Below are 143,239 nucleotides of genomic sequence, written 5' to 3' on the forward strand. Positions count from 1 at the left end.
AGATGGGTTTGGAAGCTCCTCCCTCACAGCTGCACGATGGCCAGATGTAAGAGGAGAAGTAGAGTGCTGATTGGAAAAGATCCTGGAGAAAGCTGCTCCCACCTGTTCTCTGACCTTGCCCAACAGCTCTCCTGGCTCCACTTTCCATCTTCTGCAGCCAGGAAAGCCCAGCAGATTTCCTGGTTGTTGAGGAGGTCCTCCCTGTGAAGCTCAAGTTCCCATGGTGTCTCTGAACATTAATATTGTTGGGGAAGAGGGGTTTTGGGGAATGAATAAAGAGTTGGAAGCTAGATGCTAGAATCTACCAGAGAACTCTCGCAGTGGCCCTGAAGACCCACGGAGGCCTCAGAGATCCAGGCATTAAAGCAAGGAGATGCTGGTGCTATGGCTGAGGAGCTGGGGCTAGTGTTGGGGGGAACTGATGCTCACTCCAATGGACATCCACTGTTTGGTCTTCACAAAACCTCTCTTTCAGGAATCAACTCTCCCATATCCAAACTGCAAGGTTGCATTGGGAACTACCATGTTTCTATAATATGACCCTAGCCCCTGGTCACTTGGATTGGGCCAGGGTCAGGCACTTGACCCATACCAGAACAATAATTTTTCTGCTTGGAATTTGGAAGAGATAGAGATGAGAGAAGAAGAGCTGTCTTAACTTCTCTCAGCTGATTGGTCCAATAGCATATAACTCTTAAGTTCTTTTAACAGCCATATTTTCCTCCATGTGTAGAAGTAACAAGCAGGAGAAACTGATCTAATAAGAAAATGAAAGATGAGGAGATTCTCAGTGGCATATGAGTTTCTAGTTATGCTCCATTACACATAATATTTCATTCCTGAGGGCAGGTTCTAATCTAGTACCTTGTCTCTAATCTAGTACCTTGTCTCTGTGACATGCCCTCATATCATTATAAGGATTTTTGTTATTTACAATCCAAAAAGCTAAGGAATAATATGAACTTTCTTATCTGATACCTTCATTCATTTGAGTGCATTCTTCTTGTACCACTGCTGTATTTGGCTACCAGGCAAGGTGCTGGAAATCCAATGATCAATAGTATAGACATAGTATCCGCCCTCAGGGACCTTATACTTGGAGGTGGGATAACAGGTTAGGGTGGGGCAGATCTGGAATACATACTGTATGGGTAAAATCCAGGTTTCTGAGAGCACATAACATAATTATGAGAGCAGACAAGCTGAGAACTGAAGGAACAAGCAGGAGTTGGCTGGAAGGAGTTGGGAATTCTGATGGAAAGGAGGGAAAGCATCCCAGTGTGGAAGAAGAGGATGAATAATTCACCATGAAGCCAGCATCCTCTGGAAAGAAAGCAACACTTCAGTTAAGGGTCCTGGTTTCTCATCTTCCCCTACTTTGGGCCCTCCACTAATACACTGGTAAGAAGACTCTTTCCTTTTGCCCAGAAGCAACTAGACTCTTCTATTCCTTACTGAGCTATTACAAGGGGAGAAACACAAAACACCCCCTTTCATTCATTCCCCTTTTGGTAGAGAACACTAGACTTCATCCTAATAGCCGCTATCCTCACCTTCCTTACTGCTATGTTAGGGGCAGCAAAGTGGCTGGCTAATAAAACCACATTTCCCAGTCTTCCTTGTAGAGGGGATGGCTAAGGAGGGGTCACTGGAGGTGATTGGGTAAGGTTTTTAGAAAGTTGTTTAAAGGGGTTAACTTAACTAGCAAGTACCACTTTGTCCCCCCCCCCCCCGTTCTTGCTTATTTGTCTCTGGGACCAGGACTTGATGGGTGGAGCTCCAGCGGTCATTTTTATCTGGGAGTTGAAGTCATGTGCTAAGGATGGCTTAGCAGAAGACAGGATTCCAGCTTTTGAAACTTGTAGAGTTCCGCACACCAGCCTGACCTGCCTGCCTGGAGACAGTTTATCATGTAAGAGGAAAATAATCCCCAATCTCATTTAGGCTTAAAACTGTGGTTTTGGATTGCTCTTAATAGTGGCTGAACAAAATTCCTTGTTGGTGTAATCTTAAAAGCCCTAGTTGTTTCTTTTCACTAAATAGTCCCCAAGTCATTCATTCAGTCATGTATTCATTCACTCACTCAAACACCCTCTCATTGAAGATAGCAATTTCATATTTTGGAATCAGATGAGATAACATGGGTATGAAAAGGTAGTGTAAATACCAAAGCATTCTGTACATATTAAATTGTGCTTTCATCATTTTATTAATATTTTGATTTGTTGTTACTCAAGTGTCCAATGAAGAAGTTTCAGTATATGGTATGCAATTTGCTGGAGGGAAACTACTGCTGTTAAGTGATGTGAATTATTGAAATCCAGTGCTATTGAGTATCTTCTCTTTTTTTACAAAAATTTTAAACATTTATTTATTTTTGAGAGACAGAGAGTGAGCAGAGGAGGGCAGAGAGAGAGGGAGAGGGAGACACAGAATCTGAAGCAGGCTCCAGGCTTTGAGCTGTCAGCCCAGAGCCTGACACAGGGCTCGAACTCACGAACTGTGAGATTATGACCTGAGCCGAGGTGGGCTGCTTAACTGACTGAGCCACACAGGTGTCCCTAGTATCTTCTCAAACTGTAATATGCACAGAGAAAAATATAGGTATCTTGTTCAAATGCAGATTCAGACTCAGAGGGTCTGGGGCGGGCCTGAGATTTTGCATTTCTAACAAGCTCCTAGGTGAGGCTGCTTTGCCTTGGACCTTATAACAGAGACCTAGGAGATCTTTCCAGGTGCTGGGGAGAGAAATGATGAGAAGAGGAAGGTACGATAACAGGTTATTTAGAGGCTCTATCTCCAGGCAGGTTGGTAATAATTTAAAAAAGCCAGGAACTATGCATATAGTATTTCATTGGACTCTTACAACCTTACATAAGAAGAATTCTAATCCTTATTTTACAGTTGAGAAAATAAGTGGAAGCTCAGAAGATTACAGGAAAGTCACACAGCAGGTAAGTGGCAAGGATTGGATCGGGACCCAGGCTTTTCAGAGGCCAGAATCCATATTTCTTTCTAAGCACCTTGCTAAAATTCTGGGGACACTTACTCCTTTCACTGAGTTCTTCCTTCTCACCCAGGAAATGCTAGTCAGGGAAGGAGGAAGAGCTGCCCTAAGGAACCAGGCCAGCTGCTTGGCAGCTCTCATCTACATAAAGGCTTTCAGTGGCTATGCTTTGTTTTCAAATCCTGGGGCCCCAGGGGGTGGGAAGTGGGAGGGGTACAGGTAGGATGTTTATGCGTTTTATTGGACAATTTCCACTTTGTAAGCCTAATCTCTTCTCTGGAGAGAGCCAATTTCCAGAGCAGCTGGAACTTGTCCTGGGAAGTGGGAGCCACATAGGTGAGAGCAAACCTGCTCTGACTCTGACCCGGACCCTTGCTCTCTCCCTGGATGCTTGAGGCATTTGAGGGACTACTGGCTCAGCACTTGGGCAGCTGGCAAGTGTAAGGCCCCAGTGAAGACCCTCGTTTGTTCCACGGTAGCAGATGTAAATGAGCACTTTGTGTCTCCACAAAAGGTAGACCACTCAGAGCAGAGCTTCTTTGATAGATCGATAGGCTCCCTCTGCCAGTGCTGTGCCCTGGGGCTCTGACGTAAGAAATCTGAGCCATTTCTGTCTCCAGTTTCCCACGTGTGACTAGATTTTGTCTAATTTCATCACCACAGGGAGCTGGGGAAGACCCTTGCCCAGTAAATCTTTGATTGGGAAGGTGGTTCTATCATTTGGAAAGATGATGTTAAGGAGAGAGAGGACTAAGTGACTAATGTATACAGTGGGGGGGGGGGGGGGGCTGTGCTAGTTCAGAGAAACAGCTCCGGGTGCAGGATCGGGAAAAGCCTGGGATCCCAGAGCAGGGTTGATGAGGTATGAGGGCAGAAAATCATGGAGGCACATCAGGAATGCCAGCGTGAGGCCTGATTGCAGAAAAGCATGAAAGAGCTTCCTGGTAAGAAAAGAGACCAGGACACATGATGTGGTTCCATCTCCTCTCCAGAGGACAAGCTGTGGTCTGCTTTGATGTTAGCACCACAGGTATGCCAAGGCTATTAGACAGACTGGTTATAGGTCTGGGATCCAGCTACAGCAGCAACACCATAGGTGGGAAGAGAGGGGCCAGAGGGGCCAGCCTTCTCATTGAAGGATGCCCAGAGGCATCCTAGTGTGGACTCTCTGAAGAGGAAGGACTTGATAGTATCTACTCTGGCTGAGCCAAAAACATCCTCTAGCCTTCATTCCCCCAGGAATGTTTTCTGTTCTCAGGATCCCTCCTTTCTGAGACAGGACCAGCATGTCCAAGGGTGTGAAGGATAGAATGGTGTTGGATATTCCAAATCACCCTCACTCTGGCTGGTCCTAGAAGTAGAAGAAAGCTAGGAAAACCCTCTTAGGAGCACATGACCTTCATTGTCTCCCACCCACCACCATCTTTGGGGTCAGGCTACTCTAAATGGTTGGCAATACTTGCTGCCTCAACTTTCTTGATTATCATTTTCCCAGAATTCTGCTGTCTAGTTTCTGCCCCACTCTATGCTACCCCACTGAAACTGCTCCAACTATTGGCGTCAACAGTCTAGACCAAACCCAGGGACCATTTTTCAATTCTTACTTCTACTCTGAGCCATTTACCTATTAGCTATAATCCTTTCTTTTTGAAAATCTCAACTCTAGGGGTTCTTAGCCAAGGGTTCATGTGTCCTTAGATTGTCTTCAGGAAAAAACAACATGCGGTCCTTGAAATTGTTATACAAAGAGTTATACAAATGTGCATTTTTTTTAGGGAGGATGGTCTAGGGCATTCATTGCATTCTCAAAGGAATCAATGAACTGCTAATGTTAGGAATCAGTGCCTTCAACATCTGTATTGGCTAGGATTAAGTTCTTGCAGGGGCGATCCAAAATAACAATGGTTGATTAGTCTTTCACGTATACAGAGGTAAGTTGTCAGAGCAGGAAAGATGGCTCAGACTTAGGAAGTCCTCAGGGACTCGGGCTCTTCACAGCTGTGCTCTACCAACCTCAGGATATAGCCCTCAACCTCAAAGTCCAAGATGGTAGCGTCTCATGCTCCAAGTAGCATGTTTGAGGGAGGGACAAAGAAGGATGTAAAGAGTATGTATGCTTCTGCTGTCTCTCAGAGGTTCCTGGGAGCTGCTTTGTGACATTTCCATTACATCATTGGCCCAAACTTAGTCGCGTGGTCATATCTATCTGCAGAGAGGCTGGGAGACATCCTTATTCCGGACAGTCATGTACCAAACTAAAGATCCTATTACCGTGGATGAAGGGTAGAAAAGATTTTGGGGGACAGCTATCAGCACCTGTCATACTCATACAATATCCCTTTCCACTTCATTCTAGTACATTAGAGATGGGAAGCACTTGCAGCTGGCATTCCAAATGTGGTTTAGGAACTGCCAATTAAATGAACTTAAATGAGACTTGATCCTGGAACTCAGATGGGGAGAGGCAGCAGGTAAGTTTTGCTGGTGTGGAAGGACGCCAGCTTGTTTCATAATCATCAGCTTCCTACCTCATTCAGCAGCTTCCTGTAGCACTAGTTGTTGGGTGGCTTCTTTCCTGATCATGATGGCAGAGGCAGGCATGGTGATTCTGAGGGTTTACAGGTATCTCTGGAAGCTCCATTTAAGTCTACTCCTCCACCCCTCCCAGCACTGCTATAAGCCAGAGCTTCTCACATTTTAATGTTCATGTGAATGACCAGAAGATACAGTAAAGGGTAGATCTGGAGTGAGATCTCAGATTTTGCATTTCTAACACGCTCCTGGGTAATATCTGATGGTTAGAATAGATTTTTGAGTAGCTTGGTCTTAGCGTGTCCTCTGCTCACCTATACTCGATCATAAATTCCTTTCTGCTTTAATATCTAAATATGTTTTCTGATTATCCAAATTCTGTGGCCGTTTCTTCTTTCTTGAGGGATCTTCTTCCTGTGCTTGTCCCTTAATATTGGGATACCCCAGGACTCTGGCTTAGGATCATTCTCCAGGCTCTTCCTGGACGATCTCTTCCATCCTCTGGGCTTCAGTCACTACCTATATGCTTCTCAACTCCCTATCCGATCTGTACTCTCCTTTGCTTCAGATTCCAGTATCCACAGCTGACCAGAACTGAGTTCTATAGATGAGCAGCGCATGAAAGAAAGCTTCTGTGGTCAAATAAGTTTGGGAAATACTGCGTTAAATAAATGAAGTTTATTTCCTTGCTGAGTTACTTCTAGAACTGTTAATGTGCTAAAATGCATTGCAAATTTCCAAGAGGGGGCATGTAATATCTAGTACTTCTTAAATTTATTTGACATCTGTAGTAGATACAATCTATGTTTTCTCAGTTTCTGTTACACTGAGTTATCCTGAGTGGTGGACTCCTAGCATTTTGCTTTTCTTTACTGTTGCTTCTGTAACCAACTGTGTAGTTTTGTGGCCCACCAGCTGCTTCGCCCTGCATTTTGCATTGTTTCCCTGCGTCACTTCCCTTTGGCATCATTCTCGAGGCTTTGGGTTTGCACCTTCTTAAAAGGCACCAGCATATAAATCTTGCCTCTGGCTCTGTTTCCCAGGGAATCTGGGCTAATACAGCCTTCAACAGACTCCCCACCGACCACCCCTGGCCTTTTTCTTGGAATATTAATATCTCCTGGAACTTGGGTTCCTAGAATACACTTCAGAAGTGCTGTGTTGGTCATCTTTCCCTGTATATATACAAGCACCTGAGGCTCAGCATGTCCAAGACCTGATCAGTTCCTTTTCTTTTATATCTGTCCCTTTTCTGGTCCTATCTGTTTTAACAACTGACACCATATTTGCTCATTACCCAAGCTACCCAGGGGTCATTCTTTGTTTTGAAGATCTCATGGGCTTTATTAAGCAATCTGGATGTCATTCCTGACTCCTTCTTTTCCTCCTTCATCCGATCTGTTGCCTCCTCCTCCTCCCTCTTCTTATGTGACTAATTAACAATTATTCATCCATAAAGAGGCAGTATAGGTACCATCTTCTTATCCTATTTCCTTGGTCATCTGAGTGATGTACTGTTCTGTTGAGCTCTCATAGGCCCCTAAACTTGTCTCTCTTATAGGATTTATCACACTTTATGGTATTTTCTTTCTTTCTTTCTTTCTTTCTTTCTTTCTTTTTCTTTCTTTCTTCCTTTTTCTTTCTTTCTTTCTTTCTTTTTCTTTCTTTCTTCCTCTTTCTTTCTTTCTTTCTTTCTTTCTTTCTTTCTTTCTTTCTTTCCTTCTTTCCTTCCTTCCTTCCTTCCTTCCTTCCTTCCTTCCTTCCTTCTTTCTTTCTTTCTTTCTTTCTTTCTTTCTTTCTTTCTTTCTTTCTCTTTCTCTTTCAATTTAAAAAACTGTATCTGTCTACCCTTGGCCCCACCTTTGGTGTCTCATTCAATTCTTAATCCCTGGCATCCAGGATAGAGAACTAACTGATTAATTGGATAGGAGATAGGAGTGAATGAGGTAAGTGGGAGAGAGAGAATTAAAATTTGTACACCTTCCAGAAAGGAAAAACAATTTCCCCTCTACCCTTCTGCATTTTTGGCTGAGAGCCCTATAATAAAAGGCAGGTTAGGGGTGTCCGGATGGCTCAGTCAGTAAAGCATATGACTCTTAATCTCAGGGCTGTTAGTTGAAGCTTCATGGTGGGTACATAGCCTACTTAAAAAAAAAAAAAAAAAAAAAAAGACAGGTTAACAAGAGAAAACAAACAAAACTTCTTAACATGTATACCTTATGTATACATGGGAGACACCCAGGGGAAAATGAGTAAGTCCCTGAACTGACTTAGAATTCAGGATTAAATGCCATCTTAATTGGCAGGGGGTGTAGGCCTCATAGGGGAAAGGCGGATTTTTGTTTTTAAGTAGGCTACATGCCCAGCATGGGGCCCAAACTCACAACTGTGAGATCAAGACCTGAGCTGAGATCAAGAGTTTGTTGCTTAACTGACTGAGCCACCCAGGTGACCCTAGAAGAGGACATGATTTTTAGGAAAGATGGATGGGAGATATGTTTCGTGACAAAGTCTGAGTGTGGTGTTAACTTCTAGTCTCCTCTACTGTGACAAGAGCCAGTCTTTCCTGGTTTATAAAATTCCTGGGGAGGGGATTCATGACAATTGAATTCCTTTTTAGGGATCTGTCTTTAGACAGATAAGGGAAATTCAGAGAACACTCCCCCTGCATTTGCTATTTCTCAAGTGTCCTACAGCTCAAAACAACTATTACACCAAAACAGCATATTTCAGCATGTCCTGAACTCCTGTAACCATATTTTGGCATGGCATATTCTGCCACCCTTCTTTCCACACCTTTGACAATTCTTTAGGAAGTTTCACTATTGAGAATCGGAGCTGGTAGATCTCATTGAATCAATCTCTTAGTTCTGAGAATAGGTCAGTTCAGTTTGGTCACACTGTTGCACATCTGAAACTAATATAATGTTATATGTCAATTATATCTCAATTTTATTTCAAGAAAGAGCACACCAATACCCAATAGAGCTTTTTCCTTTTAACAGATGAAAGAAAATTAAATTTTAGTTTTATATAGGCACACTTTTTTTGACGTTTATTTATTTTTTTTGAGAGAGAGAGAGCATGCAAGCATGAGTGGGGGAGGGGCAGAGAAAGGGAGACAGAGGATCTGAAGCAGGTTCTGTGCTGACAGCAGAGAGCCTAGTGTGGGGCTTGAACTCACAAGCCAAGCTATGAAATCATGACCTGAGCTGAAGTTGGATGCTTAACCCACTGAGCCACCAAGGTGCCCCTTCATAGGCATACTCTTGATACTACAGCTTATTTCTTTTGATCTCTTTTTTATTTTTAATTTTAGTTATTTAAATGTTTATTTATTTTTGAGATAAAGGGAGAGACAGAGTGTGAGTGGGGGAGGAGCAGAGAGAGAGAGGAAGACACAGAGGCAGGCTCCAGGCTCTGAGCTGTCAGCACAGAGTCCGATGTGGGGCTTGAACTCATAAACTGTGAGATCATGACCTGAACCAAAGTCAGATGTTTAGCCAACTGAGCCACCCAGAGGCCCCTAAAGCTTATTTTTAACCCCAGAGGCCCCTAAAGCTTATTTTTAACTCCCCCCTTTTTCCCCTCTAAAACCCTTTTAACAAATTAATTCAGTTTTGACCAGTTTGACCACAAGAGGTAAGATTCTCTGTCATGCTCTCACACTCCCTTTCTCCAACTTTCTACACCCATTTAGCTGTTGTCTTTTATTCTCTTTTTCTTTCTGGAACAACCAGTCATTCTATTTTAGGACAAAATTACTCTCTTTTCCCCTTGACAAAAATGTGTCTCCATAATTCATACCTTTCCTTAACCAAAAATATACCCTTTTTTCTTAAATATTTTGCATATAGAGCATTTTTTCTATTAATTTTAATTAAATACATTAATTAGAATTCTGAACTCTTAGAAACATGAATTTTTAGTGAACATTAAGCAGTAAGCAACTGTGAATTGTTACACCAATAGTCTGTAGAGGTCAAATTAGCTTTTGTTCCTCTGTAAGAAGAGGACAAAAGTAGGTAAACTTAGACGTACGTTTAGCAATTAGTGTTTCCAATTATATATAATGTTCCAATATATATAATGTTTACATTATCTTAATTGAAAATGACCTAGGTATTCAATGAATATCTGTCATGTAATGTAATAGTGTAACTTTAAGGTTTCAAGTTACCGAAAAGATAATTTTAGAAATGATTTTTAAGCAGTTATATTTTATAAAACATAATCATTGTTGAAAAGATCATTTATCAACTTTTATCCCACCTACATTTACTTGATTCACTTGTTCTTAACAATTATATTTAGATCAGTCCTGAAAATTTCATGAGACATTAGACAAAGTTAGGCATCACTTTAAGTTACTCTTCTTCCTGACAAATGTTGGGCTAGTACACTCAGCTAGAATAAAAGTTGTATGTCTCAGTATTTTTAATGCTGACAACTCTCGGGGCGCCTGGGTGGCTCAATTGATTAAGCGTTCAACTTTGGCTCAGGTAATGATCTCACAGTGTGTGGGTTCGAGCCCCGCATCGGGCTCTGTGCTGACAGCTCGGATCCTGGAGCCTGCTTTGGATTCTGTGTCTCCCTCTCTCTCTGCCCCTCCCCTGCTCATGCTCTGTCTCTCTCTATATCAAAAATAAATTTTAAAAAAATGCTGACAACTCTGAAGATGTGTCTTTTTGTTCTGTCTTGTTTTTGTTTTCACGAAACCAACAATATTCTTGTTTACAAAAGACTACTCAAGTCACATGAACTTGAAAAACATTTAGGTTAAGTTCTATACTGCTCTCAGAGAATGTTTAATTTATATCAGCACTTACGTTTCTTTAAGCCAATTAGACAGAACTCTTTTACAATTAATTCTGACAATGTCATCCAGAGTAACATACATATATGGACATACGTAAACATACAGACAAACATAGAGATCTTAGAGCCTTTATTACAATTTACCCATATGTTGGGTACATGAATACAAAATTCGCTAGTTTATAAAAGAACAGCTGGATCCAAATTGTATTTCTGGCAGACAAAAAAGCTAAGTTTGCCTACTCAGGTGGCTACAAGTTTTTCCTAATATTTTTGGAGACAACTTTTAAGATTTTTCACTTGCCAAGTTTCCAAAAGCTCCTTTTTCCTTTTCAGCCTCAAGTAGTTACTTGTGGGTTTTCTGGGTTCCTTGACAGCCCCTAATAAAGAGTAAGGGGCCTCAAGTTGAAGAGACCATAGGGAACTAAAGGCTGAAGAGAGTGGGGTGGACAGAGGGACAGAGGAGGTTGGAATTTGTAGGTGAACCTATCAAAACATTCAAGGAGGGGCACCTGGGTGGCTCAAACGGTTAAGCGGGCAACTTCGACTCAGGTCATGATCCTGAGCCCGGTGAGTTCGAGCCCCGTGTTGGGCTTTGTGCTGTGCTGACAGCTCAGAGCCTGGTGCCTGCTTCTGATCCTGTGTCTCCTCTCTCTGCCCTTCCCCCACTCACGTTCTGCCTCTCTCTCTCAAAAATAAAATAAACATTAAAAAATTTTAAAAAATTCAAGGAAACTGAATGGAAGATTGAGAGTGGCAAAATCAAGAAGAAGGAACAGAAGAAATGGGAAGCAAGAGGTCTTAAAGGAGCCAGTTTAGGGAGAGCTTAAGTTTCCCAAAGAAACCAATGAGGTTTCTGGGTCCAAATTATCTTTAGCAAAATCATGCCAATATCCAGGCATGGGTGGAACGAACATGTAGTCAGCAGGGGTTTGAGAAGAGGATTTTAGTCAACTGAGAAGTCCCCACAGGAGGAAAAGGATCAAGGAAAAACAAAGAACAGAGAAGCCTTTAAAAAAAGAAGAAAAAAGAAAGCTCCTATCAGCCTCTGAATATCAGCTTCTAATTAGGCCAATTTCTGACCATAGAGCTCTTTCAAAAAACCCTTTCAATATCTTATTATCAGCTGGAACAAACAGTAAATATTTCTGGCAGTATTAAACTTCCTTTTTAAATTATTGTTTTTCCTTTTTCTTTGAAACCAACTGTATGCTTACTAAGTGGCTCACAACCAAAGCTAATAAGCCTTTTGTGACTTAACATGGATACAAATGGTATCCCTAAAGAGGGTGCAAAGATGCAAGCCTCTGAAGATCCAGAACTACTCACTTGCATACATAAGCACCATGTCCCAAGCTGAGTGCTCAGGACATAAAAGGAGACAAACAGAAAAGCAATAGCTGTCTCTGGGAGGGAGAAGATAAATAACCAAAGCATACCCCAAAAACCAAATTCATGAGTCACAGTTCAAATAATTTGTTCCTACAAATGCTTTTTTCCTGCTAATCTGAATTTGGAAACGAAGGGACAATATGAAATTTTACCTTCCTCTCTCAACTGGGCACTACAGAGATCCAAGGGAGCTGATTTTAATAAGAACCCTTACCCTTCTGCCAGTTTTCCCAAGGTTCTATCTGAGTAGGGTGTCTCAGCGATCCTATCCTCATAGTTTTCTTTAGTCTTCTGAGTTGGCTGAGACTCCTGTAATAAGGCAGAGTTCAACAAGAGAAAAGCAAACAGAAGTTTATTAACATATATACTGCATATATACAGGGGAGATATCCCTGGAAAATTAATGATTCCCTGAGATGTCTTAGAATTTGTGATTAAATACCATCTCTCTCTTTTTTTAATGTTTTATTTCTTTCTGAGAGAGAGGGAGACAGTGTGAGCAGGGGAGGGTCAGAGAGAGAGGGAAACACAGAATCCAAAGAAGGCCCCAGGCTCCGAGCTAGCTGTCAGCACAGAACCTGACATGGGGCTCCAACCCACGAGCCATGAGATCATGACCTGAGCCGAAGTTGGAGGCTTAACCAACTGAGCCACCCAGGTGCCCCCCCATCTCTCTTTTTTTTTAAAATCTAGGCTCCATGCCCAAAGTGGGGCTTGAACTCACAACCCTGAGATTGTAAGTTGCGTGTTCTACGGACTGAGCCATGCAGGTGCCCCTTGTATACCATCTTAATGGGTAAATGGGATGAGAGGATGTAGGGCTTAGGGAATAAATGATTTGGGGAAGGTTGAATGGGCTCTTAGAAGGATAGGAGATGCAATAGTTTGTGACAAAGTTGGTCTAGATGTGGTGTGGACTTCCAGGCTGCTCTTCTGTGATGAGAGTCAAGCTACCCTACTTGATGAAACTCCCTAGGAGGGGAATTTATGACAATTGAGTTCCTTTTGGAGGATTTAAGCAGATTAGGGGAATTCAGAGAAAGCAAACACTCCTTGCATTTGCTGTTTTTCAAATGCCTACAGCTTAAGGCAACCAGCACACCAAAGTGGCATAATTTGGGGTGGGTGTCCTGATCTCCTGTAGTCATATTTTGGGGAGGTATATTCTGCTACCCCTCAGCCTCTGCCTTAAATAAAGAGGAAGTATTCTGAGATTATGAGAAATCCATGTTTCTTCTGCCCTAGATTAAAGTGGCTGGAGACTACATTTTATAAGCAGCTCCAAAACACCGCTCAAGAATGTTAGATAATGCAGTCAGGCCAGACGACTGTCACACCCTCCAGCGTGGCCATACATGCCCGGCTCTCAGGGAGGCACTCTCAGGGAATCAGCACTTGCAGGAACCTGAGAGAGTAACCACCTCCTGAAGTCTGGGACCCTAGGTGCCTCACCCTGATCCTGGCCCCACGAAGGCTCAAGCTGGAAGTCCCACTGACTCATGCTGAAAAGCGGAAATTCATACTCAATATAAAATGAAGTTTCATTTAGGAGAGTGTATAAGTTTCCTCCAAGACTGCCATAACAACATATCATAAACTGGGTGGCTTAAAAAACAGTAGTGTCTTCTGTCATAGTTCGGAAATCAAGATGTCAGCACGGTTGTTTCCTTCTGAGGACTCTGAGAGAGAATCTGTTCCCCGTCTGTTTCCTGGTTTTCCAGGAGAGCTAGCAAACCTGCCATTCCTTGGTCTACAGATACATCGCTAATCTCTGTCTGTTTTCACAGGGCATTCTCCCTGTGTCTTTCTGTCTTCACATGGCAGTCTTCTTTATAAGGAGTCATGCTAGATTGGGAGTCAGTCCTACTTCAGTATGGCCTCATGTTAACTAATTACATCTGCAGTGACCCTATTTCCAAATAAGGTCACCTTCTGAGATACTTGGGCTTAGGAGTTCAACTTTTGGAGAAATGGGAAACACAATTCAACCCATGACAGAGTGAAAAATTTTATTTTCTATCCTTTTTGAGAGCTGCCTTGCTCCAATAACCCTCATTTTTGTTTAAAGCAGGGTCACAAGCTGGTGCCCCAGGGCCAAATTTAGCTTCTGAACATTTTCGTTAGGTCAGGGCGCAGGCATTCCCTAATTTCTTATGCAGGCCCCTTCACAAGTAGCCATTAAGGCATTTGCACAAATGACTCTTAGTTTAGAACTTGCTTTCTCAGAGTCTTCATTGGTAAAAACCTTAGCCTCAGAACTACCCTGAGAGGCATAATAAGTGTGTTCCCATCTCACTGACCAGTGAGTCTCACTGACTCAGAAAGTGCCTGGATCATACAGTTGAAATAGTAGATCCAAGGCTTGCTCACTGATCACGGCCACATCTCAATAACCCCAGTGCCACAAAGCTGAGGGGGCTCGCATGACCCCCCCTTTCTTTCCATTTCTCCAGCAAAATTTTCACAGCAGCAAATGCTATAAGCATTGTTGAGTCTTAGAGACTTTTTAAAACCAGAGACATTCCTGAGGTAAAACCTTTGCGGGTGTTTCTCCCAGAGAGAAGAAAGTCTCATAATGTGCTGAGTTAAGGGCAGTCTGGTTTTGAGCTTGGTCAATCTCTCCTTTTGTGGGTGTGCAAGAAAAAAGAGTGAGAGAGATCAGATGTAGAACAACCTAAATTAAGGGCCAAGCCCTTCTCGCCAGCTTCCCAGTGTGGAGATGCTCCCTTCATAGGGGACAGCAGTTCTTAGACTTATTTTCTGGTTGCTGTTTTAAGAACTGAGTAAGTGTTTCAGATCCTCTTCCTGGAAAAATGCACTTACAAATATAAGAGAATTGAACAAAATTGCTTGGCATTTCCTTTATACTTAGTATTCTGAAATTTCATCAGAGTTAATATATGCATAGGTCTTTTTCTGGGGAGAGGACAGTTATTCTTGTTGGTATTCAGTGAGCCATTTCAGTGTGAAAGCTTATGCCTTTCTTCACCTCTAGGAAATAGGCCATGACGTATTTATTTTTCCCCTCCCTTCCCTCTGTTATCTTATTCTGGAATTCCTACTAAATAGGATGACAGAGATTCGGGATCCATTTTCTATGTTTCCTAACTTCTCTGCTAACCTGAGGTATTTTTATGAGGTGACTAATACAAATGATAAAATGAAGTTCCTCAAATTCCTTGAAGACTTGGACCTGCTGTGTACACAGTAGGTGCCAAATAAATGTGACCTCCTTCTTTTTCAATCTCAGCACCTACCTGAACAACTACATCAGCAGTCATAACTAGTGTTTATTGGCTGCTTAGTATGTATAAGGTGAGGAGTAAAGTACTTGACATACTGCCCAGTTTAATTCCCCCAACAACTCTATGAAGTTGGTACAAATATTGTCCTCAGTTTACAAAAGAGGGAACTGAGAGCCATAGAAAAGAGGTTGGCAAACTCCAGCCAGTGGGCCTAACCTGTCACTGCCTCTAATTTCTCTTTTATACCTCCTACCTCTGTTCTTTTGAACTGCACTTCATGAGAATTTCTCCACTTGACCCGTCAACTCTTTTATTAATTCTTCATTAATATCTATTTTGTGATTTAGCCCATAGAATTTTTATTTGGAAAAACAAGTGCTTAAAGTTCCAAATCACCAGTCAATTTTTTAAAAATCCTTTTTTTAAATCTTTTTTTAAAAAGTATGCTTTGCACTCAATATGGGGCTTGAACTCAGGACACTGAGGTCAAGAGTTGCATGTTCTACCAACTGAACCAGCCAGGTGCCCCTTCCAGTTGATTCTCTTTAATAGATGAAATATCCTTTCACCTTTCTTTTTTTAATTTTTAATGTTCATTATTATTGTTATTATTGTTTTGATAGAGAGAGAGAGACAGAGACAGAGCGCCAAGTCAGGGAGGGGCAGAGAGAGAGGGAGACACAGAGGGGTACAGAGAGAGGCTCCAGGCTCCTAGCTGTCAGCACAGAGCCCAATGCATGGCTCAAACCCATGAACTATGAGATCATGACCTGAGCAGAAGTTGGACGTGTAACTGACTGAGCCACCCAGGCGCTCCTCCTTTCACATTTCTTATGAAGACATTAATTACACTTAATCTGAAGTCTTGTTCTTCAGTAATCGTTAATTCTGTTTCTTAAATGGTAGTTTTTCTGATGGTAGGTTTTGATGATTCTGTTTCACTGTTCTGACTTTTCTCAAATGTTTAGTAATTCTAGACATCTGTTCAATTTTAAATTGTGCATTCTTGTTCCTATTTGTTGTGTTTACTGAGCCTGCGTGTAGTAACTTTTTAGAGGAGTGGAATGCGCTGGATGGTTGGAGATGTGGGGATGTGTATAAGGAAGAAGAGGACCTGTTTTGTCTTTTGACTATAGGAGTTTTCTTCCCCTCTTGGATCCCAGTTGTTGTCTGGGCAAGGCTTTGCCTCTGGCCCCAGAGCCCACACTTACTGGTTTGGTTTGGGGAAAATCCCCTTTGCAGCTGTCTGATTAGTACAAAATGTGAGAAGGAAAGGAATAATTGCATCAGATACTCCAAATGCATTTTCCCAGTTAACCACTCCAAGGAATGGCCCAGGGCCTCTTCTCCTTATACCCACTAACTCTGAAATTGGAGGTCTTTGTTAACATTTCCACTTTCGTGCCAGTCTTCTTGTGGATATAATATTTTTTCCACCAGTCTTTTATTATCTGTCTTTGGTGTCAAACTTAGTATGGTCTTCTGTACTTCCCCTCCCTTCCAAAATTATAAATATTCATCTATTTTGTTCTTTTACTATTTTTGTGATTTCATGTTTTACATTCAAATCTTTTAGCCATCTGGAATTTATTCTAACGTCAGCCATGACTTGGAGCTCTAAACTTAAATTTTTTCCTAATGGTGAGCCAGTTGTACCCACCATGCTTTCCATGTGTGGGCTTTTAAAAGGCAGCTCAGCCCCCAGAGCTCCATAAAAGCCTAGGAGTTAAGAATAGAAAAGCTAGGACTATAACTCAGTCAGATCCTAATCTCTGTTCCATTATTGCTCACGATGGGACTCTGGCAGAGCTCGGTTCTCCCTAGGGGAAAGCTCCACCGATGATGTAAGTAGGGCTAGGAGGGCTGTGGCAGGGAGAGGATTTGTAGAGAGCCCTCTAGAGGAGTTTCCTGGTTGCTGTGTTCCTGCCGCTGGGCATGATCTCATGGGCAACAGCTGCGCAGTCTCGCAAGAAACTCCAAGGGCTCCAAACTCTACTCTTTAACTGTATATTTGTTCTTTAGCTCCCATAGCCTTCCCTATAGATCACTTCAAGTCCACCTCCTGCTACTCCTCTGTGAAGCCTGCCCTGATGTGCCCGGCGAGGCTTAGATGCTGCTCCTTCTAGTCCCCACTGTTTTGCACAGATCTCCAGTGTGATTTTTGTTAACTGTTGGTTGATATGTTGTGGATGAATAAATTAGCTAACAAATAAACTAAGTTACTAAGCATGAAGGACGCTATCTGCCAGGTGCAGGGAGAAAAGGAAAGCTACCAAAGGGTATGGAGTTGCTGCTGACTATGTCCACATGTTCATCTGTGACGTTCGTTGAGGCCCAGGTGTTCATGGCATCGTAGTTGGCCACAGACCAGCTGTGGCTTTGATTAAGTGCCTGAAGCTACTAAGGAGTCTTTTTTTTTTTTTTTTTTTTAACCAAGTGTTAGGTCCTGAAGATACCAGGGAGAGCCAACTGTGTCTCTTTCCTCAAGGGGCTGACAACCTTATGTATAAGTGTGTAGACAGAATCTTGGAAGAAACTTTAGGGAGGGAAGAATTGGGCACACAGAAACCTTCAAAGAGAACAAGTAATGGAGTTGAGTTGGAGAATGCTCACTCGTCTATAAAATATGTGCACCACCAGCAAGCAAGCATTTCCTGTGTGCTGAATATGTATGAAGCTCTAAACTCTTAATACACTTTATCTTTTTTACTCCTCATGAAAACCAGGTGGCACTATCAGTTCCATTTTGTAGATGAGGAAAGTGACTCTCAGAGAGGTAAAGTGATTTACTTATGGTCACAATGAGGAAGCCACAGTCGGAAGCCCAGGTGGGGAATGGCTCAGGTTCAGAGAAGAGAAAAACTTAATCTTTGGCCATTGAACTCCCTCCCTCTCTCCTTTTACTTGGAATTAACCAGTGGGGTTGAGTAGAGTTTTGTTTTGTTTTCTGGATCTTTGCTTCTGTGGTAGAGATAAACAGGTATAGATAAACTGTACCATTTCTGGTCTCTCTAGGTCCTAATACAGGACTGGCACACAAGCTGGTTAAATAATGCAGGAAGAAAACCAACATTTTCAAACACAATATGCCTGTCTCCGAGCTTGCACGGTTCAAAATGTATCCCTCTGAATTCTCGCTGAAGATTATGTGAGACATAGCCAAGAACCATGAAAATGTTCATTCCTTTGACTTGTCTTTTGTACTGTTTCCTGGGGAATTATCACTTTCTTTCAAAAGATAGTTTTCACTTTGAGAATTAAGAGAATTTCCTAAAATACATGAGACACAAAATTTAACATCTCAACCATTTCCAAGTGTATAGTTCAGTAATGTTTAGTATATTCACACTGTTGTACACAAAAAGAACTTTTCATCTATAAACTGAAATTTTATACCCATTAAAAAACTCCCCATTCCCAATTCCTCCTGTTCTTCCTGGAAATGACAATTCCACTTTCTGTCTCTATTAATTTGACTACCCTAGATATCTCATATAAGCAAATCATAAGTGTTTATCTTTTTGTGACTGGCTTATTTCACTTAGCATATTCAATTCACATAATGTCTCAATGTGAATTGATTTGTAGCATGTGTCAGAATTTAACGTTGACTAATATTCCATCCAGATATTGTTTTTGTTTTTGTTTAATTTTCAACTTTTCTATTGCTTCTCAGTTTCTATTTTTGCTATTACTTCCTAGTTTAGCACATTGTGATTAGAAACTGTTATCTGTACTTATTCTACTTTTTGAAATGTATTGAAATTTTTCTGTTTGTTTTTTTATGGCCTTATATGTGGCCATTTGTTAATGATCCAGGGATACTTATAGAGTATAAATTCTAGGTTTTCAAGGTAGACAGTTTGATATCTTTTAATTCAATCTACCTTACTAATTTAACAAGTCAAGTCCTCTATATCCTTACTTTTTGTATGGTTTATTAATCAGTCATGGTCTAAGAGAGGTGAATTAAAATTTTCTACGGTTACTGTATTTATATCCATTTTTTCATGTATTTCTTATTGTTTTTACTTTATGAATTCTAATGCTGTATTATCTTGTGCATAGTTATGATAGATCTACATTATTGCTCTCTTCCAATATCATTATATTTTCTCTTGTGCCTTGTTTTCTGATTTTCTGTGAATTCAATCATGTCTGATATTAATAACAAAACCTTTGCTTTCTTGTTGCTTGTATTTGCATGTACGACTTTTGTTCTTGTTTTCTATTTTTTCCTACTCTTACTTTCAATATTTCCAAGGAACACTATTTTAGATGTATCTCTTGCATGTAGCACTAGTTAGGTTTTATTTTGTGACTCCACAAGTTATTTTTAAAGAGTGAGGTTACCGGGTCAAAGTTAAAGAGAGCTTCTATAGCTCTTGACCCCCATTGCCAAATAAATTGTTTTTCACTAGTTGAACCATTTTATTCTGTCACCACCCTTTTAGAAGTGAACCATCTCTCCACCATTGCCAGCATGGCTATTATGCTGCTGCTTAAATTTTTAATAGGTGAAAATGGGACATCGTTGTTCTTTCATTTGCTTTCCTTGGCTTTATCTAACTCTAAGTAAATAAAGATGGAAGAAAAATTAAGTCAAAATGAAGGGCGCCTGGCTGGCTTTAGTACCTGGGGCCTGAGACTCTTGATCTTGGTGTTGTAAGTTTGAGCCCCACATTTGGTGTGGAGATTACTTAAAAAAATAAAATCTTGGGTTGCCTGGGTGGCTCAGTCAGTTAAGCAACCACTCTTGGTTTTGGCTCAGGTCACGATCTCAAGGTCTGTGGAATCTAGCCCTGAGTCGGGCTCTGTGCTGAGAGTGTAAAGGCTGCTTGGGATTCTCTCTCTTCCTCTCTCTCTGCACCTCCCCTGCTTTTGCTCTCCCTCTCTTTCTCTCAAAATAAATAAATAAATAAACTTAAAAAATAAAAAACAAAGTAAAATCTTTAAAAAAAAATGGTTAAAATGAAACATTCCTTTTCACTCCAGCAAGATTAAGATGGGTGGTGGTGTTTCTTATTCTAGATTCCCATGACACTGAGTCACTTCCCAAAGGCTTCTCAACTTGGGCCTTGAATTTTCCCAGGAGAAATTGTCAAGGTTCCCTTCTCACAGCCCTAGACCTTGTATTCTTTTATTCTGTAGTGAATAGACAAAATAACATAATAAGAAGATATAGGGTCTGGAGCTAGATTAAATGGATTTAAATCATAGCTCCACCTCTATTTACTAGCTGTGTGATCTATGAGAGTTACTTACCCTCTCTGTGCCTTGTTTTCCTGAGGTAATAATTCTCAAGGGTAATGATGACTACAAGAGCGACACCTATTACAGTTGTTGTGTACAAGAGTTAACTTTTGCAGACTCAAGACAAGATTTTTCTTTTAGAAGTAAGCTCTAGGGGTGCCTGGGTGGCTTAGTCGGTTAAGCGTCCGACATTCGCTTAGGTCATGATCTCGCGGTTTTGGGTTCGAGCCCCGTGTCGGGCTCTGTGCTGACTGCCAGCTCAGAGCCTGGAGCCTATTTCAGAGTCTGTATCTCCCTCTCTCTCTGACCCTCCCCTGCTCACGCTGTCTCTCTCTCTCTCTCTCTCTTCTAGAAATAAAATAAAAATATTAAAAAAAAAATAGAAGTAAGCTCTATACCCAATGTGGGGCTTGAACTCACAACCCCAAGATTAAGAGTCACATGTTCTAGGGGCTCAGTCAGTTAAATGACCAACTTTGGCTCAGGTCATAATCTTGTGGTTGGTGGGTTTGAGCCCCACATCGGGCTCTGTGCTGAGAACTCAGAACCTGGAGCCTGCTTTGGATTCTGTGTCTCCCTCTCTCTCTCTCTCTCTCTCTCTCTGCCCCTCCCCCATTTGTTCTCTCTCTTTCTCTCTCTCAAAAATCAATAAACATTAAGAAAATTGAAAAAAAAAAGTCACATGCTCTACTGACTGAGCCAGCCAAACTCTCCAGGATTATTATTAATAGCTCCACCTCTGTGAAATACTCCTTTTCTATTTCAACTATGAAGTTTTGGTGGAAGCTTTTTCCTTTCTATATGACCCTGCTTCCTTAGCTGCTGCATTAAGTCTTAGGCCAGGGGCAGGTTCCTACACAAGCAGAGCCAATCAGAGTCCTTCCCTGGGGTTTCTGAAATTGGGACACAAGAAAGGAAGGCTTTATTGACTCTTTGGTGGAGGAGCTCTCAGAAGTGAGACCCAGGCTCCTGGCAGCCATATTTCCAGACATGGAGGAAGCCAGACTACGAGAATGAGGCTGACTGACATGTGGAGAAAAGTAGATGTTAGAGATGGAAAGAGTCTGGCACTGTTGGAATCCTTCATTCTGGTGGTCCCCAAATGCACCTTGCAAGCTTCCCATTGTCCCTAGGCTTGCTTGCATTGATCTTGTCACTTGCAACCAAAACAGAGTTTTAATACACTTCCTAAGGCACCTCAGGACAGTACAGATCATGAGGTCTCGTTTGTCTGTCCACCTTTCTCTAAAAAGCCAAAAGTTCTTGCAAGCCTAAGACACGTGCACACACACACACACACACACACACACACACACACACGGCAATTCCCAGTTTCTTGGAGTGAGCTGTGACTCCTTCCCTGCCCATGCTGCCTCCACATACTTCTACTTCGCCACACACATCAAAAGACAGCTGTGCCAATGTCCAGGCCTAAGGAACTGTACTTGCGAAACAGGATGTTATCCCGGAAATTTGTGCCCTTCTCTGTACCCCCCTTGTCCTTTTTCTCACTACCCTATTCAGTAATTGACAAATATATAATGAGCACCTGTCAAGAACCATGTCAGGCCTGGGGCCCCAGAGAGGCAGAATACAGTTCCTGATGTCAAGGATCCTGCAGCCTGAAGGGCTATCAGGCTGTCACAAGACGGCTCCATGAGAGACAGTAGAGTGAGTGTTAAACAGATGCTTTTGCCAAGTGCGGCAAGAGCTCACAGGGGCTCCACCACTGGTTGCCTGGGATGGCTGGCTGGTCTACCGCCTCCAGCTTCTCTCCATCCCAGTCCACCCTGCGCACTGCTGCCAGACTGTCTTTCTGAACACGGCTCAGTTGTGTGACTGCTTCTGCCCCCTGTAGGCCTAAACCCACATTCCTTAGCCTGGCAAGATCCTAATCCAGATATTCCTCAACCTACTTTCTCAGCCACATTGTCCATTGTTCCTTATTCACAGACCTTACCCACAAGCCTAAGCAGCCCACTCACCTCCATCATACACGCTCAGTGTCTCCCCACCACTGGGCCTCTCCTCACTCTGTTCCTTCTGTTGCTGATCCCTGCAGGTCATAATTATATACACCTTGCAAGATGTGATAGCAAATGCCTTTCTTTTCTCATGCAGCCGCTCTGATTATCTGGCTGGGTTGCTGTGTTGAGAAGGGTTCTGTGGATATACCCGGGCTTGTGACAGGGTGCAGGGAGCAGTTAGCAAAATCTGCCATTGCCACCAAATTGAGCGAGTGTTGACAGCAGGGAAGTGGTGGTGGGGGGGGGGGGGGGTGGGTGGAGGATGAACATTGGGCGCACTTGCAGATTTCATTCCAGGTCTGGGTCTAATGCATCCCCCCCCCCATCCCCATGAAGACCTTCTTCCTCCTCCAAGTAAAATTAACCTGGTTTCCCCCCCCGCCCTGAATATTTATAACCTTCTCCCTACACTCTGTGAGAGCATAGATGGTTCCTACCACCTTCTATGGGTACATCAGTTTTGTTGTCCTGTTTTGTTTGTTTTCTATCTGAGGAGACAGGCGGTATCCTACAGCCTATGATACAGGTGGGGATCCAAACCACATTAACTGAGTGGATGGAGCCACGTGAACACCGGGATGAGGGAACCGCTGCAGAAGAGCCTCCAGGAGCCTATCCGGATAAGCTGACTTACCCTGCAGGCCTCCACCTGGAACAGACTCTGAGGATGGTGTTATGGTGGCCGTGTTCTCACTCGTGAACCAATTTCCTGCATTGTTACTTCTGTCTGACCTGTCATTTGCTATCCTCTTGTGAGTCTGTGACCACTGAAATCTGAGGTCCTAGCCTCACTTTCATTCTTTTACTCAGGAAACCATTTTTGATGCCTCGTGGGTGGCCACTTCTGTGCTCACTGTTAGGGGCCCGCGGATGATGTCTCGTCTTCAGTCTGATCACTGACTTGGGGAGAGTGAGGTGCTGGTCGAGGAAAGACTGAGAGCCAAGTCACAGGATATGCGGGGGCAGTGATGTGCACCCTAAGAGAAGAGAAGGGGAATGGTGAGGGAGGACAGCAGAGGCTGCTGGGGGAGGAGGGGGTGACAGAGGTTGTTAACACACCCACCCACACCCACCCAATTCCCTCTTTGTCTATACTCCTCCTCACCTCATAACTATGTTGCCTGATGGTCACTGCCATAAGCTGTCCTCTCCAGTGCCAGGACCCGAACAGATGGAGTCAGGAAATATTTTTATTTTTGTTTTTATTTATTTGAGAGAGAGAGAGAGAGAGAGAGAGAGAGAGAGAGAGAGAATCCTAAGCAGGCTCCACGCTCAGTATAGAGCCTGATAAAGGGCTCGATCCCACAACCCTGGCATCATGACTTGAGCCAAAATCAAGAGTCAGACACCCAACTGATGGAGCCACCCAGGTGCCCGGAGTCAGGAAATATTTAAACAGCCTTAGTACATCCTAACACCCTGCACCTGGCCCCACTCCACACAAACGTCAAGAGCCCAGCACCAAACACCCTTCTAGATCTGGGATCCTCATGCTATCCATTGGACTCTCTTGAATCTCCTTTGCTGCAGCTCACCTCTGGGACTCTGTGTCCAGGTATCACACTGGCTCCTGAGCTGCATGGCAGCCCTGATTTTCCTGTCCTCAGACCTGGGTCACCACCATGGGCATCACATCTCTGATGTCCCCAAATTACTACAGGGGCTCCAGAACTCTTGGCAGATTTGCTAAGGCTGCTCTACTCCTCTGTCCTTCTGGGTTTCTGGTCTCACTGCAGGCACCTTCCTCTCCCTCCTGCCACCCCCTCCCCCTACAAACATGCATAGGCTGCTGACCCAGCAGCAGAGCTGTCTAACCCTGTTGGCAGGAGACGGCTGGCTCCAGAGAGCTGGCTGGAGGGGAATGCAGAGGCTCACATTTCTTTAGCTCGTGCCAAACGTTATTCAGATGTAGCTTTTCAGACAGACACAAATTGCTCATCCAATAAACACAGAAGGGCTAATCCCAGGACATTTATCACAGCGAGGAAAGATGAGAGAAAGGACAGTCACAAGAGGCCTTTGAGAGCTGGCCTGGTGTGGCTGGCCCAAGGGGAGGTGGTGAGATCTGCATGTACTCCTGGGGTTTTCTCCTTAGTGGGGCTGAAACCTGGCACCAAGACTTTGGGATTTGCTTTCATTGTGATACACAGAGCCTGCGTTGGTGCATAACCCTTCCCGTGGGGAACAGGGGAAGAAATCAACATGGGTCAGATACTTTTGTGGGCAGACAGACCTCACCACCAGTTGTCAGTGGTCATGTGGGATAATAGCTGGCTGCAAGGACTTCCTATACTTCTTCCACCACGCACATACACAATGTCCTCAAGTCATTCTGTAGTTGTTTGCAGAGTTCTTATGAGGTGTGCCTCCTGGCCCAGGATCTCTCATTTCTGGACTTCTCATTTCTGACAGGTGTGAGAGCATGGCTTCTGAGAAAGCAGGTTGAGGGACTAGACTGACCACAATGGCAGGGGACCAGAGACATAGGGATCCTCTGTCCACACAAGAAGGCTGGCCAACCCGCTGAAGTCCTTTGCTGATCCCCTTCTGTGTTCCCCTTCAGGGACTGTTCCCCAGAAATGAGAGAAACCGGGCCCTGCTCCAAGGCTCAACCTCAGAGCCCAGGGTGAGGAGGACCAGGTGACACCTCTGTAGGCAGCCTGGGTTGCCCCAGTGCCTTATGGCTGGGTCTGTGCCATGCCACTGGGACTGCGGAGTGTGCCAGGGAGTGAGGGTCTCCTTAGTGGGAGGGGGCAATGACTAGATCAGGGTAGGGACATGACAATAGTTGCCAGCTTTCACACAGTCAGGCACTATTCTCACTTTTCTCACAACACCACAATAAGGCAAGTGTATTATTGGTACTGCTTTTCAGCGAGGCACTGAGAATTTAGACAACTTACCCAAGATCAGCCAATTAGTGAATAGGAGGCTTCAGAATCTGTGCTTTTAATTTGCTGTGTGGTCTACAGGTGGAAGGAGGGATGCAGTGGTTTCAGAAAGCAGTTCAGAAATTCCAGTCGTGTGGGGATACTCAGAAGAGTGGGGTTTGGAGGTCTGGAGTCACGAGATCTGGGATGAGCCCTTCAAGGAACAATGCTAAGGCGGGTTTCCATTGAGGACCCTCCCAGTTTTCCCAGAACTGAGAGGGGTCCTGGGACACAGGATAGTCCTGGGCAAACAGGAATAAGTTGACCATCCTATGTGTAACAAAAGAGCTGGTCTTGGATCATTGCTGCAGACTTCAGGACCCACCTGGGGACCAAATGCCTCACACATCCCAGGTTAGAGACTCACAGAGTGGCATGCTGATTAGGAAGATGGGCAGAATAACAACCAACTGACAGCAGCTCTTCCCAGATACTTGGGAGGAGCAAGACGATACTGTCAGGTGGCTCTAGAGCAGGGACACCACAGTTCTTAGAGCTTAGTGGAAACAAGGTGATATGGCCAGTCCTGACACAATCAGGAAGACTGGCGCAAATTCCCAGGTGAGGAGTGGCAGACAGATAGGCAGGCAGCATGACCCTGGTGGCCTCAAAGGAAGCCAAAAGCAGGACCCAGCCCACTGTCTGCAGGGAGGAAGTTTCTTTTCTGGCTCCTGAGACTTCATTTCAGCCTGAAACAACCTCTTATCTACCCAGCTGTCTGGTAAACCCACAATGACCTGCATTCCTAGGCTCAGCAGCTCTTAACCCTTCTCCCTCTCTAGCTTTGTCCTCATTTGTTATATGACCATGTCTATTTGTCAGTCTCTTTGATTGCAAAGATCTAAAACTGACTCATGTAATACCTGGAAGATTTCAATACAGGGTGATTGAGTTCTGAGGCACAGAAATGCTATTAGGCCTTAGGAGGGATGGGAATGGGGCAAGAAGCCTAAGGGATGTAGGTAGTGCTCTCTTCATTTCTAGGTCTTCTTTATGGTAGGTTTCACTCTCTCAGTTTTCTTTGCTTCTTTGTATATTGGCAGAAGGTGGAATATTTATATAATTTCAATTTCAGCCATACCTAGGGTCTGACTGACTGTCCTGAATCTCAAATCCAAATTCTCAGGAGAGACCCTCTGATTGGCCCAGCTTGGGTCAGATGCTCACCCTTGGTCCAATTAGCTGTGGCTGGTCGGTGGGTTCAAGCAGTACAAAAATAGATATGGAGGACCAGTCCCAGGAGGATAAAGTTTTTTGAAAAAAGAGTCACCATGAGCTGACTAGCCACTTTTACACTCTATCCTATAAATTTCTGAAACTGACTGGCAACTATGCCCTCACTTCCTGGAGTTTATAAAATTTCCTCTGTGGATCCCTCAGTGCTTGGTTCAGTGTTCTTCTCACTCTGGAATATTGAAAAAATTAATGTGAGCACCTGTGGTAAACTATTCGAAAGATAGTTCTTAAGCCTGGTGACCTGTCACCTCTACCTTGTACAGCAGCCTGTCTTTTCTCCTTTGACAGATGAGCAGCAGTGTAGTCCTTATTAGAACTACAGGATTCGCCACCCCCTCCCACAGATTTCCCACCCCTTTGCACATACTTGAGTAGCTTCTGCATTTTAACATCTCCCCACGTGGTTTACATTAAAGTCTGATAAGCACTGGAGGGGCTTCTGGTCTTATCTCTGCTAATACATTGGAAATTTTCAGGGCAGGGACTCCATTCAGTGGAGTCTGGTGTATGCTTTCTATGTCCAAAGTGACTAGTTTTGTCTTGCAAGGCACAAAAGTCTTCAAATACAGTAATGAGGGGGTTTAAAACTTAGAATAGTGGTTGGAGAGGATAAATTACTTATATGGTATCTGAGTTTTGAAGTAATCCTGCAGGAGGTGGAGGGAAGTTGGAGTATAGATGAAGCAAACATGGGACGATGGAAACACTGAGGTTCATTATACTCTTCTCTCTACTTTTGTGTATTTTTGAAATTTTCCATAATAAAAACTAAAAGAAAGGAATGATGGTGGAATGCATTATAAGAAATCATCTGGCTGCTCAAAATAAATTTGTTTCCTGGCCAAATGAAGTAAATGAGGTAAATCCATTCCACTTCCAAGTGGGATTGCACAATCTGTGTCAAAGACTTTTGGAGGATGGGAGAAGTTTGGAACATGGGTCATGTGCAAATGATTTTCTAATTTTGCAAAAATAGGGGCGGTAGTTTCTTTCTGTCACTTCAAGATGACTTAAGACAAAGTGGGGGGAGGGGGATATTTGCCAGTTCATATAACTGATCAATGCAGGGTCAGATATGGACATACTAGGGCATATACCTTGTGACTCCATGTTGACTTAATTCTCAGGCAGGCTCTTTCCACTTGATAGATGTAGAGGGTCAAATAGGGTATCCCCGAAATTCATGTCTTCCCCACACCCCAGAATAAATCTTGTTTGGAAACAGAGCTTTGCAGATGTAATTAGTTAAATCAAGATGAGGTCACACTGGATTAGAGTGGGCTCTATTTCCAGTGACTGATGTCCTAGTAAGAAGAGGAGAGGACACACTGACAGGAGAGAAACATACACACAGAGAAGGTCATGTGAACACAGAGGCAGATTGGAATGGTGCAGCTAAAAGCCAATGAACACTGTGGCTGCTGGAAGCCACTAGGAGCTAGAAGAGGCAAGGAATGAGTCTTTCCTAGAGATTTCAGAAGGAGGATGGCTCTGCTAACCTCTAGATTTCAGATTTCTAGCTTCCAGAACTGTGAGAGAATAAAGCTCTATGGTTTGAAGCCACTGAATGTTTGGCAATTTGTTATAGAACCCTAGAAAACTAATGTAATAGCCCTTGGCAACTCCAGGCTGGACACCCCTGAGGAATGGAAGAGACTTTTTCTCAGTGTGCCTCCATATTTCTCAATCAGAAGTCCTGAGGGAAGATGGGTTCTTTGCTTCTTGGCCTCCTTGGGTCATGTGTCAACTGCTGAACCAATTACTGTGGCCAGAGGGAAACAGTGCCCTGATTAGCCAAATATGAGCCCACTGAGGAGCCCTATCCCAATTAATTACATGGTATCTGAGTTTTGTGGTTAGGCTTTCCTGACCACACAGCAAGAGTGGACCTCCTCTTACCATAAGGATGAGTGAATAAAGAGTAGACAAAATTAACAGCTGTCGATTACAAAGAAAACAAGTTGATTCTGCACACTATACTCTTACCCCAGAATTGATTTTTAAAGATATAAAAGGGAGTAGAGATTTCCCAGAACAAGTCAGGGCAGGGGCAATCAAATTTCCTTTTATGACAGGTCCCTGAACTGATAGATCCCAGAGCTGTAACTGATAGTCTGTTTGTTGGCAAACTGGATCTTCAGCAGGGCCTTTACCAATCTCTGCCATGATATTCCTGTAGATAAAATGAGAAAAATGGGTTGGATGATAGCACAATCTAGAGGAAAAGTAACCTGCTGAATGACTGGAGTGAACCTTTGTCATTATATTTGTCCATTCAGCATGCAATCCCTTATTTTGGAATAATTGTCTTTTTAAAATGTTTTTTAAATGTTTATTTATTGCTGAGAAAGGGAGACAGCGTGAGCACTCACGAATGGGAAGGAGCAGAGAGAGAGAGGGAGACGGAGGATCCTAAGTGGGTTCTAAGCTGATAGCAGAGAGCCCGATGCAGGGGTTGAATCCACACACCAGGAGATCATGATCTGAGCTGAAGTCAGATGCTTAGCTGACTGAGCCACCCAGGCGCCCTGGAATAATTTCCTTCCTTCCTTCCTTCCTTCCTTCCTTCCTTCCTTCCTTCCTTCCTTCCTTCCTTCCTTCCTCTTTCTTTCAACTTTTAGAAACGGTTTATTTTCTGTCAACCTTGTTTCCACGGTGGCCGTTGCCACCCACTCGGTGGCCTGGGCAGTGCGGGCTGCTGGCCAGTCCTCAGTGGGGAACTGCTGGACGGACTCGGAGGGCACCTGCACGCCTTCAGACCAGTCTGCGACTTTGGGCTGAGGAGCCGTGAACTCGGGCGCTGGGACCGTCCATTCACCCTGAAATTCCTCCTTGGTCACAGCCTTTTCGGCAGCAGCCTGCTCCTCCTTTTCAATCTCCTCGGGATCCCTGTAGAAGTAGAGGTCCTGCACGACCTGCCACGGGTGCTCCCGGGAGATGGTGCCGCGCATGCGCAGGACTTCCCGGGCCAGCATCCACCACATCAGACCCACCGAGTGGGCGCGCTTGTTATTGCAAGGGATGGCGATGTCCACGTAGCTCAGAGGAGTCTGTGTTGCACAGCAAGATGGTAGGTGGTTAACGTAAGACGCCTCTGTGAGAAGCTGGTGGTCAGCCCTGGGGTCAGTAACCACCAGAAGCCTGGGCTCCCGGAAGGCCGCCTGGATCTGTTTAGTGAAGGTCCCAGGAGTGAAGCGGCCGGCGATCCGAGTAGCTCTGGTAGCTTCGGCGAACTTCAGCACAGCTCGCTGGCCAGTGTTCCGGGACGAAATGACACTGACATCGGCTGGGTTTTCAATGGCAACGATGGCACGCGCTGCCAGCAGAAGCTTCTCCCAGGTTCTCTTCAGATTTATGATGTAGATGCCATCACTTTTCCTTTTGTAGATGTACTGTTCCATCTGGAAGTCAAGGTTGTGCCACCTAAGTGGGTTCCTGCTGCAAGGAATTTGAGGACATCCTCCTCCTTCATCTGCAGGACATCAAGGGCTCCGGACATTGTGAAAGTTTCCCTTTAAGAGATGACGGGAACGCAAAACAACGCTGTATGGACCCCTCCCCGGGCAGCTCGCCCGGAAAAGCCCTGGAATAATTTTCTAATAATAATATACTATTGGAGGGCTGTAGTGCCCTGGGTTCCACCATGGAAGCAGAAAGAAAATTCTCCTTTTCACTTCCTGGCAGCTAGGACTCAAGCATGTGAATTGGACCAAGGACTTTGACTTTTTACGGGATGCTGCTAAGAGGCAAGGGTAGTGTGGGAAGTGTTCCTGGCAAGAGCAGCAGCAGCTTGAACAGTCTTGAGAGGTGGTGTTGAGTATTCCCTGGTAGTGGTGGCCATGGCAGAGCAGCAGTGTAATTAACTGTTTTGCAGTCAAAAACCTTGACTGGCACAACAACTGTATTTAAAGGATCCAAGGCAGCCCACAGGGTGTTTCCACTATTCCAGGATTCTGTCTTCAGCCCTATCTCTTAGTTTAACATGGACATTAAAAAGTAAATGAAGTAAATGTTGTGTTAGAAGGCATCAATGAAAGTCTGATACTTGGAACTATGAAGGCAACTTATTATCCTTCTCTCTTCCGTCACTTGGACCCCAGCTAGACTGCCGCATCCAGTCCTGGGCGCTAGTCTTTTATGAAGGAAATAGGCAGACTGGATCTGGTCAAAGAATGATCAGGACAGGGAAGAAAATCAACCACAAAGTACAAACAACAGTAGAAACGAAAGGTATCATATTCCCTGACTCTAGAGAAGGGGGAATTGGTGACATGCATGATTGGATCTCAGATTTCTTTTTTTTTTTAATTTTTAATAGTTATTATTTATTTTTGAAACAGAGAGAGACAGAGCATGAGTGGGGGAGGGGCAGAGAGAGAGGGAGACACAGAATCTGAAACAGGCTCCAGGCTCTGAGCTGCCTGCACAGAACCTGATGCAGGGCTGGAACCCACGAACTTGAGATCATGACCTGAGCTGAAGTCAGACGCTTAACCAACTGAGCTACCCAGGCGCCCCTGGATCTCAGCTTTCTTAAGGACCAATGTCTATTATTGCTTCCTTCCTTCTTTCCTTCCTTATGCTTATTTATTTATTTTGAAGGGAAAAAGAGAGAAAGAGAGACAGAGGAAGAGAGAGAAAGAGAAAACGAGTAGAGGAGGGGCAGAGAGAGAGGAAGAGAGAGAATCCCAAGCAGGCTCCACATTGAGCCCGCAGAGCCCACAGAGCCTGACACGGGGCTCTGTCTTACAAATTGTGAGATCATGACCTGAGCTGAAATTAGAAGTTGGACATTTAACTGAGTGAGCCATCCAGGTGCCCCTCTATTCTCCTTTCTTTCTTTCGTTTTTTATAAAATTTTTTTTTAAAATGTTCATTTATTTTTGAGAGAGCGAGAGTGTGTGTGAGGCAGGAGGGAGGGAGAGAGGGAGACAAAGACTAGAAGCAGGTTCTGCACTGACGGAAGAGAGCCCAATGTTGGGCTCAAACTCACTAACCATACTCATGACCTGAGCCAAAGTCAGGTGCTTAATGGACTGAGCCACCCAGGCACCCCACCCCATAAATATTATATGCATATTTCAAACATAACCACAATACAACCATCAAAATTAGGAAACTAACATTGACACAACACTATCCTTATCCTTAGTTCAAATTCAAGTTTCACTGGTCATCCCCAAAATATCTTATAGCAGAAGGGTCCATTTCAAAATCAGTGTTGCATTTGGTCATCATGTCTCTTTAGTCTCCTCCAGTGAGGGAGCAGTTCTCCAGTCTTTCATTTACTATCAGGAACTTGACTTTTTTTTTTTAAGAGGTCACGATGGTTATTTTCAAGAGTGTTTCAAAATTTGGATTTTTCTAATGTTTCCCATTGAAGTTTTAAGCATATTGTGGAGGAGGTACTTTGAAATTATGTAAATATCTTGTTACTCATCAAACATTCATTTCTTTATTTATATCAGTATGAACTCATGGTTTCATATTTTGTTGAATTGGCTGTAAACTGTTTCTATCAATATTTATTTTCATGATTGAATTGTTCCTAAATAATTTGTGGCAGCTGGTTAAACTATAGTGGATTAAAAAATAGATGGTGGGGCACCTAGATGGCTCAGGGGGTTAAGCATCTGGCTTTGGTTTGGGTCATGATCTCACGGTCTGTGGGTTTGAGACCCACATCAGGCTCTGTGGTGATTGTTCAGAGCCTGGAGCCTGCTTGGGATTCTGTGTCTCCCTCATTCTCTGCCCCTACCCTGCTTGAGCTCTTATCTCTTTCTCAAAAATAAATAAAATATTTTTAAGAAGATGGCTTCCAATTTACTCCTCCACCTATCCAGAGGAGACATCTACTTCCCTTCAATCTAGACTGCTCAGTATGTTGTTGTAAGTAAAATATCCACAGAAGTGATGCTTAAGGCTGGGCCTTAAGGGGTCTACATCTTCTTACCTTGTCTTGAAATGCTCCTCCTTAGAAAATACCCTCTTCTTTGTGAGGAAACCCAAGCAGCCATGTGAGAGGCTTTTATGGAGAGGTCCAAATGGAGAAGAGCCAAGGCCCCTGACCCATGACCATTCTCAGTCAGCCTCTAGCCTATACAAACTGCCAGCTGCGTGACTGAAACCATTTGGGGACTTCTGACTGTGCCAGTGCCCCAGATGACACCATGTGAAGCAGAACAACTGTGAGATAGAAATTGTTAGTTTAAGGACACCAAGTTTTGGGGTCACATCTTATGTGGAACTAGATAAACTGAAACCGCTGTCTACTATGTGCCAGGCACTATTCTATGTCCTTCTGATCTACTAAGGTGAAAGAGAAATGTAAACTAACAGGTGCAGATAAGCGTGCTGTGAAAGGGTAGAGGAAATGCCACTAACCAGTTGAAGGCAGCTGTAGGGAGAGGTGGGGAGGTGGGTAATTCTGGGCAGATCATCATCCAACAGGCAAACTACAAAACCCGGGTTCCAGTTTTTGGTCAGTTAGCACTGACCAAAAGTTAGCAACTTCCTCTTCCGGGTATCTCCTCTGATGGGACTAGTTTTTGACCTGATAAAGTTGAAATTGGAAAGGGCTGGAGAAAGTTGTCTTGGGTCTGTCTGTAATACCAGTTCATGTTTGGACAGCTGGACAATATTGTTCTGAAGGTTTCTGATCTTCTGGACCTTTCTGAACCAAAAAATTTACCAATTTTAGGCATCTCTAGATGGGGGGTTGCTAATAAGGCTGGTGGCAACCTTGTGGACTCTGCATACTCCCAAGGAATAGACAGTTAGCAGTTTCTTTACTTCCTGGCCACATAGAGGGTCCTGGGATAGGTCTGTGGCCCCTAACTGCCTCTCAATCCTGTCTCCTGGCCATTATCTGGACACATGGAAGATATATCTTCATTTTCCCTTCCTCTCATTTTTCAGATGGAGTCTATTACGACCCTCCTCACTCATTGGTCAGGCATTTTCCTCTAGATCTAGACTGGTGGGGTCAATTTCACCTTCAGCAGCCCCCTGGTGAACCACTCTTATGTGTTTAAAAGAACTTAGCAACAAACAAACAAAACAAAATAACAATAGTTCTTCTCTTCTCCTCTTCCCACCTAATCAAGATGATCATAAGCATTCACTTAAGTTTTTTAAATTAATTAATTTGTTTTTGAGAGAGACAGAGTGGGGGAGAGGCAGAGAGACAAGGAGAGAGATAATACCAATCAGGCTCTGCACTGTCAGCATGGAGCCTGACGCAAGACCTAAGCTGAAATCAAGATTTGGCTGTATAACCAACTGCCACGCAGGTGCCCCTCCTTTATCAGGTATTTTAACAAATATTTACTAAGTGTCAACTATGTGCCAGTTCAGTTCCAGGAGGTGAGGATACAGTAGCAAATGAGAGAAAGTTCCTGCGTGCTTGGAGCTGATCTTCTAATAATGGAGATAGACAACAATAAATAAATATATAGTGCTGGGTAGTGATACATGCTCTGAAAAAATCATGCAGGATATGTATATTTGGAACTATTCCATATAGGGTAGTCTAAGAAGACCACTCTCTTAAGATGACATTTGAGAGATCTGAATGAAATATGTGGGAAGACTATTTCAGACTAAGTGAATAGAAAGTATAAAGGCCCTGAGGCAGGAAGAAATAAGCAAATTCAGAGAACAGCAATTAGGTTAGTGTGGCTAAAGCAGGTAGAGCAGGTGGGGAGTGATAGATGTGGGTGGGGAAGAGAGCTAGGAACCAATTAGATAGGGCTCCTACACATTTGGACTTTGTTCTGAATAAAATGACATGACCTGATTTATGCTTACAAAGATCTTCCTAAATGCTGTTTGGAGAAGAGACTGTGGAGGGGGCATGGAGAAGGTGAAAGCAGGGTGACCAATTAGGAGGCTACCATATAACCCGGGCCAGGATGATGGTGGCTTGGTCCAAGATAGCCGTAACAGACTTTTTTTTTTAATGTTTTATTTATTTCTAGGAGAGAGAGAGAGAGAGAGAGACAGCGCGAGCAGGGGAGGGCCAGAGAGAGAGGGAGTCACAGACTGAAACAGGCTCCAGGCTCTGAGCTAACAGTCAGCACAGAGCCCGACGCAGGGCTCGAGCCCACGAACCGTGAGATCATGACCTAAGCGAAAGTCGGACGCTTAACCGACTAAGCCACCCAGGTGCCCCAGCTGTAACAGAATTAATAAGTGGTTAATTCTGATGCTTTAAAGATAGCACTGACAAGACTTACTGAGGGATTAGAAATGGCATTTGAGAGGCACATCAAGGATACCTTTTAGGTTTTGGGCTTGAGGCACTGGTTAACAGTGGTGCCATTCTCTGATGTAGGTAAGAATGAGAGTAGAGTCTAGGGAGTAGGTTGTTGAGGGCAGGATGTATTGAGTTTGAGATACTGGTAAGATAGGCACTTGAAAATTAGTCTGAAGATCCAGGCTGGAGATAAAAATTTTGCAGTCATCAGCACACAGATTATTATAAATTACTCCTAGGGAGAGTGTAGACAGAAAAAAGTATCATGTGCCATGTTCTGAGGCTTTCAACAACTGAGGAAGACAGAAATTTTGTAGTCATTAGCATACAGATATTATAAATCACTCCTAGGGATTCAGTACCAACAGAAAAGAGCATCGTAGACAGTGGCCTGGGACCTTCAACAACTGGGGAAGAGGAGGAGAAGCCCATGAGGGAGACAGAGCAGTGACCAGCGAAGTGAGGAAGATCAGGAAAGCCTGGTGTCCAGAAAGGCAAGTGAGGAAAGTATTCTGTATGATCACAACCAAGAGTGAACTCCTGAGCCTCAGTTTTCTCAGCTGTGAAATGGAGATAGGAACAAGTACCTAATTCAAAGTGTTGGTAGGATTGTGACAATGCATATAAAGCAGTTAGGCTTGTGTTTGACTGGCATATAGTAAACTCTTAATCTATGCTAACTTTTGCTATCATTCTCTCTACTTCAGAGTTGGCTGCCAGAGCCATCAGCCTCCCCATCCACATAAATAACAACACTCTCATGCGTCCTTCTCAGGGGTGAGGTGTCCCTGCTCACTCAGGCATCAGGTGTGCCTGAGGAGTGGCCTCTGGCTCTGATTTGAACCAAGCAACTTCGGTACCTAGGCCTATCACCCTGACAGCCCCCAGCCCTTACCTAAAAATCAACAAGGGGAAAATGTGTGATATATAAAAGTTTTGGAGTCAGAATTCTGCTTCTGTCCCTCACCAGCTGTGGGATCTTAGGCAAGTTTTTTTTTTTTAAGTTTATTTATTTATTTTGAGAGAGAGAGAGTGCAAACAGGAAGGACCAGAGAGAGAATCCCAAGCAGGCTCTGTGCTGTCAGCACAGAGCCAGGAAGCAGGGCTGGATCCCACAAACCGTGGGATCATAACCTGAGTTGAAATCAAGAGTCAGCTGCTTAGGGGCGCCTGGGTGGCTTAGTCGGTTGAGCGTCTGACTTTCGCTTGGGTCATGATCTCGCGGTTTGTGGGTTCGAGCCCCGCGTCGGGCTCTGTGCTGACTGCCAGCTCGGAGCCTGGAGCCTGTTTCAGTCTGTGACTCCCTCTCTCTCTGACCTTCCCCTGCTCACGCTGTCTCTCTCCTAGAAATAAATAAAACATTTAAAAAAAAAAAAAGAGTCAGCTGCTTAACCGATTGTGCCACATTCAGACGTCCCCTTAAGCAAGCTTCTTAACCTTCGTGAGCTTTTAACTTTTTTTTTTTCTTAAAGAAAGGCAGACTGCCACAGGCAGCGCCTCATTTACATGTACCTGGAGTCTTGGAAACTTGACTACCCTACTACAAACGGACCTTGAGAGCTTGTTTGGAGGTTCTAGCAGGGGAGCACAGCTACTCGTTTACCCTGGATGGAAGATCTGTCCTCTGCGACAGGGCGCGCAGCTTCGGGAGGGACGCACATGGAGCTGCGAGGGAGGAAAGGGACACTCGCCTAGCCAGCCAGATCAGCCGAATCCACCCTGGCAATCAACTGGGAGACAGATGTTTCAGCCAGAGCGCCCTTACATCCAAGCCTTTAACTCTTTATCAGTAAAACGGGGACAATTCCTACTTCATGAGATTGTGTCTGGGCTCACACAGACTATAAACAAAGCTGGCTGCTCTCCTGCTTGCCAGTGTGGGAGTTACTGAGGCTTCTTGCCACCCTCCCGCTCAAAGCACGTATCGTCCCGGGACAGGATGCACTAGAGGAGGCACCCCACACACCCAAAACCGAGCTGGGTGGGCCTCTGAGATGCCCTAGGCTGGTCTGCAGGAGAGTGAGCCAGACAAGCGTTAACTTGTGGACTTTCTCCTCCACCCGCGCGGCTCTGAGCCGCGCCTCCTTGCTGGGCCCCCACACTGGTGGAGGGGCCTAGCCCCATCAAAGGAGGGGTATCGAACGTCCCAGAGAATCCCTCCGCAACTGTTCCACCTCCCGCCCCGCGTCGAAGCCCGTTTCCTGGACAACTCTTTTCCGTCCCTCTTCCGGACCCACCAGGCCTACCGAGCCCCGGGCCGGAATGCCGCCGCGTCCCCCAACCCCTCGAATCCGCAACCCGCGTCTCTCAGCGCCACCGCGTGTAGGCCCAGGCCCATACCCCAGCCCTTCAGCACCGCAGGAAGTGGTGGTGCCTCTTGAGGGCAGTCACGAGGAGGAGGGGGAGGAGGAGGAGTAGGTGCGGCTCAGTAGCGACCGAAGCCACAAGGCAAGGGCTCTGGAGGAGGGCGGTGTGGGAACCCGAGCCCTCAGCGCCGCCAGCAGTCCTCGGAGGCGGCTCCGCCCCCTGCAGCTCCCCGCCTCCCGAGTGCCGCCCGCTCACCGTGGCTCCGCCCTAGAGGACCCGCCCTCCAGCTCCAGTCCCGAAAACCCCGTTCTAACCGGCGGCCCCGCCCCCGCCCCCGCCCCCGCCCGCGCCCCGGGCGCACTTCTAGTCGCTGGCCGGCGTCGCTGGTCGAGACTCCGCGTTCCGCCGCCTGCCGCCCGGCGCCGCGCTCCCCAGCCTCCCCTCCGGCCCCTCCCCCAAGAGCCGTGGTCGGGCAGCGCCTGGCCGGCGGCCCGCGGGCGGGCCGCCCCGCTCACCCCCGCTGTAGCCCACCCGCCTCTTAAAGCGGCGGCGGGAAGATGAGGTTTCGGGAGCCGCTCTTGGGCGGCAGCGCGGTGATGCCGGGCGCGTCCCTGCAGCGGGCCTGCCGCCTGCTCGTGGCGGTCTGCGCGCTGCATCTTGCCGTCACCCTCGTCTACTACCTGGCCGGCCGCGACTTGAACCGTCTGCCTCAGCTGGTGGGAGTCCCTACACCACTGCAGGGCGGCTCGAACGGCGCCGCCGCCATCGAGCAGCCTTCCGCTGAGCTCCGACCGCGAGGGGCCCCGCCGCAGCCGATTTTGGACGCTTCCTCCGAGCTGCGCTCGGGTCGCGACTCCATCCCAGACGCGGACTCTCACCCCGGTCCCGGCCCCGCGGGCAACTTGACTTCGGCCCCAGTGCCTTCTCCCACAGTGCTGTCGCTGCCCGCATGCCCTGAGGAGTCCCCGCTGCTCGGTAAGGACTCGGGGACTTTCCCGAATTTCCCCGACAGGGTCCCCTGGATGCTCGCCCATGCCCTCTTCCAGGATATCCAGCCTCCCAGTTCCGGATCGCAGTCCCTAATCCCAAACAGAGGTCCGGGCTGGATGTAGGGAGAGGGCGGGAGGCAAGATTTTTTTTGGATTTACGTCGAACGGTGGGACGGGGGTGGTACAAAGAAGCCGCAGGCCCCTCTGGCCCCAGAAGCAGAGAAGGCCTTGGAGACTTTTCTGATCTGGGCCGTGCCTCCGGAAGTTTTGGAGTTTGAGTTTGCTTCAGGCGTGGAGCAGCTTTCGCCCTGCCAAGTCTGGTGAGGACCAAGAAGCGGCTCACAGTAACCCACACCAGTTTGGGAAACTGATGACGAGGCCTCCAGTGGGGAAGGAAGTTGACCTCCCAGTTCACATCCAGCTCACATATCTTGTCTTCCCATAGAACCACTCTCTGCTGGGTGTGGGTTAACTTTTCCTGAGCATTTGAACAAGTGACTTGCTCTGTAACCTCTGGTTTCTGGTCTGTTAAATAGGGAAGATAAATGGTACCTATGTCAGGGTTGTTTTGGAAGATTAGATGAGACAATGTAAACAAGGGTTTACATTAGTGAAGGTAAATCCTTAGTAAATTGTTGCTGTTAAGTTCCTCCTCTGTGTAGATCCCTGCCCTGGGGCCTTGCTACCCTGCTTCCTGCTCCTGTAGCTTCCCAAAACCTAAGTGAGCAAGCACTCCCAAGGGCTGAGGGTGTTTGTATGAATACAGTGTGTGTACCATAGGGGTTGGAGGGCTAAACTATAAACTAGTTCACACCGAATTGTCCCTTTCAGGAAGCAGCTTGGAGTCTCAGGTATCCTGCCCAGAGAATCCGAAACGTGGCCACCAGCCTGTGTTTCAACGCATTTGTTGGGAGTTTGAGTGGGTGGGTTTGTATTCCTCACCTCCGGAGGAGTCAGCCCGTGCCTGTTGGAGGTGGGGAGGGGACTTTTCCTTGGCCTGTAATCCACAGGCAGTCAGGTCCAAGGCAGCCACAGGTTGTTCCCAAGAATATCATACAGGTGGCTGCTCATTTTTAATGCCAGGGTTTAGAGATTGTTGTTCTGAGTGAGGGGCCCTGGCGGGAGGGCAGGCATCCTGCCAAAAGGAACTCTGTCACCTTCCCGCAAAACCCTGGCACAGAAGGCCTCCTACATGTTCTTGCTCAATTTCTCCAATAATTACTTCAATATTTTCATATCAAGTTTGGGAGGAGGCCCTTGGAATTGGTCAGACATGAATTGTGGAAGTAAGGAGACTTTTTTTTTTTTTTAAACAGAAACTTGAATCCCTTTGGACTTGGTGGTTAGTCTGGGAAGCAGACTAGTCCTATAAAATAATGTTGAGTATTTGCCCTGCTGCTAAGTGTCTGGCCTCAGGCATCTTAGAGAGTTTCTCAGAGTCTCTTTCTTATATGTAAAATGGGGTTGTTGGTGCTTAACTCACAGGGTTATTTTTGGAACATAAATGAGATTGTGTACATTAAGTACACGGCAAATAGGACTTGGGACTTGAAGTTCCATTTTCTCAGACTCCCGTGGAGATGGCTCTGAGCAGCAGAGAGAAGGGGGAAGAGAGAGAAGTCCTCAGAACCCAGAGAGGCTAGGTTTTGTCTTTTTTTTATTTAATTGTTGCCTCGACATTATGCAGAAAAAAAGAAATTAGCAAATTAACGTACCCCAGCGCTCATTAGATTGGTGTTTGAGGTATAAGGTCTGCTCAGTGAAGTCGGAGAGCCTGCGGTGCTGCCTCTCTGGTTTGTTTTGTTTTGTAATGGTGTTGCTAGTGATTGGTGACCAGTTACTGGTATTTCTGAGCAGAACTTTCAATTGGAGGTTTGAAGGGACTTCCTGAGAGACAACATTTTGGAGGGTGAGGAGAGAGGCCCTGGGCCTTCTCTAGCCTGGTTGTCTTAGCGTGACACATATGGGACCATGATGTTTGGTAGCTGCTACGGGTCCCACAAAGTGAAGGCAGAGGGTTTTTCTTCATTTTAATTGAGCCCTTAGGCTTGAGTGGTTGGGTTCAGCTCTCGGAGTGGGGGCTTCTGGCTGGGAGGGGGCCTTAAGGAAGCTGAAAGTCTCTCAGAGTGTGTGGGTCGGGGGAGTTGAGTCCATCTGTTCAGCTGGGCAGGTGTCAACCAAAGCCCTTGTGGGGTGGTTTTGAGGTTGATGGGAGAAAGCATCCGTGGGGTTTAGAACTGTGGCCTTTTCACTACTTACAGTTCCTTTCCACGACTTGGCTTTACTTTCTGTTGTCCAGAGGTCTGGGCCACATGCTGTGACAGGCTCCTGTATGGAATATGGAGGGTTTTGGGCATGCCCTTCCCCAGAGGAGCCAGGCATTAGACTGGGCTGTTGGTGGGTGACTGTTTGATCTGTCATGGGTTGTCAGAGCTTTGGGATAGACTTCAGATAGACTTGGATTTCAATCCTGCCTCTGTCTACACTATCTGTGTGACATAAGGCAGGTTGCAGAGTTTAGAGCCAGTGTATGCCCTGCCTCAGGGTCCCCCATGGGCTAGTGTGAGGCCTTCAGGGGTAGGGACTGCATGGGGGAGGTGGGCTTTTCCTGAAGACTCCTACAAGTTCCCGAGGGAGTTCTCCCAGACAGTTCAGGACTGCAGCACCGTCCTCATGGCCCTCGGGCCAAGCAGCATCTGATGTACGGAACATAGTCATGTGGTGCCCTTTCCTGGCTACCTGGGTGTTTGCCTGAGGTGTAGTCAACCTGGGAGGAGGAGCGGTCTTACCTTTTCCTTTTCCTGGAATGTTCATCTCTGAGCAAATTTGGTGGCAGCTCAGTGTGACTTGACTTGTGCTGGCACTGGCACTGCCAGCCTGGACAGGGGCTAGGTGGGGGTGGGCAATACCTCAGGTTGGACTGGTTAGGGGAGGGTGGGCTGACCTGGGGCCTGGTACACCTGGTACAGTCCCGTCAAGGGTATGTGGGGTGTGGGGGCTGAGTAAAGGACTGCTTAAACCCAGAGGCTTCTCTTGCCCATCTGTGCTGTGAAGAGATTCTCTTTATTTGTTCAAACAAGGACTCTGATCTAGAGGTGGGCACCAGACAATCATGGGCCCCTGGGCCAGCAAACAGCCGCCATAGGTAGCCAGGGCCCTGGAAGAGCACTTGTCCATGAGCTAATTTCCCCAGCTTTTGTGGAGGCTGTCAACCAAGCCTCTGCCATGGTTTGCATCCTTGGGAAGACAAAGCACTTTCTGAGTCTCTGCTGGGCTCTCAGCTCTCAGGTGTTTTTCCACCAGCATGCTGTCCCCCTCCCATATGCACACATGTGGACACGAGCAGGCTGCCCAGGACAGAATGTACTCTGAGGACATCTGTTCTGGCCTCAGGTCGGGAAAGGGCTCTCTCCCCTTTGGGGATGAGTCTTGGAGCCTTATCCTCAGGGTTGGGGGAGGCACAGGGAGCCTCCCCTGTGTCTAGATCTTTACACTTTGGCAGATTAGGTAACTAGTACTTTAAACCAGTTTTGTCCTGTTGTTTTTCCTGGAGAAAATAATTTATTGACAAATTCACAAATACACCTTCTTGTCTGACAGTCTGAGATTACGAAACACCCTCTATGACATTGGGCTCACTTTCTTCCACTCAGCCTGATGGTGGCAGAAGTGACTCCTGCCTGTGGCACTCTGTCCCAGACTCTGAGGACAAGCATGGAAGCTCCTTGGGGGCACAGGGAGCAAGAGCCAAATGTGGGATTGGGTTTCAGCTGGAGCATTTTGGACCCATGGCATCCCAGGAGGGGACCGTCTAGTTCTCTAGCCCCATCCTTCATTGTGCTAGAGGGGCAGGGTCTCAGGCCACACAGCCAGGAATGGCCAGCTGGGGCTGGAACTCGGGGATTCTGCTACCTAGCACAGTGCTCTTCCTTGAGGTTATTGCCTAGTGCAGAGGCTCAGAGCAGGCTGGCATGACCTGGAATCTGGGAAGACCCTCTCTAGGTATGTCTGTGTGTCCACCTGAAACGTCTTGTGTAGCAGCTTATGTGGACGTCCTCGGTGGCTAAGGCATCTGGTAACTTCATTCAATTCCAACAATGTGCCTGTCCTTTACTGGGTACTAGCACTGCAGAGAGGAAGATGACAAAATGCCTCTTCTTGAGGAACTCGCTCACAGTCCAAGCAGAGGAAGCATAATTAAATTGTGCTGATGTCATTTAGAGAAACTAAACTGTGTGTACTTGTGTGTGTGAGATATAGCTTCTTTCTCTCCTGTTCATCCCTCCTTTCCTTCCTTCCTTCCTTCCTTCCTTCCTTCCTTCCTTCCTTCCTTCCTTCCTTCCTTCCTTCCTTCTCTTGTTCAGAAACCCAGAGTTGATATCAAAGTTCTTAAATCCTGGTTTTGATTGTGTGAAAAAGTTCCTCTAATTTCTGAAGCCTTAAATTAGCTTGGCCGAGTAATCTGTACTTTGCTGCTTTATATTGACTGTAATGAGGAAACAGCAGCCATATGGTCTTTGGATAGCAGTAGGATAGGGACTTTTAGGCTGGGACTAGACTAATTTATGGATTGGGAACAATGGGACAGTTTGTGCTCAGGCAGTCCCAGCCTTTCCGGGAACTTCACCCTGGGGATGTTCCAGGCTTTGGGGGTCGGTCTGAGAGGCTCATCCCCTTTGGGCTTAATTGGGCTCTGGGTGTGTCTGAAAGGGGCCCAGTTGTCCTGTGGTCAAGTCAAACCTGGTGATTTCTCCCCTGCTCACATACCCAGTGCCTCCTATGCTGTCTTCACTATTCAGCGTTCCCTGCCTGCTCTTGACAAGAAGCAGAGACTGGAATTCTGCTTGAATCCATATCCACCTGAAAATTCCAGTTATTCTTATCCAGTTAAGCGGCAATCCATTTGTTTTGGGGCAAGTGGTCTGCCCTTGCGGCTTAAATCCCTTGGGGCCTGGCACTGTGGCCATTTTACACTTGCCTCTGGCACTGCCCAGGGTGGTCTGGGCAATGAGGTCACTGTAAAGGCCAGCCAGCCAGACCCTGACTCCTGGGAGAGTTGACAAGGTGTGGGATTGTGAGGGTTCCTGGGAGCCGGCCTGTGGCCGTGATTGTCAAGGCCCCAGTTGTGGGGGGTCTCTGTGTTTAGCTGGGCCTACACAGTTCATCGGCTCAGGGAGAGATTGCAGATCCTTTTGTAAAGGTCAGAACCTCCAGGTTTGAAGGTCGTGGTGGCTTAGGATCAGGGTCTGGTTGGGAGCTGGTTCTGGTTGAACGTGGCCTAAAGGGATTTGTCCTTAGAAGGCTGAAGGGCTGAGTCACATGTTTTGTGTTTCAGGTTCCACTTTCCAGCCTGGCCTCAGCCCGCCCCTTCCCTACCCAAATGAAGGCCAGGAGATACATAATTGGCTGCTGCTAAATTCTTTGGCAGTGATTTTAATGTCTGGTCTGGGTGTGTTCTGTAGCCATTTCCCTTTCCCCCTGCCACCTCTCTAAAGCCCCTTGCAAAGCCCAGAGATGGGGAAGGATTCGCCTCCCTGGAACACGGCAGGCTAGGGTTCTGGGTCTTTGCTTTTCTCTGTATTTTTTTGAGGAGTGTGCAATCTCTTTATCGTTTTTGCACAAAGTAATGCAGACTTATTGAAAATAACTTGAGAAGTTAAAAGAGGTAGAAAAGCACACCTGTATTCCTATAACTTAGAGAAGACATGTAGGCACATCATCTACTAGTCTTTTTTTTCTTACGTATGATAAGAATATAGCTGTCTTTCCAGAAAAACAGATAGATTGGTATGTTTAGATACAGATAGCCTAGTGTCCAGCATTTGTCACTTAAGATTCTTCTTTACACCTTTAAAAGCCACCAAAGCTGTGTCTCTGTCAGCTGAATATGCTATAACTTTCTTTTATCATACATGTACACACACATGTAGTTTTTGTTTTCTCTTTTTCTTTGTTTAGCACACACATGTAGTTTTTGTTTTCTCTTGGTGGCCCAGTGAGGCTGGGGCATAAAGCACTGCACTTTTTGGATTGTTTCACTAGCAGAGTTTTCCAAAAAGGGAAAAAAAGGGTGAATGCTGTCTGCGAAGTGTTTTGTTTTAAAGCCAGTCTTACTAAATAAGATAGACCCATTGAGAATTACAGGTTTACTTAGCGCTGGCAGAGGAGTATCATTTATTGCTGAATGAGGGATGTGTCTAGAATTCTGATTAAAAAGGAAACTAGGTGCAGGAAGTGCCTGGGGCAGGGGCAGAGGGCCAGGCTGCAGGACAGACTCTTGGGATCAGACTGGGCAGAAATCTGTTGTCAACAGAAGCAGTGGGGGTGATGCTCCAGGAGCCCACTTTCTCAGTAACTTCTCCATTTGTCTCCTTAGCAGCCAGGTCCCTGGGCTAGGCTTGTGTGGACTGTGGCACTGGGGCCATGGTGCTGGGGAAACCGCAGCCAGCTAACCCAGTGCAGTTGACATGACTGACTGACTTGTGACTGTTTCTACAGAGCGTGTGGGAACAAGCCAGCAAATCGAACTCTGAAACAAACAACACAGCTCTGCCACCTCCAGGCAGTTCTGAGATCTGGGGAGGGGCCACGAAGTGAGAACCTGCAAGTGTCCAGGAATTGGTTTTGAGAGAAGCCTCAGAGACCAGTAGAGCCTGGCGCTTGGTTGGGACTTGTTCAGGTGGTTTGAGCAACCCAGTTCCAGGCCAGTATGCCAGTCTCTTCCCAAGGTGTCATTCCACTTTGAAGTTACCCACTTTGTTGCCCTCATTGGATCTACCTTCTCCTCTTCTGAGGGACATTTTGGCTTTGGGAATCTGCCAGGGGTTATTTGGCACAGAGCCTGGGGATTCGGGGGAGGCTGTGCTGAGGGAAGGGGTGGGGTCATGTCCGACCAGCATGACCAGTATGGTATGAGGTCAGGTTCCTTCCTGCCCCACTACATGGGTCTGGAGGTCGTGGGGAGGGGCCCTGGCAGGGGGTGCAATAATTGCCTGGCCCCCTGACAGGGTGCCTTCTACAAGTGCTTTTAAAATTTTCTTTAAACATTTCTTTCTGTTTTGCATAATATCCTTTTGCCTTTGATATCCTGAAACCACAGAGCCACGTTGGTTGTTTCAGGACACCACCAGCAGCAGCTTGAAAAAACAGGAAAGGCCTCCCCGAGTTGAGGGTGGACCTAGGGAAATGTGTTTGCATTATAGGAGCTTAGTGATTTGCCGTAGAGGTGTTAGGTAGCTTCTCACATTCCGATGAGCACTAAAGGGAGCCTGCCTGGCCAAAAATGGGCAGAGGGGCCCTAAGGAAGAGGATGAATGAAGACTGGTTTGCTCATGCAGCAAGACTTTATCGGTAACTACATTATGTAAGGCATGGGAGATAGACATGAACAAGGGCTGGTCCTTACTTTGTGGTGGACAGACCTGGGCAAACAGTGTAGTCAGACAGAGGAAGCATGAAGGCTCTCAGGGCCCCAAGGAAGTGCAGGGAACCAGATGGGCGATCTGGGTTAGGTCCAGACTCAAAATGAAGGGCCTCTCTTCCTACACTGATTTTAGCATCTCTGTCTCTCCCAATGTGGTTTCAACAGTCTCCCTGGTTGGGAAGGGCAGGGGTCTACTGCTGATTGTGGCCTGTAATTTCCTCTGGTTGCTGTCGGGCCACATGGGAAGAATGCTGTAGCTGAAGTCCCAGCTGCTGCCAGTGGGGTGGGAGAGGACTGGAAGCGGAGGCAGAGTGAACTGAAGATAATGAAAGACAGAGAAGCTAGAACAGGAAGGGCCATGCTGGACAAGGGAAAGCCGAGGATAGCTAGACTGAAGGGACTGAAGGAAAGGTGAAGGGAGAGAGAAATACAGAAAGAGGGGGTTCGTGGTCTGCAGGGGGAGGGCAAAGCCTCAAAGGCCACTGGCTTGAGAATTTCAAGTTGTGGTTCTTCTCCTAAATCATTACATCATTTTGGGCAAGTCCTAACTCTGTCGGTCCCTCCTTCCCTTTCTGAAGTTTGAGTGGGCTGGACCTGTTGGTCTTTAGTGTTCTTCCTTCTGAAGTCTAGGTGGGTATGGCGGGAAATCCTGGTCATATCTGCAACATGAAAGGCTTCTGAAATAACCTCTGAAGTTCACTACCTACTGCCCATTTCGGGCTCTTGGGGTGAAACTTCTGTAGATTTTGTCGTCTCTAAGCAGGCACAAACATTTTAGCAGATGAATGACCTTTGAAGTGGCATGGAGAATGTTTTTTTCCATCACACTGGTTAGCTGTGTGATATGGGAAAGATGTTATCCTTTCTTTTTTTTTTAAATTTTTTTTTTTTAATGTTTTATTTATTTTTAGGAGAGAGAGAGAGACAGCGTGAGCAGGGGAGGGTCAGAGAGAGAGGGAGTCACAGGCTGAAACAGGCTCCAGGCTCTGAGCTGGCAGTCAGCACAGAGCCCGATGCGGGGCTCGAACCCACGAACTGTGAGATCATGACCTAAGCGAAAGTCGGACGCTTAACCAACTAAGCCACCCAGGCGCCCCAGATGTTATCCTTTCTGTGCCCCTGTGTTCTTGCCTGTAAAATAGGGGTGATAATAGTGTCTGCCTCATGGATGTTGGAAAGTTCAGGTCGTTTGGGTCCATAAAACGACTTAAAACAGTGCCTAACATTGAGTAAGCTCTGAGTGTGTTATTTATTATTGGTAGCACTAATGTTCTTATTTTTGAAGATTTTGGCTTTTGCTTTATATGATTTCTAACTTTTTTTATTATTTGAAAAAAAACTATAATTTGGTACACCTGGGTGGTTCAGTTGGTTAAGTGTCCAGCTCTTGATTTTGGCTCAGGTTGTAATCTCATGGTTTGTGAGTTCAAGCCCCATATCTGGTTCTGTGCTGACAGTGCAGAGCCTGCTTAGGATTCTCGCTTTATCTCTTTCTGCCCCCTCCCCTGCTCACATGTGCTCACACACTCTCTCAAAATAAATTAACTTAAAAAAATATATAAAATTTTACTATCTACCGTTGTAATCAAACATGTGCCTACCACTGTAACAAAACTTGACGTTACTGTTTTATTTGTTATGTTTTTATTTTTATTTTTGAGAGCGAGAGAGAGCACATGTATGCACAAGGAGAAGAGGGGTGGAGAGAGAGGGAGACAGAGGATCCAAAGCAGGCTCCACACTGTCACCGCAGAGGCCAACACAACCCATACATACTTAACTCTGTTGTAATGGTAGTGTAAAACTGTTTTGCATTCTACTCATTTCTTTCAATGCTATCTTAAACTGTTAGGTTATTCATAATTATCCTTATTACCTTTTTGAGCAGCTACCTAAAATCCTTATGGATATTCCCTTAGTAGTCAACATTCCAGGTTACTCCATCATAGATAGTTTTTTTTTTTTTAAATCATAGATAATCCTGAATATTTTCATTTGTGTGTAGCTCTTTGCTTCAGTTGAATTAACTCCTTGGGATAAATTCTTAGAGGGGAATTCTTAGGCCAGAGGATATAGTCACTTTTAGGACATTGTTTCACATTGCCACCTTGCTTTCCAGGAGGGATGCAATAATCCACAGGTCCTAAACTGCAAATTCCTGGGATACTAGGGTATTGGCTTTTAAAGAATATGGATACCGAGAGAGAGTCAGATCTATCTGGAGTCTTATGTCTATATTCTCAGCTTGTGTGTGTGTGTGTGTGTGTGTGTGTGTGTGTGTGTATGTGTTAAGTTCCTTGTGTAGGGCACTGTGGCCATCTTGGACATGAGGCTTTTCCTGTAAGTCATTGCTTCTGTGCAGTTCCTGTTGAGGTGTATCCACAAAGGCCATACTGGTCGCTCTTTGAGCACCTCATGTACCTTATTTGCCAAAGAGTTGATTTGCCCAAGGTAGGAAACTTTCCTTCTTCCTTTGTCTGTGGAGCTAAGTCTATAGAATGGGGCAGGCTCTTGCTTTAAAACCTGGCTTAAAAATGGTGTTGACCTAAAACTTTGTGGGTTGATGTCTGGAAATACCACATGCAGCCATCCACAGAAACCATGATAGGTTCTACTAGGCTAGCCTGGACAGCTGACCACTTAACCCATGTGGATCAGCTCCAGACTGACCGACTTGGTTTATGGGATCTAGAAATGAGGCCCAAAGGAAGAAAGACTTACATTATATTGGGTAAAAATAAATTGATCAATAACTATAAATTGCCATTTCTGCCCCTATGCCTGGCCCCCTCCCATGCACATGCCTCTTTTGTAGATAAACAGGAGTCTGCTGACTTCCGGAAGTTGTAGAATGACCTTAGAGCCAGTGATTTCAGTTACTAACAGTTTACAGATTAAGCAGATGGGGTGCATACAACTTGTGACTGCTCCTCCTCTCATCCTGTAGCCGCTCTTGTCCTCCTGTGCTGCATCCCGCAGCCATCAGGTTCTCCCTGGGTCCATTGTAGTTAGGCCAGAGCTGCTCTCCAGCACACTGTTCCTGGGAGATCCAGGGAAGTACTTTCCTCCTGTGTAAAATGGGGCAATAATTCTTACCTCCAAGGGTGGATAAAAGGATTGAACGAGGTATGTGGTGATATCAGTCCTCTTGTCTTTTGGTCAACGCCTAACCCCATTTTCTGGGATGCAGACAGCATACACTCAACCTAGTAGGAGACAGAGTAAAATTTCCTTCAAATGCAGTCTTGTTTTGTTTTGTTTTCCATCTGCTCTGGGGCAGAGTTAAGATGATAAGGGAGACATGTGAGGCTGTAACCATAATTTAGGAACAGGGATTAGCCTGAAGCCAGGGTTTAGTGGAGACCTACCCCAGACCACAAGGAGGCCTCCCTCTTATTGAATCCACAACACTGTGGAACTTGGAGTGGGGGGTTGCTAGGTGTCAGGCATGCCAGGATTTTGTTGGGACCCATAGCCTTCCCTTCTCCAGGTGGACATTGTTTGTCAGTGTCCTGGGAAGAAGGCTTCATGGAGTACAAATAGTTGAATGGTCAGGAAGAGGCACTGGAGGGAGCATTGGATGCTTGGTGGAGTCTCAGGAGGTGAGAAGAGATGTGTTGCGGTTGGGAGGTGGGTGCTGGGCTCAGGCTGGGGTGCCCAGTGACGTGGACTTGGTGTGTTACTGGAAAAACTTAGGCAGAGGCCTGTAGATAGCCTGTCTTGTAAAAGAGACAGTAAGAGATACTAATCTGTAGTTGGTGGTTTTTCCCCCGGCTTTATTAAGGTATTATTGACAAATAAATGACTTGTAGTTTTCTTTATTGTGATATCTTTGTCAGATTTTGGTGTCAAGGTAGTACTGCCTCATAGAATGAGCAGGGAAGTGTTCCCTCCTCTTGCAATTTTAGGGAGAGCTTGTGAAGGATTTGTATTAATTCTTCTTTAAACATCTGGTAGAATTGATGAGTGAGGCCATCGGAGCCTGGGTGTTTCTTTGTGAGATGCTATTTGATTACTAATTCAGTTTCTTGTTACATATCTGTTCAGATTGTCTATTTATTCTTGAGTCAGTTTTGATACTTTGTGCCTTCCTGGAAATTTGTTGGTATACCATTGTTCACAGTATTCCCTTGGAATCCTTTTTATTTCTATAAGATTGGTAGCACTGTTTTCTTTTTTATTGCTGATTTTGGTAATTTGAGTCTTCTCTCTCTCTCTCTCTCTTTTTTTTTCTAGCCAGAAGGGTGTCATATTTATTGATCTTTTCAAGGAACCAACTGTTGGCTAACTGACTTTCTCTATTTTTCTGTTCTTTAGTTCATTAATTTCTACTCTCATCTTTATTATTTTGTTTCTTCTGCTTGCTTTAGGTTTAGTTTGCTCTTCTTTTTCTAGTGTTTTAAGGTGGAAGGTTAGGTTATTTATTCATTTGAGATCTAAAGGCCACTTTTAACATTTTCACAGATGCTGTCAAATTGCCCTCCAGTTGGTTCTCATCAACAATGTTTGAGAAGTATCTGTTCACCACATCTATGCCAGTAAACAATCTTTATACATTTGCAATATGATGGGCAAAAGTGACATCTTGTTTTAATTATTTCTTTGATGATGTTCAACAAACTCTTATGTGTCCTTTGGCCAGTTGTAAATTACTTGTTAATGTTTTTACCCATATTTCTATTAGTTTTAAAAATATGTTTGTAGGACCTTTTAATATTATGGATATTGCTCCTTTATATTGCTTGCAAACATGGTCTGTCTTTTAATTTTATGTCTGGTGTCTTTCAAATTTTTATGTATTTAATTTCAAATTTCAAATTTTTATGTATTTAAATCTGTTGTTTCCTTTATGGCTTCAGGTTGTTTTTGCACTCAAGAAGGTCTTCATCCCAAGATTATAACTTTCTTCTGTATTCTCTTCTAAGCTGGTTCCTTAGCATTTTAGTTCTTGTTTCTGACAGTAAAAGATGAACAGAATCACTGTTCAACCCTCAAAACCTTTTATTATACCCCAAAGGCCCTTTGAAGTCTTAGCCTCTTCTTCTAAACCTATCACTGATGCTGGTATGTCAGAACAGAAATGAGAAATGTTAGCCACTTGTGATTGTAGGGCTGTAATAACCTGTAGACTTTGAAATTGTGGACATTCAAGGCACCTGGGCCGCTCAGTCAGTTAAGCGTCCAACTTACGCTCAGGTCATGATCTCATGGTTTGTGGGTTCAAGCCCCGCATCAGATTCTGTGCTGACAACTCAGAGCCTGGAACCTGTTTCAGATTCTGTGTCTCCCTCTCTCTTCTTCCCTCTGCCCTTCCCCTGCTCATGCTCTCTGTCTTAAACATAAATAAACTATAAAAAAAGTTAAAAAAAATTGCAGAGATTCAGGGGAGAAGGCAAACTTAATATTTATTGAATATCTGTTAGTGCTAAGCATTGTGATGAATATATACAGGTGACTTTTGAACAACATGGAGGTTAGGGGCCCTTACTCTCCTGGGCTGTAGAAAATCCACGTATAACTTCTTACTCTTCAAAAACTTACCTATGAATAGCCTACTGCTGACCCTAAGCCTTATCAGTAACATAAACAATTGATTAACATGTGTTTTGTATGTTGTATGTATTATACACTGTATTTTTACCATAAAGTAAGCTAGAGAAAAAGATCATATTGTTAAGAAAATCATAAGGAAGAGAAAATATGTTTACAGGATAGTTACTGTAAAAAACCTGTGTATAAGTGGACCTGCGCAGTTCAAACTGGTGTTCAGGGGTCAACTGTATATGTGTTATCTCATTTACCATCTGGAAAGAACACATCATTATCCCCACTCCTCAGAGGAGGAAATTGGAGCTGACTGCATTTAAAATGATCCTGCTACCAGAAAGGCACTGCCAGGAAGGCATGGCTGGCTGACTGCCCAGATGGCCCACAGGGCAGCAGGCTCTCCATGGTTCAAGGTCTGGTTCTAGATGGAGAGAGGATGTATTTGTAATTAGCATTGATGTTCCAGAAATTGAGTTAGGGCTCCAGAACTGATGAGATGGGCTGCTGACTCACTAATAAAAACTCCCATGAGACTTATTTTCATGCTGGAATGCTAAATTGCTGCTTTATTGGGAAGATTAGAACTGTGGTCAGGTGGCTCAGAATTCTCTGGCTGCTGGCACTACAAAGGAAGACATAATATAATCAAATCAGGCAGCTGGTAAGTCAGAAGTCAGAGCAGGGAAGTGAGTTTGTACCCTAATGTTGGATGGTGTCTGCTGTCATGGGCCATGAATCCATCCCCACAGTATTGCAGACCTTTTTCAGGGCCTGGGGTTGGGTCTAGTGGTCAGGACCTTCTTCTCCCCTTATAGCCCTGGAATGACACATCCAGCTCCAGCTCCATCATGCCCTTGTTTCTTTTTGTACTTTCTCCCTTCTTTCCTTTCTTTCTATCCAGTCATCAAACTCTATTTCATGGCCCATTATCATCACAGACTTTATTGCCTTATTTTCTTTGCTCTATTTTATCCTCATTCCCACTTCCATTTCCCAAACACCCCCCAACTTGAGCAACCATTTTAATGTGTTTCATGTGTATCTGTTTTTCTCTTGCCTAATTGGAGCTGCTGCTTTTTATATGAACATATTTACATATGTATTATGTTTCTTAGATTAACATATAGTAAAATTGGCCTTTTTTGGGCATATAGTTCTATGAATTGTAACACAGTGCATATTTGTAAAACCACCACCATGATGAAGATTCAGAACAGTTTTATCACCCAAAAAATTCCCCTTGGAATCACATTCTCCTTCCATTCTTAACCCCTGGCAGCCACTGATCTGTTTTCCATTACTAGTGTTTTATCTGTATGAGAATGTTATAAATATGTATCATACAGTATATGTACCTGAATTTTTATTTTATTTTTTTAAAAGTTGTTATTTAGGGGTGCCTGGGTGGCTCAGTTGGTTAAGCGTCTGACTCTTGGTTTCGGCTGAGGTTGTGATCTCGTGGTTTGTGAGTTCCAGTCCCACATTGGGCTCTGCGCTAATAGTGGAGAGCCTGCTTGGGATTCTCTCTCTCCCTCTCTTTACCTCTCTTCTGCTCACTCTGTCTCTCTGTCAAAATAAATAAATAAACTTAAAAAGTTAATTTAAATTCCATTTACCATACAGTATACTATTAGTTTCAGGTGTACAATATAGTGATTCAGTGCTTCCATACATCACCCGTGCTCATCATAACTACTGCACTCCTTAATCCTCATCACCTATTTCACCATCCCTTCACCCACCTCCCCTCTAGTAACCATCAGTTTGTTCACTATAGTTGAGTCTGTTTCTTGGTTTGCCTCTCCCCACCCCCCCACCCCCTTTGCTGGCTTGTTTTGTTTCTTAAATTCCACATCAGTGAATCATATGGTATTTGTCTTTTTATAACTGACTTATTTCACTTAGCATTATATTCTAGCTCTATCCATGCTGTTGCAAATGGCAAGATTTCTTTCTTTTTGACAGCTGAGTAATATTCCGTGTGTGTGTGTGTGTGTGTGTGTGTGTGTGTACGCGTGCACGCGTACACACACACACACACCACATCTTTATCCATTCATCAGTTTGGGCTGTTTCCACAATTTGGTCATTATAGATAATGCTGCCGTAAACATCAGGGTACATGTGCCCTTCAAACCAAATTTTTGTATCCTTTGGGTAAACACCTAGTAGTGGCATTGCTGGATGGCAGGATAGTTCTATTTGTAACTTTTTGAGGAACCTAGCTCCATACTGTTTTCCAGGGTGGCCGCACTAGTCTGCCAGTTTGCACACCACATGTAAGGAAGAGCTTTCCCTTCTCCCCTGTTAATTTGGATTCTTACTTTACTCAATAGCTCATAATCCTTTACTATCATTATTTATTTTGATGCTCAGATTGTCCCAGATTTGGTCAGTGAGATTCCCTTTAGGCTGCTTCCTGTGTCTTTTTGACATATCCCATCTTTAAGCACTTTCTTTTAGGCACAGCGAGATGATCGTGGGTCCTCTTGTTCATTCCCTGACTTAGCCATGGAATCAGCTACTTCTCCAATAAGCCCTCGTTATTTTTAGTAGAGAATGGCATTTAGAAACCAATAACTCGGCCCCAGGTTTTTCAGATCCATCTATGTTGCTATGTGTACATCTAGTGTCCATGATGTTCATCCCAATTTTCTCCCTCCCTTAATGATAGACTCCCACACTGCCTCCAACACTGTCTTCACAAATACATCTGGAAGGAGCAGCCTTCGTGTCCTTGATGGACCTGTGGGTATATATTTGTACTGATGTGGCAGTGCTAGATACCACTCCAGAATGGCCACCCATCATTTACGTTTCCACCTGCGGAACTTAAGCATCTCTGTACTTCCAACAAATACTTAGCATTAATTAACCAGCTTCCTAATTTTTTTTTCGGCTTCCTAATTTTTGCCAAGTGAATTGATGTCCTGGGATAGTTCTTGTTTCAGCTTGCTTTTCCCTGATGACAAATGAGTATGGGCATTTCTTCATGTGCTTCATGGCTGTTGGGTTTCTTCTTTGGTAAATTGCTTATTCATGGTAATTATTTGCCTGTGCTCCCCCCCTCCCCGCCCAGTGGGGCTCTTAACAGTTTTCTTTCTTTTTCTTTGTTGTTGTTGTTTTTATTTATTTATTTATTTATTTATTCATTCATTCATTTGTTTTTAATGCTTATTTATTTTTGAAGAACAGAGAGAGACAAGAGTGCAAAGGGAGGAGGGGCAGAGAGAGAGAGGGAGACACAGAATCTGAAGCAACCTCCAGGCTCCAAGCTGTCAGCACAGAGCCTGATACGGGGCCTGAACCCACAAACTGTGAGATTATGACCTGAGGCAAAGTCGGATGCTTAACCAATTGAGCCACCCAGGCGCCCCAGCATTTTTTTTTTTTTTTTGATGTTATGCGGGAGTTCCTTATACATCCTAGAAATTAATCCCTTGCTGGTCCCAGGCACAGCAGATTCTTGATCTGAATCTTTCCTTTATCTGTTAACTATGCCCATGCTATCTTTTTTTGAATCTAGACTGTTTGTTTCCTTTTTGTGTGGTCTCTCAGAATCAATTCTTCTTTTATAATAACCATGTAATACCCTTTGTTCCTCTACATTTTAAGCGTGCTAGTATAGCTGAACTCAGCCAATTCTCTTCAGCAAACCGTCTGTCTTTATGACACCTGAGCCTCTTACTGAGTTGTACTAAGAGCGACTTAGAATGTGAGGCTTTCATGTAAGTATTAGTCATATATTTATTCAGCATGTGTATGCTGTAGGTCTGCTATGTATTAGGCACTGTGCTGTCACCGACAAGGCCAGGTGCCTGTGGCCTTTTGGAGGTAGAGCAGGGATTTGAGCCTCTTCCTACCATGCTGCTTCTCTTGGAAACTGAGTTTGGTTCCTGTACAACTGTGTGTCACATTTCTGTATCGTTTCTGACAAGTCACCTTGGAAGGTGCAGAGTAAAGTGTTCTCCCCCCAGCATCCTGAGGAGGGGAAGGTAATCCTGAGGAATGGAGGTAAATATGGCTCCTATTGTCACAGGCCTGCAGTCCTCAAGTGGCAGGCTCCGGGCTGCCTGCTGGTGATTGGTGACTGACTCTAGGCTTAGAGTACCCAGAGGAGACAGGAAGACGGACTCTGCCTGGAGGGGAAGGTCTTAAAATAAAACACCAGGCCTTAAGTCATTTGAAACCTTTCTGAGAAGCTTCTATCTTCCCTTGCAGAAGTGTTCTAGTTCTAAGATGAAAGAGATGCCCCAAGATCTTCCTGGGGTTAACGGAATTTCCAGGGAAATTGACTTCCCAGCCTTTCCAGCTAGTGGTAATTGTGGGTAAAAGTACTTTCCAGAATTTCCACAATTCCACCAGAGGGAGGGAGGGAGGAAGGGAGGGAAGCCAGAGGGAGAAGAGCTGAGTGAGGAGGAACTCTGTTTTTGGACCAGGACCAAACAAAACAGAAATTCCTCCTGGGATGGTTTTCCCTCGAGGACAACACTGGGAAGCCTGTTTACGGGGCTTTAAAAGCCTGTGGTCCTTAGCACAGTTTCTTGACCTCAGGACCTTACATCTCTGTGGTTTCACTAAGGGTGGAAACTTTCTCCTCAGTTCACCCCGGGACAGAAGTGTGCTATCACTCCCAGTTTAGGGGCCTCCCTGAGGTTTCTCAGTGCTCTATCCTTGCTTCTCCTGACTCCCTCAGTTCCGGAGCCATGACCACATATGGTATAGAAGTGTGTTTGAGAAGAGCAGTCATGTCAAACAAGATTCACTTTTAGGCGACTTGGATCAGTTAGTGGCTCCCTGGGGCCCTAGATTAAAGAGGATTCTAAGACAATCTCAATGCGCACAGCATAGAGAGAGTAGAGCGACGTATGGTGTCCACTGTGTAGACGCATCCATGAACATCAGATCCCTAAAGGATTAATGAGGGGAAGATAATGATGACTTTTTTTTTTTTTCATGATAAAAAGCACCTTTATTATTGATTGTTAAGGATAAGCCTTGCCTTGATGCGAGATAAAGTCCTGGATAGACCCCTGACTTTTCTGGTCACTGTTGGTAGTTTTAACGTTTTACAGATGCTCTAAGTGATGGTAAACAACTTAATTGAGGTATCATTTACATATCATACATAAAATGCACCTGTTTTAAAGGTGTAATTAACTTATTTTTAGTAACTTAATAGGACTATGCATCCATCATCATAATCTAGTTTTAGAAATTTCCTTTTCCCAATAAGATCCCTCCAGCCCATTTACATTTACTCTCATTTCTCACCCCTGGCCATAGGCAACCACTTTTTATCTCTTTAGATTAGACTTTTGTGGACATTTACGTTTTTAACTCAGGTCTTTGTATAGAATTTTTGACATTCTCTCTTAAGGAGAGAATGTGTGTGTGTGTGTGTGTGTGTGTGTGTGTGTGTGTGTCCCCTAATCCAAGAGTGTCCTTGAGAAAGTATGTCAATCCCTCTGTCCTTCATTTTCCTTCATGTGCAGCCCTGGAGTAGAAGCATAATTAAAAAAATTTTTTTTCTACCTTTTTCCCCCTCTCTTTTATTTAATTTTTTTTTTATTTTTTTTTAATGTTTTATTTATTTCTAGGAGAGAGACAGCATGAGTAGGGGAGGGTCAGAGAGAGAGGGAGTCACAGACTCTGAAACAGGCTCCAGGCTCTGAGCTGGCAGTCAGCACACAGCCCGACGCGGGGCTCGAACCCACGAACCGTGAGATCATGACCTAAGCGAAAGTCGGACGCTTAACCGACTAAGCCACCCAGGCGCCCCTTAATTTTTAAAGCTCTATGCAGGGCTTAAACTCCGGACTCTGAGATCAAGAGTCACATGCTCTACCAACTAAGCCAGTCAGGCGTCCCTGAAACAATTCTTGAAATCCCTCCAGCCCTGGTCTGCCAGGACTCTTCAGAGTTCTGGTTTGGGATAGAACCTGATGCTTCAAGGTGTTAGAATCTGACTTTGGCTTTGTTCCTGTAGGTTTCGGCCTTGGTACTCTTGGTGACAGAATCCTGGATTGAGTGACCACTCAAAGCTTTTCTTGTGATCTTATGACCCACGTCAGACTGAATTTTGGGGTTATTCTCTCAAGGAACAAATGTTATTTGGTGAAGAGCCGGTTTGATGTGGCTCTGTGAGGTTTAGATGAGGAAGTGCAACGCTTTCATTAGGTTAGGCTTGTCCACTGCAACAGAATCTCAAATTATAGACTAAGAACCTGGAGACTCATTTTTAAATGAGGGTGGGGGGCTGTGCCTATAGATCATGAATCAGGTGCTAACTGGACACAAAAGGCGTATTTAGAGCCTAGGAAAGAGACTGTTTTAAGCCTTGGTTGCCTTGGTCATAGGCATAACATTATGTCATTAGGATAACAATCTAGATTCTCAATCACCAAAAGCAAGATGGTTCCTGCTCTGTTAGTTCTTTTCTTAAACTCATAGTTGAGCAAGTACTGTGTGGGTCAGCAGACATTTGTGGATCCTGCTCTATCGGAAGCTGTCCCAAGTACAGAAAGGAACAGGTTGCAACCCTTGCCCTCAAGGAGAGAAGGGTCTAATGGAGGGAGCAGGTAGACAGATTGGTGCCCTCATGCCAAAGGGCTCCAATGTAGGCTTGTAAAGGTTGTAATGTTGTTTTGGAAAGGGTGTGTGGGCATCTAGAGCAGGGGACTGATTGGTCCAAGGGACTCAGGGAAAGCTTTGAAGAGGAGATGACATTTGGTTTGAACTTTGAAGGATTGTTACTTTACTTCTTTTACAAAGTTTTTTTTTTCTTTTAAGGTTGTTTATTCTGAGAATGAGAGAGTGTGTGCACATATGCATGAGGGAGGAGGGACAGAGAGAGAGGGAATCCTAAGCAGGCTCCACACTGTCAGTGCGGAGCCCAATGCTGGGCTCAAACTCACACCATGAGATCATGATCTGAGCTGAAGTCGGATGCTTAACCAACTGAGCCATGCAGGCACTCCCACAAAGATTTTTTATGTAGCTTATAGGGATACATACTATAAAAAGGACAGATATAAATAAACTAAAATCAGAAAAACAGAAAATGTGACTTAGAAGGTTAAAGAACTGGAGAAGAGTTAAAATGTAGATATTCATATCTTAGGGCCCAACATAATTATTATATCTGTTCTGATGCAAAAACCAAAAGTGAAACATGTTCTGTTATACGATAAATATTGTCAGACAGCAGTGTACCCAGTAGTTCCTGAGTGTAGATTGTTTTTCCTGGTACCCACTCTTAAAGAGCTTTATGGGAGTGAGAGGGCGGTGGTGGTCAATGAATGAACCTATAAACCACCATTTCTTAAAATAAAGTCCAGGAACGTGCATTAAAGTTATCTAGATAGTACTTGTTAAAATGCCTCAGCCCCAGTATTACCAAATCAGGAACTCTGGGGAACAGGAACCAAGAATCTGTAGTTTTATGTGCTTTCCCAAATGATTCCTCTTGCATTCCACAGTTTGAACCTCTTTGCTACAAAGAAATCTCACCAGCATTTTGAAAGCCAGTGCAGGGGTGTCTGGGTGGCTCAGTAGGTTAACGTACAACTTCATTTCTTGTCATGATCTCACAGTTCATAGGTTTGAGCCCCGTGTCAGGCTCTGGGCTGTCAGCACAGATTCTGAGCTGAAGCCCTGCTTCACATTTGGGCTCTCTCTCTCTGTCCCTCCTCCACTCATGGTCTCTGTCTCTTAAAATAAATAACATTTAAAAAAAAACAAACAAAAAATGAAAGCCAGTGCAGTAGCAAATAAGAGTACTTGGCCTTGAGGTGCCTGGCTGGCTCAGTTGGAAGAGGATTCAGTTCTTGATCTCAGGGTTATGAGCCCACATTGGATGTAGATTACTAAACAACAACAACAACAAACCTTTAAAAATGAACTCAAAAAAAAAAGGAAGTACTTGGACTTTGTTTGAAGATTGGGTGGGAATTTAATGGGGGAGAGGGCAGGGTGTAGGAAAGATCAGTTTCACTAATGTGGATGGTTCATTGATGGCTGGGTCACTTTCAGATCATATTTTTGGAAGATCTACAAAGGGTGGCTGTTCAGGCACGTAGCAGGGCCACTTCTAAGCACAGAGATAGAGGAGCAATTGATGCCCCTGTCTTGATTAGTGCAGTCTCCTCTCGGCCACCTAGGCTCTGCTTTGCAGACCTCCTCTGGTAGGCTTCTCTATTTTTTGAGCAAATACGTTGTTTTTATCTGTGCCCCCAAATGCAGGGTTCTGAGACCACAGATGTGTTCTGCTTCCTGCTGCAAAAGCATTTCCGTCCCTGGAGGCTAATAGTGGCTTGGGTGGTGAGTTGGCAGAAAGAACAGTGGGTGTCGAAATTGTGTTGAGTGTATGGTGTGCCTGAGACCTATCAAGTCAGCATTAGGACTAGATTATTCCTGTTTTCTGGTCACTGAGTTGTATGTGTTTTGAAATCATTTTGTTTATTGATTTTTATTTTAGAGAGAGAAAGTGCGAGCTGGAGAGGGAAAGAGAATCTTAAGCAGGCTTCATGCTCAGTGCGGAGCCTGACTGACACAGGGCTCGATCCCGCGACCCTGGGATCATGACCTGAGCTGAAATCAAGTCACACGCTCAACTGACTGAGCCACGCAGGTACCCCTGAAATCTTTACTTTGGAAGACACTTGCTTATTGGGAAAGAGATGAAAGAGAGGGTTACACTTCTTGTCCTTAGGTTATGTTTTAAAACATTGTTTAATTGAAAAAAATTTTTTAATGTTTATTTTTGAGAGAGAGAGACAGAGACAGAGACAGAGTGTGAGCAGGGGAGGGGTTAAGAGAGAGGGAGACACAGAATCCGAAGCAGGTTCCAGGCTCTGAGCTGTCAGCACAGAGCCCAATGCGGGGCTCAAACTCACGAACTGTGAAATCATGACCTGAGAAGAAGTTGAACGCTTAACTGACTGAGCCACCCAGGTGCCCCATGATTGTTTAATTTTAAAGATATACCCAAAGGTATAGAGAAAAATGCCATGAACATCTGGTTTGAGAAATAAATCATTTCCAGTATTTTTGAAACCTTTGTGAGCTAGATTTTAAAACTTAACGAGCAATGGTTAACATGAGACTTGAGAAGGCCCTTCTGGTAGCTCTCTGTCCCATGCTCTTACATCAGGTTTCTTCGAAGTGTATCAAAATCCTCTTGGTCACTTGCATTAGTAGCAGGGGAGTAGGGAGAATAGCTGTGTGCTGTCTACTCAAGTAAGATTTGCTGGCCTACTCTGTGTCCATGGCAGCCAGGTGGACACAACTCTTGTGTGATGCATCCTCCTGAGAGGAGCTGCTTCTCTGCAAAGCTTTCCTGGACTCTTTTCCCCAGCACCAGAGTTTGTGCCATTTCAGCTGTTCCCGCCACTGTCACCTCACCATTGTTTGCTGGTCTCCCTCCCCTCCAAGGGCAAAGCACTCTTCTTAACCCGGCCCTGCTGCTCATGCCTGGCACCAGCTGGGCCCTGTGCAGTAGATGGTGCTTCTCACATCTAGTCCGAGGGACCACAAGGAGCACCATAAGTTTGTGGGACCGTTGCAGACAGCTGTCACCCCAAGCCTGGAAATTTGGCCAGACCTGGCTCCTGGCACATATCTGGTCTTCTGATTAGATTGGTAGGGAGAAAAATGGCCTACCCACATGAGCCTGTGAACAGCACTGTAGTTGAGGGGGAGATAGTTTGGAGAGGCTCCATGCCACACTGTCAGGGCTGAGGCCTGGTCAAGGAAGGCATGCCACTGTCCCGGCTTGGGAACCACAGCTCTGGGCACTGCCTCGTCTCATAGTTCCCGAATGTTTGAATTTCATTACCTAGAAAAGTTGCAAGAAAAACTTAGGGGCCTGACCCTTGGCTGCCAAGTATGGATTTTTTTTTTAAACATTATGTTAATAACACAACAACAATCCAATTCAGTCTGAAAATCCATCATGATCATTACATAAGATGACATTTTAACATTTAAAATGTAAGAAGTGCTTGACTTTGGATCCCAATACATTTTTAAAAAGTTTTTAAATTTATTATTTTGAGAGGGAGTGAGTGAGAGCTCTCAGAAGGGATAGAGAGAGGGAGAGTGTGAGAGAATCCCAAGCCGGCTCTGCATTGTCAGTGTGGAGACCAGCATGGGGATTGAACTCATGGACCATGAGATCACGACCTGAGCTGAAATCAAGAATCAGACACTTCAGCGACTGAGCCACCCTGAAATCAGGGTGCCCTGATTTCAATTTCAGGTGCCCCTGAAATCTTTATTTAGGAAGACACTTGCTTATTGGCAAAGGGACACTTTCAGTACCTTGATTACATTTAGCTTGATGAAGAACAACGCACATTGTCTTTACTTTTACCATTTAATCACCGTCTGGTAAAACATTGTCACAGCCCGGCATCGGGCCAAGTTGTATCTTGAGCCACTGGCCAGTCAGTTGGGAAGTGGTGACTAGATGTTCCAGCCTGTTTTTGCTGAGGCAAGAGGAATGAACTGGTGGCTTAGCCAGCATGAAAGTGAGGCAGGGAGTCGTGCTGGGTTGGCTCTAGATTAGCAGGGCTTCGATGGAGGGGCACGTGTGTGTTTGGGTTTGCCGTGCCCGGCAAGGGAGCGGCGGAATTTGTCTGAGTTGAGCTCACACATTGAAGTTATTGAGCGCCTTACACGCAAGGCCGTGACCTGGACTCCCAGCCGAGAGGCCCACGTGGCGGGGCTTTAGCCAGGGGAGCCAAGGACAGGCTCACATCTGCTCAGCTGCTTACGTAACCCTGCTTCCAGCTCCCAGAGCCAAGAAAACACACAAGCCAGCCCAGCGGGGCCTAGGGCCTGTGGTAGCACACGCCATGCGCCGCACAGCAAGGGAGATTTGGCTCAGCCTGCGGACTGTCGTGAAGCCCTCAGCTCTCTGCTTCCTCCCTTCGCCCCTCTCTGAGGCCCCGGGCAGTGACTCTGAGACCTGATAGCAGTTTGTTGTAGTTCGAGGCAGAGCTGGTCACTGCCTTCCTGGAGTCTGAGCTCTCTGCATTTTCTCACTGGGACAGAACCAGGCATGCCACGGAGGACTGCCCCTGCAGCATGGTAAGGGGGTGTGCAGGGCACTCAGGGAGACCTCCTGACTGCCACCGGACCCGGGAAGCATTTTGCACCACGTGTGCAGCCGCTGCTGAGAGCTGACCAGTCTTGGGCGTGAGGCACAGGGCTCTCAGAGCTGTGGAGGCTTCAGAGAAAGCAGATGGGGAAAGAATTGCCCAGGGTAGCAGGACTGGGGACCAGGGTGCTCTGGATGCATTGCAGGGGTGCATGTGATGTGATGCGGGGTGTCTACCGCGACAGGAGCAGGAGAGTGAGAAGAGGCTGTCGAATAAAGCTCTCTGCATGAAGCCATTGGAGGAGCAGGTCCTTGAAACAGCTGTGAACCAGGGTGGTTTTCACTTAGGTTCTCATACCCTCAGCAAGGAGCTCCTTCAAGTCAGAAGCCATCTTGCCTATCGCTGTCACCTCCCTCTCCCCAACGGGGCGCACATTCTGGCACACAGTAGGTGCCCAGAAAGTACTGACTAAAACAAATTGGAAGTGGCTTTGACGCATACCATAGGAAAACTTTGCATTCAACGCTTCAGAAGACTCTGGTTTGGCACCTGTGTTGGCACCTGTGGGTTGTCACACACCGTTGACACCTCCTGTGTGTGAGTGGGTGAGTGTGCTGGGTTTGCGGGATTGGAGGGGAAGTAGAAGATGGACCACCTAGGTTATCAGCTCCCAGATTGGGTGGACAGTGGTGTCAGTTGCCAAGGACACCCTGGAGCAGAAGCAGGTTTGGCCATAGCTGATGGTGGTGGAAGGGTTGGATGAGAGTTCATTTGGTCCCAGTTGCATCCCAGTCCCTGCAGCCTGCAAATGGGAAAGCGGTATCCTGAGAGTGAGTGGTACTTGCCTTAAAGATCATCCAGCAGGTCACTGGGGGAGCTGAGCCTGCGCGCAGGCAGCTTTTCTCTTGTCCAGGAAGCTCCCTCAGGTTTTTGGAAGCCCCAGATGGGCAAAAGTAAGATGCTCTCCAACTTGCAGGTGTCTGGTCTAGGGAAGCTAGGCAGACCACATGTGAATTCCTGTCTTCTGGGTTGGTTTCAGAAGGTGTGACCAAGTTGGTAGGGTGACAGTCCAGATGCTTCTTAGGTTCCCGAAAACGGAGTTATGTTTAGCAGCATCTTCAGAACCAAAGGTGGGGTGGGGCTGGAGGCTTGCGGATGTTGTGGGGCCCTCTGAAGTGAGAAGAGCCTAATGGCGAATCTTCTTTTCAGGTTTTTCACATGTGCAGTGTGCAGCAGGGCCTCCCAGAGGTCTGCTGTCTGAGCTTTGGTAATGGAGAGAGCAAAAGAATGAAGCCAGATTGGGGCTTTAATTTTAAGATTCTGGTCTTTCTCTTAATGCAAAAGTCTGTTGTTAGAGGAAAGAAGGAAGGGCGTTTCTGGCAAAGAAAAAGTGTGGACATGGTTTATTGAAATGGAAAGGGAGGTAGAGTTGAGACTGAAGGGCTTTGGTGCCATGCTATGAGGTCTGGCCTTACTCTGTCAAAGACTACACGACCTTTGAGCCATCAGGGTTTTTGTAGCGGGGAAAGTGATATGATCAGATCTCAGAAGAAAATAAGCAAGAAAATAAACAAAACTGAGCCTGGGTGGCTCAGTCAGTTAAGCGTCTGACTTCGACTCAGGTCATGATCTCATGGATTGTGGGTTCAAGCCCTGTGCCGTAGCCTGCTTGGGATTCTCTCTCTCTTTCTCTCTCTCTCTCTCTCTCTCTCTCTGCCCCTCCCCTACTCATGCTCTCTCTCTCTCAAAATAAATAAACTTTTTTTAAAAAAAAGAATAAGTGAATGGGAATGGGTCCCTTGCTGATGGAACTGAATCAGCACTGGAGGGAGTGAAAGGTGAGAAGTACCAGGGGATGCTGGGGAAGAGGAGATGGGGAGTCCACACCTACTGACAAACAGGAGGAGTAAGAGTCACATCTTTTCTGGGTTTCATTTCAGGAGAGTGAGTAATCTCTGGGGATAAGGAGTGCTTGGAGTGCCACACGTTGGTAAATAGGGCACCCGAGGCCTTGCTCTGGGCCCTGGGCTCTGGGTGGGTCTCACCAACATGTTTCGGGTGAACTTGGCTCCCGGTTTGTGGTCAGCATTCTCATTGCTATTCTGTTGTTTCCTTTGTCCTTGTGGTTAGTTGGCTTCACAGGTGAAGCTGGTTACACTAGAGTAACAGTTCTCAAATGTGTTCCCTGGTAGGATGGTTCTATGGTCAAATAAACTTGGGGAATGGTGGGTTAAATGAAGTGAAGGGGGTTTCTTGACATCACAACTTCTCAGAGCCTTTGGTGAGCCTCAGACTTTCCAGAAGCAAGATTGAATATGCAGGATTCCCAGACTTACTTGACCAGGGAACATGTTTTTCCATTGAGCGTCTTACTGGAATTGGAGTTTCCTGGAACCTACTTTGAGAGAATCTGGCCTACCGGGAATACTGGGGCCCTAGGTTTGAGTACTGACTCTGTCCCCAGTTCCCTGTGCATCCCTGGGCCTGTCTGCTTTTCCCTGCCCTCACCATCCAGGCCACATAAGGGGTGGACCCCACTGAGGAGTGCAGCCCTCTCCTGGCTCTACCTTAGGAGACTGAGGACTTCCGTGTCTGTATCTGGATCTTGACCTTTGCTTCTCCCTCTACTCGTAACCTATTGCTATTTCAAAATCTGTCATCCAAGTCTCATCGATTTTTTTTTTTTTCTTCTAAGCCAAGAGCTCTTACTAACTTATTTTTCTCATCTGGAGTCATATTCTTCCAGGCTGGAAACTGAAAACCTCTTTGACTTTTCCTCCCTTCTTTATTCCCTTTGTCACTCTATTTCTTGTGTTTACCAGGCATTCTTCTTTGATGTGCTTTTCAGCTTTTCTTTCTCCTCTCTTCCCCTCAGTCTGCTCTGGGGTCTTTCTTAGTTCCTCGAGTCCCTACCTCTAGAGTTTTTGTTGTTGTTGCTTTTTTAAAGTTTATTCTTACTTATTTTGAGAGAGAGAGATAGAAAGCAAGCAGGGGAGGGGCAGAGAGAGAAGGAGACAGAATCCCAAGCAGGCTCCACACCATCAGCATAGAGCCTGATATGGGGCTTGAACTCACAAACCACAAGATCATGACCTGAGCCAAAACCAAGAGTCAACACTTAACTGACTGGGCCACCCTGGAGGCTTTTTTCTTTTTTTTTTTTTTTAAATCTTATCTGTGCATCAGGTGCCTTCCTGAGACATGGGTTACTCATGCTCCTCCTTACCTCTGATTTGAGACTGATTTCCACAACACTACGCTCCCCAACACACACACACACACACACACACACACACACACACTCCCCTACTGGGCCAAGTTCAGAGAGTTGATGGAAGTCATTTGTCTAACACTACATAGCTGGGAGGTGACAAAGTTAGGTCTCAACCTCAGGATTTCTGAGAAAGTGCTTTCTCATCCATGTTCTCTGATCCTTACAACAACCTTTCAGGAAGTCTCCATTTCGAAACATTTACAGCCGAGAAACCTAGAATCTCAAGGGAGTGGGTCCTGGGCAGATGAGTGCTTCCTGGACCAGCTGTCCAGCTTTGCCTGGTAATGACAGGTTTCTTGGGATGGTGGTTCATGCTAGCGCTGAACAGGAGTGCCTTTAAAACAGCCACACTAGTGCTCGCTTCGGCAGCACATATACTAAAACAGCCACACTGCCTCTCAGGAGGATATGTCTTCTGAGGCTGTGGCATGGGGGAACCTTGTAGCTTGCTAACTTCTCCTTCGTTCCACCTCTCTAGTTGGCCCCATGGTGATCGAGTTTAATATGCCTGTGGACCTAAAGCTTGTGGAGAAACAGAACCCAGAGGTGAAGGTGGGCGGCCGCTATACCCCCAAGAACTGCATCTCTCCCCACAAAGTGGCCATCATCATTCCATTCCGTAACCGGCAGGAACATCTCAAGTACTGGCTGTATTACTTGCACCCAATCCTACAACGTCAGCAGTTAGACTACGGCATCTATGTGATCAACCAGGTGAGGCTTGGGAAGACGGAGTAAGGGAGGGAGAGTGCATGTGTGTTTATGCACATGTGTGCACATACATACATGTGTGCAAATATGTGAGTAATAAGGGCTAAGAGAAAGACAATGATACTAGATGTGGCATTTTATAACCTTACCACTATCATCCTCTTTAATGCAGATAATGCTAAATACCATACAACTTGCTTGTTGCTATCAGCTCTTTAGGCAAGGGTAATTGCTGGGGTATTTTGTTTTCTTTTTCTTGGAAGTAGACTTCCAGCAAAATTGAGAGAAAAATGACAATCCTAACTTTCCCAAAGTAAAGCACTGATTATTTCCTGTCTTTGGGTAGCTGTGTATTTTCCTTTAGAAAAAAACAAAAACAAAAACAAAAAACACCCACTGAAATGTCAGAGTTTTAGCAACTTTGAGATTATTAAGTCTTACTATTTTCTGGGATCCCTGCAGAAGATAGCACCCTTAGATCAGGCCTGAACACCCTAGCAAAATGGCTGGGAGAGTCTGATTCATAGGCCACCGAGTGTCGTGTATGGGGCTGGGTCTGAGAAAAGAGAACTTCTCACTGTATGTCTGATCTGTGTGTGTTGAGCTTAGCTGTGCTTAGGAAGCTAATGCTGAAGACATGTCAGCCTTCATCACCATGACCGGGAGAATCAGATTGATCTAAAATGTGGTTTTTAAAAAATAACTTTGCTCATTTCCAGTCTGTTTGAGAAGCATTATTATTTTTCTAAGAGTATAACTTGGGTGTTGTGTGTTTATTCTAAGTACTAAATTTATATCTTTATAGACTATAACCTGCTATGTGGAATAATACATTTACTTTATCTGTATACCAAAGGTCATTGAAATTCACATGAAGAGATACAGTATACTGATTTCTGAAAAGCCTACTATCCATTTCATTTCAAGATAAATTGTGGATCTGCTTGAGGTAGCAAAATTGGTGGCAGTTGACAGCTTCCTTGAGAGGGGCATTGTATGCCTTCCTAGGACCGGAGGGAAGCTGGAAATAGCAGTGTGTCCATCAGTCATTTCTGAGCACTGCCATGACAGTGACATAGTTTGCAGAGAGACGCTAAAGAAGTAAGGTCCCAGCGCTGTCTGTCCTGAAGCTTCCATCCCTACTATGGCAAGTGAGACCCTTCCAGGAAACAATTTATTAACAATCCCAAACAGTATGTAATTGGATGGCAGCTGCCAAATGCTTTGGAAGCTCAGAGGAAGGAGAGAGCTGTGACCTGGAAGAACTAGAATGTAAACTAGATTCTGGAGGCTGGAGGAACACCTAGGCCTCTCAGCTGGGGCCAGTGAACAGGGACTTCAATGCAGAAAGGAACTTAACATATTGATCAAATTGACCGAAGGGCAGGAAAGGGGCAGAGGTTATAGGGCTGCGTGTGGGAGCCTAGTCTGTCGGGCAGAGAAGAGCAGAACATCTCTGTTACAAGGGAACTGAAGCTCAAGGTGGGGGAGTAGGTGGCAGGCAAACCCCTGGAGGCTGTTTGAGTCCCTCAGCCAAGTGAGACACAGACTTGGGCCCTGAGAAATCTGCAGGCAAGACAGCCAGACAGTTGTGGGTCTTAGAAGAATATTTGAGAATGTAAGAGAAAATAGGTAAATGCACCACAAAATCCAGGCCACTTCAATCAGGCAAGTATTTGTTTAAGAAAAGCCCTGTCAACAAGGAACATTTGACTGATGCCAGTGAACACATGTTGATCACAGCGAGATTCAGGAGTGTTATTTAAACAATGGCAGTGAGTGCCTAGAAGAGGAAGCCACCATTACCAGGGGCCTGTAGGGATTACTAAAAACAAGCCATACCAGCTACAGCCCCTTCCTCTCTTTGACAGTTATACCAGTAGATAAGTGATACGCTGTGGATAGTGTTATCAGATCTTATTATGCAAAGCATCTAATAGCCTCCCACAAATCTGCCTGAACTAGACAACTGTGGTCTAGATAACATATAAATTAGATTAAAATATATACTTGGATAAAAGAGGGTGATAGAGTTAGTGGTGATGCTGAGTTTCTGACTTTAGGTGGCTGAGGCCAAGGAAGACTGGAGGGACAGATGCTAATGTAGAGATATGTTATATTTTAGGTGAATGTGAGACTTCCCCTTTTAATTATATAGTCAGAACAAATATTGGAACAGTGAAATTTAGCCATGAACTTAAATTCCTACAATACAATTTATATAGAAAATTCCCAGTTTTAAAACAGCAGGTTTCTGAATGTTTTATACCAGTTACATGCTCCTGCTGCCCCAGACCAGCTGACTACACAGGCCAGCTCTGACAGTGTGGCACCACTGTGCTGGCTAACACCAGACACTGCATCAGACAGGGCTTCGCCTAAAGTGTGCTTTCAGAAATGGGGCTCTGAGGCCAAACGCATTTGGAAAATGCTGGATTGAACATGGGAATCAGGCTTCATTCCTGCAGAGCGTTTAGTGCAGAGCATTTAGTGTACTAGAGTACATTACAACCTCCAAGACTACTCAGCACACAGTGATTCCTGAGCTTGAGTGACTAGCGATCGCTTTTCCAAGAGCCATCTCAAGCAATGAATGTTCTATGAATTACACTTTGGGGAAAGCAGGCCTAAACGAACACCTCCCCCCTCTACCTCTTTACTTCCCTGGGATACTGGGAAACCATGCCCCCCTTCCCACTCTTCCCCCCTGTAACTTAGCATTGTACATATTTTATTTTTGGCTTTCCAAACATATTTATATCTTTTTTTTCCCTTCTGATCTTGTCAATGTCATCGTCTCCACCCTGTCCCCTCTCCGCCCCTCACCCCACCATGTCTTTTTCTTCTCCATCTTTTCCTTTTCTAAGGGTTAACTTTACATTTTAGGAAATCCCCCCCCTCCCCCCATCTCCCTCTCCCCCAGCTAATCTTATTTATTCTTCTCCAACTCTACCCTGATTGTTTCTTTGGGAAAATAATGATCTGACTTCCAGATAAGCAAATCATGAAGAAAAGAAGTTTGTTCTACCTTTCCAGTACAGAATATCATCTGTATGATCTCAATAAAGAGGACACAATAAAATGGTTGATAGGAAACCTAATCCTTGAAAAGAGGCAGAAGAGGAAATGTTTGGTACATGCCCCAACTACAAATTAGGAACTTCCTCTGTTTCTGTTTTGTTGTTACATAGAAAAGAGGAAGAAAGGGAGTTGGTAGCATCTGGCTTTGACCTTTGTGTAACTTGATGGTATTCAAGCCCTTTCATCTCCCTGCCTCAGACACCTTGCTGTCATATTGACCGTTCATTCACTGTGCACCCCATTTAAGATTGGAGAGAAAGACTGCTTAAAGGAGGAGGGGCCTCTGAGACATTTATTCTAAGGGTTCTCCAACAAGTTTTTGAGAATAAAACCTCCTGCCCCATTAAATTGCTATGCAATCCCCCCATCAACAGCAGATCACAATGGCACTATTCTACTTAAAGTGGAATCCATATCCCCATCTCTACCCTTAACTTCCCCTTCATTCTTTGCTGGGATCTGCCTGGATCCCTGAGGCCAGGTAGTATGAAAATGTCTACTCTATTGCACACACAAGGGAACTGAGGCTCAGAGGGAGGAAGTGACTGGTAGCAAGTCATAAAAGTAATAGTAGGGTGCATCTCAGACTCCAATCCCTGTCACTTAGTGCCCTCTCACTGCATCAGCACGAATTCTGTCCTCTAGGCCATTTGGTCCCTTCCTCTGAGTCTTTCTCAAAGGTGGTTATAAGGGCTGGGAGCAAGCTTTAGGCTTGGACTGCCTGAGTTCCAGCTCTGCCACCTCCCAGCTCAGTGATTGTAGGCTTGAATTCTTAGACCTCCGTTTCCTCATTGGTGGGAGGGGAAGGTTTTAGTATTTACACAGGGGGCTGTGAAGCACCTGGCATGATCCGTAGTAGAGATTAACTGTAACTGCCATGCTTTATGTTCCTTCTCCCCACTCACCCCTCCTTTCTTCCTGCCTATTTCCTTGCCCAGTGTTATAGCAATGAACTCTTTACTGTTCTCCCTGCCTCCTACTTCACCCCTACTCAGTACCAGCATTAAGACCCTCCCTCTCATTTGTTTGTCCTTGATGGTGTCAGAGGATACTGGATAATGATAGAAAACAGAATCTCAGGGGACTTAGGGACCATGTCAAGCCTAACAGCTTCTTCTGAGTAGGGTTGTGTCTCAAGTTCTGCACACAAGGGTGAGATGTCATGGGCTTTGTGGCTCCTATCCTTGTCTATATTAAGCTATTAACCACTCCTGTTTCGTTTAGGCCCCTCTAATTACCAGAACAACTTGCATCTCATAGTAAATGGGGTGGAGGGGGAGTGGCGAAGGCTTGGGATTGTTGTTCATCCTCAGGTCTCCACCGCTCCTCCTGCCCTGGCCCACCAGCCTTCCAGCCTCCCATTAGGGTTCCGGCACGTCTGCCATCGTGGGCCCAGAGTGCTACTCTGTGGCGCAGATGTGCCACGCAGGGTCCAACACTGGGACCTCAGTGCAGAGGTGGGTAGCAAGATGTCATGGTAGATAGGTGAGGAGTGCTGCACTTCCTCATGCTTTAAGCAGGAAAGGAGACTGCAGAACCACCCGAGGTGAGAGGAAGACAGTTTACCACCTGGTACTCATAGCTGTACATCAGAAACGGAGGATGTTTGTGAGATTAACCGGCATAAAACTTACCAAACAGGTGAGGAATGCAAGCCTCGTTGGTCAGGTAGGTGTGTAATCACCATGTTAGTCAGGGCCCCAGTCTGGTCTCTCCAATTCTGTTTGTATATCCTCTTGGGCTTCTGATCTCACTCAGCTGCCCAAGATCTTTGTAGTTCTGACCAGGTCACTCTCTAAGCCCTTCAGTGTGTCCCCACTGCCCACAGCCAAGGGTCTAAAGGGTCGGAAACCCTGAGCTTGGCACCTGAGACCTTCTACAGTCCAGGCATGAGCTACCTGCAGCTACTTCCTCCTCAGCCCTCCTTTACATACTTGATGCTACAACCACACTGTGCTCTCCATCTTCACTGAGACATACTCTGTATTCTCAGAGTATTCTCTGTATTCTCATTAGGCTGCCCCCCTCTGCCCCGTGTGTTTTTCCTTCCTTCCCCTAGTGGCTCTTTTTCTAGTCCCCATGTAAGCACCTTCCCCCACGCCCCCGCCCCGATTAGCTCTGTGAAGCCTTGGAGTGGAGCTGACTTCTTCCCTGGTGTTCCCGGGCCACTCAATGCTATCTAGTGAGGAGTGAGGGCTGATTCCGTGTGTGCATGCCCTCCCTTGCCTGCAGCCTCTAGACCCTGGGCTCCTCAGGCCTGACTCCCTCTGCCTCCCTGACACCAGACTGCGTTCAGTCAGGGTTTGGAGCTAGAAGCTGCTCCCTGTGACTCCTGCCCATTTACTTAACATTCACCCTCAGGTCCCCTTGGTGCTGGTTCTCTGGTGAGGTCTGTTCCTCTTGTCAGTTAAGCCTCTTTTCCCAGTCAGGCCAGGTCATGACCCTTGGGAGCCAACCTGCATGGCCCTCAGGGTGACCTTGCTTTTTAGCAAAAATTCAGAGAACCTACTTTAGCCCCTTGGTTATTGATGGTCATAAAACTTTATGGTCCTTTGGACTGGACCTCTTTCATGGTCTCACTTTGAATTTTGACCCTGCCAGCCTGCCAGTGAGGCAAATGGGCACTCTCATTGTTCCTGCTAAGAGAAAGCTCGTGAAGGTAAGCAGCTTGCTCGGGGGCCCGTGATGGCTAGGTGGCAGAGCTGGAATTTGAAGAGAGATCACCTGAGGCCTATGGAATGCCTTACTTTTCCATGTTCATTCCCACACACACTCCTTCCTGTCACTGGGAGACAGCTCCATATCCACTTGGCAACAACGCTGTGAGTCCTATGGGTCATGAGAGGCAGGTATTGGCTTTGGAGTAACCACCTCAAAACCCCCTGGGAGGCTTGCCCCGTTGTCATGCTGACAGGTAAATCCTGGCTTGAAAGCCTTGGGGTACAGCAGACGGAGGCCTGCCTGACGACTCTTTGAACATGGAATTTTTTTCCCTCTTCCATTTTTTCTGTGCACTTGTTGTAAATAGTTCCAGGCTTCTTGTCTGGAACCAAGTGTGGCCAGGTTTGGAGACAGTGAGTGAGAGCATTTGTTACCATACCTCAGCAGCTTATCTTTGTCACTGCACTGAGTAGCTGGTTCCTGCATGGGGCCAAGATAAATTAGAGTGAATCAGACTCGTGGGTCCATCCCTTTATGGAGGACAATTGCCTGGGCCTTTGACCCTCACTGGTTTGGTTTCTGTATTGATCATGTCTGTTCACCATCCCCCACCCCCCCAACCCTGCCTTTTGTTTTCTCCTAAAGCTGTCAGCGCCCAGACTGATGTGTGCAGGAATGGGGCCCGGGGGTGGTAGGGCCAGTCCTGTCCTGTAGAACCCCCTTCCTTGAGCACTGGGACCTTCTGGATCCTGGGGCCCAGGAGCATTATAGGAAGGCTGGATATGTCTGTGCCCACTGTGTCCACCAGAGCTTGTGTGCTGTCCCAGTGATTGGTGGTTTCTCTTGCTGTGTCTTTCCTCTCCCTATCTGTGGCTTGGTCCTTGCTCCTGAGGAGTGTGTACAGAGCACGTGGATTGCCTCCCTGGGCGTTGTACTAGGAAATATCATGTTCCCTGCTCACCTGTTACTTCATGACAAGGAATGCCAGCTTATTAGGAATTTGCCTTTGCCCTGGAACAAGAAGGGTCAGCCTTGACATTGCCTCTCTTCCTTATCTCTCTCCCTTGCGTCCATTCTTGTCTTTTTCTTTTTCTTTTTTTTCTTTCTAGTGGGGGTTGTTTGCTTTTACTTGTTAATCCTGTTTGTAGCAAAGCAAGCTGAAGGAGGAGCTCCTCTCTGTGATCTACTTCTTACTCTACACCTACCTCCTCTTCTGTGCCCTACACCTCCTAGAGAGAGAGAGAGAGAGGAGTGCCGACTTAACCACTGCTGTGACTGCTGCCGCTGCTGCCACCACTGCTGCCACCCCTGGTAATGTCCATGTGCCCCAAGTTCAACCCACAGCCCAGGCCCTGATGGTCACGGGGAAGCCATATCAGTAATCCTAAGAGTATGCCATCCTCTGGCCCTGGGGTCTCGCAGGCAAGATCATGGTCTCTGTGGTCTTGCTTGCAAATGCTGAGGTTGCTGGAAGCCAGCCTGTTGTGCAGAGGTCTAAGATAACTTTGCCTTAAAATTAAGCCACAATTGAGCTCATACTGTATGTGTATATACTTTTGTGTCCTGCCTTTTTCTTAAAATTCTATATCATCAGCATCTTGCCATGTTATTTCAGTCTTCATAATCACCACTTTCCATGCTCTCAGAGTAGTTGAGCATGTAGTTCTGCCATAATTAACTTAGCTGTTCCTCTAGTTTGAAGGTGTTTAGAGAACCTCCACTTTCTAACCAGTGTAAATAACACCGGAATGAACATCTCTGAGTCTGAAGCTAATTTGGTGTCGCTTCTTCCACATTTAGAATCCTCCCAGGCTAGAATTTCAGATATGGAATTATGGGTTAAGAAGCAGTGTAAATATTTTTATGGTTCTTCGTCTAAATGGTCAGATTGCTTTCTGAAAGAGAAGCCTGTATTTTCTATGGTGTTTTTCTGCAGAAAGTCAGATCTCAGGGCCTCTGGTCCAGGGAAGGAGGCAGACATCCTACTGCCATGCCTGTGGAGCTGGGGGTTAAAACCTGTTCTCTGGGCTCACCTCACTCAGAATCCCTGCTGGGCTGTTTCATTTGCTCAGTTCTCTCTGAAGGCAACTTAGGGCTTCTGACTTATGTCCAGCAAAGGCCAGCTATGTGCTCACTCTTGCCAGTTACTTTGGCAAGCAGAGAGCCACCAACCCCTCAGCTCCCTGACCCTGAAGGGCCCATTTCCTTTACTCCCTGGGTGAAGAGCTGAATGAAGTCTCAGACTGAGGTTTTGTTGAGGCCCCTTTCCAAGTTCAAAGCTGCCATGTTATTATGGTTAAGAGCTGAGGCCCAATTGCTGTGAAATCATGGCTGAGTGGATATTAGCCTTCCACAAACTCAGCATTTGTATAAACCCGGCAATTCTCTGGGGATCACCTCCCAGCCAGCTTGTCTACTACCCCTAGGTCCACACGTAGGCCTGTGGGCCAGCCCTGCAGCAGGATCACTCAGTCTGGCCAGAACTTTCTCTTTCCTGCTACCCACTTGGCCTAGGCCTTTTCTGTCAGTGTCTGAGTGGACACAGAAAAGCACACAGGAGGAGTTTCAGCAAACATGTCCACTGACCATAGATCTGCCTCTGGATCTATGGGCTTGAGACCGTGTGGGTTACTGTGGGTATTGAGCAGGGGGCATGTGTGTATGGCTCTGTGATGGGCCGGGACAGGTGTATGGAAACAAAATTATCTCTCTCATCACATGGAATTTCTGATTCTTTGAATCTTGGCTTCGGCTTGCTGTTTCCAACCTCAGTATTGCCATGTCTTTTGGCAGAGAAGGGGCCATGTATGGTCACTCCCCAAGCTGTCATGGTTGGGGGAAATGTCTACTGGTGTACCCACATGGGCCTGACATCCAGTAAAGGGGGTGGGTGGTTTAACCAATCCTTTAGCGACTGTTAGGACTTGGGTAAGGGCAGCCATGGCCTTCCGCAGGTGGTCACATGTCTTGCTGAAATCAGGAGAAGGCCTCTGTTGCCTTAGCCATAATCAGGATTTGCTTGGGGATTAGACCAGACGCTGGTACCTATTCTATTTTTTTTAAGTTTTTTAAAATGTTTATTATATTTATTTTTGAGAGAAGGAGAGAGGGGGAGAGAGACAGACAGACAGACAGACAGACAGAGTATGAGCAGGGGAGGGGCAGACAGAGAGGGAGACACAGAATCTGAAGCAGGCTCCAGGCTCTGAGCTGTCAGCACAGAGCCAGACGCGGGGCTTGAACTCACGAACCATGAGATCATGACCTGAGCTGAAGTCGGACGCTTAACTGACTGAGCCACCCAGGCACCCCTCTGGTACCTATTCTAAAAGCCCCATGAAGGCTGCTTACAGGCCCAGTGCACATGCCCAGAGAGTAGGTGAACCATGTAATGGAAAGTGGAGCCCTTGCTTTAGCCCTTGGAGGAAGGCATTCTCTACTTGATGATGTCTCTCCTTAATCACGAAACAACTTCCAAATGGATCTCCCTGCCTTCGGTTGCGGGGAGTCTCTCCTTGTACACGTAAAACATAATCTTTGTTTAAAACCTTCAAGGGCTCGGGGCGCCTGGGTGGCTTAGTCGGTTAAGCGTCCGGCTTTCGCTTAGGTCGTGATCTCGCGGTTCGTGGGTTCGAGCCCCGCGTCGGGCTCTGTGCTGACTGCCAGCTCAGAGCCTGGAGCCTGTTTCAGTCTGTGACTCCCTCTCTCTATGACCCTCCCCTGCTCACGCTGTCTCTCTCTCCTAGAANAAAAAAAAAAAAAAAAAAAAAAAAAAAAAAAAAAAAAACCTTCAAGGGCTCCCTATGGCCTAAATAAAAGACAAAGTCTGAGTACTTTAGTAGGGGTCCCAGCCTTCCTCTCCCTGGTGTGATTTGGTCCACATCCACCCTCCTGTCTTAATCTGGCTTCTCCATTCTGTATTTCTTGTAGCTCCTTGAACGTACTTTTTTCCTCACAGCCTTTACAAATGTCTTCTCTTCTAGGAACTCTCTTCTCATGCCTTCCCACTAAAGTTGGCCGACATTTTTGAAGCCCTCTCCAATCCTCTTAGGATTGGATCAGTATCTCCCTCCACCTCCACATCATCCCATTACAACTGCCTCTTTTATTTTTTTTAATGTTTATTTTTGAGAGTGAGAGAGAAAGAGTGTGAGTGGGGGAGGAGCAGAGAGAGAGAGGGAGATACAGAATCCAAAGCAGGCTCCAGGCTCTAAGCTGTCAGCACAGAGCCCAACTAGGGGCTCAAACACACGCACCGCGAGATCATGACCTGAGCCGAAGTCCGAGGCTTAAATGACTGAGCTACCCAGGCGCCCTTACAATTCCTCTTTAACTCCAAACTGCTCAGAAGCAGGGCCTGTGTCTTTTCCTTTTCTGTATCCCTATAGCTAAGCATGAAGTAGACACCCAATAAATGACAAAAATGAATATATGAGAAAGAGGGGAAATATAACCCCTGGTCCTTCTCCAGTCTCTGGAGCTGGCTTTTCTTTCTTTTTGGTAATCACTTCATTGAGATATTATTATATACCATACAATCACCTATTTAAAGTATGTAATTGGAGCATCTGGGTGGCTCAGTCAGTTAAATGTCCTACTCTTGATCTCAGCTCAGGTCTTGATCTCAAGGTTGTGAGCCCCATGTTGGGGTCCATGCTGGGCGTGAAGCCTACTTAGAAAAAGAAAAAAAGAAAAAGATAAATCTCATAACCCATTACTGCAGTCAATTTCAGAACATTTTCATTATACCAAAAACAAACCCCATAATTCTTAGCTACTAACTCCCTTCATTCCCCCAGCCCTAGGCAGCAACTAATATTCTTCCTTTCTCTATGGATTTGCCTATTGTGGACACTTCATATAAATGAATTCATGCAATCTGTCGTCTTTGTAACTGTCTTCTTTGATTTAACATGATGTTTTCAAGGTTCATCCATGTGAGAGCATATATCAGTACTTCATTCTTTTTTTTTTTCTGAATAACATTGCATTGTATGAATATAGTACATTTTATTTATCCGTTCATTAGGTAACAGACATTTAAGTTGTTTCTGCTTTTTTATCTGCTTTGAATAATGCTGCTATGAATGTTATGTAAAAGTTTTTGTGTAGACATGTTTTCATTTCAGTTAGTTATATACCTAGGAGTGGAATTGTTGGATCATGTGGTATTTCTTTGTTTATCCACCTGACGACCTACCAGACTGTTTTCCAGGATGGCCGCACAATTTTACATCCCCACCAGCAGTATATGAGGGTTCTGGTTTTTTTCCCTTTTTTAGTAATTTTTTTAATGTTTTATTTATTCTTGAGAGAGACAGAGAATGAGTGGGGGAGGGGCAGAGAGAGAGGGAGACACAGAATCCAAAGCACGCTTCAGGTTTTGAGCTGTCAGCACAGAACCTGAGGTGAGGCTCAAACCCACAAACTGTGAGATCATGACCTGAGCCGAAATCAGACACTTAACCAACTGAGCAACCCAGGCGCCCCTCTTTTTTTTTTTTTTTTTTAAATATTTATCTTGAGAGAGGGAGAATAGACGTATGCACGGCGGAGGTGCAGAGAGAGAGAGGGAGAGAGAGAATCCCAAGCAGGCTCCATGCTAGAACCCACAAACTATGAGATCATGACCTGAGCCAAAGTTGGCCATTCATCTGACTGAGCCACCCAGGCGCCCCTAAAGCTCAGCCTTTCAGAGGGAACGCTGCTCTCAGTGCACCAGTTCCTCTTCGTGTGTGACTTCCCAAACACATCATACATCTCTAAAGGTCTCTCTTTCTTCTGCTGCTATAAAGATTCCAATCGTATGAGCCACTCACTTGAACCCTAATCCTTTATAGAAATCCCCTCATCAGAGAAGCAGGATTTATGGGAAGGACACACACAAACACTAGAGAAGGAGAAGTCTCCATATTGGATTTCTGGGAGACAATTTGAAAGATCTGACTGTTCAAGATGGACAGGAAGACCTTCTCCTATAATAATGATAGTAGCCAACATTTGTTGCCAGGCAATGTACAAAGGCCTTTTCATGCATTGTCAAATTTAATAAAACTTACCTGTTGTCATCCAAATAGCCAAATGAGGAAATGGAGCCTGAGAGGTGCGATTTGCCCAGTTACATTGCCAGTGAGCAGAGAATCTGGCATTCCTGGATAAAAATTCACGTGTCTGTCACAACTGTGTTTTTGGCCAGGCTGGACAGTAGTGGTGCTTGATAAATATTTACCAGAGTGAATGAAGTAGCAGAAACACTGGATGCATCTGCCCAATGAGAAGGGGCAGGAATGAGGGTTGGGTGTCTTCCCATCCCCTGGAGAGGAACGAACCCCTTCTGTTAGTGGTGGGGATTGGCAGGCTTGCCAGAGTCTGTCTTTCTCATCAGGAAAGTTACCCAAGGTGTTACACCATTTCACCCAAAGAAGCCTAGGGTTAACTTTTCTATAATCCCAGGGGAAGGAAAGGGAAGACATACTTTCCTTGTCTACCTTTCAGCTGGTCTGATGTTCCTGAGGACTCTGGTAGGGAATTACACCTGCAAGAATGAATTCTTGCCTTTTCCCTCTTCCAGAGTCACAGAGGTGAGGCCAGAATGAGAGGAGTGATATACAGTTCAAGCTGTTTTAGGAAACTGCCTGACTAATTCTAAGTGTGGACCAGACAGTGAAGTGCCGTATTGAGTTGAAGGAGCTTGTTATGCCACACGTGGGGAAAGGGATAGATCTGCTCCCTTGGGTTTCTCCTCTATGCTGCCATTGCTCTTAGGGCATGGTGCCAGAGGTGTCCATTCATGGTTCCAAATTTGCAGTTCCCAGGAGAGGAAAAATGCATAGTATAGTCTCAGATCAAACATCTGCTTAACTCAAATAGTCATGGTTAGCAGGCCAGGCCCTGTGGTTTGGGCATGTCCATCATGAGCTCCCTGCCTTTGTCATTAGAGAATGAACCAAGAGAAGGGAGCATTGGGCAGCTATCCTTGGGAGTCTGCTACACAGATGTGAAAAGGCTTTGTTGGAAAAGTGTTCAATGCGGTTGAATTGTGTTTGAAGATATTTAGAGAAAGCTATCTCATAGGGTCTTTATGGGGCTAGAGGAGCAAAGAGGAAAGTACCAGGTGCAGGCCTCTCCCCCCATTGCCAGAAGATAGAAGGGTTTGGCAAGAATGAAGTAAATCTGGGTTGGGATGAAGGTTGTTACAAGATTGTTGAGATGTTTACATGAATGTCAGACACTTATCCTATGCCTTGCATGTCATATCTCCCAATTAATTTTAGCAATGAGCTGTAATTATAATAGTAATTATAACAGCTTTATAGTTTTCATGTCTGGTTTCTAAACTTTGAACTTCTTTTTGCCTCAAGATTTACAGAGAATTAGCTGAAGGCAGGATTTTGAGTGACTCTTAACTGATGGGGAAAAGCAAAGAACACAAGTGTGTGCCGTTGGGCTTGGCCTTCTCCTTTCACCATGCATGATTAGAAAGCTTTGTCATGGGCTGAAGAAAGGAGCTCTTGTGTAAAATGTTTCCTTAATTCATTCACTCTTCTCTTGTCTGCTCTTTCTGACTTCCTGGTACTTGTGTTTCTTAAGTGGTTTGTATCTGTGAGTCACTCTCCTGAGGTTGGGCGGCTGTGGCACCGTCCATATGCTCTGTACTCACCCAGGCACCAGTTTCCAAACCTTCTCTTGGGGGCCTGGAGAGTAGATGTTGGGTATCCCACCTTTAGACTGTGTAGCCACTGTAGGCCCTTGTGATATATATTTTCCCCCAAAGTAGAGGGCCCCGATCTTGATGATCCCAAGAGATATTGAGAAGGAGCACTAAATGAGGACTCCACAGTGTTGTGTCCAGCACCAGCTGTGTCACTTGTGTGCCTTAGTTCCTTCGTAGCATGGGTGGGAGGAATCTGCCCAGGAAGAGAATACCCGTATGGAAGGGCTTGTGGACTGCTAAGTGTAAGAGTGGCAGTGTTGATGCTCTCACTGTTCTTACTACCCTGGAGTTGTGCGAGTTGGTAAGGACAGAGCCCCATGGTGGTGACCCTGTGGTTGAAGCTTCCCAGAAGAATTGCCATCTGCCATGTTTTGTTGAAACCCATCTTTTGGTCTACTCATCCATCCATCCATCCATCCAGCCTTATTTATTGAGCTCTTATTGCATGCCAGTAAGTGTTCTAGGCACTGGGTAAATAAAAGTTAAAAATTCCAGTTTTTATTGAGCTTCTATTCTAGTGGGGGAGACTGAAAATAAACACGATAGTAAATAAAATATGAAGTACCTTTGTACCAACAGACTTGGTGCTTCAGGACCCAGTGGTTAGCATCCTGAAGTATGTGTCTTCTTCTCTCTCATACACCCTATTTCTATCATAGTGTGTATCACACTGCTTCCCACCCTACGTTGTGAGCACCATGAGGGCAGAGATTGACTTGGGTTCACCATATTTCTCTGGTACCTAGTTTAATGACAGACACCTGGAAGGCACACAATGTGGTGAACAAACCATAGTCAACCATACAAAGATGGGAGAGGGGAAAAAAATCCCATAGGTACCAGTTTCCTGGGTGTCTTCATGGGAATTAGTCTATAATACAGTATGTAAATATATGACACATAGGTCTAAATGCCTTTTCACCTAACAATACTATCTTGGAGATCATTTCCTTTTAGAGCTGCCTTCTTTTTTTGAACATCTCTATTCCATTATATGGATGTTACATGACTTATTTAACTAATTCCCTAGCAATGCTTATGTCACTGCTTGCAATCTTTTGCTGTGAAGAAAATCCTATGATGAGCAAGTTGTTCATATTCACATATTTGCAAGTCGCACGTGATAATTCCTAGAAGTGGGATTGCAGACTCAGGGCATGCCATTCTGTACTGATTTGTAAAGTGAGAGCAGAAAAATAAGTGAACTAATGATCACATGTAGTCCACAAAGTCACCAGTCCCTGGGAGTGTCCTGCTCATTGGCCTTATGGCATCTGATATCACTTCTTTTGTTTCTACCCCAGGCTGGAGAAACCATGTTCAATCGTGCCAAGCTCCTCAACATTGGCTTTCAAGAGGCCTTGAAGGACTATGACTACAACTGCTTTGTGTTTAGCGACGTGGACCTCATTCCAATGAATGATCATAACGCCTACAGGTGTTTTTCACAGCCACGGCACATTTCTGTAGCAATGGATAAGTTTGGATTTAGGTAAGAGATGTTCACCACTGCAGAAAACATGTTTCACTCTTACATGGTGACTAAGAAATGCAATTTCTCCGGCCCAGGAGTATCTGTTTAGGTTTTGGAGGAAGAATTCTTCCTCAGAGGACTGGGTGCTTTTTAAGCCCAAAGCCTGTAATTATTTGAGGAAAAAAGTAAAGTTCAGAAACACCACTACCTCTGCATATCCAGGCAAGAAGAGTTTTTATGTTTGGGGTAGCTTTCACTTTTAGGCTCCAAACAGATGCCGTATTTCCTTGCTTTCTTCTATCCTTTTCCCCACACAGTTTGGGAAGCAAATTGGACTCATTTTTCCCTAGTAGATTCTTGAGTTTGGGTACCTTGGCAGCTATACCTTGGTATTTTAAGAAGGAACATGATACTGTTTCCCTGCAGAGCACAGGCTTCTGTTTAATCATGAGGACCCAAACTTTTCCACCAAAATGCCCCTAGTGAGGAGGCCAGTTGATTCCATGAGCAATGGTATAATCCAAACCATAAGGTCATGGTTGGAAAATAGCCTTGGAGTCCTTTTCTTTTTAAAAATTTGTTTAAATGTTTTATTTATTTTTGAGACAGAGAGAGACAGAGCATGAGCAGGGGAGCGGCAGAGAGGGAGGGAGACACAGAATCTGAATCAGGCTCCAGGCTCTGAGCTGTCAGTACAGAGCCCAATGCGGGGCTTGAACTCACGAACCGTGAGATCATGACCTGAGCCAAAGTTGGATGCTTAACCAAATGAGCCACTCAAGTGTCCCTCCTTTTTTTAAAAATCTTAAAAAAAATAAATCTGCATTTTGTTCCATAATTACCCCTGTTTATATTAATATAGAATTGTTTTAAATCACCTATCAGTTGAGTAAACAGACCTTTCCTTCCTTGCTCCAAGTTAGTTTGAAGTTCCAGGAAGCTGTGCTGCAGACCCCGTGGGCTAGGCATTCCTGGCTTGGGCGCCCCGCCTGGTGTGGCATGCCTGTGCCAATCGGCAGTCCCCTGGTTTAGATATGAATTCTTTCTTTCAGACTCCTTTCATTCCCATAATTTCTTTCTGTCTTCCCTTGCTGGGGGCAGTGAGAGCTGTGAGATGAAACTAAGAATACTGTGAGGAGAATTCGACTGTAGACGTCACCTTGTACCCTCCCATCTTACCTCCCCTCTTCCCTGTTTGTGTATCTTCTCTTTAAGAGACATAAGTTCAAACCCTGTTGCCTCTTAATTCTTCCCCCTGAAGCATGGTGGTAAGGACCTCATTCTTTGGCACAGCACCGTTCTTGTTTTACCCAGAACTGGTCAGGCTTGGGGAATGGGGTGGTTGGTCAGAGAAAGCAGCACAGACAGCAAACTGAATCTCATCAACTCCGCACTCACTTCCCCGTGAGGTCACGAAGAGTCCCTTTTTGTAAAAACACTGATCATGACAAACCTTATTGGCCTGGCCACCTGGTTCAAACCCTCACTTGTAATCAGTTGCAGACTGTTGTGTGATGTGTGCCCAAAGGTGGGTAACTGGGCACCTAACTGATGACACCTAATTATAAATAGATTACCTTTGACTCATTAAAGCAGGCCCTCCCAGATCTTCAAATACATATAGTCTGATGTCTTGAATGTATTTGAAAATAATCATTGCACCTTTTTTTCATGTGCTCTATATGGTTTGGCTGACTTCCCCCTTGAAGTATGAGTTAGTTTTCCTTAATTCGTGTGATGGATTTTAGTCTCTTTGGATTCTAGTAAGAGCCCAAGTGTGGTTTAGTGCCACATACAAGGTCATCCCAAGCCACAGCCTTTAAAGGACCCTTAGGAAAGCCTTTGCCTGGCTTCTGGGCATGACCTGAGTGTTAACTTTTCTCATTGGTGCTCCGTCTGCATCCTTCAGGAGTCCATGACATAACCATTGAAATAGTAAAATATAGGGGTGCCTGGGTGGCTCAGTCAGTTAAGCTTCTGACTCTTGATTTCGGCGCAGGTTGTGATCTCACGGTTCCTGAGATCAAGCCCTGTGTTGGGCTCTGCGGGCTCTGCGTTGGCAGCTTGGAGCCTGCTTGGGATCCTCACTCTCCCGCTCTCTCAGTGTGTTTCCCCTGCTCATACTAACACAAACACACACACTCCCTCAAAATAAATAAATAAGCATTTAAAAAAAAAACAGTAAAATACAAAAAGGTGTGGAAAGATGAAAGCCCAGATGCCCTGCTGCTTGAAAATGTGTCAAAAATAGATTCACCATTATGCATTTTGCCAAGTTGGGATGTGGTAGAAATTTCCTAGAAAATTTTATTTTAGCAAATTTTCAGAAATGCTGTTTTGACTGTTGGGGTGAATGTTCAAGCCAGTATACCTGTGGAAGAATGAAAGTTAGACTGGTAGATGGGCTGAGGGTGGCAAGGGAGGGCATGACAGGGTGGGCACCGGGAAGCTTTACTATAGTCTCTGTTTCCAGGACCTCCTGGATAAGCATTTCATGCAGGATCAGGACACAGGGGAAGCAGATTCCTGAATAGGGCACAAGAAGTGGGCTTAGGCTCTTGTCAGTGACTAATTTTCCAGGTAACCACAGAAGCAACACAATGTTCTTAGAAAGAGCAAGATTCTACTTTTTTATTTCTGTGTCTTCTCTACAACAATCTGAACCTGATATGAAAACAGAACCAAGAAAGTTATAAATTCCCAATTAAAAAGTTCCAGAGAATAAAAATAACTTTAGAAGTGTTTGTGCTTTGAGCATATTTTATTTTGAAAGTCAAAACTTACTAACCACTGGTTTTCTTGTGTGTGTGTGTTTGTGTTTCCCCCTAGCCTACCTTATGTTCAGTATTTTGGAGGTGTCTCTGCTCTAAGTAAACAGCAGTTTCTCACCATCAATGGATTTCCGAATAATTATTGGGGCTGGGGAGGTGAAGATGATGACATTTTTAACAGGTAATCTTCCTGACTTAGATCTCTTTCTTCCCTGTCTCCCTTCACTTCCAGTTTTTCAATCAGTGCCTGATTATTCTGCAAGATTGACCCTTGGGAGGCATGGAGTCCCCACTCGGCCCAAATTCTTAGGTGTGCCCTGCTGTAGGTGCTATAGGTGCTGAAAATGTCTTTAGGAAGTTTAGCTTCTGTGATTTTTGCATTAGCCTTGGAACGCACAAAATGAGAACCAAGTAAAGGGTTGGGTTTACTTTGATTTATCCCACACTCCATTTTGTCCTGAAGAAGTAAACATGCCCTTTGCAAAAATTCAGCATCTCATTGTGGTCCCGTTTGATTATGAAACAAGTTTCTTTGGGCAGGATCCTAAGTTCCTTTACAAAATCTCTGTGCTGTTTATTTTGGAATATTTTTAACAAACACAAAAGAGGACTGCACAGTATAATATAAACTTCTGTGGACCCACCCAGCCCCAACAACCACTGGCAGCCCCGCCTGCCCCATCCACAGCCCAGGGCCCCTTTATCATGTACATTGTCCTTGCAGATGGTAAAAAGAAAGAGAAAACAAAACAAAAGAAACCCTGGTGGCATTTGAAACCACATCTGCCCTATTGTCCCTGACAGTGGAGACTTCAACCCTGCTGTCTCCAGATAAGAAGTACCTTCTCCCTCTGAGAGCCGGTCTGAGCTTGTGACTGAGCTTGATATCAGAATATACCCTAGCACCTTCCCAAATTGGAGTACGTTAATATGATCAATTAACAGAAGGTGTCTGTCAGGGCAGGACCCACGTCAGTCAGTTTTAGCTTTGTGTGAGAACCTGCCACAGACCCAGGTCTTTACTATCGACCTGGAAGAAAATCTGAGTTTTAGAGAATGCAGATTGATTATCAGGCATCTTCAGCAGACAGCACTGTGTCACATAGGCCTGAGGGGTAGGACACTGAAGCCTCAGACAAGGGGTCCAGACAGAAACAAACTCCCTGACACAGCACCACCTTGGCAAACCTCAGGCCCACAGGATGGTGTTAGGGGCTGATGTGACACCACAGACCCGAGCAGTTAAGAAGATGAGTGGGAAGGGAGCACTGAGGATGGACACCCAAGGGTGGGGGGGACTAGAAGGATGGGGGGCTGGTGGAACAGCTTTCTTGAAAGATAAAGGACCTAACTCGCTGTATGCCAGGCACTGAATCTGCGCTGGGGAAGACAAGGCCAGAAAACGTTAAGTTATCCAGGACCAGCTCACTCTGCTTCTTAACCAACTTGTACTCCTGCTTAACCAACTTGTCCTCATTCCTTTCCTCCAGACTACACAGAATCTTCCACCCTGTTCTGGCTGCCTCTAGTCTTGTTCTCTGCTTTTCATTCTTAACATTGTTTATCAGAGAGACTTCCCTTTGGCCAAAAACCTTTGGGAAACTGTATATTCTACCCCTTTCAGACACTGGCACTGATCTAAAAAATGGGATGTGAAAAGCTCTGAGAAGGCCTCCATGATTTAGCCTTCGCCCTTCTTTCCAGCCTCATCTCTGGCCACTTCTTATCCCAGACTCTTTCCAGCAGTCCCCAGAACCTTCTGTTGCTCCCCAAGGGCCCTGCATGTGCTCTGCCTCCCTGCCTTTGCCTGTGCTGTCCTGACTGCCCTAAATGCTCTGCAGGCACCCATTTGTCTTCACAGCTGGCTCTGCCTAGTCTTGCTCAGGTAGAGTGAGTAGCTTCTCCTGTGCTCCACGCCACTACCTCCCCTCCTCACCTCTATCCTGGCACTGATGGCCCTATGTTCCAAGTCCGCATTGTAAATTCTGTGAGGGCAGACACTCCCTGTTCCCGGCACAGAACACTCCCGAACACAAACCACAGAATCAGTGGTCAAAGGACACGGGGAATTAGTGTGAGTTTAAACTAGTGTCACAGTGAGCTGAGGTACCGACTGAGTGAGAACAGTGAACAAGATGGCCGATGGGGCAACAGTCTGGGGCTGTCGGACCCAAGCCTTAAGGCGCTCTTCAGTGATGACTTGTCCCTTCCCTCCTTGCAGATTAGTTTTTAGAGGCATGTCTGTATCTCGCCCAAATGCTGTGGTTGGCAAGTGCCGGATGATCCGCCACTCAAGAGACAAGAAAAATGAACCCAATCCTCAGAGGTGTGTTCTGTGTTCATTTACATTCCTTCTTTCCCCTTTCACGTGGGGTAGGCTATGGGAATGAGGCTCTGAAGAGGGCTGCAAGCCTCGAGGGAAAAGGAGGGATCTGTACATGAATGGGGTAGAGGAGACTAGGTGGCAGGGTGGGGGGTGGGAGGCAATGAAGGACAAGTGTTTAATGGTTTTTTTCCCTTAAGATTTTTGTTTCGACAGCAACCCTTTGCCTGTTTCTTCCTTGTAGGTTTGACCGAATTGCACATACAAAGGAGACAATGCTCTCTGATGGTTTGAACACACTCCGTTATGAGGTGTTGGACATAGAGAAAAACCCGTTGTATACCAAAATCACAGTGGACATCGGGACACCGAGCTAGCATTTTGGTACACTAATAAGAGACCTGAAAATGGCCAGGACCTCAGCTGTGCGTCTCTGCCAATCTTCTGGGCCGGTCCCTTTCATTCTTAACAATCAGAGTGATAGGCCCCCTCCAGTCATCATTCAGATGCCTTTCCAGATGACCAGGACGAGTGGGATATTTTGCCCCCAACTTGGTTCGGCATGTGACTTCTTAGCTCTACAAGGTGTGTGTAAACGTAGAAACTGTCAGCCTTTGGGGGATTCTCGGCATGTCCACAGTGTCACCCCAAAGAATCAGTACACAGCCCCAAATTTGGTGACTGTGGGACTCATTCCCAGTGATAAATTGCTAATCTGTTGTGAAATAGGTAAGAATTTCGCTTTAAATTGTGGTATTCTTATTACTTTATGAAAAATCGGAGAGTGCTGCTGAAATCGGATTGGTGTGATGTTTTTTGTTTGCATATTCTAACAGAAAAACAATCTCAACCATTCTCATTTTACTCCTCCCCCACCTTTGAGCAGTATGCAACTACCACAATCACTTGTGTGCGTATGTCTTAGCAAAAGAATTTTAAAACTTGAGCCTTTGACCTTTTGCCCTGCTAACGTATGAATTCGAAGGCAACGTTAGCCATCAGCAAAAGCCTTGAGTGTCCTCAAATTCAGTGGCCTTTCTCCAGATTGTCTGATTTCTGAATGTAAAGACTTTTTTTAAAAAAAGTTTGTAGTATTTTAAAGAGAGAACAAATCGGGTTCTATTATGATCTAGCTTGATTTTGTGTTGACCCAGATTTGCATAGCTGTTTAGTGTTAAATCATGGCAATTTATTTTTCTGAGCATGCTATATAAACTTGAATTTCCTATGTATTTTTATTGTGGTGTTTTAAATGTAGGGAGGGGATTGAGCAGTTTTTAGTGGAAAAAATAGCATAGGCTGTACTGGCCATGAATGGACCTCTGAATTGGCAGGCAGGTCAGGTTTTGTAAAAAGCAAAATGACCTTTGGGCCCTTTGAGGGCAAGACCTCCCTGGTCAGAGTTATCCTGCTAGACCTCTGGGGAAGCCAAAGGCCTAGGTCTGCCAGGCGGAGTGCCCCACCTCCTTACCCTCCCCAGGTGGGAGGGAACCTCACAACCTCTCTTCCCACTGACCCTTGGAACTTCCCTTTAGGGCCGTAGGCCGTGGAGTTGTAAATGATAGCAATCAGGTTGCTTACTGGCCCTTAGTCTGGGGAGGGAGAGAAAATCACTACTCTGGGCACCATGGAGTCCAGGGGCCACTTCCTTCTCTGTGCTGGCACACTGCCTGGCCTACCTTGCTGGACCCGTTCTCCTTCCTCCCCCTTCCTCCTTCCTGCTGCCTTTCTCCTTCCTTCCTCCCCATTTTTGTTCCTTTGCCTCTTGCCTGTTCCCTAAAACTTGCCTGTGGCACTCAGGGTCAAACAGACTATTCATTCTCCAGCATGAATGTGCCTTTTAATTAGAGATCTAGAAAGTTCAACTGAACCCTCCCATACTCCCCCACAACCACTCTGGTGCCTAAAGCCTCCCAGTCCCCCTCAGGTTTTTAGCAGGTGCTCCCACTCAGGGAGGCTGATCCACAGGGGTGTCTTCCCCAGAACCCCCTCTGCTGGGAGAGGTCAAGGTCTGCCTGGGGTGAGATGCACAAGGCAGTCGCTACTACTGGCCACCCTTGTCGGGTCCAGCCTGGGCTATGGGCAAAAGAGTCAGCTGTCTGAACCCAGAGTTGACCCTTTAGCTGGTGGCAGCCCAGAGCCCCATGCCAGCCTCCTGGGAACCAGCTCGCCATGTGGAGCTGGTGCCCTGGTCTTACCTGTGCCTTTATTGCTTTGAGCATCTTGGATGCTACCATGGTTCTTTTTCCAGAAGCCTTTGTATTGGGTTGAAATTACTTTCCACTGCAGAGGCATCTGGGCTATGCGAGGAGTATTCTTTCTCTCAGCCCCCCATTCCCTGACAGCGGTGTCAGTGGAACCAAGAATAACCACCCTGAGAGGGAGTTTGGGGAAGTACAAAGAAAGAAGGCCTCCCCCTCTCTCTGTCCCCAGATCCTGACTTTTCCAAAGTGCCTTAAAAGAAAAGAGACAAATATCCTGGGTGGTAACTTCTTTATTATTTACCTTACTCTTGAAAAAAAATTCTGACTTTTTTCCCCCCCTCCTGTTTTCCTGTTACACTTTCCTTCATGTTCCACTGGAATAGTCAAGTATGTGGTTCATTCTCAGAACCAAGGGGGATTCTGCTTCACCTGTTCCCCACTTGCTGACCTTCTGGTGCTCTCATGGAGCCCACTTGGGCCCAAGGTTAGGCCCGGACGTTTGCCTGGTTCATAAGATGCTTCAGGTCCTCCTTCCTCCCTGAGTCGGTGAGGGCTGAGGGTTCAGAGAGCATTTCCTTCACCTGGAAGGTGTCACCATGAAGTTGTTATGTGCCGTGTCTTTCTCTGTTTCTGTCCACCCTGTTGCTGATGACCCCGTAAAGTGGCCTTTGGGAAAGATTAGAGGGCAGAGGTGGCACGAGAGGGTAGAGGAAATGCTGGTGCTGGCGCTCAGTCTGGGCAGGGTCTCTGCTGACCTCAGTGCTGGGCGTGGGGTGCCCCACTCAGCCAGGGTGGCAGCTCTCCTGTCCCACAGACCTGTCGTGCTGTCTATTTTGATGTCCCATGTATGCAAATGTATGCGTTTACCATTGTAAGTGGGGGGGGGGAAATGTCTGACCTTGGTGTTCAAAACAGAACTGTATTTTTGTCTTTAAAATCCAGTAATATAACGTGAATAAATGACCTTATCTTTGTAACCTCAGGTGGTTTCTTTTCTGATTTGAGGGGTCTGGGCTCTCCGGGGCTGGAGGGAAATGATTGGGACTGCCTGCTGGCAGGATCAGAGGAGCAGAGGCCTGCCACAAGGAGGGGGTAGGTCGTGGCTGGGGGTGGGGGGAGGCGGTGGTACCTCACCTGACTATGCTCCACACGCCTCACTGGAATCGGTTTCCCAGGCTGAGCCTCATTTTCTTATCTGTAAAATGGAAATGATAGCACATAGAGACTTTTCAAGGCTTAAAAGAGATGATGGGTCTAAAATAATGACTGGCACCTCACAGCTACTTACTGCATAGTAGCTAGTACCACTTCAAAACAGAATTTCCCCTAGCAGTTCTCTGGCCACGTTCTGCTGTATTCCGCAATTGCCACGAGAGTTCCTAGATCCTTCTCAGAGCCGTTTACACAAGGTGTTCACAGTGTAACTTCAATAGTACTGTACAGAGTAAGATTTCTTGTCAGCTCCAGGAAATTTGAACAGACGTTCTACAGGGTTTTAGTTGTGACTCAGCAACTTGAGACAGTAAGTACCCTGTGTGCCACCTCCTCAGTGGCCCCAGGATCAGGCACCAGCAACCTCTTAATGCGCTGGTTGGATTGACTTGGCACCTGAAAGAAATGTGTCAGAGGAGACCAGTGTGAATGAGAGGCACCTTTCCTGTCCAGGCTGATGGAGCTGTGAATGTGGGACCAATTGGGAAACAGGAGCAGTAAGGGCAGCACTGTATGACAGCATCTGGCTGTCCCCGCCCATCCTTGTGACTGCTGGAAGAATCCCTAGGGGCCTCAGACCTGAACAGAGGTGGCCTTGGGCTCAGATCTGACCTTCAAACAGGAGACTCTGGTCCTTTCAACAAAGTGCTGCCTTTGCAAGCTGTGAAGTCTGGTACGTAGAGCACCTGTCTGTCCCCAAGATGCACATATCCACACACATACATACATACTGACTTGCTAACATATCTGACATGAGCCTATGAGAGACCAGAGTGCCTGGGTTCAAATCCTACTGTTGCTTCTTCTAGTGCTGTGACGTGACCACTCCAAATCTGGAGGTACCAGTGGTGTTTTCCCTTCCCTTCCCTGCCTCACCTGAGCAAAAGTGTTTGGAATGGCAGCACTGAGGAAGAAGAAGGTTTGAACCTCCATCGTGGGCTCCGAGGAGTCAGGAAGGGATGAAGGCAGGAGGAAGGGGGCTGCAGACAGGCTTCTGTGGTTGGCGGTTTCCTTGAGATGTGCTCTGTCTCCAGTCTCCCACTTCACATGGACCCAGACCAAGTCTGAGCCAGGCAGAGCCCAGGAGGCATGCAGTGTGGATTGGGTGGGCACCTGACCCTCCTACACATGGGAGAATGTGACCTGGGAGAATGTGACCTGAATGCCAAATCACTGACTTACAAATATCCTTTGGAGGCAGGCGGTGGTGCCCAGGTCGCTGGGTACTTGTGGAGGTATGTGAGCGGAACCTCCTGAAAGCAGGAGTGTTTGCCACTGGTGACAGAGGGAAGCTGTGTGTAGGGAGCAGTCAAGGAAATGAGAAGATGTCCAAGTTCTAAGTGTTACCAAGTGTCCACCACACTTCCAGTCTCCCCTCCTCTTGTTTATTCCAGGAGGTGAGAGTTTGGACATTCCTAGGGGCCGATTTCTTAGAACTGGAACTTATTAACCCTGTCAGAAAGGAAATGAGGTTCGTCTGGCTGAGCCGGTCATGCCAGACAAGCCTCATTTCCTTCTCTGGCAGAGACCCCGGGCAGGGAATGTGGCTGTTGCCTGCATCTGGGCTCAGGGACCTGTACCCGGGCTGTGAGGCAGAGTCTTCGGGGCATGGTTGTTATGGGTAGTGACAAGGTCAGTAGGCCAGAAACCACAGGGACATGGCACCATAAGGACGTCTGCCCTTGAGCAAGATGTGTGCCAGCTCACCAGGCAGGAGGTCTGGGAAGCTGACCAGGGAAAAGCCATATAAACAATGATCATTACTTCTGGCTCTTTCTGCCTTCTCACTGTGTAATTCTGGGCAGGTGGACTCCCCTCTCTGAGTCCTCGGTTTGCTCTTCTGTTTTAGGACTTGCTCTCAGAATCCACCTCTGGTTTCCCCATAGTTCTGCCCTTCCCCCAGTAGGAAGTACCTTGATCTCGGTTTCCTTTTGTCCCTGAGGCTAACCCTTCTTGTCACCTTGAAGGAAGTCACTTTATCTCTGAGTCTTCATTTATAAAAATAGCAGGATCAGCCCTACCTGCGCTGTGCAAATCGACCACACTGAGATACCCGTTAGGTAGGTATAAAGACCACACTTTATACCCTTTAGGATGGCTGTTAACAAAAAAACAAAATCAGCGTTGTTGAGAATGTGGAAAAATTGGAACCCCCATGCACTTCTGGTGGGAATGTAACATGGTGTAGCACCTATGGAAAATTTCATGGTGATGCCCCAAAAAATTAAACATGAGATTGCCATATGATCCAGTAATTGCACTTCAGGATATATACCCAAAAGAAATGAAAGCAAGAACTTGAATACTTGTATACATATGTTCACAGCAGCCTCATTCACAATAGTCAAAAGGTAGAGATGACCCAAGTGTCTATCAGACATGAACGGATAAACAAAATGTGGTGTATACCTACAGTGGAATATCATTCAGCCTTAAAAAGGAAGGAAATTCTGACAAATACTATGACATAGATAAACCTTGAAGACATTATGCTAAGTGAAATAAACCAGTTACAAAAGGATGGATAATATGTGATTCCAATATATGAGGTACCTAAGTAGTCAAATTCATAAAGACAGAGAGTCAAGTGAGGTTGACAGGAGCTGTAGGGGAGAGTGAGTAGAGGGAAAAATGGAAGTTAGTGTTCAGTGAGTACCGAGTTATAGTTGTAGAAAATGAAAAAGTTCTGAGGCTCTAGATGCTGGCGAGGATGTGGAGAAACGGGCACCCTCCTACACTGTTGGTGGGAATGTAAACTGGTGCAGCCCCTCTGGAAGACAGTGTGGAGGTTCCTCAAAAAATTAACAATAGAACTCCCCTATGACCCAGCAATAGCACTGCTAGGAATTTACCCAAGGGATTCAGGGGTGCTGATGCGTAGGAGCACATGTACCCCAGTGTTCATAGCAGCACTCTCAACAATAGCCAAAACATGGAAAGAGCCTAAGTGTCCAGCAACTGACGAATGGATCAAGAAGATGTGGTTTATCTATTCAATGGAATACTGCATGGCAATGAGAAAGAATGAACTCTGGCCATGTGTAGCAATGTGGATGGACCTTGAGGGTGTTATGCTGAGTGATATAAGTTAGGCAGAGAAGGACAGATACCGTATGTTTGCACGTATAGGTGGATTAGGAGGAACTTAACAGAGGACCATGGGGGAGGAGAAGGGAAAAATAGTGGGGGAGAGGGAGGGAGGCAAACCATGAGAGACTCTTGAATGCTGAGAACAAAGGGAAGGCTGATGGGGGTGGGGGGAGGGGAAGGGGGTGATGGGCATGGAGGAGGGTGCTTGTCGGGATGAGCACTGGGTGTTATATGGAAACTAATTTGACAATAAACTACTTAAGAAAAAAAAAATGAAAAAGTTCTGAAGATGGATGGTGGTGATATTTGCACCATATGAATGTACTAAATGCCACAGAACTGTGTACTTAAGTGGTTAAAATGATACATTTCACTGTGCCTCCCCCCATTCATGTTTGAACTTTATTCCCAATATGATGGTATTTGGAGCTAGGGCCTTTGGGAGGTGGTTAGGTCATGAAGACAGAACCCACAGGCGTGGGATTAATGCCCTCATAAAAGAGACCTTGAGAGCTCCCTCATCCCTTCCACCATGTGAGGTTATAACAAGAAGGCACAGTCTGTGAACCAGGAAGCAGCCCTTTACCGGACATCAAATCTGACAGTACCTTGATCTTAGACTTCCCAGCCACCAGAACTGTGAGAAATGAATTTCTGTTGTTGATAAGCTGTCCAGTCTATGCTGTTTTTGTTACAGCAGCCTGAAAAGACCAAGATGACACACTTTACCACAATTGTTTAAAAAGGAGGCAGGTCCACGTGGCCAAACTTGACCTCATCTTGCTCTGGAGGTGGCTGAGGATGGTGGTGTGAGTCCAGCATGCACCTGGAGATTTTGAGTGTGAGGGCTGGCCAAGTGGGGAGGGTGCCACCTGAAAATCCGCTAATCGTGGGCACTGACCTTGGTGCTCTGCCCCAGATGACTGGCTTTACAGTTGCTACCTTTGCCCAAGACAAATATCCTTCCCTAAGGAAGCGAGATGCAAAGCTGCCGGAGGGCCTTGGGTGAAGAAGGGGAAGCCTGGACTCAGGTTATCATGACTGAGGTGGGCGGGGGGGACAAGAAGGCGCTTATTCCAGAGTGCCCCCTTGATTCCCATGTCTGTTGGCAGAAACCAGGGGTCGCGCCGTAGGCTTTTTAAAGGAAGAAATGACAAGCTGGGGCCAGATTACACTTGTGGATAAAAATAGTCACCTAGATAAATTCTGTCTAGATGAGAGGGAAGGCCCCTAAGTGCCAGGAGGGTGAGTAGTACAAGTGAGTTCTGAACGGCAGGAGGGACACTTTGGAGTGATGGTCCTATACTTGGTGGTGAGGGTGGGGGAACCTCCATCCTCACGCTACTATATTGTACAACCTTTCTGAGAGTGGACTGTAGATAAGTGAGTCTTAAAAGTGGACCTGCCGCTTGACCTTGCCATTCAGCTTCTAGGAATTTATCCAAAGAAAACAAAGCCATGCACCAAGATGTGTGCACAGCAGTGTGTACCCTGCCATTGCTTGTAATACTGAACACTTAGAAGCCACCATCGATAGGGGACTGTGCTTTATAAAAAGAAGTGCATCCCAGCAATTAAATACAGTGTGACCATTGAGAATGATGAAGCGGATCTATATTTATCGATTGGGAAGACGTATAAGAAAAAAAAAGGAAACTACCAAATGGTATTTCCATATATGGCAGGGCAATGTATGAATAATTTAGTGCAAAAATTACTTTGTAATTGTTTGTGGGAGCAGATGCACGAGCAATAAAATGAAGAGATGATCTTCCCTTTTCTGCACAGAACATACAGCCAGGCTCCTTGGGAGTAACAATCTTTAGTGTTTCAGGGGTTGCCTGAGAGCTGAGGCCATTAACAGTGCTCTGTTGGCCCCACTGAAAGAATGAGCTGGATTGTCCTGGGGGGTTGCATTCCCTGCAAGTGCCCAGACTTGGAAGGAAGATGGGGGCTGCCCCGATGGGGGAATGGTGGAGGCCTGGGCCCAGTTCACATGTGGTGGGATGTGGCATGCTGTGGGGATGTTCAATGGAGGCCGGACAGGATTTCAGCCTGGGCTGATGAGCCTCTAGCTATTCTCTCAGATTTAGAAAAATAAAGTTAGGACATTGGTTGCCACTCTTTCCTGAGTACAACTGAACATTCATGCCTATTATACTTGGGTAATAAAAATGTTACAGAGCAGAAAGAATGGGAGGAGGCACTGTGCCCTGGCTCCTAAGGAGCAAGATGGGCCTGAGGCCCCTGTTCAGGATTCAGGACCCTGTGAAGAGTGTGAGTGAGCCTAGGAAGAAGTGAGGGAGACCCCACTGCCCATGGATGTTTGGCCCCAGAATCTACGAGCTCTGCTGCTGAGGGAGGCCCTGACATCTGAGTTTGGACACAGGTTTGAGCATGGAGCTATTGTAGACTCATGTCCGGTCCAGATGTGAGTACTGGACAATTCCCTGCCCGAGGGGCACGTGCCACGGGAGGGAGGATACCAGGCCATGGTGTGGCTCTATCAGGTAGGGTGCCAAGAGTTGCATGCCCAGTCCTTCCCCACCCTGCTCAGCTCAAGAGGGCTCAGCCAGTGGGAGCTCTCCGCGCCTTGGATGAGCAAGCTACGGGAGGTTTTCTAGCCAGGGGAGTGGGCTTTTGGGGGGGACTTCAAAGTGCTCCCTTTGTGTGAAAGTGTCCTGTTGCTCTGTAGGTATTTTGACTCTTCTGACAGCAGCATGGGAGACAGGCCAGCTCCAAGATCCCAGCTCCGTGGTTTGCAAACTCACCAAAGACAGTGAGGGAGGAAGCAGGGAGGCTGTAGGTAGATGGGGTGAACTGCTGCATGCTGGCCCTTATCAGCGCACCTTGTGCTTTCCCACCTGCTCTGTGGTGCTCTCTCGGTAACCCCCGTCTTGAGAAACTGAGGCTCAGGGAGGTCATGTGACCTGTACAAGATCACACAGAGTTAGTGTGTGACCCAGATCTCCTGAGTCCCCAGTCCAGGAATGGCCATTGGGCCATGATCCAGCCACTCATCCCGTCTCGGCAGCACTCTCCGCAGAACTGATGGGAGGTGGAGGCAGCAGGCTGAGCAGTGCCCCAACCTAGCAGGAAGACGTGGCCCTTCCTTGGAGCCTGGCATCAGTAGCATTTCGCCAAGGGAAGTGCAGTGTAGATTGAGGACTGGGCCCAAGAGCTTGATTTTTATTTTGTGTGTTTTCATTTTTTGTTTTCCCCTTTAGGTTTATTTATTTAAAAAAATTTTTATTTATTTATTTTATTCCCCTTTAGTTTTGGAGGAGTTGGGAGTCTGATGTACTGTAGGTCAGCAGCTCCCAGACCAAGGACAGTAGTGCAGCTGCCATCTGGGAGACACATGGGGTGGTTAACACCGAAATCACCCATCAGGATGCAGGAGGCCCGGGTCATGGGGTACAGGAAGGAAGAAGGGAGACCCCTAAGGGCTGAGGACCCACGTGGCTCTGAAGAAGTGGGGTTGCTTTCTGCCTCTGGAAGCATCACTCTGGGAAGTGTACAGTTCCCAGACAGTACAGTTCCTTCAGCCCACTGCTTAGCACCTGCCCCTGCCCCGGGCCGACACCCGGTGTCCAAGAGGGTTCATCACAGTATCGTCCCCAGGCTTTGGAGACCAGCAGCCGTGGAGCATGGAGAGAGAGGCCCAGGCTTCTGCTCAGCCCTCCCTTTTCCTTCTTGGCACCTATTCTCCCTTCCTATCTACCCTGTCCCCAAAGGAGGGGAGCTGCCACACCATTCCCAATCCTCCTGAACGTTCTTAGCCAATGACACTTTCCTAAATGAAGCCAGGGCCGTGTTTCGATCTGATGACTCATGACTTTTAGACAGGCTGAACCAAAAGCATTAAAAAGCAGGTCTTTGGGTCTAACTTTATCAGACTCCGGCCCTCAGTGATTCATGGGGTTTTCATGGTGTTTGCTCTGGCTAGAAGCTGACCTAGCCACAATGAGACTGCGATGAGGGAAAAAGTCCTGCTGGTGAGGACGGAAGAAACCTCCACCCTAACTGTTTTGTCAGGCACTGCAGCTCAGGGGCCAGCCTGGTCTCTGCATGTCAACTGGATGCTCTGTCTTTGACTCACATGTTGGGGTTTAACTCTTGTCTCTCACCGAAGCCGGGCTTGGTGACCGGTGGACTGGGCTGATGAGCTTGGCTCTGCTGGTTGCCCAGGGCCTGTGGGCACTCTCTCTCTCCATCTTGTGCCTGCTGTATCTTGCAGGTACACTGCCCACACCCTCTAGTAGACAGTTTCAGGTCTTTTCTTCATGGGAAACAAGGCCTGGCAAGCCTTTCCCTGGCCCACCACCAACTAAGTGAGGACACTGCTAGGGGTGCTTTGCTTTGGGCTGATGCAGGCAGTAAAGGGACCTAAGGAAGCCCTGGACTAGCAGGCCCATGTTGACTTGATGGGTGACCAAGGCCAGAAACTGGCTGGGGAGGCCATGAGGGTCCTTTAAGGCTGCCAGCCACTATTCTGGGAAAACTCTCCAGGGTGTTTTATTGCCCCGGCTCCTTCTGCCTGTTTGAGATTGCTGTGTGCTTAAGACAGTACTGAAGGCCAGAAACAGTTTCCCCTGTGAATCCAGGAAACGGGGTTGGGGAGGGGAGTGGAAGGAAAGTCCGCCTCCGGCAGTCCTGAGGCGTTCCCAGGGGCATGGATCACAGTCCAAAGGGCACTGGGCTTTTGCTGCAAACCTTCCTAGAAGGCCCTGTTGCTTTTCCTTCTTCAGTCTGCCTCACCACCTGGACTGAAGCTGCAAAAACACAAAGTTCAGCTCACAAAGTGAAACACAAACTTGTCCCGAGGGTCTCTGGGGGCCTACCTCCTGTCTTCTCCCCAACACTGCTGGAGGAAGACCCCAAGGGAGCATTAGAGCATCAGCCTCCCACTGTGCCCAAGGACTGCTCCAGCCCTGAGCCTTTGTGCCAAGACATCAGCCTCCTACTCAGGTTCCCCTGTTGGTGGCTAACCAGAGGGCCACTCTCCTAAAGGCGATGTGGTGCTCGAGTCCAGCTGCAGTTTACAGGAAAGAAGAGAGACCCACCTCTTTAGGGGGCTTTAGGGCTATAGGACAAGGCCACTCTACTTACTGGAAGGCAGTCACCATCTCAGTGGACATAGCCTCTCCCACAGGTGCTCACAGCACTTCCCAGGTCACAAAGCACTCCCATAACTTCTGATCCTGTTGCCCATGACATCTTTGGGAGGTGACTGGGCCATTGGCAGAATGCAAAGGATATGGACTTATATTAAAGCCAGATATATTTGGGTTCAAAGACCTGACCTCAGGGTGCCAGGCTGGCACAGGTGAAGAAACATGCAACTCTTGGTCTCAGGGTCATGAGTTTGAGCCTCATGTTGGGTGCAGTGATTCTTTTGCCAGTGGCTGTAGAGATTATTTAAACAAACAAACAAACAAACAAACTTAAGGAAAAGAAAAAAGACCTGACTTCACCACATAGCCATTGTAGGACACTGGGTAAATTACCTTTTTTCCATATAGACATCCCATAATCCCAGCACCATTTATTGGAAAGGCTGTCCTCCCCCACTGCTCTGCAGTGCCACCTATGTCACGAAGCAGATGTCCTGACCTGTGAGGTTCTTTCTATTTCTGGACTCTATTCTGGTGTATTGCTCTATTTATCTATCCTGTGCCAAACCATATGGTCTTATTTAGTATACCTTTCAATTAGTCTTATTCCCTTTCTTCGTAAGTGTCATGGCTATTCTTGGCTGTTGCATTTCCGTATGAATGTTATAAATTTTTAAAGTTTATTTATTTATTTTGAGAGAGACAGAGACAGCACAAGTCGGAGAAGGGCAGAGAGAAAGGGAGAGAGAATCCCAAGCAGGCTCTGCAGGGCTTGAACTCGCAAACTCGCAAACCGTGAGATCATGACCTGAGCTGAAACCAAAAGTCAGGCTTTTAACCAACTGAGCCACACAGGCCCCCTCCATATAAATTTTATAATCAATTTGTCAAGTTCCACTAAAAATTACCACCACCATAACTCCACTTAGTGAGGTTCTGATTGAAATTATGGTAAGTCTATGGATCCCTGTAAGAAGACCTGATACCTTTAAAGCACTGAGCCTTCCCCTTTCACAAAGATGGTGCTAAGGTGAAGAAGGAAGCCCCTGTCCCTCCCAAAGCCAAAGCCAAAGCCAAAAAAAAGGATTTGAAGGCCAAGAAAGCAGTGCTGAAAGGTATCCACAGTCACAAAAAAAGATCCACACATTACCTACATTTCAACCGCCAAAGACACTGTGTCTTTGAAGGCAGCCCAAATAGCCTCAAAAGAGGGCCCCCAGGAGACACAAGCTTGACCACTATGCCATCATCGAGTTCCCCTTGACTATGAAGTCACCCATAAAGAAAACAAGACCACAACACACTTGTGTTCATTGTGAATATCAAGGCCAGCAAACACCAGATCAAATAGGCTATGAAGAAGCTCTATGACATTGATGTGGCCAAGGTCAATACTCTTAAGAGACCCAATGGAGAGAAGAAGGCATATACGTTTGATGGGCTGGTTCCTGACTGTGATGCTTTGGATGTTGCCAAAAAAATTGGGATCATCTAAACTGGGTCCAGCTGGCTAAATCTAAATACTAATTTTTTTTTACCATAAAAAGAAAGAATAAAATAAAACATTGAGCTTTCAAACTCTAAACAAAATGTAATCCTTTTTTTGGCTTAGGTCTTCTTTAATCTATATTTAGGGGTCTTCTGCATTATTATCTTTTCCTAGCTATTTGATATATTTATATGGTTATAAATAATAGCCTTTTAAAATTTATTTTTCTGTTGTTACTGGTGTATGAAAATGCAATAGATTTTCTGGGGCGCCTGGGTGGCTTAGTCGGTTAAGCGACCGACTTTCGCTTAGGTCATGATCTCGTGGTTCGTGGGTTCGAGCCCCGCGTCGGGCTCTGTGCTGACTGCCAGCTCAGAGCCTGGAGCCTGTTTCATTCTGTGATTCCCTCTCTCTCTGACCTTCCCCTGCTCATGCTGTCTCTCTCTCTCTCTCCTAAAAATAAATTAAAAAACATTAAAAAAATTAAAAAAAATAAAAAAGAAAATGCAATCGATTTTTGTGTATTGACCTTGTAATCTGTAATCTTGCTAATTAATTCTAATAATTTTCTACATTCTTTTGGATTTTTTATGTATACTATCTTATCAACTGTAAATGAGATTTCTTCCTTTCCAATCCTTATAGCTTTTATGTCTTGCCTCCATCACAATGTTGAATAAAAGTAGTAGAGATAGGGTTTCCCCCCCCATATTTGCTTTACTGTTTTGCTTATTCTAAATCCAGATATGTAAAGAAGAGCCTTTATTTACTACTTCACCACTGAGAATGAGATTTGCTGGGGACACTGGACCGGCTCAGTCCACAGAGCATGCAACGCTTGAACTCAGGGTTATGAGTTCAAGTACCATGCTGGGCATAGAGCTTACTTTTAAAATAAATGATATTTGATATAGTTTTCTGTAGTAATTTATTGCCATATTAAGAAAATTCCCTTCTATCTCTTTTTCCCTAAGAGGTATTTTTTTCCCCTAATCATGAATGGACGTTGAATTTTATTAATTTTTTTTAGCATCTATTAAAGTGACGATACAATCTTTCTCCCTTACTATTTTTTATGTGTTTATTTATTTTGAGAGAGAGAGAGAAGTGCATGGACAAGCAGAGGAGGGGCAGAGGGAGGAAAAGAGAATCCCTAGCAGACTCTGTGCTGCAGAGCCCAACATGGGGCTTCATCTGTGAGATCATGACCTGAGCCAAAATCAAGGATCAGAACTCGAACAACTGAGCCACCCAGGTGCCCCTCCCTTATTCTTTTAATGAAAATGAATTGCTTGGATTGATTTCCAAATATTAAACTAATCTTGCATTCCCTTGGATAGTAATCATTATCTATTAACCTTTTTATGTACTGCAAGATTTGGTTGATTGATCTACTGTTTAGGATTTTTACATTTATATTCATAAATCAGATTGACAAGTAATTTTCCTTCTCATAGTATTCCTGTTGGGGTTTCAAATCTCTTAAAGAGTTATTTTTCCTTTTCATTTCAATATTATAAAAGTCTGTTCAAAGAAAAACGTTTTGGTTTTGGTTCTATTGTACTTTGCTTCCATTTCATTAATTTCTGATCTAATTTTTAAGATTTCCTTCTACTTTATTTGGGTATAATTTGCTTTTCTTCTCATGCTTTGAGATTAAAGCTTAGCTCTTGATATATATATAAGTATATTCATTTAAAGCTATAAATTTCCCTCTAAGCACATATTTAACTGTATTTTACAATTTTATGTGTCATGTTTCTTACTACCTAGTTTCTACTTTAAAATTTTTTTCTAATCCCAACAAATTTTTTCTTTCATCCAATGGTGACATAGAATTATACTTTTTAGGGGTACCTGTGTGGCTCAGTCGGTTAAGTGTCCAACTCTTGATTTCGTCTCAGGTCATGATCCCAGGGTTGTGGGATTGAGCCCTGTGTCAAGTTCCATGCTAAGTGTGAAGCCTACTTGAGATTCTCTCTTTCTCCCTCTCCCCTGCTCATGCTCTCTCTCTAAAAACAAAAAAAAAGGACAAAAAAAAGAAGAAAGAAAACAAAAAAAAAGCTAAAAGAAAAAAACAAACCCACCCCACACCAAAAACAACTAAGCCCTAAAAAAAGAAAAAGAAATGTACTTTTTAAATGTCCTATCATATGTAGAGATATGGTCATGTGATTGCCAGTGGACCCACAAGCTGGATGTGGACAATCAGAGGCTCCTCCCCTCCCCCTCCCGCCCCCCCCCCCCCCCCTCTCCTCCCCCGCCCGGGATCGTTCCCTGCCCCCACCTCCGAACGCTGCCGCNATGTAGAGATATGGTCATGTGATTGCCAGTGGACCCACAAGCTGGATGTGGACAATCAGAGGCTCCCCCCCCCCCCCCCCCCCCCCCCCCCCCCCCAGGGCTTGGGATGCACACTTTGGCCCACTGTTGCAACAGTGGGAGCTGTTGCAAGGACATAGCCTTGAGAGATTAAAGTGTTGCTGAGACAATCTGGGCAGTATACATGACTGAACCCAGGTAAGGCCATTACATAAACTTTTAAAAAAATGTTTTATTACTGATTTTTGAGAGAAAGAGACAGACCACAAGTGTGGGAGGGGCAGAGAGAGAGGGAGACAGAATCAGAAGCAGGCTCCAGGCTCAGAACTGTCAGCACAGAGCCTGACCCAGGGCCCGAACCCATGAGCAGGCCTCTACATAAACTTTTAAGATTTGGCAGATGGGTGCAGAAATCTACTTCTTTTGTACTGGCCTAAGACAAGTCTCATAAATAACTCTTGCTTATTAAAACTGGGGCACCTAAGTGGCTCAGTCGGTTGAGTATCCCACTTCAGCTCAGGTCATGATCTCACGGTCCGTGGGTTCGAGCCTCGGATTCTGTGTTTCCTTCTCTCTCTGACCCTCCCCTGCTCACTCTCTCCCTCTCTCTCTCTCAGAAATAAATAAAACATTAAAAAAATTTTTTTAAACTGCCACATAGCAATCTGGAGTGGTCTGCCTTTTTTATTCTGTCTCTCCCTGCCCTCTGTGTAGCCACACCCAGGAAGCTCTTAAATTTTTTAATCAATACATGGGTTTTCAAATTATTATGACATTTTGTTTGCTATGGCTTTCTAGCTCAATTTCATTGTAAGTAGAAAGCATCCTCAGTATGATATTGATCCTTTGAAATTTATTGAGACTTGCTTTGTGGCCCAGAATATGGTCAACTTTTGCAAATGTTCTTCTGTGCATAAAAAGACAATGTAGTCAGAATTTTGGAGAACAGCATTCTGTGTACGCCCATTAGGTCAAATTTGCTAACTGTATAGTTCAGATATTATATAGCCTTAATGAATGTTAATTATCAGATCCTCTGAACCCTTAACTTGTTAAAAATATTCCACTATGATTGTGCATTTTTCTGGTTATTCTTGTAGTTCTATTGATTCTTACCTTTCATGTTTTGAGGCTATATTATTAGAGGCTTCCAAATTTAGAATTATTATATCTTCTTGGCTTACAGTTTATGCCTTGAAGTCAACTTTATCTAGGGATTAAATAGTGGTGATAGTTACGTATCTTGTGAGTATACTAAAAATAAATCATTAAGTTGTACACTTTATTTTTTTTTTTAATTTTTTTTTAAATTTATTTCTAGGAGAGAGAGAGAGACAGCATGAGCAGGGGAGGGTCAGAGAGAGAGGGAGTCACAGACTGAAACAGGCTCCAGGCTCTGAGCTGGCAGTCAGCACAGAGCCCGACGCGGGGCTCGAACCCACGAACCATGAGATCATGACCTGAGCGAAAGTTGGACGCTTAACCGACTAAGCCACCCAGGCGCCCCAAGTTGTACACTTTAAAAAGGTCTGAGCAAACCTACTTTCTCTGATATTGATATAGCCACATCAGATTTCTTTTGGTTTGCATCTTCTTGTTTTCTGTATTTTTATGTCTTTCTTGTGTCCCTTATAAATAGCATATAGTTGTTTTTACATCCAGTCTAACAATCTTTGTATCTTAACTGGAGAATTTCTTCCATTTATATTTAAAGTAATTATTGATATATTTCAGTCTAAATCAATCGCTTTTTTTCTCTTCTTTTTGAAGGAAAGAGAGAGAGAGAGACAGAGAGAGGAGAGGGCACAAGTGTGAGCTAGGGAGGGAAGAGGAAGAGGGGAGAGAAAAATCTTAAGCAGGCACCACACCCAGTGCAGAGTTGGATGCAGGGCTTGTTCTTATGATCATGAGATCATGACTTGAGCTAAAATCACTAGTTGGCCACTCACCCACCTGAGCCACCCAGACACCCCTAAATCTATCACTTTATGAAGTGTTTTCTATTTGTCTTACATGTACTTTGTACTATATTCCTTTTTCTCTCCTTCCTTGACCTAGTTTTTAATTGATTTATTATTTTTAATTTTTCTATGTTTCCCCTCTGTTGGTTTAGAAATTATACATTCTTTTACTATATTTTAGTAGTTATTTAGAGGGATTACCAAATCAATCCTTGATTTATTGAAGTCTAATAGGTCTTTACCTTTTTCCAGAACAACACAGAACCTTGGAACACTTTAACTCCTTTTATGCCTTCTTGAGTTCTTTGCTATTGTTGTCACACATTTTAATTTCACTATAATTTAAAACCTCACAAGAGGGGCACCTGGGTGGCTCAGTCAGTTAAGCATCTGACTTTGGCTCAGGTCATGATCTCACGGTTCATGGGTTCGAGCCCTGTGTTGGGCTCTGTGCTGACAGCTAGCTCAGAGCCTGGAGCTTGTTTCAGATTCTGTATCTCCCTCTCTCTCTGACCCTCCCCTGTTCATACTCTCTCTCTCTCTCTTTCAGAAACAAAACATTAAAAAATTTTTTTTAAAAAAGTGTCCGACTGGCTCAGGTCATGATCTCACTGTTTGTAAGTTCAAGCCCCATGTTGGGCTTTGTGCTGACAGCTCAGAGCCTAGAACCTGCTTCAGATTCTATGTCTCCTTCTCTCTCTGCCCCTCCTTCATTCATACTCCGTCTCTCTCTCTCAAAAATAACTAAACATTTTTTTAAAAATTTCAAACCTCACAAGAGATTACTATTGTTATTGTTTTACAGTCAGTATCAATCTGAGTTTATCCACATATTTAACATTTTCATTGCCTTACATTCTTTTCTGCATTTTCAAGCTTCCATCTGGAATCATTTTCATTTTGCCTGAAGAACACTTTCAGTGTGGCTCAACTGGTAACAGATTTTCTCATTTTTTGTTCCTCTGAAAATGCCTTTATTTCACCTTCATTCTTTCTGGATAAAATCTCTAGAATGCAAAATTCCAAACAAGTGTAAAAATAGAGAGGTCGGTGTAATGAACCGTTGTACCCATAATTAAACTTCAACAATTATCCACGTGTACTCCATTTGTTTTATTCCACCCATCCCCACTCAGTCTCAGATTATTTCAAAGCAAATATCTGACATCCTAATGTTTCATCTGTAAATATTTCACCGGTAAATATTTACTATCTATCACTTAAAGATAATACACTTAAAGATAATATGGGGTTTAAAAACCCCATATTGGGGCACCTGGGTGGCTCAGTCGGTTAAGCGTCCGACTTCGGCTCAGGTCATGATCTCACGGTTCGTGGGTTCAAGCCACGTGTCGGGCTCTGTGCTGACAGCTAGCTCAGAGCCTGGAGCCTGTTTCAGATTCTGTGTCTCCCACTCTCTCTGACCCTCCCCTGCTCATGCTGTCTCTCTCTCTCTCTCTCTCAGAAATAAATAAAAACATTAAAAAAATTTTTAAACCCAAATAATTAAAAATAACAATTTCTTAATATCAAAGATTCAGTCAGTGTTCAAATTCCTCCAATTGTTTCATATATTTTTATTTATAATTTTTCTAAATCAGAATCTCACCTTTATTCTTGAAGGATATTTTCACTGGATATAGAATTGAATTTGTCAGTTATACTCCTTTAGTGCCTTAAAGATATAATTCCACTGTCTACTGGTTTCATTGTTTCTTATGAGAAGAATTGTTTTTTGGTATTTTTATTCTTTTTTAAATTTATGTGTCTTTTTTTTCCTCTGGATGCTTTTAAGATTTTCTTTTTGTCACTGGTTTTGATCAGCTTTTCTATGATGTGGCCAGGCATGGGTTTTCTTTTTATTTAACCTATTTGGGTTTCCAGGACTTCTTGTATCCCTGGCTTGATGCCTCCTTCCCTTTTGGAAAGTTTTCAGCCATTAACCTTTCAAATTTTGGTGTCTGTTTATTTCTTCTTCTTCTTCTTCTTCTTCTTCTTCTTCTTCTTCCTTTTAATGTTTTTAAAATTTTTTTTAATGTTTTATTTATTTCTGAGAGAGAGAGAGAGAGAGAGAGAGAGAGAGAACATGAATAGGGGAGGGTCAGAGAGAGATGGAGATACAGAATCTGTAGGTCCAGGCTCCAGTCTCTGAGCTGTCAGCACACAGCCCGATGTGGGGCTCGAACCCACGCACTGTGAGATCATGACCTGAGCTGAAGTTGGACGCCCAACCGACTGAGCCACCCAGGCACCCCAATGCTTTTTTTAAAAAATGTTTACTGGGGCGCCTGGGTGGCTTAGTCGGTTAAGCGTCCGACTTTCGCTTAGGTCATGATCTCGCGGTTTGTGGGTTCGAGCCCCGCGTCGGGCTCTGTGCTGACTGCTGGCTCAGAGCCTGGGGCCTGTTTCTGAGTCTGTGACTCCCTCTCTCTCTGACCCTCCCCTGCTCACGCTGTCTCTCTCTCTCTCTCTCTCTCTCCTAGAAATAAATTTAAAAAAAATATTTAAAAAAAAAATAAAAAAATAAAAAATGTTTACTTAACTTTGAGAGAGATTGAGTGCCAGCCAGGAAGGGGCAGAGAAAGAGGGAGACACAGAATCTGAAGCAGTCTCCAGGCTCTGAGCTGTCAGCACAAAGCCCTACGCAGAGGTCACAAACAGAGAGATCAGGACCCGAGCCTAACTTGGATACCAGCTGAGCCACTCAGGCATCCCTGTCTCTTCTTTCTTGAATTTGAATTACTCATTATTAGATCTTTTCATTACCTTCTTTATGCATTATCCTTCTCTTTTGTATTTTTAAAATTTTTATTTTTCTGTACTTATTTCTGACTAATTTTTAAGGACTTATTTTCCACTTCATGAATTTTCTCTTTAGCTTGTCAAATGAATTGGTAAATCTAGCCATGAATTCTTCTTCTTATTAGATCTTCAGTTCTGAAATTCCCACTCAGCTCTTTTTTATTGTTTCCAGTCCTCCACCGAAACTCTCAATCTTACCTTTGAACATGGTAAACATGGTAAATACAGTTACTTTGAAGTCTATATCATAATTCCAATATTTGGAGACTCTGTGGAGTTGTTTCTATTGTCTCTTGTTTTTGTTGATTTTCACTTTTGCTCTATTGCCTGTACATGCACCATTTTGTTTATAGAACACAATGCAAAAAATTGTTAATAGCAATAATTTGAGGCCTAAATTGTCTTCTTCCAGAAAGGATTACTGACATCCTAGAATTACTTTTTTCCAGTTTTAAAGATTGAGATTATTTGAAACTGAGCCTTCTAAGGAGGGCCTATCTACTTTGAATTCAGCCTTATTTTTTAAGTTTCAGCCTTTCAGTGTATTAATCCAAGGGAGGTTCATCAGGGCTCTCCACTTTGGCCACTCCTAAATTCTAATCCCTGTCTTCTGTTCAAAAAAGCCATCTGTCTCTTGGTCCTCCACTTTGGCATTGACAAATACTCCTCAAGGGAAAAGTGGACTAAAACACATTTTCCTTATCTCTTCTATGTCTTCTTGCAGATTAGTTTTATATTTTCTAGCTTTCCTTAGCAGGGGGGATGGACCAAATTCAAGAAGTGAAACTCTACTTAACCTTCTGAACCTTAATTCTCTCTCTCTTTTTTAAATGTTTTATTTATTTCTGAGAGAGAGAGAGAGAGAGAGAGACAGTGTGAGCAGGGGAGAGTCAGAGAGATGGGGAGACACAGAGTCTGAAGCAGGCTCCAGGTTCTGAGCTAGCTGTCAGCACAGAACCTGACGTGGGGCTTGAACCCACAAACCGTGAGATCATGACGTGAGCCAAAGTTGGACGCTTAACCGACTGAGCAACCCAGGTTCCCCCTGAACCTCAATTCTCAAGATAAGGGCCTAGATATGCTTCTTGGATTTAGCAACACGGAAGTCACCAGTGACCTTGACATAGGCACACTTTGTGAAATGGTAGAAATGAAAGTCAGATTGGAATAAGTTAGGAGTGAATGGGATGAGGAGGTAGAAACAGTATTTAGGGACAATCTTTCTAGAAATGTGGCTAGGAAGCAAAGAAGGAAAATGAGGTAGGACATGAAGAGGAATGATGTTGGTCAAAAAAGAATTTTAAGAGTGAGAGATACTAGAGCTGCTGGGAATGCTTATGATAATATATGTGTTTGCTATCCTCATGATAGGTATATTTCATATCCTTATGACAGTGAAATTAACAAGTTGGCTTTCTCTGTCTGCCTCATAGTGGTGTTTTAATTAGCATGAGTCAAAGCCCATGAGCCCTGCCAGTCCCATTGTAGCAGGATTCTCGCACAGAGAGTCGTAACACCGAGGTTTTTCTTTCCAGGGAGCAACTTTATTCCCGCTGGCACTGCTCAGTTGGGTTCATACCCAAAGAACTGAGCCCCAAATGCCACATGGTGTAGTTTTTTTTTAAATATACTTTTTACCCATATATGGGTAAACACATACAAACACATCTTTGTCTCCCATATATGGTAACACACAAACATGTAGTCTGATTAAGTGGTCTCGTGTTACAAGGTCGTGAGGGATATTGTCACATATGCATTTATAGCCAGGTTGCCTTGAGGTTTTTTTCCTGTCTTTTCTTAGGGAGGGGACCCAACCACATCATGTTCCAGCTCTAGCTAGCCTTTCTTATCAGACCCTCAGTCACTTTGATTTCTTCTTTTACTTATTCCAATACCATGCTTGGCCCTAGATTAAGCCTCCTTTGATTTTTACCTGATCTGATTCTCCTGACTGAGGTCCCTACCATTAGGGTCACCAGTTCCCAACCCCTCCCACAGGAAGTCACCAGGGCCATTCATATAATTATGTGCCAAGTATTAATGTAGGTGTTGGGAGCTCTGAAGTGCAAATGTAACCATGCCAGTCTCTCACTGAGTAATGATATTCCTTGGCTCCCCATTTCCTTCTGGCTGAAGCCCTAATTCCTGCCTGTCTCCTCAGCCTCACCCCTCTTCACTCTTGATCCTTTTCCTCAGCAGTACACTGTGAGGGATCAAGCTGGCCTGGCTGAGAAAGAGATGCTTGGGTTGGGGAAGGCAGAGGCTCTGGGTGTCAGAGCTTGTCTGCCCAGCCTGAGCCAATTGTGGCAGGGCCACCCTGTGCCTGGGGAGGCTGTTTCCCTTGGCTGGGAGTCTCTGGGGCAGCATTTGAGCCAGAACTCCAGTACCAGGGAGACAAAGGTAGGGCCAGACATCCTGGGTAGTGAGCCAGGGCTGAGCTGTGCCAGGGCCTTTGTTTCTACCTTGGGTGAGGCTTCAGGTTTCTTTTCTTTTTTCTAAGAATAGGGGCTGTGCCACGTGGGTGCCACAGTGGCCAAATTCAACAGGAGAAACCATACCCGGGGGAAAAACCTACTCCCTTAAGTCATAGTGCCGTGGCGTGTGTATGTGTCAAAGTTTCCATGTTTGTCACGTGATTACATGTGCCTCTGTGTATGCATTTCACATCTGTGTGTGTGTGTGTGTGTGTGTGTGTGTGTGTGTTCCTGGGTATGTGCCTGTCTGTGTGGTGTGCTGAGAGGGAGAGAGGGGAGGGTCTGTACTGTGTCCTGTGACACAATAATATCTGTGAATTAGTGTGTGCCTGCCTGTGCTGTGTGCCCGTGTTTATCTGCATGTGAATCTGTATTGTGTTTCTGACTGTATCTGATATATATTAGTATGTGTTCTCAGCCTATATGTTTATGTCTATTTAGCCCCCAAATTCCATGACTTCTTCCCTTTGAACTTTTCTCCTTGACTCTACTTTAGCTACTCCCTTTGGTGGTCCTATCTTGAATCCCGGCATCAGTGAGAAGGGCTCTACCTCAGAAGTCTCAAGATTTAATGTTTCAGGTTCTGACATGCCTTCTCTTCAGTTCTCCCATTCTCTGCTCCTCCCCTCATGTGTCTTCTACATTATTGGGGCTTCCAGCTTTCATAGGCTCTCCTTTCTCTTCAGCCTTGACCTCCAGGTGTATTGCTTCCACTGCTCTCCCCTCAGTACCTCAGGTGAGTGTCCTAACCTCCCACTTTTACCCTATCCAGCTAAGTCCTCAAGGGAGTTGAGTCTTACTGGAGAAAAATCATATACAGTTGGGTGGATGAGTCTTTCTAAATAAAGTTTATCACCTGTAACCATCGCTGGGCATGTCTCTACCTGATACAAATGGCCTTTCTTCTATTTACAGCAATTCCTCTCTCCAGTTGAAATCTTTGCCCCACTGTAAGTGGTGGATCTCCGCACAGGGAAAAAAAAAACCCACAAAAAACCCTGAGGTTAAACTTCCTCCATTTCCTGCCCCCCCCCTCCCACCCAAACTTGTCTGCAGCTGCAACCATTCTCATCTCCTTTTCGGTACCTTCCTCACATCCAAGGCTAGATCCACCCAAAAGAATCTATCTCAGTTAGAGATATCTTAGAGAATAGAGAATCCATCTTTATTCTCTTTTGTCAGTACTCTCTTTCATCAAGTGTGACAGAATCCCAACTCAACCAGGTTAGGGAGGCAAAAAGGAAGCCTTTTCCAGCTCACACAGCTAGGATGCCCCACGTTGTAGTCGTTTTAGGAACGCCTAGATCCCGGAGCTCGTGTTCTAACACCTGGATAATGTCATGATTCTGTGCCTCGGTTCCCTCATCTGTAAAATGAGATATTAATAGTCCTTACCACAGAGAGTTTTGTGAGGGAAAAAAAGCCATTAGAAACCCAGAGAGCACTCTTGGTGGCTCTCATCTTTTCCTCTATGCAGCTGGTTTCGTTTTTTTCTCTGCAGCCTTTCTTTGCTTCCCACTCATGCAGAAGAAAGTGGCTACCCGCAACTCCTCAGCATATCAGCCAGTTGGAACCAGAATATTTTGACCAATACTCTTAATACTTGGGAGAGAAAATCCTATCAGCTTAGCTTGGGTCGGTGTCCACACTGGGCCACTTTGGTGTGGTGGGAAGAGAGATACTTTCTAAAACGTGACTTGCGGCAGACCCACTACTGAGGGGCGCTGGAGCACCTCAGAAAGAAAGGAGAATTGTGAGCTGGCCAGACGTCCCCAAAGGTGTCCATTGCATTTGGAAAACAGTGGGGAATCCTGCTTTATGAGCAGGAATAATATGGGAATGGAGCTAGAACCTTCCCCTCGACTTAAAGAAAGGCCAAGCACTCCAGGTGTATAATGCTCAGGAGTCCCTGGAGGTTGAAGGAAAATAGTCTGGGCAAGGAGATCAGAGACACTAGTCTGGGCAAGGAGATCAGAGATGCTACTTACAAAAAAGAACAACAGCAGGAAGTCCCCGTGGGGAAGTACATGAAGATACTGGGGCTCATCCTGGCCTGGCCCTGTTGATTGTATTTGCACAGATACTAGATCAAAGACGTGATAAGGGAAGTCTCTGGAAAGCATGAGTGCTAACAAGTCTTTGGTGCGGGGAACTGGGATCTACAACCCTGGTCTCCCATCCAAGCCCCTAGGCTTGTGGGAAGAACCCTTTCTTTGTAAATAAAGGAGGCGTTGGCCACACACCCTCTTATGGCATTGGGTCACCAAAGCTGACTTGGTCAGCAGTGACACAGACAGGGGTTCCAAGCATCAAGACAAAGTGGAAGAAGCCCCTGGGTGACTCATCTGGTTAAGTGGCCAGACTCTTGGTTTTGGCTCAGGTCATGATCTCGTGGTTCATGGGTTCAGGGCCTACATTGGTCCTGTGTGGGGGCCCATGTTGGGCTCTGTGCTGACACTGTTGAGTATGCCTGGGATTCTCTGTCTCTCTTCCTCTCTTTGTGCCTTCTGCATGCATGCATGCACTCTCTCTAAATAAATAAACTTTAGGGGCGCCTGGGTGGCTCAGTCAGGTGGGTGTCCAACTTTGGCTCAGGTAATGATCTCATGGTTTGGAGTCAGGGAGTTTGAGCCCCACGTTGGGTTCTGTGCTGACAGCTTAGAGCCTGGAGCCTACTTCGGATTCTGTGTCTCCCTCCCTCTCTGCCCTTCCCCCCACTGATGCTCTCGCTCTCTCTCTCTCTCTCTCAAAAATAAATAAACATTAAAATAAATAAATAAACTTAAAAAGTTTTTAAAAAAGACAAAGTGAAAGATTATGGGGAACCAGTCATTCACCACCTGGTGGCACATGAGTGGATACAAACCCGTCTGTAAGAACAGCATCTCATCAAAGAGGGAAAGAGCCTCTCCCTTTAAACAAACCCAATTCCAAAATTAATTTATCGGGGCACCTAGGTGGCTCGGTTGGTTAAGTGTCCAACTTCAGCTCAGGTCATGATCTCATGGTTCGTGAGTTCAAGCTCTGTGTCAGGCTCTGTGCCTACAGCTCGGAGCCAGGAGCCTTCTTCAGATTCTCTGTCTGCCTCTCTCTCTCTACCCCACTCACACTCTAAAAAATAAATAAATATTTAAAATTTAAAAAAATTAATTAATTAATTTTTAAAGATATATTTTTTAATTTTATTTTTTGTTTACTTTAAAGAGAGAGGGGGAAGGGAAGTGGGCTGAGGAAGAAAGAGAGAATCTTAAGCAGGCTCTATACCCTGTGTGGAGTCTGTTCGGGGAACTCGATGTGGGGTTCGATCCCACAACCCTGAGATAGTGACCTGAGCTGAAATCAAGAGCTGGAGGCTCAACCGACTGAGTTTTAGACCCCATTTTGACTTTCAGTATTACTTTTCTTATTGTGTTAAGAAACACAAAGAAAGTCTTTTACTTCATAATATATAATAATAATAATAATAATAGCAAACTCTTATTCAGTGTTTAGTATATGCCAAGCAATGGTCTAAGTGCTTCATAAATATTAACTTATTTAATTCTCATAACCTTTTTAAAAAATGTTTATTTTCGAGAGACAGAGCATGGGTGAGGGAGGGGCAGAGAGAGAGGGAGACACATAAGCAAGCTCCAGGCTCTGAGCTGTCAGCACAGAGACTGATGTGGGGCTTGAACTCACAAACCATGAGATCATGACCTGAGCCGAAGTCAGACACTTAACCTACTGAGCCACACAGGCACCCCTAATTCTCACAACCTTTGAGGTAGGTACTATCCTTCTGCTTATTTTACAGATGAAGAGACAAAGCACAGAGAAGTTAAGTTTTCCTTAGAATGTGCCTCCATGATAGGCATGTGTAGCTCAGATCCTGTCCAAGCATCATGTCATCAGGTTAGAACTATTCTCTTTGCCCCAAGTCAGTCCCATTTCCTTGCCCTCCTAGAAAGGCATCTTTCCCTTTATGCTTGTCTCTAGTCCTATAATCCTGAGCTTGGCTGGTCCACTGAGGATAGCATCTGCAGACACTGATTTGGACATTGGTCAGAGAAGGGAGGGAAGGGGCAGAAATCAGCATAGATGAGTTCTTACAAGCTGGGACTCGCTCACTGTGAGATCTGGGTAGATCCCTTCCGTTCCTCCTCTCCACTTCCTTGTCTGTGTGCTGGGACTCTTCAGTGGCTCCTACCAGCGTCACAGCCCAGACCCTGCAGACATGGTTGGCTATCCAGCCAACAGTCATTCCACTAGCTCCATCCCTTCTTTCTTGCTGGATGATCTGTGATTATTTTGGATGCTCAGGAAATGTTCAGTTTGACAATGGACATATATTGCCACCTTGGCCAATGCATCAGCTGAAGGGAGAAGGGTTTCTTCTTTCCTTCCTTCCTTCCTTCCTTCCTTCCTTCCTTCCTTCCTTCCTTCCTTTCTTTCTTTCTTTCTTTCTTTCTTTCTTTCTTTCTTTCTTTCTTTCTCGGAGAAGGGTTTCTGGAAAATATTTTTGTCCTGATAAAAATTAATTCATGTGAACAAACTGCCTTTTTATTTTTTATTTGAGAGAGAGAGAGAATATAGAGCAGGGGAGAGGGACACACACACACACACACACACACACACACACACAGAGAGAGAGAGAGAGGGAGAGAGAGAGAATCTTAAGCAGGATCCATGCTCAATGCAGAAGCCAACGTAGGGATTGATCCCATTACCCTGAGATCATGACCTGAGCTGAAATTAAGAGTCAGAGGCTCACCCAACTGAGCCACCCAGGCACCCCTGAGAAACTGCCCTTTTGACTCTAGGGCCAGGGCCACATTGCAATCTCTGAAGGGAATAGGCTTGCTCTGTGGGAGTTACAGGAAAGCACATTTTGTTCCAAGTTGAAACAGGTGGCTTTTAATCAAGTAGGTATACCAAAAAAGAAAAAAAAAAAAAAAAAGCCTTCATTAGGGATGATGCAGAGATTCCTGCTCTGGAGGAGGTGGGAATTAAAAAGGAAAAGGCTGAGGGGTGCCTGGGTGGCTCAGTTAGTTAAGTGTCCAACTTCGACTCAGGTCATGATTTCGCAGTTTGTGGGTTTGAGCCCCGCATCGTCTTCTGTGCTGGCAGGTCAGAGCCTGGAGCCTGTTTCAGATTCTGTCTCCATCTCTCTCTGCCCTTCCCCCACTCATGTTCTATCTCTCTCTGTCTCAAAAATAAACTATAAAATTTTTTTTAAATTAAAAAAAAAAGAATAAAAAGGAGAAGATTGAGTTAGAAGACATGTAAGTCATGTCCTGCCTCAAACAGGTAGAGTTGTATGATAATTTTTCTCTAGACTTTACCTTTTTACCATGTCAGATCACACTGATCTAGTTTAATAGGAAGAACAAATCTTTTGCCCCATTTTGGCACTCAAATATTGACCCTGCCTTCTATTTCATTCGCCCATTGGAAAGAGGATCTCTCTCCCCTATACCTCTCCTCCTGAAGAACAAGTTAAACATCTTGAGATGAGGTACAATGGCGGCTTTTCTGTGCTCAGCCTGCCCTCTGCTGGAATAAGGGGATTGACTTCGGAGACTTTTGGGAAGAGCTAGCTTCTGGAAAGGGGACATGACCCGTAGCCTGGATTTCCCTTGCGGGTCACCGTAGGTCATATGTTCACCAGAAATCAGGTCTAGGAGACTGTAACTTAGTCCCTGAGTGGAAGATGGGAAGCTTTCTAATGAATACAATTGCCTGGTTTAGAGGTTAGAAGCTGTCTGTGTTGTGTGCCTGTTTGAGTTTCTTTATTCACATACTGATGAAGAGATATGAGAGACCTCATTTGTCTAGTGTTAAAAATAAAATTTCCTAGACAAATTGATCTTTTTTTAAAAAAAATTTTTTTTAATGCTTATTTATTTTTGAGAGAGAAAGAGACAGAGCATGAGCAAGGGAGAGGCAGAGAAGAGGTAGACGCTATGAGAAGCAGGCTCCAGTCTCTGAGCTGTCAGCACAGAGCTAAATGAGGGGCTGGAACTCACAAACTGTGAGATCATGTCCTGACCTGAAGTCGGATGCTTAACTAACTGAGCCACCCAGACAAATTGATCTTTAGTAACTGTTAAAGTTTATCATTTTGCTAATAAGGGATCAGCAAGATGACAAAATCTTATGCTTTGGGTGTGAAAAGAATATGGAAATTGATGGGTTATACAGTTGGGTTACAGAAGACTTATGTAAGCAGTTTAGTTTGGGAGGAAAAACCTTCCTAGCTGGTACAGATTACAGTTTTATGATACAGTAATGAAAAGGTCTTATTCAAACCCATTATTATAGAGGAAACATGAAGAGAAAGTGTGATGTGAGGGATATTGACTGCTAATCAGAGATTAAAAATCCAACACATCTAAGAAGTAAAGGATGAGGCTGCTAACTGTAATATAATTTTATTTCTCAAGAAATGTGACTGATGATCTGACATATTTGTGACAGCCACAAATAAGTTCTGACTTGAAACAGGCCACTTGGCACCAGGGATTTAAGCAGTAAGTGGTACAGAAAGAATACAGTTTATGTGCACCCTTTCACCCCTCACTGCTTCACACACCTCTTTTTTCTTTAGTTTAGAAGCAATTTTTATTTCTCTGAAATCAGAATGATCAGAGATTGGTTTTTTCATATATGTTAATTTTTCAGATAACTGATATTTGCACTTTTAACTACTGTAACTTTTCTTCTTGAAATCCAAAAAAATATTTTACATGCTTATGAAAAATTTTAATGGTGCAGAAAAATGAAGAGAATAAAATAATTGCCCAAATCCTACCACCCAGTTGATGGATGATGTTAACTGATTATCACTTCAAAGAGCCTTTACATATATATACAATAGGAGATTAGATAGGTACAGAGATAGGTACAACAGGCTCACAACACTTTTTCAGAAAACAGTGAGGTTAGATATGTTTTGGAATTTAGAATTTTTTATATTTTGGAAAGATAATATGGTTTATATCCTGTATATCTTATAATATCTCCCAGCAGGATATAGGCAGTACTCCACAATTAAATATGTTAACATTTCTGCATATGAATATTCACACTAAGAGATGTTTAAAAAACGGCAAATAGCCTTATTTAAATTAAGGACAGATTGTGCTGCCAAGTGACTTATAAAACACCTTTAATTTTCACAACTTTTTGATTTCAGAATTTTAGGAAGGAATTGTGGACTTTGTGTTGCCATGAAAATGGGATCATACAATACATGCTATTTTTCTAGAGAAAAAAGAGCTAACTTAATTGTACCTGTAGTTGACTGAATAAAAAGAAACAGAAGTGAAACCAAAGGAATTGCCTCACTTTACATAAATGTTTCTTTTTCACAATAAGTATTATTTTCTAAAATATCTTTCTAAGGTTAAATAAAGGGAGTAATAAAAATAATAAGAGATCAGAGTCATGTTGGAATTATTTGTGAAGGAGATCTTCCCTATATCTTCTCAAGTACCATTAGGCTCAAGGCCCTCCAAATATTTGGTAGCATTCCCTTTGGTATCCTGAAATTCATAGATAATATAATCTACTCATTAGATGAAAAAAAATAATGCCTAATACACAGGAAATTTTTGTTATAAAATATAGTGGCACGTATTTCAATATTTAAATCGTTGGCCATTACTAACTACTAAAGACATAATGAAGCAATGAGATGCTTGTATGTGTATTTAATGAACAAGTTTGGATTTAATAGGAGTCACAAGGAGAGAAGCCATACCATTTAAAATGAAAGCAGAGTTGTGGTGGACACTAGAATAAAACGTGGTTAAATAATTATAGGGAATACTTATTTATATAAGTGAAATAGGTAAGTAACCTTAGTTGAATTAAAAATGACATGACAAGGATTAGGTGGAGAAAATGAGTTATTTTATTGCTGAAAATGAGCTGGCTCTTCTCAAGGAAAGATTTTGTATTATCTTCTATGTTGTGTCATGGGATGGGTTAGTGAAAGAATCGCAGAAATCATACACACCTCTCTAGCTATCTCACCCCATGTTAGGGCAAATATTTATATTCTAAGACCTTTGGGACCTTGGAGACCAGGTCTTTGAAGAGTTGACGGGAGACAGAAAGATTTGAAGAAAAGAAGCCGTATTTAAGAAGATAAACTGTGTGCAGACCTTTGGGGAAGGTATAAGACTGAAAGCCAACAGGAAATCTCCAAATAAATCATTTCAATCTGTAGTTTTCACAAGAGACTTATTTTGCTGCAAATATATTTTTTAATTTACATAAATGGCAACAAAATATTATAAAAGCCAGCCCTTATGGAATTCATTTCATTTGCCTCTATTAATTTAATAATGTATATCGTTATACATTTACTCCTGTAAAAAGGAGTCTCAAATCTCCGTGAACATTTGCATTTGGTTTCGTTGTTTTTCCAGTAACCTATTATTGCAGTGAAACTCTTTTCAACTAAATACTTAGTTGGAAATACTGTAAATATTTTAGCTCTTCCCAAGAAGTGGGCATACAAATTCTAACAGTGTTCCAAACTTTTCATAATTAGACTGATTAAACTGTTTTAGCTTCAAAGTCTTATTATTATTTTAAATCTATCTTTGTTTATTTCCTCTCAATTAATTCTTCCTGCAAATGTTGGATACGGTCCTACTGGTTTCGAATGTATTCGAAACACCTCTCAGTCAGGTAATGCAAATTCTGTCTTTAAACCTAGTCAACTAATTGCCTCCAAAGAAGGAAAATTTCCAAACCACTGTTTGTAAGTAGCTTTCCCCCAGGGAGAAACGATAATTCTCTTCCCTAGTGGTCGCTCAGACGCGCACCTGTAACATTCACTTGGAGCTCCGCCCCTCACGCACTCCACGTCCGTCTGTCGCGCACGCCGTCCCGGGAGCGGACGTCGACGTCGAGCGGAAGTGGTGTAAGGAGGCCGCCGGAGGTGTCGTTGGTGTGTTGCGCGACTAGGCCTGAGAGTGGACTGGCCTGTGTGCCCGTGAAGATAACGCTATGTCGATCGAAATCGAGTCCTCGGAGTGAGTCCTGCGGTGGCGGAAGTTCGCGAAGTGGCGGGGGCGGGGAGGTGAAGGGTGTGGGATGTTAAGATGCTCAGGGAGAGGCGTCTGAGAGCCTAAGGCAGTGGAGGGACGTTTCCTGGCCCACAAAGAAGCGTCTTGGATCTGGCTACCTCGGAGGCGGGCCCTCAGGAAAGTAGCGAACGAGAATCCTAAAGCCCCATGGGAGACTGCACGGAGCTAGGAGGAAGGATAGGCCTTGAAGATCTGAGTTTTAGCCTTCGCCGTCTCCTGGCGTGCACTGTGACTGATCAAATTGCCCATCCGTTGTGGACTCCAGTCTAATTACTTGCACAAAGGAGCTTGGATTCTAAGCCTTCCTTCTCTCCCCGCACCCTCTTAAACAGTATGATTCGTTGCCTCCGCTTACATGTCCCCTCTGCTTTGCTCTGCCCAGCGCTTACCCAGTATTGTCACTGCTACTCTGTCCACTCTACTAACCTGTGTAGGCGCCTAGGAGCTCCTTTTCCTTTTAGTGCCACAGCTTAGCACGCCTTGAAGGCTCAATTACTGCCTTTGGAATGAATGAGCTATTAGCTGTTCTTTCAGGTGCTAATTGGCGCTGAATTTTGGTTAGTCGGTGAGTTCTCTGTAGCTGCAAAGAAGAGACAGAATCTGAAGACGGGCCAGAAGAATGATTGACTTGGAGGGGAGGGGGGATAATGAGTGACTGAAGAAGGTCTTCAGTGAACACCTTGCCCTTGCCAGCAGTTACTAATTAAACCAACAGGTATAACATTTGCGCCCTTAGTGTAAGAAAGGGAGAGGGCTTGTCCAGAAGATCTGCCAGGGGAGGAAGGGAGGTTTATTCATTCAACAAATACTGAAGTCTGCTATGTACTTTTCTAGACCCTGGGGATACTGTACTGAACAAAACACAGATATCTATGCCCTTAAAGAATGTACGTAGTGATAGGGGGAGGCAGACGACAGACAAAAAACAATAAGCAAAATATGAGACTTAACATGGTAATAAGTGTTGTGGAGAAAAAGAAAGCAAAGAAGAACGATAGCACTGGCAACTAAGAGACAGCTAAGGCAGGGCAGGAGTTGGAAAGGATTCCCTGCTTTGGGGTCTAAATAAATAGTGTACACCATCCATTCTCCCATCCTTGGGTTGCTGCATGGTTGCTTTAAAAATTTTTTTTTTTAAATGTTTTATTTATTTCTAGGAGAGAGAGAGACAGCGTGAGCAGGGGAGGGTCAGAGAGAGAGAGGGAGTCACAGACTGAAACAGGCTCCAGGCTCTGAGCTGGCAGTCAGCACAGAGCCCGACGTGGGGCTCGAACCCACGAACCGCGAGATCATGACCTGAGCGAAAGTCGGACGCTTAACCGACTAAGCCACCCAGGCGCCCCGCTTTAAAATTTTTTTTAATTAAAAAGTATTCTAATGTTTATTTTTAAGAGAGAGAGAGACAGAGCATTAGTGGGGGAGGGGCAGAGAGAAAGGGAAACAATCAGAATCAGGCTCCAGGCTCTGAGCTTTCAGCACAGAGCTGGATGTGGGGCTTGAACCCATGAGCCCGTGAACTGCAAGATAGTGACCTAAGCTGAAGTTAGATGCTTAACTGACTGAACCACCCAGGTGTCCCCCCCCTCCCGTTTTTTACTCTTAAGATTTTAGGTATTCTCCACACCCAGTGTGAGGCTGGAACCCACAACCCCAGGATCAAGAGTTGCACACTCTACCGACTGAGCCAGCCAGATGCCCCTGCATGCTTTTATTATCAGTAATAGCTGCTATTTAGTGAGTATTTTCTATGCTAGTTACACTGTAAACAGTATAGTCAACCCTTTCACTACCCTACAGGGTAAGTATTTTTATTAACAGTTGAGGAAACAGGCACAGAGATGTTAACTGACTTGCTCAAGGTCACAGTAAGTGACAGAACTCTGATTCAAATCCCAGCCTATCTCTAAAGCTTTTAGGTCTTTATGTGTTACAGTTGACCCTTAAATAACATGAGTTTGAACTGCACAGGTCTACTTATCTGAGGATTTTTTTAGTACAGTACTGTACAGTACTGGAGGTATATTTTCTCTTAATGATTTTCTTGGTAACATTTTCTATCAATAAGGCTGGTCAACAGCAGGCTGTTAACAGTTAAGTTTTGGGGGAATTGAAAGTTAAACATAGATTTTTGACCATACTGGGTCAGTTCCCCTAACCCCCATGTTGTCCGAGTCAATTGTATGTTGTGTTTGAAGAAAGTAAATTTGATTTACTGGAGATCTTTACAGGGAGGGTGTTTTATTTGGGAATATAGATGGATAGTAGGTACTAGAGTAGCTGGGATCAAAACCTGATTATCTCTTAAAGGGGCCATGAAAGAAGAGGCTACTGCAAGTAGCAGTGATCAGTTTTCTTCTGCAGGAATTTTGAAGAGGGTGTTTGCTTTTCAGTCAGAGATGTGTGCTCAGGAGCCACACTGTCAGTTTGAACCTTCATTTTTCCATTTATCTCTTTACTTTGGTCATTCCTTACCAAAATGGATATAATGGTAATACCTCCCTCATAGGCTTGTTTTGAGGAGTAAGTGAATCAGTGTCTAAAATGCTTCTAATGGTGCCTAGTATATAAGAAGTACATAATAAACATTGGTCATTGTTTTATGTTTACTATTTCTACCTGAGAGGGGGAATTGACTAAATTCCAATATGAAATCCCTTCCAACTGAGACAGTCTGACCTTTTTTACTCTTGCTGTCTGGTAGAAATACAGTGTGAGCCACATATGCACTTTTAAAGAAAGAAGGAAAACAGTGTATCACAACATTATACAGTGAGATTTTATAGTCTAATGAACAGATCTTTCACCAGATCCCTTATTATTAAACCCAAGAGCAAGATGTTTTAACTATAAATAACTATATTTAACTATAACTTCTGAGTTTTCTGTCACATGCTGAAAGCGGTTGCTTATTCTCTCAATATTTGGAAATTGCCTGGCTCCTCTTTTCCTTGGGAAAGTGAATTCACAATGTTTTTATTTTACATGTCTTGAATATTTGGTAATAAAGGTGGTGAGTAGGTATTACTTTATTTTGCTTTTACATACAGTATAGTTCTACTCATTTGTGTTCAGCAGATCCCTAGTAAGAAAATCTCCAATTCATATTTTTTGTTGTCTTTTAAAAAAATAGACCAAATCACCCTATAAGCATTTAGAGTATGTTGTGTCAATGACTGGGTTTAAAAAGTTCGTAAAAGTGTACAACAGTATAATCATACATATTGATAAGAAACTTGGCATAATAAAAAGATCTTGGGTCCTGGAAGTAAGTAAGCATCACCTTGGTACCAGCTCCCTTTCTAGCTGACTGTGAGACCCTGGGCAAATTATTCCCCCTTTCCGGACCCTAATCCTTGGATCTCTGGGATGAAGGTAGGACTGGATAATCCTCAGGGTCTCTTGTAACTTGGAGATTTTTAGGAAGTTTTACTTACATGATAAAGAAATGGGAAGTAACTAGTGAAAGGAGGATGGTTGAATAGAAGAAATAAGCTGGGATTGGTTTTATGGTTTGGCCTCTTTGGTGAGTGAGGATTCCTGAGCTGGGTTTCTTGCTTTCTTTTTTTAGTGTGATCCGTCTTATCATGCAGTACTTGAAGGAGAACAGTTTACATCGGGCGTTAGCCACGTTACAGGAAGAAACTACCGTGTCTCTGAATACTGTGGACAGCATTGAGAGTTTTGTGGCTGACATTAATAGTGGCCATTGGGATACTGTTTTACAGGCTATACAGTCTTTGAAATTGCCAGATAAAACCCTCATTGACCTCTATGAACAGGTAAGAGTGGAGGTGATGCCAATCTCCTTGAATTGGTTTATTGTGGGCCCCCTCACTGGGGAGCATCAGGAAGCACTGTGGGACTGTAACAATCCTTAAAACTTAACCGCCAAGATTTGGGTGCTACTTTATATTTTTTTCCTTTTTTTTTTGGAAAAGCCAACATTATACTAAATTAAAATAATTTTTTTTTAATGTTTAGTAATTTATCTTGAGAGAGAGACAGACCAGGCATGTATGCATGTGCTTGCATGAGTGGGGGAAGGGCAGATGACAAGCTCCATGCTGTCAGTGCACAGCTGAATGCAGGGCTTAATCTCAGGAATGATGAGATCATAATGTGAGCTGAGATCAAGAGTCAGACATTTCTAACTTACTGAGCTACCCAGGTGTCTCTAAATTTATTTTTTAAGTGATCATTAAGTGAGCTGTTTTGACACCAAGTAGTGTATATTACAATTCAGTTCTGGCACTAACCACCCAGAGTTAGCATAAACTTTGCAAATTAAAGGCTCAGTCCTCTGCAAGACTGCCCTTATTTTAGATACAAGCTGCACTTGTTTGGGGCCTCAGGCCACCCACACTTCTGACCAGCTGCCTGCATATGTGGGTCCCCATGGCCCTTTGAGAATTAGTAACTCACTAGAACAAGTCCCAGAACTCAGCACAGTGCTGCATTTGTGGTTATAGTTTTATTATCAAGGATACAGATCAGGACCAGCCGAATGAAGACACATAAAAGTGAGTCTGGAAGGATCCTGAATGCAGAGCTTCTAATGTTCTCTCCCTGTGGAATCAGAGCGTCTCTCTCACCTGGCTTATTAATGTATTCACCAACTAGGAAGCTCCTCTGGGGTTTTTTATTCGGGTTACTTTCAATTCTAGCTCCCTAGCATTCCTTGGAGGGTGGGTTGGCTCAAAGCCTCAACCTTCTGACCATCTGGTTGGTCTTTCTGGCAACCAGCTCTTTCCATGTGCTGTCTCATTAGCACAATCTCAGGAGTGATGCAAGGAGCTCATTAATAATGAAGATATTCCTATCACTGGGGGAAATTCCCAGGTTTTTAGAAGCTCCGTGCCAGAAAATCAGGACAAAGATCATACAAATTAGTTACTATACATTTGTATGATAACAGAATGGGCTTTCTGGAAATAAGACTATAGTGTTATTTGAAATAAAAATAGGATAGTTGGTTTATTTACAGTCCTCAGGAGTTCAGTAATTACTAACTAATTTTCTAAAGAAAATTTAGAACTGGAGAAAGGTTTCTCGGAAGCCTATGGAGATATTCTTATCTTCGGCTTTCTTTAGCTTCTGTATTCTGAACAAGAAGCCTGAGAGTAGAGGAAATGGGTGGGTAAAAATGATGGATGGAATTTGGATGATTGAAGTTACTATTTATGTATGTATGTAAAATTTTTTTATGAGGTAGAGTGGGAGTGGGGGAGCGACAGAGAGAGAGGAGACACAGAATCCGAAGCAGGCTTCAGGCTCTTAGGTGTCAGCACAGAGCCCAACATAGGGCTTGAACTCATGAACCGGAAGTCGGAGGCTTAACTGAGCAACCCAGGTACCCTGAAGATACTATTTATAATTGCTTCACTTGTCCAACTGAAAATGCTAGTGAGGGCGTGCCTGGGTGGCTTAGTCGGTTAAGTGTCCGACTTTCGCTTAGGTCATGATCTCGCAGTTCATGGGTTTGAGCCCTGTGTCGGGCTCTGTGCTGCCTGCCAGCTCAGAGCCTGGAGCCTATTTCGGAGTCTGTATCTCCCTCTCTCTCTGACCCTCCCCTGCTCATGCAGTCTCTCTCTCTCTCTCCTAGAAATAAATAAAAATATTAAAAAAAAAAAAAAGAAAAGAAAATGCTAGTGAAAAGAGGAAGGGACATTTCCCTATAGTGGAAATCATGTTAGGAGGCCATCTCTGAATCAGAAACTGCTAAAGAAGAAACAGTACTAAGAGAATGCGTTGAAACAGACATTTTCTTTCAATTTTGTCCAGGTTGTTCTGGAATTGATAGAGCTGCGTGAATTGGGAGCTGCCAGGTCACTCCTGAGACAGACTGATCCCATGATCATGTTAAAACAAACACAGCCAGAGCGGTATATTCATTTGGAGAACCTCTTGGCCAGGTCTTATTTTGATCCTCGTGAGGTATGAGAAGAAACTCTTGTTAACTCTAGAAATAGTGTAACCTGTTTTTTACATTTTATTGGATACTGTTTGTGATTTTGATTCAGTTTTTGAAAATAATACTTTTCTGTTTATATATGTTGGTTGAAGAGAATAATCTTGTTCTTTTTTTCTGAGTATTTGAAGGCCTTCCCTTTCCATATGCATCCCATTTTTAGAAGGTTGTATGTCAGTAAGTAAAGAAGCAGCAAATGTATTCTGATATAATTTCCACATTAGACCAAGTACTTATTTGACCCTGAAGTGCTGCCAGACTGCTAGTATATTCACTGTGTATTTGTGTCCTTTGGCCCAGCAAGTGCAATTTCTCTCACCTTTTTAAGTTCTTAGAAAGCTTGTGCTTTTGTCTTAGCCAGTGATGCATACTTATAGAACATGGTGACTCAATCTTTTCTTCTTCCAAACTTTATTATATGTATAGTTTCATTATTTCTCACCCAGCCCTATACTAACCTAAATAGGAGGAAGAAAAATTTAATAGGTACTGGATAATGGGGAGTTAGGGTAAACGCACAGAAGCCATTAGGATAAAGGAAAGAGGTTTAGATTACCATCAAAGGATTCAGCTTAGAGGTGCGAAGGACTTTTGGGCTGGGAGTCGTAAATTACCAAAGAATTACTAAAAGAATCCTCAGCTCTGCAAATTTTTCAAAAAAGTGGAAAAACAGTGCTGGCTTTGATGTGGTTTACTTAGACTCTCCTCAGAAATAATAGTGTGGATTGGCTGACCTCAATTCTCTCCCAGCTCATACTTTTGAAATGCAAGTGGGGAGAACTGGGAATTCATCTTAACTAATTAATATAATTAGTCCCTTCTTAAACCAGGTTGTTCTTTTTATCTTTTTTTTTTTTAAATGTTTCTGCTTGATTATTACTGTTGTCTTTAAGCACACTCCTATCCTGTGACCGCTTCTTAGAAATAATATTTATCCCTCTCCTTCTTCAGGCATACCCAGATGGAAGTAGCAAAGAGAAGAGAAGAGCAGCAATTGCCCAGGCCTTAGCTGGGGAAGTCAGTGTGGTGCCTCCATCTCGTCTCATGGCATTGCTGGGACAGGTAATTCATAGTCTGTGAAACTGAAATTACCCTGAACTCCTGATACTGTTTCCTTCACATAAAGTATATGTACGAGCTAAAGAAGTGAGACGTCCTAAGAATTGGGGACTAGCTGTAGAGCTGCTTGCACCAACAGCTGTGCCATTGCGCCAGCCGCCTTTTTTCTGGGAGAAGCAGTATTGATTAGTTTGGAGCATAAGCTCTCGAGTCAGTTAGAATTAGGGTGACCATGGAAGTTATCATTCCATTGGGGACAGCTTGATCATTCGAGTTGATCATTGTGCTAGGACACTGTCAAAGGCACAGTGGAACAAATGTTTAGTCTGGTTAGAATCTGAGCTCTCTCACTTACCAGCTAATGTGGTTTTTAACATATCACCTAACTTTTCTGGACTTTTTCTTTTCTTTTCTTTTTTTTTTTTTTGAGGTAATCTCTACACCCAACATGGGGCTCAAACACACAACCCCAAGATCAAGAATTGCATGCTCCACTAACTGAGCCCGCCAGATGCCTCCCTAACTTTTCTTTTTTAAATTTTTTTTTTTAATGTTTTATTTATTTCTAGGAGAGAGAGAGACAGCGTGAGCAGGGGAGGGTCAGAGAGAGAGGGATTCACAGACTGAAACAGGCTCCAGGCTCTGAGCTGGCTGTCAGCACAGAGCCCGACGCGGGGCTCGAACCCACTAACCGTGAGACCATGACCTAAGCAAAAGTCGGACGCTTAACCGACTAAGCCACCCAGGCGCCCCATGCCTCCCTAACTTTTCTGATTCCATTTACTCATCTTGGTGTTATAGTAAGGATTAAATGAGATGATGCATTTAAAGCATTTTCTGTATTGCCTGGCACCTTGTAAACTTTCTTTTTTTAAGTTTATTTATTTTGAGAGAGAAAGAGGGAGAGAGAGCATGCCTGCAGAAGGGGCAGAGACGGAGGGAGAGAGAATCCCAGGCAGGCTCTACACCATCAGTATAGAGCCCGAGGTGGGGCCTGAACTCACAAACCGTGAGATCATGACCTGAACTGAAGTTGGACACTTAACCAAACTAAGCCACAAAAGTGCCCCTGCCTGGCACCTTGTAAACACTCAGTAAATGGGAGCTGCTGCTGGTGACTTTTTTTTTTTTTTAGTAGTAGTATTACTAGTGTTGTTGTTATTGAAAGCTACCTAGAGTAAGAGATTTTTATAGATAGCGCAAGATACAAGTGATTAGTAGTAATATAAATAGCCTCCTTGCAGTAAAACTGGGGCACTTTTGAATGAGGGAAAAGGTCAGATCAGATTCTTCTCCTATTTTATATAGCATAATTTCATATAGATTTAAAGTTATGTCAGAAAATAGAAAAGCCAGAAGATAATGTATCAAACTTATTGATAGGGAAAGACTTCCTATAATTAGGGAGTAGGCACCAAGGGAAAGATAACAAATTTAATTCACTTAAAGAGTTTAACTTAGGATAAAAACACACCTATAAAACAATAAGAAACACTTAAGAGTTTAACTTAGGATAAAAAGACACCTATAAAACAATAAAAAAAACACTTAAGAGTTTAACTTAAGATAAAAAGAAACCTATAAAACTATAATCAAAACTAGATTGGGAGAACATTCTTTTTGGCAATCATAAATACCTGGATCACATCAAAAAAAGCTCACAAATTGATAGGAAAAATAGTATAAATAGAATAGATAAGTGGGCAGAGAACATGAATAAACAGTAAATAAATTGGGAGTCAAGAGGAAATAAATTGGGAGTCAAAATAAGAGTTGGCAAATGATAACAGCCTAGGACCATTAGTCTCCAGAATCTGTGATTTTCCCACTCCCCATGTTCAGTCATAAACACCAGTTGAAGTTGCAACTTTCTGGGAAAGCACTTTGTCAATGTATATCAAGAGGCTTAACCATTCATATTCTTTTTCGATTCAGTAATTCCTCTTCGGGGAATCTATTCGAAGTGAGTATTATCCCCCAAATAGTAAAGGCCTTATTGTTCAAATGTATTGTTGTGACATTATTATTATTCTTTTTTTTTTAAGTTTTATTTTGAGAGAGAGAAAACACAGGTGGGAAAGGGACAGAGAGGGAGAGAGAGAGAATCCTAAGCAGGTTCTTCACTCTCAGCACAGAGCCTAATTTGGGGCTCAAACTCACAAACTGCGAGATCATGACCTGAGCTAAAGTCGGATGCTTAACCGACTAACTCAACCAGACGCCCATTTTGCAGGATTATTTTTAGCTGTGTGAAAAATTGGTAGCAGTGTGATTATCCACTAATATATTAATTAAACTGTTAAACATTCACCAGAAAAAGGGTATATTTGACAGCCACAAATGATAGGTATGTCATTGTATGATCTGATAGGTGAAAAACAGGAGAAAATAATATTTTATGTATAGTGTGTAATTACAGTGTTAATTAAACACATGTAAAGTGGAAAACACTAGAAGGTATACATAGGCTACTAACTAACGGTGGCTGTATTTGGATGTTGGAACTGTGGGAGATTTTTGTTTCCCTAATTTTTTTTAAATTTTAATTTTAATTTTTTTTCCTGAGAAATTTTTTAATTTATTTTTTAATTTACATCCAAGTTAGTTAGCATATAGTGCAGCAGTGATTCAGGAGTAGATTCCTTAATGTCCCTTACCCATTTAGCCCATCTCCCTTCCCCCACCCCTCCAGCAACCCTCTGTTCTCCATTTTTAAGAGTTTCTTATGTTCCCCCCCGGTTATTATTTTATTTTTTCTTTCCTTCCTTTATGTTCATCTGTTTTGTATCTTAAAGTCTTCATATGAGTGAAGTCACACATTTGTCTTTCTCTGACTACTTTCGCTTAACATAATACCCACTTGTTCCATCCATGTAGTTGCAAATGGCAAGATTTCATTCTTTTTGATTGCTGAGTAATACTCCATAGTGTGTGTGTGTGTGTGTGTGTGTGTGTGTGTGTGTGTGTGTACACACCACATCTTTATCCATTCATCCATCGATGGACATTTGGGCTCTTTCCATACTTTGGCTATTGTTGATAGTGCCGCTATAAACATTGGGGTGGATGTGTCCCTTTGAAACAGCATACCTAGTAGTGCAATTGCTGGGTCGTAGGGTAGTTCTCGTTTTAATTTTTTGAGGAATCTCCATACTGTTTTCCAGAGTGACTGCACCAGTTGACATTCCCATCGGCCGTGCAAAAGAGATCCTCTTTTCCCGCATCCTTGCCAACATCTCTTGTTGCCAGAGTTGTTAATGTTAGCCATTCTGACAAGTGTGAGGTGGTTTCTCATTGTACTTTTGATTTTTATTTCCCTGATGATGAGTGATGTTGAGCATTTTTTCATGTGTTGGTTGGCCATCTGGATGTCTTTTTTGAAGTGTCTCTTCATGTCTTTTGCCCATTTCTTCACTGGATTATTTGTGTTTTGGGTGTTGAGTTTGTTAAGTTCTTTATAGATTTTGAATACTAACCCTTTATATGATATGTCATTTGCAAATATCTTCTCCCATTCTGTCGGTTGCCTTTTAGTTTTGCTGATTGTTTCTTTTGCTGTGCAGAAGCTTTTTATTTTGATGAGGTCCCAGTAGTTCATTTTTGTTTTGGTTTCCCTTGCCTCTGGAGACATGTCGAGTAAGAAGTTGCTACGGCCAAGGTCAAAGAGGTTTTTGCCTGCTTTCTCCTTTAAGATTTTGATGGCTTCCTGTCTTAATTTCCAGTTTTCCCAGCCCCACTTGCTGAAGAGACTGTCTTTATTCCATTGGATATTCTTTCCTGCTTTGTCAAAGATTAGTTGGCTACATGTTTGTGGGTCCATTTCTGGGTTCTCTATTCTGTTCTATTGATCTGAGTGTATGTTTTTGTTCCACCAAATTTTGTTTGTATTAAGAGTTGGGGGGACACCTGGGTGGCTTAGTTAAGCATCTGACTTCGGCTCAGGTCATGATCTCACAGTTTGTGGGTTCAAGCTCTGCGTCGGGCTCTGTGCTGACAGCTAGCTCAGAGCCTGGAGCTTGCTTCGGATTCTGTGTCTCCCTCTCTCTCTGACCCTCCCGTGCTCACTCTGTCTGTCTGTCTGTCTCTCTCTCTCAGAAACAAATAAAACATTAAAATAATAATGATAAAAAAAGGATTTGGGGTGCCTGGGTGGCTCAGTTGGTTGAGGCATCCGACTCTTGGTTTTGGCTCAGGTCATGATCTCGTGGTTTGTGGTTCAAGCCCCACGTTGGGCTCCTAGTTGATGGCATGGAGCCTGCTTGGGATTCTCCCTCTTCCTCTCTCTCTGCTCTTCTCCTGCTCTCGCTCTGTCTTTGTCTCTCTCTGAAAATAAATAAGCTTAAAAGTTTATAATAAGAGTCAAACCTATAAGAAAATAGATACGGAAGTATGGACCTTTTAGCTCTCAGAGTCCCCTTCCCAGCTGAGATCAGCTTGTCTTCCTGGGACACACAGAGTCAAATAGCTTATGTTATATTTGATTGGCCAAAGATGTTTGGTTCTGGAAGTTAACTTGATCCTTTTAGGCTTGGCTTTGAGCAATCAGGACCAGATCTTAAAAGATCTGTAGGTTAGATTACTGTACTTTTTTTTCCCTCATAGGCACTGAAGTGGCAGCAGCACCAGGGATTGCTTCCTCCTGGCATGACCATAGATTTGTTCCGAGGCAAAGCGGCTGTCAAAGATGTGGAAGAAGAAAAGTTTCCTACACAACTGAGCAGGCATATTAAGGTAGGGTCTTTAGGTACTCAGCCATTTGATAATCATTTGTTGGGGACTCTGTATGTGTTTGCTCAGCTAGGCCCTGTGCCAGGAGCTTGGGTTTGGGAACAGAACTCATTCTCCAGCTCTGACAACATTCAGCATTGCTGCTGGTGACCCCTGGGGTCCTCCTGGGGTCTGGCAGTGACACACCTCAGATGTGTAACCAAGTAGACACAAATTTGGCGGCTGGCCCATCATCTGCCCTTGCACTTCCTCCCAGGAAGCCTTCATTTGGAAGTATGGTTCCTCTTTGGTTACCTGGAACTAACTATGAACTTTCTGTGCATTTGTCCTGTTCAGCATTGGTGTTTTTGCCTGCTATGTGTCAGGCAAAGTACCAGGCATGGGTTGTTAAGGTAGGCTTGTGTGGCATTTGAGGAAAATAATTTATCATCTCATGGCTAGTTCTTGTCTTTTTGTTTTTTGTTTTTATAATTTTTTTAATCTGAGACTTTTCTAGGAAAAGGCACACTCAAGTAATTGTCGGAGTTCCCAGAATTACAAGTATATTTGCTACTTCAGCATCTCCTTTATACTACAGTTTCTCTCAGTTTATGTTCTTCCTGAATTCATGGATTTGAAAATATTTAGTATTCCTCAAATCTAGGACTTTGGCTTAGTGCTTTGATTTTATCTTTCCTGGATTGTATGTTCTGATTCACATGTAAAGATATTTTTGAGCAGCACCACTATTTACCTGGCTGAAGCTTTGAGACAAATAGAAATCCATTTGCTGTAATTATGCTGTTGGGCCAAGATTTTCTTTTATATACATTTTCCTTTTTTCCATTTAAAATGAAATTCATAATACAGCATTTCTCTATTGTCATCTCATGTTCTGTAGTTTCAATCTGTTGGGAACATCATTGCTGTAAATGCTCAGGATACGTTTCCTAGGTAAATATTCTGTCACCTTAATTAGTTCTAGAGTTAGTCAGCCACACGTTATTACTTAATTAAATGAAGGTCATAATAAGAATTAGGATGGAAAATTTGTTTTCAAAATAGTATAGGAAAACACATTTATTTTGAAAAAATGGATTTTTTCCCCCCATAAATGTACATTATCTCATATTAAGTTGAGTGTGAGAGTCATGCTAATAGTAGCTGCTTCAGGTAAAAACTTACTAAGTTAATAGGATTATTTGTTCTAAGTCTGCTTAAGTATAGTTGTTTTACACCGCTTTGGAAATACCAACTTCACATTAAAAAAACTAGTTTCAGCTGAGAACTCAGACCTAAAACTGGTCAGAGAAAATCTATCCATTCTCTCTCTGTGTCCAGATACAGAAATGCTCCTCTGATACTCTGTCACATAGGCCAGCCATGACTTTGTGCTAGAGCAGGATTTCGCAAAAGGTTAACATGGAAATTGTTTTAAGGTCACTAGATAAAAATGCATCTGTTTCATTGTTTCATTTGAAACAGTTTGGTCAGAAATCACATGTGGAGTGTGCTCGATTTTCTCCAGATGGTCAGTATTTGGTCACTGGGTCTGTTGATGGATTCATTGAAGTCTGGAACTTTACGACTGGAAAAATCAGAAAGGTAAAGTATTTAAAATATCTTAACTTTTCTAGTGGGTGAATTATCTAGTTTTTTAAATTCTGTTATTTTTACAGTATAAATTTATTTTTAAATTATAAAATGTAGATCTGATACAACATTTTATAAAATAGAAAAGTTATTCAGTAAAGAGTCGTGCTCCACCCATTGTCCCTCAGCTGGTCACTTACCTTCCTTGGACCAGCCTGAGTTAGCAGTTTCTCATGTAACCTTTCTGGAATTTCTACGTATATGTAGGCAGTTACTTATTATTCCCAGTCTAACTAATTGTGGTACTAATTGTGTGTTTTTTTACTGTGAATGAAGTTGAATATGTTTTTATATGTGAAAAGCCACCAATATTTCCTGTTCTGTAAAGTCTTCACATCCTTTGCCCATTTTTCTTTCGGATTCTTACTGATTTTTAGGGACTCTTTATAGTTGGAGGAAATCAGTCTCTGTAATATGTATTGAAAATCTTTTTCAATGTTGACTTTTTGACTTTGCCCATCATTTTATTTTATAGACTTGATTTTTTTGTATCATCACATTTATTCATCTTTTTCTTCTACAACTTGTAGTGCTTTTTATGTTTCATATTTAATTTTTGGTCCATCTGGAATTTGTTTACGGGGATGAAGTTGGTGTAGATCCAATTTAATTTTTTCCCTAAATAGGTATTTATTGACTACTGGCTTAAAATGTAATCTTTACCATAGAGTGGTAACTTCCACTCCATGGGTAGTGAATTCATGTGTGATTTTCACTTTCTACTTTATATGTTTCCTTATAGTATTTTTTTTTTTTTAAACTGTGACACAGCCTTACTTTTTAATCAGGAAAAAATAAAGATACTTTATTTTGAACAATAATGGATGATAAAGGAAACATCACAAGTAAGTAGATTAATCAGTACATGGTTTTAGGAAAGGTAGCTGATGATTTGGAAAAGACCTTGGTTTTTCACATCATACCTCAAATAAATTCAGATATATTAAAAATGTATAATATGGGGGCAACTGGATGGCTTAAATACCCAACTTCGGCTTGGGTCATGGTCTCACAGTTCATGAGTTCAAGCCCCACATCAACCTGTGTAGACAGTGCAGAGCTTGCTTGGGATATTCTCTCTCTCTCTCTCTCTCTCTCTCTCTCTCTCTCTCTTTCTCTCTTTCTCAAAATAAACTTAAAAAATGTACACTATGAAATTGTAGGGGGATTTTGCATAGAAAAAAGGTCATTAAGCACAAGATTTAGGGTATTATGTTGGAATTTTTTTATATTACTTTGGGTTGTGTAAAATTATTCCCATCACTGTCAGTTCATTAGGAACATGTATGCATGGCACTACTATTTGCTTTGGAAATTTAGAGTAGACACCATCCATTACTCTGCTTTTAGTAAGTTTGTAGAGCTCTTGAGTGACTGGGGGTTTTGTGTTACTATGGTAACTGCTTATCTTTGTTTCCTTTAGGATCTTAAGTACCAGGCCCAGGATAACTTTATGATGATGGATGATGCTGTCCTCTGCATGTGTTTCAGCAGAGATACAGAAATGTTAGCAACTGGGGCCCAAGATGGAAAAATCAAGGTATTTATTAATGGCACAAACTCTCATATATAGACATTTTGAGACTTCTGCAATGAGGTAGTGTTCTACATGTGATAGCTTAGTAACAGCTGTTGTTTGTTGAACATGAAATTTATGCTAATTACTTTTTTCTTGTTTAATCCTAATAAAAACTCTGCCTAGGGAGGTCCAGTAATCAGTTTCAGGTCACACATTTGGTAAGTGGTAGATTGGGACTTCAGTCCAGATCTGCTTATCACGCCTTTTCTGCTGTATCACCCTGGCTCACCTTAAATGATGTATTGTACTTTGGGGTTTGTTTAGGGAATGGAAAGCTCTCTATTTGATTAGTTGTAGTTTGTATTTAATTGCTGGTGAAACACCCAGAGCTAGATAAACTACAGAAACGGTCTCTGCTTAAGTGAACTTTGAGTCTAAATTTTTGTTTTAATAATCTATAAGGAAAGAGGTTTAAATTTCAGAGGATTCACTTATTGCACATTGTGAAGCAGACATACTCAGCTGTTAGCATGCATTTTTAATGCTTTTTTAGTACATTATTGAGCATTGCCTCTTGCTTGACTCTGCAGGCTAGAGTAGGATGCTCTATTTACAAGTTTTTACTATTTTTTTTTTAAATAAAGGTATGGAAGATTCAGAGTGGACAGTGTTTAAGGAGATTTGAAAGGGCACACAGTAAAGGTGTCACCTGTCTAAGTTTTTCTAAGGATAGCAGTCAGATCCTTAGTGCCTCTTTTGACCAGACAATTAGGTAAGTAAAAGTCCCCAAACTGCCCTTACTTGAGTTTGCAATGATGAAGTGCTGGAGGGAGGTAGTAGTGATTCCTTACACTTTCACCAACATGGTGTTACCTGGAGAGTGAAGGAGACCTCATTATTATTTTCTCCATTTGAGTCTACCCAGAAGAGAGATTAGAAAGGGATGATAGCAGTGTTTTCATGTTTCTTGAAGTGTGATTTTTGGGCTTACCTGCATCAGAATCACCATAGAGGGCATATTACAAATATAGCCAAATCTGTCCCTGAACAGAAGCCTGTGGTATTATTGGCATGTTTTCTTGCAGTCTCTTTGCCAAGCTTTTGTTTTGGTTTTGTTTGACATAATGAAAATTACATTGCATACCTGACTGTATAGTACTCTTTCTCCCCCTAGGATATTATAACTTGAGCTTCTGTAATTCATTGAAAGTGTATTCAACATTTGGTCCCAGTTGTAATCTATAAAATATTAATTGTTCTTTTCATTTCCTTTTGTTTGTGATAGAATTCATGGTTTAAAATCTGGGAAAACCCTGAAGGAATTTCGTGGCCATTCCTCCTTTGTTAATGAAGCAACTTTTACACAAGATGGCCATTATATTATTAGTGCATCCTCTGATGGCACTGTAAAGGTTAAGTATTTGCTACTGGTTTATTTTGGGGTTTCTGCTTTTGTCCTTTGAAGAGTTTTCAGTGGTGATAATGAGGATGATTGTGATGGAGTGAACTTCTTTCCTAGCAGTTTTAGCCATAAATGAGGTGAGTCTGAGAAAATACCAATATTCTCTGGGGAATCCCTATTTAAGGACCCCAAGTTTCAAACCTACATAATCAAAACATTTATCATATGTAGGAAAAGAAAAAGGGTGTGGAGGCCTATATGTAGGTCATCCCCCATTTATAGTGGTTGAATTCTGTCTTGTTATAGGCACGGTTCATCCACAGCAGTCAGGTTTACAAATCTCTTTTTTTTGCACAGCCTCATCAACCCCACCTGGCTCCCACATTTAGGCGCCTTCCCAACAGCACTTATAGAGGGGCAGGAGAGGTGTAGAGTGGAACTAAACCATCCCTCAAATACTTACTGTCCTCAGTGCTCAGCTGAAAGTAATGGATCTTCAGTACCTTAAGAGATTTAGTTATTTTAATAGCAGGCTTCATTTCTTAGAAAAGATGAGAAATCCACATAGAAAATTGCTGGAGATCTTTGAGACACTCCATTTACATTCTGGACCTGCTTTTAAATTGCCTTATGTAAGTGTGTAGTTTGTGGCAGAAGACCGAAACATTTTAACACAAATACCTAAAAGAACACCCTCTGAAATTGCTTGTTCTTGCTTGGGAATTGAACCAGAAACCTGAGGGTTGGAGAAGTCTTCCTCAGGATGGAGAAATACACAGAACTCAGTACTTTAGTCATTGGATTTGCCCTCTTTGTCCTTTGAATATGGGCTTTACAATCTGTAAAGTGTCAGTGGGAGGTGGCCTGTCTATCCAGCTTTGTTCTGTGGTCTTTTCCTTTAGTTCTTAAGTGAGTAGGGTAAAGCATCTCACTGACTTTTTGGACAGAAAACACTGGAAGCCTTAGACTAACTCTTGATCACTAAAATGTTCATTTCTCTCCTAGGCAACTGGGCTTTAGAGAGGAGATTGGGGCAGATGATAACAGTATTTATTATGAATGAAAATAAACACTGTGGCAATTGGGGTAGTAATTTCCTCCTGTTGATAGGTAGTCAACATCCATTTTATGCTAAGCTGTGTTGAAAGCACAAAGGAAACACAACATAGTCCATGCCTTTGAGACTTCATACATACATACATATATACATACATACACCTCATTAAGTGAGTGGTGTCCAGGCAGCACAACATTTGGTCCATTCCTTCTCTGAGCACATCTCAGATTTCAGTAACTATGATGTCTGATTTAACCCCTTCTGTTTATAACAGCCCAGAAGAAGGGCAAGGTAAAAGGCATTAGGGTAGGGAACTATTACTGGAAGAGATGCTGGGCTGGGAGAGGTAATATACATGGCCAAGAGTGGCTTCCACTTCATGGATGCTCGTATGTGTGTTTCAGCATTGTGGCTTCTGTTCATTGAAGCCACAGTTCCAGCTGTACATTGGAATCATTTGTGGAGCTCTTTAAAAATGGACATGCCTATACCTCTCCCTAGAGCTATCAGATCAGAGTCTCAGGATAGGGTCCCATAAAAGCCCACACTTGATTTTGATGTCCAGAGGAGGCTAGCTTTCTGGTTATTTGATAGTAGCAGTATTGACACATAGCTAATTTTAAAGATACGCAGTTCATTAGGAAAAAGATAGGTTTTAAAAGGTTTTATTATACAGCTTTGTGACTTTTGTGTTAGTCAGCAAACAGATGGTAAGAACTTACTATGTATATGACAAAGCTAGGTATTTGATAGGATTAAAAATCAAGGTTTTTTTTTTTTGGTGGGTTTTTATTTATTTTATTTTTTTCATGGGAACCATTTTTATTTATTTTTTAAATTTATTTTTTTAATAGTTTATTGTCAAGTTGGTTTCCATATAACACCCATGTAATTCCTTCCAAATCAACATCCTAACATGGTGATTAATTTTGTGCACACTGGATTTTTCTTTACTATTAGTTAAAATAAAAAAATACCATAAAATTTATTACCTTAACTATTAAAAAAAATCAAGAAGACCTTTTTTTGAGTCAGTTTTGTTTTTAGTAATCAAATTTTTATTTATTTTAAACCCTAAAACTTTAGAGATTCTTAGACCCCAAAAAAAACCATTTATGCCTTAAACTTTTGTGTCATAGATCTGGAATATGAAGACCACAGAATGTTCAAATACCTTTAAATCTTTGGGCAGCACTGCAGGAACAGATATCACTGTCAACAGTGTGATCCTGCTTCCTAAAAATCCAGAGCACTTCGTCGTGTGCAACAGATCAAATACAGTGGTCATCATGAACATGCAGGGGCAGGTGAGTGCTCCAGAAGTGCCTTTGCACAGATCCTGTGGGCCATTTCCAGATTATTAAGTCTTGGTCCTAGCCCTTCCAGTAACCAGTTTTGGGTTCATCACTCCAAAAACCTTATATAGTTGAACCTTGGACAACACAGGGGTTAGGGCACTGACCCCTTGTTCGGTAATCCACATATTACTTTTGACTCCCCAGAAAACTTTACTGCTAATAGCCTACTCTTGACTGGAAGCTATACCGATAACAGTTGACTGACACATATTTTGCATGTTTTAATATATACTGTATTCTTAAAATTCTTACAATAAGCTTAGGGAAAAGATGTTATTGAGAAAACCGTAAGAGAGGGGGCGCCTGGGTGGCTTAGTCGGTTAAGCGTCCGACTTTCGCTTAGGTCATGATCTTGCGGTTCGTGGGTTCGGGCCCCGCATCGGGCTCTGTGCTGACTGCCAGCTCAGAGCCTGGAGCCTGTTTCAGTCTGTGACTCCCTCTCTCTCTGACCTTCCCCTGTTCACGCTGTCTCTCTCTCTCTCTCTCTCTCTCTCTCCTAGAAATAAATAAAACATTAAAAAAAAAATCATAAGAGAAAGCACATTTACAGTACTATACTGTATTTATTTATTTTTAATCCATGGGGTGCCTGCTGGCTCAGTCAGAAGAGCATGTGACTCTTGATTTCGGGTTGAGTTTGAGCTCCACATTGGGTGTAGAGATTACTAAAAAAAATATTTAAAAAATCTGGGGTGCCAGGGTGGCTCAGTGTGCTGACAGCTCAGAGCCTGGAGCCTGCTTTAGATTCTGTGTCTCCCTTTCTCTCTGCCCCTTCCCCTGCTCATGGCCCCTTCCCCTGCTCATGGTTGTGCTCTCTGTCTCTCTCAAAATAAGTAAACATTTAAAAAAATGTAAAAATTAAAAAAATATGTGTATAAGTGGACCCACCCAGTTCAAACCTTTGTTGTAGATAACAATCCCCGAGTAAGGGAGAGACAGTATGTGGTTTACTAACTTGGGATATCTCCTAGTTACCACATGATCTAGGGTGGAACTCTCATAGGAGAAGTGCAAAAGTGTCTTTGTGGTAAGTATTTGTGATCAGGGCACCCGCAGGTTTCTCAAGGAACCTCACTTTTACAGTGCCCAGGACATTAGGAGTGTCAAGATTGAGGTCTCAGGCCCTAGGAATATGTTGTGGTGCTACAGAAATGTTGACTTGGGCCCTTGGGGATCCTACTGAGCGTGGAGAAGAACCAGGGCCTGGTGTCTAGAACTCTGTCTCCATTCCATTAGTCCATGTCACTGGTACATTTGTAGTTTAGACACCATGGTTGAGGGGTGCCTGGCTGGCTCAGTCAGAAGAGCATATAATGCTTGATCTCAAGGTCATGAATTCAAGCCCCATGTTGGGGTGAAGAGATTAAACAAATAAATAGGTTGACTTAAGTAAGTAACAAACAAAAAGAGCCCATGGTTGAGATGGCTGGTCTGCAGTATCCACTGGGCCCCCATATAATAGCTGTAATTGCCCACTTCCTGGGTTCCTGCTTGTATAGGACAAAGAGTTCTTGTATACCCAGCCTTTCCCCTATGATAACATCTTTCATACTCACAGTACAATTATCAAAACCAGGAAATTGACATTGATACAATATAATTAATTCAAATACAAACCTATTTCACTACTTTTTACATGTGTTTGAGGTGACAAGTTAATAGCTCTATGAAATTTTATCAGATGTGTAGATTTATGTAACTATCACCACAGTCAGGATACAGAACTGTTTCTTCACCCCCAAAAGGAACTTTTCCGTGCTATTCCTTTACAGTCAAACCTTCCCCCTGTAACTCTAGCCCTGGCAACCATTGATCTGGTTTCCATTATTATGATTTTGTCATTTTGAGAATGGTATAAAAATGGAATTATTTAGTATGTAATCTTCTAACCTTTTTTTTATTAATTTTTAAATGTTTATTTCTGAGAGAGAGAGTGACAGAGTGTGAGCAGGGAAGGGGCAGAGAGAGAGAGACACACAGAATCTGAAGCAGGCTCCAGGCTTTAGGCTCTGAGCTGCCAGCACAGAGCCTGACGTGGGGCTCAAGCTTGTGAACTGTGACATCATAACTTGAGCCAAAGTCAGACACTTAACTGACTTAGCCACCCAGGCACCCCAACCTTGTAAGCTTTTGAGATTGGTTTTTCTCAGCTTGATTTATGGTGATGTGTGTAAAATAGAGCAAGCAAGGTCTTGGAGAGAGTTCCATCTTGCATGAGGAGAGCACCTCATTCTTTTAGATAGAGAAAACAGTGGAGTGTAAGTCCACAGAGCATTGAGAATCCGTGGTATAGATTTAGAAATTGGGTGGCAATGAATTTGCTTCAGGGCAAAATGACTCCATAGACTAAAGAGCAGGGATTGGGAACTTGGGACATATGATTAACTTGAGATAGTTTATCCATGGAATAAATATTTCCCAGGCCAGAGGACTTAGCATACAACGTGTGGTATTGGTGATCTAATTATCAATGACAATACAACCAGAATGCAAAATAACAATGTTAGGATGTCAGTTAAAACTGCTGCTTTAGAACTGCTGCTAATCCAGATGTTTTGCTTTTGTCTTGGGGTATGTATGGTATGATCTAGATTGTCAGAAGCTTCAGCTCTGGTAAGAGAGAAGGTGGTGATTTTGTTTGCTGTGCCCTGTCTCCCCGTGGTGAATGGATCTACTGTGTAGGCGAGGACTTTGTGCTCTACTGTTTCAGCACAGTCACTGGCAAACTGGAGAGAACTTTGACAGTGAGTATTACTAACTTAAGGCTATCTGAAGAAATTTCATTAATACTTGTGTCTTTCTGAACTCTGAAGTAAACCTTTTCTAGACTGTTCTAAGTGAACTTTGATAAAAAAATGTAAAAATTCCATCACTAAATAAAATAAATGGCCCATAAGTAATGGTATGGAATTACTTCCTCTCAGAAGACATCCTTCATTGAGCCCTCAGCAAGTGGATAGGTTGGGTATACATAAAGCAGAGAATAAAGGAGGGCTAGTTATAGTAGTCATATCTTCCCCAGGGGAGTCAGAGTGACAGGTAAAGCTAGTTCTTTCCATGTCCTTTCAAAGGCAAATTACTTTATTTACACTATCCTATCAAACTGATTTGTGATATATTTAGTAGCTTAACACAATATGAGTTGATTTCTTGTTATGTTACAATGTGATGGTTGGATAGTTTTCCTCCCTTGTTTAGCTGTGTCATTTGGAATATGTGGACTCTGCGGTCTCAGGAGGAGAAAAACTAGCTGGAGGGCTATGCCAGATGTTTTTAAGACTTCTATCTGGCGGTGGCTTATATTACTTTGTTCCTCATTTTTTTTTGGTTAGAATTCACTCACATGGCCACAACCCAAATGCAAGGGGGACAGGGAAAATGTAGTTTTCTGTGGTCCTGGAAGTGTGGTATGGTGAACATATAATATATACATACCCATATTAGAATATAATCTCTTATGTCACATGGTTCTTGGCACACTTGCCTTATGAGGCCTCCAGTACAGATCTGAGGCATGAGCAAAATAATGAGGTGGAGAGTGTTCTCCAGGTCAGGGGCCTGGAAAGTACAAGTTCACGGAGTTGAAGGAATCATTTGGTCTTAGCTACTGTCTTGCCCTAGAATTTCCAAAATAGGGATCAGGACTAGGATCAGCTGTCATGCAAAAGTGATTTGGGGGGCGCCTGGGTGGCTTAGTCGGTTAAGCGTCCGACTTTCGCTTAGGTCATGATCTCGCGGCTCGTGGGTTCGAGCCCCGCGTCGGGCTCTGTGCTGACTGCCAGCTCAGCCTGGAGCCTGTTCTAGTCTGTGACTCCCTCTCTCTCTGACCCTCCCCTGCTCACGCTGTCTCTCTCTCTCTCTCCTCGAAATAAATAAAACATTTAAAAAAAAAAAAAAAGTGATTTGGGACAAAGCATTATTCACACATGAAAAAGTACAAAAATTTGTGTGATAACCTCATTTGAGTTCTTGGTGTGTGTGTTTTAGCCCCCCTCGAGGCTGCCTTAGGTTGGATTGCTTTGGTGAGAAGTGGAAGCTTCACTCTTCCTCCTTCCCGTTCAGCTCTAGAAGCCTCTTCAGAGTGACTTTTTTATAGACCAATATCCCCTAAATCAGTGCTTTACTTTCCCCAGGTTCACGAGAAGGATGTGATCGGTATCGCACATCACCCTCATCAGAACCTGATTGCAACCTACAGTGAAGATGGACTTCTAAAGCTCTGGAAACCCTAATTCCGCTTTTCTTTTACAACTTGCTAGAGAGCATGTACTTAAGTGAAGGCATATTCATGTATTGCTTTTTTCTTTCTAGGCTACCTTTTCTAAGCAATTGTCTTACTTAGGCACAAGAATAATTTTGTGAAAATTTATGTTCAAGTAGCAGTTACCCTTTTTGTATTTTTTTAAGGTATTCATTTATCTGTTTCTAATTTGGTCAGTCACTTAATGTTTTCAGTAGTCTTCTACCTGGAGAGTGAAATACTGCTGTTTCTAGAAGAGAATTCTACTCCTTTGATTATTTTAAATGGCGATTAAAACGTATTTCCTGCAGTAAAATTGTAAATAAGTAACTATCCCATATTATGTAGCTCTTACTGGTCCGTTCTTTTTAGATGTTAATAAACTTTACACCTTTTTGGAGGCTTTGTTTTTAAATGTAAATAAGTGCTCATCTAGTTAACATATTTACTTAGAGTCAAGTAAAGAGGGTGGGACATACCATTACTATTCTAGTCCAGCAGGAAGTCTGTTCCTGTTTAGAAGGATAGACTGAATTTAAAAAGACCAGGTATTGATAGGATCTCATCTCATTGCCCTCATTATCCACTCACTCTTAGCTGTGCCTTCCCATGCGTTCTGGCCCACTCCAGAGAATATCATCTTTATCCTCTGGATAGAACTTAGTTGTAGGATCCACTATTGAGAATTCCACTTTGGCACCTCTGAGGGTTTGGCATTGAAAATGTGCTATTCTGAAAAAAATTAGAAAAGGACCTGAGATTTAGAGACCTTTTTTTAGCTATGTGCATGCTTGCCAGTCAAAGAAAAAGTTAAAGGCCAGCAAAACCCTTGAAAATACTTTGCAAAGGGGGTGTCTTTTATGTTTGAACCAAAGATGTATAGAGTGCACTTTTGTTGATGTTGGAGGGGCTGTGCTAGGTATCATTTCAAAAAAGTGAGACCTTATTTGTGTAGACCTTTTATGCCTCATTTTAAGTTTAGCATTAGGTACAGATGAGTGGGGAAAGTTTTTTAAATGATTTATAGTGTTGGGGCACCTGGGTGGCTCTGTTGGTTAAGCATCTGACTCTTGGTTTCAGCTCAGGTCATGATTTTGTGGTTCGTGTGAGCTCCACATTGGGCTCTATGCTGGCAGCGGGGAGCCTGCTTGGGATCCTCTCTCTCCCTCTCTTTCCCTCCCCTACTCAACGCTCTCTCAAAATAAACAGACAAAAGCTTTGCAGTGTTATAATTTACCTTTGATTGAAATACAGCCTGATCCTTTGCCTGGCACAATAATGCTCATTATTGGCTGTATTAATCTTTGGCAGCAGTAAGAAATCCCTCTTCCTCAATCATATTCCCAAAAGTTTTTTTCTTTTTGCCATTAAACCTGCAGCTTTTTGACAGTGATGTCATTTGCTGCCATTTGAGGTAAACACAGCCATGAATCTATGAATTCAAGTGAACATAGTTTCACACCTCAGTGAAAAGTTTTCATGTAAGAAGTTTAAGGTGGAAAGAGGAAACAGTTTATGCTAAAAAATCCTTTAAAAAAGGCTTTAAGAAATTGGGATTTTGTATTTAGCCCATGACCTCGTGAACAGCTGAACAGTACTGTTAGGAATAAGAAGCAACAGTCCTAAAGTGGAGTTACTTGTGCTAAGCTCCACACCAGCCAAGATTTAATACCTCCCCAAACTGCAGTTTTGGCCTGTCCCAGGATTGTAATCATTAACTAGTGAATCTGGAATTACCTGGTTCAGTGTTTATGAGGTAATCCACCTAATAGATCCCCTCTGGCCCCCCTAGGAAGGTGACCTTGCCTGAAACCATCTACTCTTGAGATCTCCTTTTCCCACCCTCTTCTGTCTATAAAAGCCTTTCGTTTTGTGCAGCAATTCAGAGCGCCTGTTAGATGGAATGCTGCTAGATTCATTAATCGCTGAATTCAGTCAATTGGATCTTAAAATTTACTCAGTTGAAGCCTTTTTTAGAACAGTATTTTCTTTGTGCTCATGAAGAACAGGAATCTAGTTAGTCAGCACATGCTCACTTATTCCTTCTTGGAATTTTATCAGATATCTGTTCTTGTACATAGTGCTGAAGATGGCTTATTCTTGTCATAGGATAGGGAAGAAATGCCCGTTAAAAGGTGTAATTGAAATGGTGGGATAGGAGAAGGGCACCTAATAAGCCTGGCCGAATTAGGAAAGGCTTCCTGAAGTTGACCATAAAAGGACTAGCAGGAGCTGTGTGTAAAGGGGTTTGGTGGTCAAAGTTAGGGGAAGGAGCCTTCCAGACACTGCAGCGTGGGATGGTTGCAAGGCATGCAGTGTCTTGGGAGACCAGGTGAAGAGAAGCCTGGATTGGGAGTCATTATGTATACATTTTTTCTTCAATGAATTGGTGTAACAAAAGTAAAAAAAAATTAAGTCTCCCGCCTTTCCTTTCAGGAAGCC

At 44.0% G+C, this 143,239-nt stretch overlaps 3 protein-coding genes and 1 long non-coding RNA gene across 4 annotated transcripts; 3 read left to right on the forward strand and 1 right to left on the reverse strand.

Moving 5' to 3' along the window:
* Positions 1-5,232: 5,232 nt before the first annotated feature.
* Positions 5,233-23,052, forward strand: LOC120241710. The gene is made up of 2 exons (XR_005530935.1): positions 5,233-5,478; positions 22,771-23,052. It is a non-coding gene; the product is annotated as an uncharacterized LOC120241710 (long non-coding RNA).
* A 78-nt stretch (positions 23,053-23,130) lies between these two features.
* On the reverse strand, positions 23,131-29,998 carry LOC120241759 (40S ribosomal protein SA-like). Its single transcript, XM_039247091.1, is given in 3 exon segments — positions 23,131-23,251; positions 29,036-29,858; positions 29,861-29,998. Coding segments are annotated over 3 exon segments (1,023 nt in total). The 5' UTR covers positions 29,940-29,998.
* Positions 29,999-37,365: 7,367 nt separating this feature from the next.
* Positions 37,366-88,661, forward strand: B4GALT1 (beta-1,4-galactosyltransferase 1). Its single transcript, XM_039247081.1, has 6 exons — positions 37,366-37,979; positions 65,821-66,056; positions 80,814-81,001; positions 83,813-83,935; positions 85,976-86,080; positions 86,322-88,661. The coding sequence occupies exons 1-6, from the start codon at positions 37,562-37,564 to the stop codon at positions 86,452-86,454; spliced, it is 1,203 nt and encodes a 400-aa protein (XP_039103012.1). The 5' UTR covers positions 37,366-37,561; the 3' UTR covers positions 86,455-88,661.
* A 29,011-nt stretch (positions 88,662-117,672) lies between these two features.
* SMU1 (SMU1 DNA replication regulator and spliceosomal factor) lies at positions 117,673-141,197 on the forward strand. The gene is made up of 12 exons (XM_039247096.1): positions 117,673-117,780; positions 121,403-121,613; positions 123,616-123,768; positions 124,754-124,864; positions 129,464-129,592; positions 131,054-131,173; positions 132,645-132,761; positions 133,385-133,512; positions 134,026-134,152; positions 136,339-136,506; positions 139,149-139,301; positions 140,691-141,197. Exons 1-12 carry the CDS (start codon positions 117,755-117,757, stop codon positions 140,787-140,789), a joined length of 1,542 nt encoding a protein of 513 aa, XP_039103027.1. The 5' UTR covers positions 117,673-117,754; the 3' UTR covers positions 140,790-141,197.
* The last annotated feature ends 2,042 nt before the right edge of the window (positions 141,198-143,239 follow it).

The sequence above is a fragment of the Hyaena hyaena genome, unplaced genomic scaffold (genome assembly GCF_003009895.1).
Source record: "Hyaena hyaena isolate Hyena2069 unplaced genomic scaffold, ASM300989v1 scaffold_289, whole genome shotgun sequence".
NCBI classification, from domain to species: Eukaryota; Metazoa; Chordata; class Mammalia; order Carnivora; family Hyaenidae; genus Hyaena; species Hyaena hyaena.

What these genes read in the sequence shown, in the direction of transcription:
- B4GALT1 (XM_039247081.1), top strand. Translation starts at nt 37,562, where the DNA reads ATGAGGTTTCGGGAGCCGCTCTTGGGCGGCAGCGCGGTGATGCCGGGC. An exon ending in ATGGATAAGTTTGGATTTAG is followed by an intron (nt 81,002 to 83,812) that starts GTAAGAGATGTT and finishes GTTTCCCCCTAG; the next exon opens with CCTACCTTATGTTCAGTATT. An exon ending in AATGAACCCAATCCTCAGAG is followed by an intron (nt 86,081 to 86,321) that starts GTGTGTTCTGTG and finishes TCTTCCTTGTAG; the next exon opens with GTTTGACCGAATTGCACATA.
- SMU1 (XM_039247096.1), top strand. Translation starts at nt 117,755, where the DNA reads ATGTCGATCGAAATCGAGTCCTCGGA. An exon ending in TCATTGACCTCTATGAACAG is followed by an intron (nt 121,614 to 123,615) that starts GTAAGAGTGGAG and finishes AATTTTGTCCAG; the next exon opens with GTTGTTCTGGAATTGATAGA. An exon ending in TCATGGCATTGCTGGGACAG is followed by an intron (nt 124,865 to 129,463) that starts GTAATTCATAGT and finishes TTTCCCTCATAG; the next exon opens with GCACTGAAGTGGCAGCAGCA.